The sequence below is a fragment of the Amphiura filiformis genome, chromosome 1 (assembly GCF_039555335.1).
Source record: "Amphiura filiformis chromosome 1, Afil_fr2py, whole genome shotgun sequence".
Lineage (NCBI taxonomy): Eukaryota > Metazoa > Echinodermata > Ophiuroidea > Amphilepidida > Amphiuridae > Amphiura > Amphiura filiformis.
The window spans coordinates 5,280,709-5,424,887 of record NC_092628.1 but is presented as its reverse complement, the minus strand read 5'-3'; the positions used below and the strand labels follow the sequence as shown (position 1 = coordinate 5,424,887).

General features: G+C 36.2%; 4 protein-coding genes across 9 annotated transcripts in view; 2 read left to right on the top strand and 2 right to left on the bottom strand.

The window, feature by feature from the left end:
* Nucleotides 1-157, bottom strand: part of LOC140165401 (somatostatin receptor type 5-like) — a 1,397-nt gene extending 1,240 nt beyond the window's left edge. Inside the window, exon 1 of the mRNA XM_072188715.1 lies at nt 1-157. This exon is cut by the window's left edge and continues 1,240 nt beyond it. The gene's annotated coding sequence lies outside the window, so the exon portion shown is untranslated.
* Nucleotides 158-5,844: 5,687 nt separating this feature from the next.
* LOC140154038 (scavenger receptor cysteine-rich domain-containing protein DMBT1-like) lies at nt 5,845-20,706 on the top strand. Its single transcript, XM_072176960.1, has 14 exons — nt 5,845-5,974; nt 7,307-7,465; nt 8,151-8,339; nt 9,643-9,966; nt 13,040-13,372; nt 13,696-13,872; nt 14,878-15,036; nt 15,435-15,640; nt 16,415-16,553; nt 16,987-17,310; nt 17,489-17,791; nt 18,406-18,571; nt 18,899-19,059; nt 19,820-20,706. The coding sequence occupies exons 1-14, from the start codon at nt 5,881-5,883 to the stop codon at nt 20,503-20,505; spliced, it is 3,420 nt and encodes a 1,139-aa protein (XP_072033061.1). The 5' UTR covers nt 5,845-5,880; the 3' UTR covers nt 20,506-20,706.
* A 35,639-nt stretch (nt 20,707-56,345) lies between these two features.
* LOC140150972 (ERO1-like protein alpha) lies at nt 56,346-130,909 on the top strand. 5 transcript variants are annotated; one of them, XR_011858998.1, is made up of 15 exons: nt 56,346-56,673; nt 76,640-76,759; nt 80,882-80,965; nt 108,890-108,940; nt 111,927-112,095; nt 114,080-114,200; nt 119,564-119,622; nt 121,144-121,161; nt 125,664-125,756; nt 126,709-126,891; nt 127,325-127,455; nt 127,936-128,022; nt 128,837-128,940; nt 129,714-130,241; nt 130,438-130,909. XR_011858998.1 is itself a non-coding variant. In XM_072174522.1 (14 exons), the coding sequence occupies exons 1-14, from the start codon at nt 56,503-56,505 to the stop codon at nt 129,820-129,822; spliced, it is 1,500 nt and encodes a 499-aa protein (XP_072030623.1). In that variant the 5' UTR covers nt 56,346-56,502; the 3' UTR covers nt 129,823-130,255. The 5 variants fall into 5 exon arrangements, 4 of the variants coding, with proteins under 4 accessions (XP_072030623.1, XP_072029629.1, XP_072031372.1 ...); XM_072174522.1 differs by lacking the exons at nt 114,080-114,200; nt 130,438-130,909 and adding an exon at nt 114,268-114,388 and having other exon boundaries at nt 129,714-130,255; XM_072173528.1 differs by lacking the exon at nt 130,438-130,909 and having other exon boundaries at nt 129,714-130,255.
* Nucleotides 130,910-140,593: 9,684 nt separating this feature from the next.
* Nucleotides 140,594-144,179, bottom strand: part of LOC140149373 (uncharacterized) — an 11,406-nt gene continuing 7,820 nt past the window's right edge. For both annotated transcript variants that reach the window (XM_072171817.1, XM_072172405.1), the window contains exons 4-6: nt 143,927-144,126; nt 143,389-143,499; nt 140,594-142,517 (exon numbers count right to left, since the gene is read on the bottom strand). In XM_072171817.1, coding sequence (XP_072027918.1) covers nt 141,456-142,517; nt 143,389-143,499; nt 143,927-144,126 — 1,373 coding nt within the window. In that variant the 3' untranslated portion in view covers nt 140,594-141,455. The remainder of the gene's footprint in view (nt 142,518-143,388; nt 143,500-143,926; nt 144,127-144,179) is intronic.

Below are 144,179 nucleotides of genomic sequence, written 5' to 3'. Positions count from 1 at the left end.
CGAACAAATTTAGTAACAGCACAACCCCAGGAGCACAACTAAACTGGAAGAAAGTTACATTAGCGTAACTTGAATTCTCTCAACGTCGTTGGTCTTATATTGTAGTGAAAAACATACTGAACTGAATATCAGCCCTTTTCAGATTGCCTCGATTCCTACGCCCATGTCTCATGTGCAGTCAAAGTAGCAAATACAAACTTCAGTGAGCATGTGAGTGACTATCTCCCTCGATATGCCCAGTCGAGTCGTTCTAAGCATATGGTATTGCTTGGTCACGTGGTTTACAGCTTTTATAATAATTATGTCATTTTTGTATTAAATTTTCAGTTTTCACAACCCAACGCTATAAATATCACCTTGGTTCCACATAATTCACTTGAAATAATTAATGAACGTTGCATGTGCTATATTTATTGCATTTTACAACGTTTTGTTGCTAAAACGACCCTCTTATTTTGATTTTTAATTTAAAATTATATTTTTCACCTTTGGTATACTTGATTGTTTATAGTATTAAAATAAATGCGGGTCTAACAATGCTGATGCTCACATTAGCAGCATGGAAAATATCGCAATTGAATAGGATGGTTGGTGAATCTTCACAGCATGACAAGACAGCCAGCATTGATAGGGCTTCTAGGCAGGGGCGTAGCCAGATCTCTCTGCCAGCATGGCCAGGGTGAGCAATCCGACAAGGCTCCAAAAATCCCCCCAAGTTGATTAAGAAATAGACCAAAACAAGCGAACGTAGCGAGTGGAACCTTTACTGGCGTGGGGTCCAGGAGCCCGCGCATTAGGGCCCTGGTGGGGGTCCAGGGGGCGAAACCCCCGGAGGCTCATGGGTTTAGGGCATTTTTATACCGTGAGGAGAAGCCTCCTTGCATACATTTGTAACGTTTTTATGTGAACATTTTACCATGTAAAAAAAAATAGGTTTCTTCAGTTTCTTCCCCCTTTCTCTCATTCCTTCCACATTCCTTAAATTACTTCCCCCAAAATTACTCCCAATTCTCTTCCTTAAGTTTCCCTTCCTTCTCTTTCCGTCTTTTTCATTCTTCAATGTCTTCGCCTTTCTCCCATTCCTTCCCCCTGCATTACACTCACTTACTTCACCCGCAAATCACTTCCCGTTCCTTTCCTTAAATTTCCTTTCCTTCTTCATATTCTTCAATTTCGTCCCCGTTCTTACACTCCTTTCCCTTGTGCATAAATTGCTTCCCCACAATATACATGCAAGTTGTTTTCTTTCCCTCTTTCATTCCCTTTCCCTATTCCTTCCCCCATCCCTCTTAGGCTTCCCTTTTGTTTTTTTCATTTCCCTCTTTTTCCTTTATTCTTGTTTCCTCTCTGTTACTTTGCCTTCCCTCTTGACCATTTCTTTTCATCATTCCCTCTTACTTTCTTTCCCTTTCTTTCTTTTTTCTTCTTTCCTTTCCTTTTCCCTTTCTTTTTCCCCTTGTCCCTCCAAAATTTCCCCCTAGATTTTTCCAGGGTGGGCGACTGTTCTAGGCCGTTGTCCGGAAGCTTCTGAGACAGATCCAGTGTGCGTGAGAGATCCCCTAAGTTACTCTTCACATTAATGTGGTAGTAGACCACCATGAGACTTGATGAATAAAAATTCCTTTAAAAAAGGAATGGGCGCCCAATGGGAGCTATGATGTGATGTGCTGAAATCGAGGGGGGGGGGGTGGCACCCCACTTTGGACGTGACGCGTATGTAGGGCTATTATTATTAATACCCCCCCCTTCACCATGGCTGTCAACCAAAGACCCCATTACCAGCACATGCTCTGCGTGCCACCCAAAGACCCCATATTTTCCTTATCATCACCCAAAGACCTAGACCCTAATATTTCCATCTGAACAGCAACGAGTCGTCTATCAATGATTTTCTAGGCTTCTTTTGGCTCTCACCCAAAGACCCCATTAAAAAAGTCATATTCTCACCCAATGCCCCCCTAATTTAGATCCAAACGGTCCCTCTCTCATCCAATGATCCCATCATTATGCAGCTACTGTCCGTTTTTCCTATTCAGTGAGTGCACACACAGCGCTCCAATTGATGATTGATTGACCTCTAGCTCACTCACTGTACTGTAGATATACGCAATGGACTAGTTAGTGGGCTGGTGGGAAAACCCTTTTCCCAATAATAACCATAGAAGCTCACATGTGAATTATAATGTTCATCCTTAACATACTACAATTTGAAGTAAAAAATGTCACGGTAAAGCTGTTGTCGAGCTGTTTTCCCGAAGAGAGTCTTCCAAAATTTCATAACAGTCGGACGTGTAATTTCAATGGCAAATTGTGCTCAACAGCTGACTCGCGATAGCTCCAACTTCGAACGAGCACCATCGTGTGACCGGTTTGATCAATTTTCGCCATAGAAGCTGTAAAAAACTTCAATTCTTTCCCTCTATGGTCATTTAAAAATGATTAAAATGCGATTTTGGGAAGATTGTTGTCGAGCCCTCCCAAATAATTGTTCTGACTGGCCGATAGGGAGCTAAAAATGGAAAAACTTTTTACAAACCGTGTTTAGTCTAAAATCACATGTTTCTCATTTACTTGTGCGATACGATCACAATAACTGTGACAAGTTTGACATGAGTTGTACCATCAACATGGCTGGATAACAATAATCAGACTATTGTTCTCGTTTCGGAAACAAAGGCCACGCTCAGTATTGTTACTGTGCGTTTGCTTTGTAATGGTGCATCCAACTGAAATTATAATACCTATTTCATCACAGCATATTGCAATATTGCACAGGTAAATCAGAAAACATATGTTAATGGATATAACCAGGGCTATGATGAGACACATCCCAGATTTAAAATAGTTGAGCTGTTTTCAATGAGGTTTATCTTGGTTTAATGAGGTTTAAGTCCTGCAAAGGTCGTGGTGAATTCTGCTGTAGACATGACTGCATAATGCTCTTTGTTGCGCTTGTTGGGATCTTTTTACGCCTTGTATAGGCCAATTTGTCACTATTAAAACTGGACCTTCGTCTATTCAATTGCTTGTAACTTTACTTCTTGAAGTCACATTGGATTCAATGTGGTGTTATAATGTGCCGGATTAGATCTATTAAAAAAATTTACCCCAATATCATGAATATGGTTCAGTTTTGAAATTGTGATTATTTTCCCAAGTGTAAGGATACTTTCTTGGCGCAGTATAATTGTCATTATAGTCTATAAAATTAGGCTTACACTTTATTCAAAATAATCTTCAATCAGTCGTCAAGATAATACGTGCAATTAATGTTTCTCTTCTCCTTTTTTTATATCCACTGTGTCCGTACCTGCTCTAAAGTAGCGGTTCCAAAACTATTTCTATTGACATCGGGCCCTATGAAATGAGGTTTTCAAGAAAAGGAATGCTGAAGTGTTGATTGGGAGCCCGGGGGCCACTCACATAAATGGTCTGTACGCATGCGTGACCAAACAAACAAGGAAAAGAGGGTGTTTTTTTTAGGCAAGGCAAGTTATACGACTACGAGTGACACATTTAGGGTCTAAAAACACTGATTTCAAGAATGATAAGGGTAGTTTTCTAAAACTGAACAACTTGTTTAGGGTACCTTTTCAAATTTTTGGTAAATTATGAGTCCAAAAAGGGTACTGACTTTTTCATTTTTACTAGCCAAAAAACCTCATTAGGGGGTAAATTTTATATTAAATTACCTTAGTAAGGGCCTAAATTTGCTGGTAGGGTAAAACTCGTTTAGGGGGTGTTTAAAGAAATTTTGGTCCTCGATGGAGGTAATTTTGATGATTTCGACACCCTATTCCAGTATTTGCAGCATTTTCTGAATCCGAGAGATCTATAGGCCTCCCCCCCCCCCCCCCTTTGTGCTCCCCCATGCAGAATGGTCAATAGAGTGGCATTTGCTGTAAAATTTGGGCATACGAAGCAAGCCTGAAAATGTTTCAAGAATGGCTCCCCTTCAAAAACTTGGATCCGCTCCTGTTTATAGGCATGGGTCTACTAAATTAGACCTACGTGCAATTTAATGTTTATCTTTTCCTTTTGTCCCTTTTCTCTTGTCTTTTCTCCTTTCCCAAATTCTCCTCTTGGTTCTCCTTTTTTCCCCACTTTTTTGGAGGAGGGGACGCCCCTGAGGCCGTGCCTGCTTTAAGGTATCGGTTTTCAAACTATTTCTATATGCATCGGACCCTATGAAATGAGGTTTTCATGAAAAGGGATGTTGAAGTGTTGAGTGTGGTCAAAAGTGGGAACATTTTGAAATTTTCCCTGAAAGTGACTGCAAGAAAGAAAGGCTCTAGCATCTCTAGTTAGTACTCTACATTTTAAGCACGGATTTTTAATAGTCACTGCACGGAATTTTAATTGCACGAATGTGCCAGGAGGCACGTTAAAATAGCCCCGAGAAGTTTCGTGTGTAATCATGGTGTAAACCACCTTTCGATTGGGGAAAGCCGTTTTCGGCAATTTTCCGGGATTTTTATCAAATCGATTGTGCCATCGCGCCTCTTTTGTCTGTGTCCTAAAACAAACGATTATGATTAAAATTCATTTTAGGCCCGGTGATTGTACTTTTCCTGTTTTCTAGTGTTAACTGTTTATTTATTTATTTATTTATTTATTTATTTATTTATTTATTTATTTATTTATTTATTTATTTATTTATTTATTTATTTATTTATTTATTTATTTATTTATTTATTTATTTATTCATTTATTTATTTATTTATTTACTTATTTATTTATTTATTTATTTATTTATTTATTTATTTATTTATTTATTTATTTATTTTATTTTGGTGTTTGTTTGCTCGTTTCTTTGTGCATGCCATAGGGGTGTCTGTTCGTCAAGTTAATTTATTGTTTCTTTTTGTATATTTTTTATACCTACTATTTTAGTTGCAGGCCTACACGAGGCCCTAAGGACAGTAGGCCTCGTAAGTGTCCTTAGTGTTTTACAGTAATACTACTGCTGTTAACATTTATATGCCGCACATTTTCTTATTGAAAATATGAATTTCTTTCAATTCATTCCTTCAAAAAGTTGTTTCTTCTGTCGCACCCCGACTGCTACAACTTTTCATGACTAATCTTTCTGTGTATCTTTTAGAGGGCTTACGTAATAACGACTTTATGCAGATATCCATGGAGGAAAAATAAATATCTTTTGTTCCCGGCAACAATTTCTTTCTACGTTATTGGTCTCCCAAGGTAAGCGTTTGTGTAAAGATCAATGATGCGTTAGGGACGTGTTTGTTGTTGAGTTAGTAAGTAGTGAGTTATTGATTTGTACGAGTCTGTTCTGGTGTGTGAACTGACAAATAACACAAATTCCCCGAGAAAAATTTAAGAGATTGGTGTGTATTCAGATTTACCAGATATTTAGTACATATCAGAGAAAATCAGTCTCAGGCTTTCGATCTTGTGATGATTCGTTAACTTATTTTAACCTTTTTATTTATACTGCACAAAATCGTTAACTCGCTATGAACGTACACGTCAATTTGATTTCAGAAATGTAGAAGTAACATGACTGACAACACAATCATGGAAATATTAACAACAATCAATGAGGGACGTTGATACTTGATTCTATTTAACCATTTTAAAGGCATACTTTATTCGACTTTATGGACCGTGAACTTTTTCTACGTAAAAAGATATAAATCTAGTTTCCGGTTCTAGTATCTTGAGTCAATTTGAAGATTTACAGTTTACTCTATATGTAAACAGAAACAACATGGAATTGTTGGCACTACGATCGATCTTTGGAAACTCATGTAGGCCTATTTTAAAATGGACACGATGGATGTACTAAATGGAAAGAGGAGATAAGGTTTTTTTTATCGTTTTAACAGAGTTGCCTGCGCCTGTCTAGTTTTTACCATGTTTATTTCTGCATTTCATCAAGTTGTGTATCTCTTTGCATTTTTGTTCGTTCTTTGTGATTGGTATGAACTTGTTGAGCCTGTTACCTTGGGTAAGTTTCCATATAACGGTTTGTTTGCTTATAACTGTACTATAGGCCTACCCGGGGTACTATATAAGTAGATCGATATCGTCGACAATGGTTCATATATTATATTCGATAGATCCGCCATTAATGTGGCATGGTTTAGGCTATAATGTTATGTGAATAGCCTCAAATATAGTGTATTTTTAAATAAAAATCATATTTGAATGAATCCAATAATTGGAAACATATAAAACAAACGGTTTTTGGCCTTCCCTGATTCCTTAAAGAACACGGAATAATTGCATTATGATTATAACGCGTTATGCATGGGTAGTCCCATATGTTTATACCAGAGAAGATTACTCCGTTCACAAACACTTGTTACTGTTAGGTGGGGCCTGATGCAAAAATATTTCATCGCGAAATTCTTTCGCCCACCTCCTTTTCAGATCTTAAAAATTTCAAGGCCCCCCTTTTTGACATGAAAATTATGGGTCAACCCCATAGAAAAGCTCAATTTTCCCGGGAAAATTTGTGGTCAATTTTTTCAGATTAGATTTATAAAGTTTACTTAGAGGACTGTTAAATATCAAATTTATAAAGTTATTTGATATCCGGATATTTTCTTCAAGGTATACTATTAAGGGTTCTGGTATGAACATTTGGACAGTATTTTTTGTGGGACATGGGAGCACATCAGACATCTCGAATTGAATTCTGAATACGAGGAATGTCCGTCTGATATCAAATAATTTTGATTTAAAAAAAAAAAAGAAATTCGCTATAATACAAATTTTATGACAAATTATTAAAATTTGATGTTTTTTAAATTTTTGATATTTAACAGTCCTCGAAGTAAACTTTCTAAATGTAATGATATGTACTTAAAGTGTAGTGTAGCTGGGATGAAAACCCGACGATCTATTGAAAATTTTGACCTTTCATATTGAAGATATGCATTTTCCCCCAAAAGACCTAATTTTTTGTTTGTGGTGTTTTGGGAAAAATCCATATCTTCAATACGAAAGGTTAAAATTTTCAATTGATCGTCGGCTTTTCTTCCCAGCTACATACACTGTAAGTACATATCATTAGATTTATAAAGTCCTCGAAGTAAACTTTATAAATCTAATGATATTGAACAGAAATATCAATTTTTAATCATTTGTCATAAAATGTGTATTAATCGCAAAATCAGTTGCCTGATGAAGTCTGATGGTTTCAGACGCAACGTAGCAAGTTGCAAAAAATGTAAGTTCCAGTATTTGATTTAATTCAAAACCTTGTGATTCTAACGACTGGATGACTGAGAATACTCACTATTTTGATCATTAATTATCCTCATTATATTTCTAGGTGATGTCCGTTTAGTCGATGGTGCTAGTGAGTTAGAAGGCAGGCTAGAAATTTACGTGGACATCACAAATGAGTTGGGAAACCAAGAATTACAATGGTGGACTGTGTGTGATGATCTGTGGGAGATATCAGATGCAGATGTTGTCTGTAGACAATTAGGTAAGATGTCCATCCGTCCAAATGTCTGTCTGGCTGTCTGTCTTTGAAGTGTCACTATCCCTCCTCTCCCCCACTCCCATATCACGTGCACCGTGATCGACATTAAATAAAACCGTCGCCAATCACGCCAATGCGCAACATTATAATACACTTTTTAGTAGGATTTGTCCGTCCCCGTCCAAATGTGTTAGGAAGCTTTTGGACACTTATGGAAAGCGTACACCATATTATTGCCGTTATTGTTAACGGGCTGAAATGGAGGTTTCTTTGATGTTACAAGCCTCAACCTTTTAAAATGTGGGTACCACAGGCGCGCGTGACCAAAAACGTAGGATTCAACATTGAGCAGGGGAAGTGGGGCTTTTTTCATTACCCTATCAAAAGTGTCTCAACACTTTTGACGACCATTGTATCTATGAACAACAAATGGGCATGGGTAGGCTTCATTGTAGGCTTCAAGTTGGCAGTAATACATTGATATGCTTTGATTCGCTCTCCACACATCCAGTCACTTCGAAAGTTAAGTGCCCCCCCCCCCCGGACGTAGACCTAAATTATAGAATTATTATAACCCCACTGTTTGTGATTTGAAAGCCCTGCCCACATGTCTGTTAAACCTTTTGACATACTTTATATGTAAAGTATCATTCACTGGTTGATTTTACTTCTCCCCCTTCTCTTCCAGGATATGGTCCAGCACTGGATGCACCAGGGAATGCTTATTTCGGTAGCGGCGAACAGGGTATTTATCTGGATAATGTGGATTGCGATGGGACAGAGCAATCACTTCTTGAATGCTATGCATCAGTTGAGGATCATGACTGTGAGCACTATGAAGACGCGGGTGTTGTGTGCGGTGAATCTCAGGTTGACGGTAAGCTTTTTGGAATTATCTTCGGGGGTCCTCAATCAACATATTCGAGTTTGAAACTGACGGATGTATATGGGGCAGAAGCGGCTAAGGGACGCCAGGTAACCTAATTGTTGTTACACAGTAAGTAGTAATACGGGTTAGGGTTAGGGTTAGGTTGACAAGAACATACCGAGGTTACCTGGCGTCCCGTAGCCGCTTGTTATGGGGCGGATGGATTGATTCTTGATTGTTTGGCTAGAAAGTTCATGACTATGGTCTAAGATAGCCATTGTAAATGGGGTTTTCCAGTTGATAACTTGATATCCACAAAATCGTTGTAAGACATGATCTGAATCTCCCACAAAGGGGATGTAGGCCTATATTTCAAAGATTAAAGACATATTTTCCAATTGGGGATTTGTGGGCTTTCAACTGTGCATGGAATAGCCCATCCGATGTCGTTATTATTTACATGCAAAACTATTAGTTGAACAAAACATTAACAAGATCATAGAAAATAAAGTCTGCACAAAAAGTAACTCAACTGTTATAAATACGCCTGTAGATTCAGAACCAATAATTGTTTTCACAATATTTCAACATTGAGAGAAGGATGATTTATTTACACGCATTTTGATACCCCATTCGTCAAATGTCGTTCAATATTAACAACACAGTAGTGCTTTTACAGAAAAATACCCGAATTTAAAAGTTGCAGTTTACAGCGATCAATGGTTATAATACCAGCACTGTAAACACGTAAAGCCCGCTATTATCTTCGCGCTTACTTCAAATCAATACAAATAACTGCAACTTTTAAATTGGGGTATTTTTCTTTCAAAACACTGCCGTATTGTCAATATTGAACAAAATTGGACAAATGGGGTATCAAAATGCGCGTAAATAAATCATCCTTCTTTTTTATGTTGAAATATTGTGAAAACAATTATTAATTCTGAATCTACAGGCATATATATATATAACAGCTGAGTTACTTTTTGTGCAGACTTTATTAACATCACACGTAGGTCAGACTCCACCGTGAAATGTTGCTGTGGGAGTCGCCACACCTCCTCCACGGTGAGTCTGTTACTTGCATTTCAAAATGCCGGTACCCATTCATACACCTGGGTGGAGAGGAGTAATCGAGATAAAGTACCTTATGTAAGTGCACAACATGATGGTGTCGCCGGGGCTCGAACCCGCGACCTTCCGATTTTTAGTCGGAGCCCGTTCCGCTCGGCCACCGTGCACCCCTTTAATCCCATCACCGTTACACATTCAACCATATCATTAATCACATCAATGTTTACCATGTTTTTAGGTACACTTCGTCTATCTGACGGCACCGATCAATTCCAAGGACACCTTGAAATCTACCTGCAAGACGTCTACCAAAGATGGGGAGCCATATGTAGTGATGGATGGGGCTGGAACGAAACCAACACCGCCTGTACAATTCTAGGGTTTGATTCCGGTTCCATGTACACTACGTATAGTGTAGATTCATCCGTTATCGATATAGAAGTGGCATCGGTTGAATGCGATGGGAATGAGACTAGCCTTCTGGAATGCTCTCATGAGTTGGACTCTGGGAGTTGTGCCGTACCCAATAGTGGAGTGTATATTACCTGCAAACCAAAACATGGTAAGATAAAGCTGAAGAAGTAGTTAGATTTGGATACCGTAGCCATACATCAGCAGAACGCATTATCTGAAATGGTTCCTGGAGTACATAAACACTATCTGCCTTGGTACACCCCTACATCATGTAAGCGGGATTGATCTAAAGTCTGCACAAAAAGAAACTCAGCTGTTATAAATACGCCTATAGCTTCAGAACTAATAATTGTTTTCACAATATTTGAACATACAAAAGGAGGAGGATTTATTTACGCGCAGTTTGATACCCCATTTGTTTAATTTGGTTCAATATTAAGAACACAGCAGCGTTTTGAAATACAAATACCCGAATTTAAAAGTTGCAGCTATTTGTATTGATTTGGAGCCAGCGCGAAGATAATGGCGGGTTTTACGTGCCACATGCTTGTGTTATAACCATTGATGACTGTAAACTACAACTTTTAAATTTGGGTATTTTTCTTAATTAAAAGCTCTGCTGTGTTGTCAATATTGAACGGCATTGGACAAATGGGGTATCAAAATGCGTGTAAATAAATCATCCTTCTTACTATGTTGACATATTGTGAAAACAATTCATAGTTCTGAATCTATAGGCGTATTTATAACAGCTGAGTTTCTTTTTGTGCAGACTTTATATTATCACGGTAAACCACAATACCCCTAATTGTTATAGCGGAATTCCCAATATTACGCGTTCAGCTTTTTGTCCCACGCTTCGATTAGGGACCTAACAAGTGCTCCAGAGCGATGCATCTTCACACCTAACGAATACTTACTATAGCGTTGAGATGGAGAGCCAGTCTTACTTACTCTTACTTAACAAAAAGAAACGAAATATTTTAGATCTAAAATTGTAACAGAGATCGACCGGGGTTCGAACCAACAACATATGGATCCATTATGATAGTCCAATCCCTATACCACTGTGCTACGAGTCGTTCTGCCAAAAGGCGTCTTATCATACTTATTGATTACACGATTGACACACGATATACTATTACTATTTGAATATGTAGGGCTTGTAGGCCTATAGACGAATCCATTTTCACGCATTCCTACACCTCAATGGTAGCCATAGCTGGGTCCCCCCTTAGGTCTATCCCACCTAAAATGTGAAATGATGTGGCCTTGGCGGGTATAATAAACTGCATTCTATCACCCGTGTTACACGTAGACAAATGAATGATGAAAGTTTACAACACAATACAATTCAACATCAATTTTAAGCGAATTTAATCCACCCAATTGGGCAGTATAACAACACCAGTTTGGTGCAGACGGGACCCAGTAATGGCCGACTGAATTCTGACCATCACTTGGCTCGTTGGATTCGTCTATATAATCTCCGATTAACAATGAACCCTAACCCTAAGACCCTAACCCTAACGACCCCGGTCTGACCGTCTGAACGTCGCAATTCTGCACTGTTGAATAGGCTGAATACAAGGTGTCCCAGAAAAAATTACCGGGCGAATGAACAATTTAAACAATCTGTTTGCGAAACATTTAATTAGGTTTTGTTCAAATTTGAAAACCTGCACGATATTGAAAATGAAAGCTTGCATATAAGATGATGTTCGGTACTTCTAAATATCTTTTCCCGTTAAAGTTGATATAAATGTTGCATAAAGAATTATTGCATAAAGAATTCCGGCTGGCTTACAAAAATTCTCACACACATTATTTTTGGAATATTTCCAAGAAATTGCAATGCAAAGTTTAAATCTGTTAAAAGCACTTGATCATTAAAACTTGAAAGTTAAAATGTAACATATTTGCACAGCCTAAAGAAGTTGGAAAGCTTCCAATTGCAGAAATCAACATTTTCTCGGACAATTATTCATCGGACGGTTATTCATCTTCAAGTCCAATAATTTACTTACGTTTTTAGACGTTTCATCTTCCGATCGGAAGACTTCACCAGTAATGCGATGAACCAGCAACACTCCTACTCTCATCTCCAGAGTGAACAGTTCTTTGCAGTAGCTGGTCATATACAAGATTGACAGAGTATGCTCCTTCATCGCGGTTGATAACGTTGCCTCTCCCCGTTTCCTGATCCAGCAACTGCAACCCGTTTCCAGCTACTGCAAAGACCTGTACACTATGGTGATGAGAGTAGGAGTGTTGCTGGTTCATCGCATTACTGATGAAGTCTTCCAATCGGAAGACGAAACGTGAGTAAATTATTGGACTTGTAAACTCAATTTACCAATGGTATGAATCCTAAACTCAATTTACCAATAGTATGAATCCTAACAATCCTGATAAACGTATTCAAGGTGTTATTCATCTTCAATGAAAGCATGAATAACATACTACAACACCGTCCGATTATAAAATAAATAATGTGTACTAAATGAGATACACAAACTTTAGAAAGCGGTGAGCGAGTATGAAAAGGCGCCTGTTGATCAAACTTGAATGAACTGCAATAATGCGCGCATTATGTAATCGTTAATTTCTTCGCAACCAGTCAAGCGAATCAAATACAATTTTCATATGTGATACACAATAAAATAGACTATGCGCTACATTTTAAATTATTTGATTCTGGTGTATATTTCGCGACTTACGTTAAATTTTATTCTCGCGGTATTTTTTTCTGGGACACCCTGTATATAGATACCTAATTATCGCTAGCTAGCAATAGACAAGGTGACCTAACGAACGCTACGAAGCGTGCTAAAGTGTGACCCGTTACGTGGAAAATGATTTGAAATGTTGCGATCATGCGCACTTCGACAGTCAGTGAAACGACGTGCTTCAAGTGCACATTGGTTATCGCATATACTAATACAATTGAAGTGAATTCAATGTGTATGTATCTTTAAGTTAAAGTTTTAATAAATTATTTTGAACTACAATCTAGGCAACTGGACTTACGTTTTTGAGTGGGAAATTTTCACGTTCTATCCTGAACGCATCATCAGCCCGACTGATCTTCTGATGATAATCTTCACAAACGTTAAAGTTTTAAGTTATTCATTTACCTGTATAACATAATATGATAGGCTAGGCTACAATGTGCTCCCATTCCCTGATTCTTTAACCACTTAATTCACCAATCATTGTAGGTACCCTTCGACTAACCGACGGAGACAATTATGAAGGGAGGGTGGAAGTATTCGACACAGCTACTGAACTTTGGGGGACCATATGCGATAATACAGCTGGAATCAATTGGTCTGTGGAAGAGATGGATGTCGTCTGTCAACAACTGGGTTTTTCACAAAGTGCTACAACGGATCATATTACGTATTCTAGAACGGGCACGGGTAATACTGTCCTGGGTGGTTTGGATTGCCATGGTAGCGAGGATTCCTTACTGGATTGTTCCTATATAAATTGGAATGACGTGACATGTACTCAGGTGGAAGATGTCGGTGTTAAATGCGAGCCCGAGCCTAGTAAGTTTCACGTGTAACCAATCCATCGTCAATTTATCCCTGCTGATGTATCGTCCACGTAACGTAACCATAAACATATGTAAATCAATTAACGCTTGTTGCTGTTTTATTATTGAAATTGCGTGATGTGAATCGAACTGCTGATGCAACTTCTGATCTTCATATACACAGTGGTTGCTCTTTGATAGTATATCTTCTTTGTTTCTTGTATGAGGGGAGGATTAGGGTGGGATTCACATAGAATTATAAATACAAATTATAGATAAATGATTGTTGTTGCATCTTTTTCCTAATTAACATTTTCACGTCGACTCTTTTAATAGTTACCACCCCTGTACGGCTAGTGAATGGCGACTCGTTCAACCAAGGCAGAATAGAGATATATAACCAAGTATACAGAAGATGGGAGGCTGCGTGCAGTACTTCATGGGATATTAACGATTCCAATGTCTTATGTAGTCAGCTGGGTTACAGCTTTGCTCTGCAGCTGATTGCCGGTGGTAAGTGTTATCTTATATAATTCTTATACATAATTCTGTTTGTAAACCACATTAATGTAATGTAAGGTAATTGGAGAATTGAGCCTTCATACATGTAGCCTCGTGACGTTTTCAGACATATACAGTAAGCTAAAAAATTAAGGTACCAGTTATGTTCACCTCCTGTATATCCTTAACAAAGACAGAAATATCATAATTGGAACCAGCAGCCAATAGCGGCATCTTTTCGCATCTTTTAGCTCGAATTTAAGACCTTATTCGTTGAAATTGTTCAAGAAACAAAGAATCGGCGATCCCAAAACCCAAGGAAGATACCAATTTCAAAGTTGCAGTTTGCTGCATTAAATGCCCTATTGATTTGTACACCAAGCGTTCGTGAACAAGAGAACTAGCGCTGCGCTTCCATTGATTAGTACGTTAAAACTAGCGTCGTGCTTTCATTGATCAAGAACACAAAAGTGCAACTTTTGATTTCGTTTCTTCATTAGGTTTAGATCACCGTTTCTTTAATTCTCAACCAAATTCTCAACCAATTTCAACAAGTAAGGCCTTAAATTAGAGCTAAAGAGTACATGTATTGACTGCTTGTTTTAATTTTGACATACTTGTCTTTATTGAGGATATACAGGGGTGAACACAACTGGTACCTTAATTTTTTGGCTTACTGTATATAGTATATGTGTTTTCTGTTTGCATTTTCTCAGCCCAGAATGCAGGGCATCTATTCTCGAAGTAACGATGTATAGAAAATAATTTTGAATAACCTTGGAAGTGGTCATGTAGTGTCCTTTATATGAATATTCACGTCTAAGTTTTAGCTTAACGGTTTTAGGCCTACAGGTCTTTATAGGATTGTAATATTAGGGCCTATATGACGTTGACTTCTTGGAGGATATGGTAATAACTCGAGACAGACCTGTGCTTATAATGTGACAATAATAGAAAACTGGTGCCCTTTTGTAAATTATTCCAATCATCGGTATGTAAACTTTTCCTTTTTTCTAGGTTATTTTGGAGAGGATACCGGTGCAACATACCATGCTGCAGATTATTATTGCGCAGGAGACGAGCTCGCATTAGAGGATTGTATCGTAGGCCATAACCCTACTGGCTGTTCCTCGTGGGATCACTCACTGCAAGCTGGAGTGATCTGTAGTGACGGAGGTAAAAATGCACCTTAATGATGTACGTCTTTCCTCTAGTTCTCGACACAATTTTGATTTGAAAATTATATCATGAACACGGGTAAGATTTGTAAGGCTGCGGATGCGGAGATTGTAGAATGGATTTAAAAGCCTATACCGTGCTAGCGTACATGCATGGCAGTGGGTTCGCTGGTCCTAAGGTGCTCAAGTCTTAAGATTCTTTAATCCGAAAAAATATAATGGGGTCACTAGTCCAAAACTAGCATCCTAATCATTGCTATCCCTAATCCAATCCCTATACCCCTATGAACAGTTACCATGGTTATGTAACTATAATCATAGTACAATAAAGGAATTCAGAATATCAGGAACCATTTTGATTTTGGCGTTTATATCTCTACTTACTTTTATTTTCAGATGATGGAACAATAAGTTCTTACATACGTCTTGTTGACGGTGTCTTTGTTGGGCAAGGTCGGCTTGAGGTTTATTACAACGGCGAATGGGGATCCGTATGTGACGATTATTGGACTACCACAAACTCTGATGTGGTTTGCCAACATTTAGGCTTCGATTCTGCTGTGGATTACTACACCAATGTTATAGATGTTGGGGTTCCAGTGGTAAGCTTAGGATGGATTGGTTTCACGTGCCTATATACGAGTATTATATGAATTCAATTTACAACTCTGCCTTGCGCTCCATCAATTGACTTGTAACGAGTGAGCTATCCAGATGTTCCTCAATTATCAATAGTAGACATCATGGTTCAATGTTCAACTCGGAGTACTCTATTCAAAAGTGGTTTCTTTCCACCTATCGTTCCCATATGGTAAGATAAACCCACACCGTAGGAAATAGCAATGCTCACAGACCAAAGTATGCATCTCGTTTTACTTAACATTAATTTAGACCAGACCGTAATAGGCGTAACCTGTTTGGGGTTTCACCTCACTGCCCTCCGCACTATGAGTCTGTTGTACTTTGTCAGCACTATCAACCAGCCTCTTCCCATTTAACATCTGGATTGGGAGAGAGAGATAATATAGCTTTGCCTTGTCTAAAGTGCACAATACGATGGCACCGAAAACTTCCGATCATTCAGCCGAAGCCTGTACCACTGCATCATCGTGTCCTCTATTATTTCAATGTAACATTGTATAATTTACAAATAATTCCGTCATGGTTTACGCATACCGACGAATACTAGATTAGTATAAACCGTCCCAATATAACATGTGAAAGGCCCTAAGTGATTCGCCAAGCGCTGGCAGCGACAATGGCAAAACGATGAAGTCGCCCTCTATAGTCATTTATGGTATAAAAGACCGTTTCATAGTTATCCGATCGTCAGTTCGCGATTATCACAATGAATGTATTTTCGCTTCAATTTCCAGGGCACTGGACGTATTTGGTTAGATGATGTGTCATGTTCAGGCATGGAGTCGTCTTTGTTTAGCTGTAGTCATCCTGGATGGGGTTATCACAACTGTGTCCATTCGGAAGACGTGGCTGTAGTTTGTACTGGATCAACAGGTGAGTTTATTAAGTCTGCATATTTGCGGTGATGTGATGGTTTGTACAAGATACCTAAATTGATTAACATTATAGCGAAAATATCTTAAAGGTTCGTTGATAAATGCAGAATTTTATTTTGTTCTTACTCCTGCAGCAGAGTCCCCTGCATTTCGTAATTTAACAAAGAGCCATAGGTATATCTGTGGACTTTTTGACTTCCTTTAAATTTACTTAGAAAGAAACTTTTACATGCCTATATTACAAGAGATGAAAAAAGAGAAATACTGTCACCGCATACATGTAACATGCATACATGTAACATGTAAATTCCCTGATCAGATTCCAAATTATTGGCCGTGTCTTAACCCCGGCCTTTATCTCCAGTCCCATGCGGTATGTCTCTATGTCACGAATTTTGATGAATTATTTTTGTTCTTAATTTTCTTTGTAGCTACTGAAGCCCAAATTCAACTGGTTGATGGATCTACTCCTTCATCAGGCCGAGTAGAGATATATTATAACGATATATGGACTACAATATGCGGTACTGGGTGGGATTTTAACGACGCAGAGGTGGCCTGTAAGATGGCAGGTTATCACGGTGCCGAATCATACACCAGTCCCGGCTCTTTCGGTCAAGGAACAGGTATTATTTTCTTCGGTGAAATGGAATGTACTGGGACAGAAGAGAGTCTACTGGATTGCCCACACTCGGGATGGTATGCGCGTGCGTGTATGCACGATTATGATGCTGGAGTTATCTGTCTTGATGATGGTAAGTTGTAACTATATATGATACCTATAGATTTATATCTTCCGCTCTTCACCAGCGTGCCTTTGTGGCTCAATTGCTCAATTGTGGCTCGTGCTACGAATCCGGTTATGTGCACTGACTACTCTGGTGAAGGATTAAAATTTATTCAAAAGTAACTAAGTTTTGGTATTGATTCCAGATATACGATTGGTTGATGGTACGAGTCAATACAACGGCAGAGTGGAAGTGTTTCATAACGGGCAATGGGCAGCAATATGCAGTCATGGCTTTGACACAAGGGCTGGTAATGTAGTCTGCCGACAACTTGGCTATGGTTCTTTCTCATCACTGGCGTCTTTTGAAGGAGGTACTCAGTCTATAGTACTCAGCGATGTCGACTGCTCTGGGACTGAAGATAAGCTTTTAGACTGCTCAATAAATGATTCGGGTGATACCAATTGCCAACCTGGTGAAGAGGCCGGTGTCATTTGCAACGTTTTAGGTGAGTTTTAGATGTTTAGTATAAAACTTACGATATTTCAACCCCGTGAGAACTACCTGCCTAATGTTAAAAAAGGAGTTTTTCATTATCAATTGGACCAATCGGCATTAACATTATAAGAATAATTTCACCACGCAAAAAATGGGGGAGAATTATTTGCAAAACCCCATTCTGATTGGTGATTAAAATGAAGATCATGTAATTAACCAATCACAGGCAATATTAGATTGGCTGGTAGTGCTCAGGGGGTTATGCGATATTTGGTTATACTTACAGGGAAATATATTTATCATTTAGGCGTGGGTCTTTGAGAAGACCTTGTAACACACTATTTATATGCACAGACTTGAACACGCTATGTAGATGACATGGACACACTATATAGATGACATTCACGATCTGGCTATTGTTGAGATACTTCTATATTGGAAAAAATATTTCCCTCTCTAGAGGGATTTAGATGTTTTTAGATGGTTTTTTTAGAGTTGTAAATCTGGTATTCCAATGTTGGAGTTTGCCACAAGAGCGCGGAGATATTGGTAAACCTATATAATTATAAATAGATGAAAGCAATTCAAATTTTCTTCCCTAATTTACTTTGCTTTTGTTTCCAGAAAATGGTGCGATTCGTCTTGTAGAAGGATCATCAATGTACGAGGGTCGAGTCGAAGTTTACTTTGGGGATAATTGGGGAACAATTTGTGATGATAACTGGCACCTCGTTGATGGCGATGTCGTCTGCAGGCAGCTCGGATACGGACATGCCACAGTGGTATATAGGTATGTAGAACCTATATTGGGCCGTATATTATGATAACTGGGAATTCGCCAGCGAAGTGTTACGTGTAATCCGATTATCACTATGTCAACTGGATCACGCTTTTGAGTTCTGCACCACGATCGAAATGATCGCAACACAAGGTTTATGGCATGTAGACCCTACTACCAAGGTCAAAAGGTGCGTGATCCAGTTACCAGGGAGTTACGTAGGCCTAACCATTGATATGGACAAAATCCTTGTTGATAAAGATTTGCTCTTTCTTTGTTTCTGTTGTAAAAGGAGAACGTCTTGAGAAACTACCAATTTAAAATGTCATTTTCTTCCAGCAACGCATACTATGGGCTTGGTACGGGTCCTATTTTGCTAGATGACGTGTGGTGTACTGGTAGTGAATCTTCGATAAGTGATTGTATTCATAATGGATGGGGAGATCATAACTGTGTGCATGGGGAAGACGCTAGCGTCCGATGCTACGGGGCCTCAGCAGGTATACGAGTGCATCTTTCTTGTATGTTTCTTTGTTTGATTTATTGGTATATTATAACGGCGGTGGTGAATGGTGATGGTGATGTTTTTTGTATTTCTTGTTCTTGTTCTGTTTATGATTCCAATGTTTCATGTCACTGTTAGGCTAAGGAAAAGGAATTTTATATATCCGCTGTGAAAAGAAGGTCTGTCCTCAAACAGGACACACCACATTGCTTCATCTATATTTCACCTCGTTTAATGAAGTAATTTGTGACCGTTCAATATTTACGCCAGGGGGAGGGTAGGAGTTTTGATGAAAAAATAAATCGACACAAATTTCGCCCCTCCCCTTTGCGTCTCAGTGCTCAAAATTTTCGGATTCCCCCTTGTTTCCATTTAAAACTTTTAAACATGCCACCTCATGATTCAAGTAAAAAATTCAGATTCCGCCCTAAAGACACGCAAAAAAATCCTACAGTAGTTGAAAAAGATTACCCGATGGTGAACATGGCTCCTGTTCAACCAAATGTTGTCACATGTATTTGCCAATAGTGTGAGACTGTAACCATGGTAACTCTGACACCATCAAAAGTTACGTTGGCCAAACACTACCAGAGAAAGAGGCAGGAGTGTCAGGGTCCAGATACTTCAGCCCTGTCCATTCCGTCATTGATAATTAAAATAATGTTGTTTCAATACAAATAAAATGGTTGTAACTTCAGGCTTTCTTGTGAATTAATTAATATTAACAATGGTTAATTTGCATAATTTCTTTGCAGACGGAGGAATGGGAATGGGTGCTGTATGTGGTATCATAGCTGCTAGTACAACATTTGTCTTTATTCTTTGTGTCGTCAGTAAACATTTAAAAAGTAACCCCAGTGAACATTCCAACTGTGGTGAAAAACTCATTAGTATTTGTGGTTGCTCTGAGGATACGACTTCAACTAGGACTGGTAGCTTGGGGTCAACTTGGGGAAATCATAATAGAGGATGCTTTAATGATGACGAAAGGACGTTTTCCGGTCGAGATGCTACGATATTTTATAATCATGGCCCATACCCAGCAGTTAATATCGCTGGTTTAGGGCCGAATTCAAATTTAAATCAATTACGAACTCACGATGGATTACCTGTGCTACCGCCCTCTTACGAGGAACTGAACGCTAATAATACAAGTCTACATGGATTTCCCGATACTACACATAACCCTTCGTCAGAAGTGCCGTCCCGCTTACAGCCGCAATATTGTTTTACAAACGATGACCATGAGGAGCTTCCAAATTCACCACCGCCTCCCTATGAATCAGTTGTAAATGAAGGCAATACACGGGCAGCAGGACAAAATAACGTATTCAGCGATAGTGATTCTAGTAACACACAAACTTCATTAAGAACTATAATAAGTTCGCCTCATGTTAGGGAACAATCTATTCAACGTAGTTTGACACCAGTTGGTAACTGAACTTGAGAGGAGCCTATTGTTACACTTTTTTCTTTACCAAATAAGTGTAGTCTTATTTTACCCCACACTTACGAAATCCATAAAAATATTGCCACCTTTAGTATGGGTTAAACGTCAACTTAATTACTTAAACCATTAATTAAAATTGTAAACTCTCAAGTAATTATGTATTTTAAATTAAATGTACAGAATTTTAATTTTAATTTTTAAAAATGACTTGCCATATTATGTATTAAAATGTTTTATTTAAAAACAGGTTATTTATACAAGTGTTGTCATTGCATTTAATATTATTCTGTCTCTTTGACCGAAACAAATATTTTGTGACTGATCCCGTAACTCTACAAACTAGGCCTACAGGGTGTCCCAAAAACAGAACCCTCATTGCGCCCTCTTTTTCTCCTATTTTCGGAAAGTTGATTAAATATAGTATGAAAATAAACCTTTAATGGTAAGCTTGACTAAACTAAAACAATTATTTCAATCGGCTTACAACTTTTGAAGATATGCCCTTTTAAAGAAATGTACCCATTTTTCACTCTGTCCACGGATAGCAAACAGAGTGGTTGAGATGGGTCATGCTTTAGAGTCGCCTGTAAGATCACCAAACCTCACACCACTTGCATGCTTTGGGGCAAAATCCAAAGCTACGTCTATGAGTGTGGACCGCCAGCTAGCCTCCAAGATCTTCGCAAACGTATTATTGCTGCATTCGCAAGTATCCGCCGCCCAAGGGTTGTACGCAACACAATTGATGCAATGAGGAGCAGGCCCGAGCAGGGCTGAAACCTGTATTCGGGCCTGCTCCTCATTGCATCAATTGTGTTGCGTAAAACCCTTGTGCGGCGATACTTGCGAATGCAGCAATAATATACGTTTGCAAGTATAGCAAAATAAGGCCCATCACACACCCACAGCAAAATCCATAGCCAATAATCCCACCGGTAAAGCCCATTTCCTGTTATTATGTAAAGTTATCATACAGGAATGCTCAAATTCAGAAATTTTAGCCCTCAAAAATTCCAATTCAGAATCCGCTTTTTTAGGCTAATTACTACATTATGAGCACCATAATGTAAACTAATGGGAAGCACATTTTCTGTCAAAAAGTTATTTTACACCATCTGCCGACACAACCCAATTAATATTTAGCCCGTGCGGTTTACGGTTTATCAGTCTTGGAATTTTGCGAAAAAATATTCCATGCTAAATGTCAAGTCTGTATTTGATCAACGTTTTTAAAATAGGAGAAAAAGAGGGCGCAATGAGGGTTCTGTTTTTATTGGGACACGAACACCCTGTATATACACATGCCCCGTGGAAAGGAATTAAAACCACTCATATTTTTGCGTTTTTTACACACCTCTTGTTATCGATTCGCGATTTTGTGCCCTTTTTTGCGATATGAAACTTTATTTTACTTTGTTAACTGTATGTACATAAATAGAATACATAGAGGTACATTTTGGTCTGTGGGGTCAAAACCGATAAATCGGCAGTACTTGGAAAATATCGTGTAAAAATAAGAGTTCACAAGATTTGATGGTCATATTTTCAAGAATGAAACTTAGTAGGACTACTATTGATTTACAAATAATGAGTAGTTTGGTGATAGGCTACCTTATTTTTGCCGAATTGCCTATTATACGCTATCACGCAATAAATTGTTCTACAAAAGGCACGTGAGCGCTTGAGCATCAATTTCATTAACATTAACTCGATTTTCCTTTGCTGATTGGTAATAAAATTTCTAACTTCCATTATAGTCAAACATAATTCTCCCCAGTACACCATCTGGTCTTATTTGGAAAAGATTCTGCTGTCCGTTTACAGTGCTCAACAATCTGATATATGTTAATGGAGAGTAGTGTTGTTTGTTTCCTAGTTACGTTATCACGAAGATGGAATGTAAGATGTAGATACAATGCAATAATTAGGTTATTGGTTTCTCATCTGTTTACTTGTGAAACGAATTATTGAGTAACAATTAAATATTTTTGTTCTGGAAAACCCAACCAGTGGAAACAAAATTAGTGTCAAAATTCGTCTATATATTCTATTCTATTCAGTATTATATTTACCGAGGTTATCTATTAATGTATATACTTGGTCTTTCTCACAGTCACTTTCAGTATCGTTCCTAACACGATTTAGCCATATGCAGTCTGGGCCCGAGACAATCTTTTACCTAGATCGATCATTAAATTGGGTAAACCCCGTCAGTCCGAACCACCGCTAGTCCGAACCACCGCTAGTCCGAATTTTAAGCTTGCCTAACGTAACGCTCACCCTAACACTAAACCTAACACCTAACCCTAACCCTAACCATTGCCCTAACCCTAACCCTAAAAATTCGAACTAGCGGTGGTTCGGATTGACTGTGTTTCGGACTGACTGGGAGACCCCATTACTGGGAGACCCCATTAAATTTGCCTATTGAAGATTTTGAAACGCTACACTAAAATTAATTTTGGCCATGAACATGTTTCTTTACAGCCTGCTCCAATAAAATAATAGTGCAATCCAAACTGGCTATTTACTCCCAGAAGATTTATGTTGCATCGTCTAAAATCCACCTTGTGTCACTGAAATACAGATAACAAAGAATTAAGGTACCAGCTACATATGTCCACTCCTGTGTATATCCTAAACAAATATAAAAATGTCAAAATTAAAACCAGCAGCCAGTACCTGTACCCTTAAGCTTAGCTCTGATTTAAGACCTCAATTATTGTTGAAATCGAAATCTCAGGGCCAGGAAGGAACGAAATAAAAAGTTGCATTCTATTAATATTATTCTAATCAATGGAAAGCGCGGCGCTAGTTCTCTTGTTCATAAATCAATACGGCATCGCAATTTTCCACATTTTTGATTCGGGGAGGGACATCATAAGCTTTTCATTGATATATAACTTTATTTTCAATGAGGTTCACCTTTAAGACCTTATTAAATCAGAACTAAAGAGTACAGGCATTGTGCTGCTTGTTTTAATCTTTTGCGAATTATGTTTGCTGGTTACAGGCTTTCCAAACTTGTCTCTTGGACGTTTATTACAAATTATTACTGGCAAACACTCTTTTTTAAATCGACGGTTGTTTGAGGTGATCATTTATTAATTTTCTAACAAAATATTATAAAATGTTCAATTCTAGATCTGGACAATACCAACAGCTACCACACTAATACTAGTATACATATATATTATATTGTAGCTATTTTTAACATAGAATTTCATTTCATATCGAATTATTCATCTTTATCTGCTTTTTGTGGTATTTTTATGCTATAAACTGTACATTTGTGTGAAAATTGAGGGCGCTATTTACATATATTTTAATTTCAAATTAGCCAAATAATATGAGTTATTTCTTACATTTCATGATAAAAAGGTTTTTGAAAATTCCTTTGCCATTTGTTGGTCTCTTTTTTGATGTTCTAATACCATTATACAAGTGTATACCACTTGCAAAGATGCAAATACGATTTAAGATAAATAGCGCCATCATTGTTCAACTTTTCTTTAAAATGACTCTGTTTTACATGCTCTCAAACAAATGCCCACTTTTATTCATTTGACATCCGTAACTATTGCTTTCCTATTAAGCTTTTATTGCTTCGATGTTGGGGGCCCTAATGTCAAAAAGAAATCTACGCCACTGAATTATAAACTGGGTAAATCCTTTTAAAGTTGATTTCATGTGTCAATTAATTAAACAGCAATCTAAATTCGGCCATATACCAGAAAAATTTATATCTCGACAACTTAAAACCCAGATTTTTTTTCAGCATATTGAATGCCACTTTCCTAAATTTGTCGCTAAAAAATTGGGACGTTTTCATCGTATTAAATGCCACTCCTCTATACTCCTTTGAAATCCGAACTTGTGTTCCAATTGTCACTAAAATCCGGATTTTTTTAATCGTATTTAATGCCACTCCTCTATACCCCTTGGAAATCCGGACTTTTGTTCCATTTGTCACTAAAATCCGGATTTTTTTATCATATTTAATGCCACTCCTCTATATCCCTTGGAAATCCGGACCTTTACTCACTTGTCTCTATACAAATTTGGACTTTTTAAGGATATTTAATGCCACTCTTCTACACCCCTGTAGACTCCGATATTCCGCAATTTCAGGATGAAAGTGGTTAAAATTTCCGAGATATTTGCACTTTTTAAATAAGCCTTTGGATTTCCAATTTTATATCATAGTTGGCCCAAGCGACATGAATTGATACGAGGGGCGGTCAATAAGTTCGTAGAACAAGGTATTTGAAAGAAGACTAGCCAAATTCTTTCTATCTCACTCTTGAACATGATCACTGCATACCTTAATGCACCCGTCTCAATTTTTCTTGAAACCGTCTATGTCAACAAAATGGAAGGCTTCCCATTGCTCCATGAGCCACTCTTCAGTGAAGGCTCACCAGCATTGATCACCAACAAACCTGATATTATGAAGGTAGGACTTAAATTCTGAAATAGGTCTCGCTAACTGGAGGCCATGCCTGGACCAGAATCTGGTTGCTTTAGTTTTCTGACCCCTCTGTCGTGAATGGCAGCTTGACAAACTGAGAATAGTGTACAGGACTCAATCCGAGAACAGTCCCATTCCTACCACCAACCTTCTTCACTTGATGGCTTGCCACAATTTTGTTATCAAAATTGTATGATATATGCCTATGATTGTCCAAACACTCAAGTATCAGACGGATGGTCCACAATAGCGTGATTCACCGTTTTTCACGTAACATGAATAGGGATTAAAAAGCTGTTAAGTAGAACCATGTGCTTCTTTTGTCCAATTTGCCATCAAGATTTCATATGGAAACAGTTCAGACCCAGAACATGATCATGTCAGAAATTAATATTTTGTTCTGCGACTGATTATTCGGACTATGCATCAGCATGATCATGGAACATTGAACAGTCAAGTGTGACTCTGAGACCTTCTATAAGTTACTGAAATATCGAGCTGGAAGTTGTCGTAGCATTATAGACTACCATTTAACAGGTGACAGTTTATTGAAGTACTTATATGCAGTGTTATAGTGATTTTATTGAAAGGAAAACAAAACAATAACTTGCTCTGTTAAATTTATGTGTGCAGTCTGAATCACTTTTCATTTGGAACAATTAGGTCTCTCGGGGTCTTCCACTGGCCCCAAACGTCCACCCGCCATCGCCGCTCGGCCCGAACCCCATTTCGCCACACTTGGTGGCAGCGGGGGGATTTTGAGATGAAAAATAGGGGTGGGATAGCAGAGATCAGTGATTGGACATGTGACATGTACGATGGGACCAGACGGCAAAGAACTTGACAAAACTCATTGGCCTTCATCCCGGTTGGATAGGTTGACTTCGTCCGCAGCCCGCTGTTGACTTAGTCTTCCGGTAGGTCTAGGACCTTTCCGGGCTGGTGCTACGGAGGACCATTGTAACATTTACACAATGTTGCCAACTTTTTCAAAATGAAGAGACATTGTAAACATCGTTAAGTGTACAGTAAAGGAACAGTTTCAAAGATGGTCAAGATTGCAGATTTCATGTTCGCTGTGGGAAGTAAACTGTCGACAGTTGCATCTAATTCTGGGACTGAGTGTGTTAACGGCTAGATTTGATCGTGTGATTTTCAAGGATCTGGGAATTCGGCAGTGAGAGGACGTTTGTGCTAATCATGTGATGTGGTGGAGGAAGTATTTGATACCGAGATCAAGTACCAGTGACTCTACGTGTAATTAATGTTTACTACTCAAACGAACATGATCTGCCTTCTATGGTGTGTTGTAGTAGATATTTGAGATCTAACTACAAACTGACATTGTGTACTGTACTAAAAGTGAATATGATGCACATTTTAATGGCAACAGATCTTAACTTTTGATTATAAACTTGTGAAAAAGTGTTTTTTTACTGAACTGAATCCTGGCCAGGTACATTGGTTTTTTTATGTTTTCTAAATATATATTTTATGTTCAGCGTTTTCACAAAATCATTCAAATTATTTCTGGTTCCCAGTCTTGCCTTCACTGGTTGGGCTGTGGACTGGGAAACTCTTTGGTAATGGTTGTCTTGCTTTGATTAGTTGGGTAGTTATTCATCAGAGAGTGGTCAATTTCTTTTTCACAAAATGTTTTCTGAATATATTTGTTTGCTAATTAAAGCATATTCATCTGTGTGTAGGCTTCAAAGGATTTGTTTAGATTCATAGTGCAGCGCGACACATTCCAAAAAATTGGGTTTTGTTTTGTTTGTTGTTTTGGACGCGCTGGGACAGCGCTTGGGCGAAGAAGAGGGTTGAGTAGTAAAATTGTGTTCTGCTCATTCAATTTAGTGGTGTGCGCCTGTAGCTGTTATTTTTGTTAGTAACCTTTGCCTTGGTTGCACGTGAATTGGAGATGGCTGCTTGCACGAGAGTGTTTACAATGTAAAACTTGCTTGAAAACCCGTTTTAAACAAGGGAAATCATATCAAATCAATAATAATGAGGTGATATCGTAATTGCAGAGGAATATTGTGATTGCAGAGCAATGGGACGATTGACTATTTTTGTGTGATTTTGACATTTTGTGCTGTAAGCTTACTAACGACGAAACTACTTGAAATGTGCACCAGCATGATCATGGAACATTGAACAGTCAAGTGTGACTCTGAGACCTTCTATAAGTTACTGAAATATCGAGCTGGAAGTTGTCGTAGTATTATAGACTACCATTTAACAGGTGACAGTTTATTGAATTACTTATATGCAGTGTTATAGTGATTTTATTGAAAGGAAAACAAAAAAATAACTTGCTCTGTTAAATTTATGTGTGCAGTCTGAATCACTTTTCATTTGGAACAATTAGGTCTCTCGGGGTCTTCCACTGGCCCCAAACGTCCACCCGCCATCGCCGCTCGGCCCGAACCCCATTTCGCCACACTTGGTGGCAGCGGTGGGATTTTGAGATGAAAAATAGGGGTGGGATAGCAGAGATCAGTGATTGGACATGTGACATGTACGATGGGACCAGACGGCAAAGAACTTGACAAAACTCATTGGCCTTCATCCCGGTTGGATAGGTTGACTTCGTCCGCAGCCCGCTGTTGACTTAGTCTTCCGGTAGGTCTAGGACCTTTCCGGGCTGGTGCTACGGAGGACCATTGTAACATTTACACAATGTTGCCAACTTTTTCAAAATGAAGAGACATTGTAAACATCGTTAAGTGTACAGTAAAGGAACAGTTTCAAAGATGGTCAAGATTGCAGATTTCATGTTCGCTGTGGGAAGTAAACTGTCGACAGTTGCATCTAATTCTGGGACTGAGTGTGTTAACGGCTAGATTTGATCGTGTGATTTTCAAGGATCTGGGAATTCGGCAGTGAGAGGACGTTTGTGCTAATCATGTGATGTGGTGGAGGAAGTATTTGATACCGAGATCAAGTACCAGTGACTCTACGTGTAATTAATGTTTACTACTCAAACGAACATGATCTGCCTTACGGTGTGTTGTAGTAGATATTTGAGATCTAACTACAAACTGACATTGTGTACTGTACTAAAAGTGAATATGATGCACATTTTAATGGCAACAGATCTTAACTTTTGATTATAAACTTGTGAAAAAGTGTTTTTTTACTGAACTGAATCCTGGCCAGGTACATTGGTTTTTTTAATGTTTTCTAAATATATATTTTATGTTCAGCGTTTTCACAAAATCATTCAAATTTGTTCTGGTTCCCAGTCTTGCCTTCACTGGTTGGGCTGTGGACTGGGAAACTCTTTGGTAATGGTTGTCTTGCTTTGATTAGTTGGGTAGTTATTCATCAGAGAGTGGTCAATTTCTTTTTCACAAAATGTTTTCTGAATATATTTGTTTGCTAATTAAAGCATATTCATCTGTGTGTAGGCTTCAAAGGATTTGTTTAGATTCATAGTGCAGCGCGACACATTCCAAAAAATTGGGGTTTGTTTTGTTTGTTGTTTTGGACGCGCTGGGACAGCGCTTGGGCGAAGAAGAGGGTTGAGTAGTAAAATTGTGTTCTGCTCATTCAATTTAGTGGTGTGCGCCTGTAGCTGTTATTTTTGTTAGTAACCTTTGCCTTGGTTGCACGTGAATTGGAGATGGCTGCTTGCACGAGAGTGTTTACAATGTAAAACTTGCTTGAAAACCCGTTTTAAACAAGGGGAAATCATATCAAATCAATAATAATGAGGTGATATCGTAATTGCAGAGGAATATTGTGATTGCAGAGCAATGGGACGATTGACTATTTTTGTGTGATTTTGACATTTTGCGCTGTAAGCTTACTAACGACGAAACTACTTGAAATGTGCACCAGCATATGATCATGGAACATTGAACAGTCAATTGTGACTCTGAGACCTTCTATAAGTTACTGAAATATCGAGCTGGAAGTTGTCGTAGCATTATAGACTACCATTTAACAGGTGACAGTTTATTGAAGTACTTATATGCAGTGTTATAGTGATTTTATTGAAAGGAAAACAAAAAAATAACTTGCTCTGATAAATTTATGTGTGCAGTCTGAATCACTTTTCATTTGGAACAATTCGATTTCTCGGGTTCTTCCACTGGCCCCAAGCGTCCACCCGCCATCGCCGCTTGGCCCTGAACCCCATTTCTTCACAATATTTATAAGAAAAAGAAGTAAATCTGCTAGGAGGGAATTTGTATGATCTTTTATAAAATGATCATTTTTATTTGTATTATATTCGCTGTATCAGGCCCTAAAATCCGTCTGATTCATGAAGGACACGAGGAAAGTGACCATGGTCGTGTTGAAATCCAGTTTTACCAGTTATCTACTGGACAGTATGTATGGGGCACTGATGTGTGGGATGACGACTGGGATGACAACGACGCCGATGTAGTGTGTAGGCAGCTGGGGTTCGCACGCGGTACTGCCTATGGAAATGCACACTACGGTGAGGGAACTGGTCCGACTTGGCTCGTCCATGTGGCGCGTACAGGGTCCGAGAGTAATTTGTGGGATTGCCCACATGTTGGATGCTTCACAGTTGTAATCATAACGAAGATACCGGTGTATCGTGCTCAGATTGATCAAGATCACAGGCGTAGATCCCGGGGGATGCCAATTTTTTAGCGCTTTGCGCGAATATATTCCTCTTTTGCACCATATTTAATCATTATAGCTTCAATAATGGCAAAATTTTTCACGCGCTTCGCGGGCATTTGTACTATAAACTTATTTGGTCGCAAAAAGGTGCTCGATTCACTATACTTCGAGAATTTTTTTCACCCCATCCCCCCTAATATCAAAAAGAAATCTACGCAACTGATCAAGATGCACGCATAAATTAAAATATAACGCTAAGGTCATTGTATCTTGTGCGCAGTTTAATATTATCATTCATTTAAGATTAAATTATGTTAAAAATGTCATCACAGTCAGCTACCTGCACAACCGATTCTTTTGTTCTGCAAGGCTCACTCAGTCATTTAATGAGGCAATACAAACGATCGAAATTGGTGTTGAAATGAGCAAAATTTTGAGTTACACCTTTTCAGTGTAAAAATTTTTTTCTCAGCCAAATGAAAAGCAATAATTTTCATTTTTTCAGTAAATGGCTGGAAAAAGTATATATAATGCTTGATACTGATTTTTTTTTAAATCCTGGTGTTAAACTTAGGCCTGAAATTCAGTCATTTAGTGTAAGATATTCGATTTTTATAGGCTTCAGCTCGGCCCGCGAGCTTTTTCTTGGATCAACCTTTTAGCTTTTCAAAGTAATATAGTTCGCTAATGAAGGATTTTCCCCAACTTTCTAAAGCACATCACCGTGAGCTATATATCATAGTTTTGTCAGAATTTCCGTTTGATTTCACCATCTTTCACTGTCGGCTGAAAAAATTCTAAATCAACACGTGAAATCTAAAGGCTAGTACTAGCATTGTGGATCGATATCCCTGGGTTTAATAGGAATACCGGCATGGCTATAGTGTTGCCAGAACTTCAATATAGCAAAGAAATTCCCAGACCTATAGCGCTCCTACTGATCATGTTTAACCAGAACACCCAATTGGGGATTTAATCGCTGGTCGGGCAATTTGCTTTCAATGAAAAATTGACCTGGATAACAACAAAGGAAATATCGACTATTTCTGCTGGTTGCTCTCGAGATAAAAGTACTCACCATTGCCTACTTTTACTTAGTTTGACATTTTCTGAGCATGAATGGAAAAAGGGTAAAACAAAACGGAAATTCTGACAAAACTATAACATATAGACCCACACGATGTGCTTTACAGAGGTGGGAAATATCTTTCTTTAGCAAACTATGTTAGTTTGAGACGCTAAAACATGAATTCCGTAAAAAGCTCGCAGGCGAATTCAAGGCCTATAAAAATCAAAAATATCACACTAAAAGACACAATTTGATGCTTAATTTTAACACCAGGATTTAAAAAAAATGTATATCCAAGCACCAAGTTTTTAACTGACATTACTGAAGAAAAAAAAATATTGCTTTATATTTGACCGAGAAAATTAATTTCATAGCAAAAGGTGTATCTCTGAATTGTGCTGATTTTTACATGTATCGATCGACTTTTAGCGCGACTAAGCATTTCTAAAGAATTGGTTGTCCAGGCGGCAGACTGATCAAGGCGTTGCCTCTGTTGCGACTTTTCAAATAACTCTATCTATGTTTATGCCTGGTGTTCACGTATCTTAACTGTGTTAAGAGACACGACTGGTCACACTGGTCATAACAATTGCTATGATGACAGCATATTGTCGAATAAAATCTGCGTCCACATTCCTCTGCTTTTTTCTATCTACAGAGGGCGACATTACCTTTTCTTCAGCTTGAAAAGCCGTTTTTGCCATGGTCGTTGCTCGCGTTCGACAAATCGCGTAAAGTACTCCATGTGTTAGATAGGGACGGTTCGTAAAAATCTGTTATTTGGCATTATGCAAAAAATACGAAGATAATTCTCACACAATAAATCCGTGCAATTTTCTATCAGTTAATTACCTGATTATGTTAATTATGTACGATTAAAATACATTCCATACTGCAGTTACTGTCCGTTTTCCCATACACAATACACAGTGCTCTCACCATTGACGCGCGACCTTTACAAATAGTGTATGTTAGAAGTATATTGCATTTGCCTAGTTAACATCACTGTGTGAAAAATAACCGGCCAATATTTAAACTATTCTCCAAACTTCTAGCAAATATATTTCTCTAACATGATCCAAAACGTAATGTTTAGGTGTTTGGAAATAGTCGCACTTTTGTGTTTTAGGAAGGATATGTAAACGACAGATAACACCAAAAATATGAAGAAATTTTTTCCAAACCGTGTTAAGTCAACAATCATTATGTTGCTCATTTTCAAGAATGCTGGTTAACAAAAAGCAGGCCATTGTCTCATTTCGTGAACAAAGGTCCACATACCATTGTTTCCTTGCGTTTCCTTTATAATCAGTTACCCAACTGAAGCTGTATTATAGCACCTCCATAGCGAAACCGCACATATAAAACAGACACATGTGCACAACCAGAGAAGATCCGATTTAATCAGTTGAGCTGTTTCAATGAGTGTTATCTTGGTTTAATTGGTTTAATAGCTTTTAATGGGGTTTAAGTCCTGCAAAGGTCGAGATGAATTCTACTGTAGACACGACTGCATCATGCATGAAACTGTTATCTTTCAAATGTTATTATTTACTCCAGTGTTCATAACACCTTGGGTGATTTCCCCGTTTAGACATGTTATTGTTTGATCAGGTGCCTGTTCTTCCAAAGCCAAATGATCATCGCTGGGTTCAGTGTCCTCTTCAAATGCTTCATTATACCGACATTCAGCCGCGCATTCCTCGGACGACTCCTGAGCGGCGGCCATGTCTGCAATATTCTGCAGATGATTTCTCGAGACAATTGCACATCGTGTCTTCCAGTCCGAATGCGTCAATGTTTTCCTTCTAACATGTTCTCGTGTATTCCTCTCTGGACTGAAGAAAATTATGTAGCATTTTGGGACAAAAAGAAACATAGTGTTTATGAAAATTATCGATGTCATAAGCACAATTTGACAAATGGCGCGATTACGTCCCAATGTGAAATAAACGCCAGTTAAAGTTAGCGCCAAAACGACGAGGGAACTCGCCATACACGCGGCAATATGGCGAGATTCGCAAAAATTAGTCGGAATATGACGAGCCTTAAAAGAAAACACAAAGCAAATCATGATCAGCGCTATATTGTAGCTGTACATAATGATGAATGTCCAGTGGCCATATTTGCACTGGACGATGACTTTTGATATTGACCCTTCAATCATCTTGCCATTTGAGTCCAGTAACACTGTGGTTGGTAGTTCAAGAATTGCGTATGCGGTGAAAATAAATAACTGAAAGCAAAATATAGCTAAAATGGTTAAGTACTGGGCAGTCTTAATGTTTAAATTCCTCCTTGGTGTGGCTCTTTCCAGTCTCATGGGTAGTTTGAATCCAAAAACCTTGACAATATGTTTCGTTTTCACAAGTAAAATAGCAATTCCAATGGTATATCCAGGTCCTTGAGTACAAACATGCATAGTACACATAAGCGTAGTCGGGTATCCAATGTTGAAGAATATGAGAAAAGATGCCGCGAACAAAATGAAAAGCAGCAAGAAACTGAGCGGTTTATTTGAAGCTTTGATAAGCGGCGTGTTTCGTTTCAATATAAAGATAGCTACTATGATGGAGACAATTATAGCATGGCACATGGAGAGTATGAAGAAGAACCAGGAGACTGGGTCGTCCCAAGATAGGTAGCCGTAAACTATGGGCAAACATTCATGGTTGGAATGGTTGCACCAGAATTGATCCGGACAGTTGGAGATGTTGAAACACCCTGTAAGTGAAAGAAAATCATATTTATTCAAAGCGGGAAAGCTCAATATCACACCAAATACGAGGTCATGTGGTCATCAACTTTAAAGAAGCAGACTGTTCAATAAACATAAAAACGGGTGGCTACAATTTAATACAGTTGTAACAAACCATGTGTTACTCTGACACACTGTGAACTTCGAAGAAAAAATCTCCCCGCATTACGTTTTGTTACCTGGAGAGATTTGATCATGTCTATCCTCCTTTTTCAACCAAATCGACGGTAATAACTCTTGTAGTGAGGGATCAACATTTAACCACAAATTGCCTCAGGCAAAACTCACTTCCTGGGAACCAAAATACCACACAACACAAGGTCATTTTTATGTAACTCATTGACCCATTTGTGTTACTGCCTCAATTTTTGATCAATTCTCTCCAGGTAGTGAAACGTAATGGGAAAATCTCGAACATTTTCAAAACGTTTAGTATAATTTTGAATAAGTGTGGTAACACAAAGGCAGACTTACCTGCGTTATTAGACTGTATAAATTCCCTGAGCTCCATGCCAGGTCTACATATTCTGAACCAAACGCACATCAAACAAAATAACCATCAATAGATCAAAATGCAAGTAAATGTTGTTAGACAATTCTAAGTTCAACTGCATGCCGTTACTCGTAAAAAAAAGTTCCAATTAATTTTCGATAGATTTGGATAGACCTAAATGGATCATGTCATGAAGCAGCAATATAGCTTTTATTTTGACAGATTCATCAAACTTAATATGAACATCTCAGCGAACGAAGACAACTCGACAGATACTTGTTAAATAGGTCAATAAGAAGACGCAGCCGAAACAATTTATTCAATTTATTTTAGACAAGTGATCACATGGTCAAAATAAGCAATTAAGTATAATGTCTATAATAAACCATGATGCGATGTTCATATAATGATGATACTTCTCTTGTTAATTAGTGTTCTGGTATGTTTGTATAGTATCACTTTAATGAGTAATTAACGCTAAATCAAATAAAAGTTTAAAAGCATGTAATGATTTGAATTGTCTTTTTATTGCCCTCTTAAGCAGGTGTTGCTGATAACGAGTTGAGACTAATATTTATTATATCTATGGCAATTGAAGTAGCGCATACCGGGCGACATTGCAGAGTCATGGTATTCCTGAATTGCAGACATGAACTGCAGTCTAAGAACCCATGTCACGTTTTGGCGAAACAGATGCTAGCAGTTTTGATGTTGCAAGGGTTCAGGAAATATAATGCAAACCTTTTTAAACCAAATTCATAATTTTCAATGCTTTTTAGGGGGAGGGGGGATTTGCCGTAGGGGAGAGCGGGGAGTGTTCGCCCTATTTTTTTCTGACCAGTCTAGCGATGTCATTTTTAAGGTTAGGGATGACTTGATTAGCCCATGTGAAAGCCCTATGTCTTAGCTATATACGGCCACAATCACAGAACTATAGGCCTTACAATAACAACAGGATAGAGCAAACAAAAAAGTTTTGCAAAGTGGCGAACTTGCCCCATATTGGGGCAGGTTCGCCCATATGGTGGGGTAAGTTCACCCTAATCACTAAAAAGGTTTAAACATTGCATTTACAATAACATATTCAATGCAAACATTTAGCAAGAGTATACAGGGCATTCATTCTCTTCTGGGGAGTCACTAAATTTGTTGCAGGGGTCGGGTCAGGGTAAAATGTAGGGGTCCAAAGTGAACTTAAACGTATCATGTTTACAACTTCGGGGAGATTATGGATTAGGACATAAACGGTGGTATGAGTAATACTGATACCACGTAACTTTAAAAAACATGCTTTTCAGTAGTTTTACCTTGTTTAATGGTATAATTATCAATATTTTGCATAATACGCTGATGGGGCAGGTCCGCCCTCCAGTTTGGGGTAAGTCCGCCTGGGGAAGATATAGGGCGAACATGCCCCATCCTCAAAGGGCGAACGTGCCCCTTGTGCACATTTTTTGTATTTTCTTCAGGGTATGCAAAATACAAATCGAATAAGAGTTTATAACTGCATTAAATCTTTGACAAATCCCATGTTCCCAATACAGATTTCCATTAAAACCATCTGTATTTATGTATCAATGATAATACAACATTATTAATGCAAGAAAAATTTACGTTTTGGTGTATTTTTTTTGTTTTGGCTGCAGTTCGATGAATACGTCCCTATATGTCGCGTGGCTAATGTGAGAAGTTTATAATGACCTATGTCACCTAATTTTGCCATCACCAAATTCCCAGATAGCCGTAGTTCTGAGAAACAAGGGGTGGGCGAACCTGCCCCTAGGGCGAACACTCCCCGCTCTCCCCTATCATTAATGATCAGAGCTGCAGAAGCGCCTAATTGATATAAAGTCCATCAGTTTTATTCTGTTTTCAAGTTTACTTAAAAAGCACATTATTTTGTAATGAAAGATATTATATTAAATCTGATTTAAATAACAGAATAAGCTGTATTTTTACGTTTTAGGGTATGAAATTAATTTACAAAATGCAAGGAAATGACAAAAAACCTGGAAGCACTCTTTATTAAAATTTGTTAAATTACACTAAAAAAACAAGTAAATGTGCTTAACCAGATGGCTGGTTCCTTCGGCAACAGTCGAGGTCTCTTATCAGGGTCTCTTATCAGGGTACCATCTACATACGGTAAAGGTACTAAAGGATATCGATGCGACAAAGATCCCGCAGTAGGATTGCAATCTTGGAATTGCGTCTCGGTATCACAAAATATTGCATATGGATCTGAGTAGTGAGCCACCAGGTACCACTTGATCAAAATCTTTCATGAAATCAACTTGTAGGCAACTTCCTATTCCCAACTTTTTTTTTAACAAAAGAGAATGAATTTTGAATTTCCTTGCCATAGTCAGGTATTCTTGTCGAGGCATGCACCATTTTGGGTAGATGTCTCATTCAAGACAGACCATTACGATATGTTGATTAGGGTCAGGGTTTCGGATATTAATTAGGGTTAGGGTAAGGGTTAGGGTTGGAGTTAGGGCTAGTAACCCCTAACCCTAATTAACATATCCTGATGGATCTGAGTGATCTGTTTTGGGGTCAAAGGGGTGGAATTCTAAAAAATTGTCCAATTTAAATGAAAATGAGTATATATAATCTTGATCTGATTCAAAATATATTAGAGGGCATTTCAAGGTCACCAGAGGTCAACCAAAGGTCAAAAGGGGTAAAATTCCAAAGTTTGTTCAATTTGAAGAAAAAAATAGTATACGGTATGTGATGTTGATATGATGCATAACATAATGAAGGTCATTTCAAGGTCATCGGAGGTCAGCCAAAGGTCAAATGTTTGTATTAAATAGATTGTTATTTAACTGTTTTGTGCCTAAAAGTACTTTGATTGATCTACTAATAACTCAGTTTTGCTGCCATCTGGAATGAAAGGGTTTCTTAGTTACAGTTAGGCGACAAAAAAACCCTGTTCTACGGTCCCGACCGACCCAGATTTGAACAAATTGGGAAAGAAATTCCTGTACAAATCAATGCCGACCCAAATTTTGGAAATTTCAGAAACATTTCTTTTTTGTATTTTCTCAAATTGCAAATTATTTACAGATTTTAGTGATATTTTGGGTCATTTCCAAAACAAACAAAAAAAGGAAAAAAAAAAAGAAAAAAAAAAGGAAAAAAAAGCCGACGACCGACCCTACTTCAAACGTCCATCCGCCCGTAGAATAGGGTTTCTTTTTTTCGTCGCCTTCAGCTGAGAATGTCATCATGCACCAATGCATTAGATAACTTCTTCGATCATCAATACTGATATCAGCAGTGAAGTACTTCATCAATACGATATCAGCAGTTGATAGGTACTACATCAATACTGATCAGCATTAGATAGCTACTTCGATCATCAATACTGATATCAGCAGTGGATATCTACTTCGTCAATACTGATATCAGCAGTGGATATCTACTTCGTCAATACTGATATCAGCAGTGGATAGCTACTTCATCAATACTGATATCAGCAGTAGATAAGCACTTCATCAATACTGATATCATCAGTAAATAAGTACTTCATCAATACCGATATCAGCAGTAGATACGGTAGTACTTTATCTATATTGATATCAGCAGTAGATAGACACTTCATCAATAATATTTTAAGCTGTAGTATATAGGTATATATTTCATCAATACTGATATCTGCAGTAGATATGATTGTCCTTCATTAATACTGATATCAGCAACCGATGTGTACTTCATCAAAACACTGATATCAGCAGGATATAAGTACTTCATCAATACCGATATCACTGAGCAGTAGATAGGTACTACATCAGTACTGATATCAGCACTAGATAGCTACTTCGATAATCAATACTAATATCAGCAGTTGATAAGTATACTTGTAATGTAATGTAATGCAATCATGCAGTGCAATGCAATGTAATGTAATGTAAGCAATGATAATGTAATGTAACGTGCAGCAATGTTATTTGATGTAAATTATTAAATATCGTGCTATAGGATCGAAAACTCAGGCCCCTAAAAATTTAGAAATTACTTAACAGGCTATTTTTGTGGATAAGCAGTCTTACAACTCGCAGTTTAACTTTAAGTTAGAAATGAAATGAAATGAATTGAAATGAAATGAAATGAAATGAAATGAAATGAAATGAAATGAAATGAAATGAAATGAAATGAAATGAAATGAAATACTGATATCAGCAGTGCAGTAGTTAAGTACTTCGTCGATACTGATATCAGCAGTAGATAGGTACAACATCAATACTGATATCAGCAGTAGATAGGTACAACATCAATACTGATATCAGCAGTAGATAAGTACTTCATCAATACCGATATCAGCAGTTGATAGGTACTACATCAATACTGATATCAGCAGTAGATAAGTACTTCATCAATACCGATATCAGCAGTAGATCGCTACTTCATCAATACTGATATCAGCAGTAGATAGGTACTTCATCTATCTTGATATCAGTAGTAGATAGGTACTTCATCAATACGATTATCCGCTGTAGTATAAAGATCGATATTTTATCAATACTGATATAAGCAGTAGATATAATTATGCTTCATCAATACAGATATCAGCAGCAGATAAGTACTTCATCAATACTGATATCAGCAGTAGATAACTACTGCATCAATACTGATATCAGCAGTATGGGTATTTCATTAATAGTAATATAGTATATAGATAGCTACTTACACTGATATCAGGAGTAGATAGCTACTTCATCAATACTCATATCGGCAGTAGAAAGTTCCTTCATCAATACTGATATCAGCAGTAGTAGTATGTATAGGTATTTCATAATACTGATACCAGCAGTAGATAGCCACTTCATCAATACTGATATCAGCAATATTTTGGTATTTCATCAATACTGATATCATCAGTTGATCATGGGTACTTCATCAATACTAATATTAACAGTAGGTAGCTACTTCATCAATGCTGACATCATTAGTAAAAAGTACTTCATCAATACTGATATCAGCAGTAGATAGCCACTTCATCAATACTTATATCAGCAGTATAATGGTACTTCATCAATACTGATATCAGCAGTAGATAGCTATTTCATCAATACTGATATCAGCAGTTGAAAGCTCCTTCCCCAATACTGATATCAGCAGTAGATAGCTACTTCATCAATACTGATATCAGCAGTAGATAGCTACTTCATCAATACTGATATCAGCAGTAGATAGCTACTTCATCAATACTGATATCAGCAGTAGATAGCTACTTCATCAATACTGATATCAGCAGTAGATATCTACTTCATCAATACTTATATCAGCAGTAGATAGCTACTTCATCAATACTGATATCAGCAGTAGATAGTTACTTCATCAATACTGATATCAGCAGTAGATAGCTACTTCATCAATACTGATATCAGCAGTAGATAGCTACTTCATCAATACTGATATCAGCAGTAGATACTGAGCTACTTCATCAATACTGATATCAGCAGTAGATAGCTACTTCATCAATACTGATATCAGCAGTAGATAGCTACTTCATCAATACTGATATCAGCAGTAGATAGCTACTTCATCAATACTGATATCAGCAGTAGATAGCTACTTCATCAATACTGATATCAGCAGTAGACAGCTACTTCATCAATACTGATATCAGCAGTAGAGAGCTACTTCATCAATACTGATATCAGCAGTAGATAGGTACTTCATCTATCTTGATATCAGCAGTAGATAGCTACTTCATCAATACTGATATCAGCAGTAGATAGCTACTTCATCAATACTGATATCAGCAGTAGATAGCTACTTCATCAATACTGATATCAGCAGTAGATAGCTACTTCATCAATACTGATATCAGCAGTAGATAGTTACTTCATCAATACTGATATCAGCAGTAGACAGCTACTTCATCAATACTGATATCAGCAGTAGATAGCTACTTCATCAATACTGATATCAGCAGTAGATAGGTACTTCATCTATATTGATATCAGCAGTAGATAGGTACTTCATCAATACTGATATCAGCAGTAGATAGCTACTTCATCAATACTGATATCAGCAGTAGATAGGTACTTCATATATCTTGATATCAGCAGTAGATAGCTACTTCATCAATACTGATATCAGCAGTAGATAGCTACTTCATCAATACTGATATCAGCAGTAGATAGCTACTTCATCAATACTGATATCAGCAGTAGATAGCTACTTCATCAATACTGATATCAGCAGTAGATAGCTACTTCATCAATACTGATATCAGCAGTAGACAGCTACTTCATCAATACTAATATCAGCAGTAGATAGCTACTTCATCTATACTGATATCAGCAGTAGATAGGTACTTCATCTATCTTGATATCAGCAGTAGATAGGTACTTCATCTATCTTGATATACGATTATCCGCTGTAGTATAAAGATCGATATTTTATCAATACTGATAATAAGCAGTAGATATAATGCTTCATCAATACAGATATCAGCAGCAGATACGTACTTCATCAATACTGATATCAGCAGTAGATAACTACTGCATCAATACTGATATCAGCAGTATGGGTATTTCATTAATAGTAATATAGTATATAGATAGCTACTTACACTGATATCAGGAATAGATAGCTACTTCATCAATACTCATATCGGCAGTAGAAAGTTCCTTCATCAATACTGATATCAGCAGTAGTAGTATGTATACGTATTTCATAATACTGATACCAGCAGTAGATAGCTACTTCATCAATACTGATATCAGCAATATTTTGGTATTTCATCAATACTGATATCATCAGTTGATCATGGGTACTTCATCAATACTAATATTAACAGTAGGTAGCTACTTCATCAATGCTGACATCATTAGTAAATAAGTACTTCATCAATACTGATATCAGCAGTAGATAGCCACTTCATCAATACTTATATCAGCAGTATATGGGTACTTCATCAATACTGATATCAGCAGTAGATAGCCACTTCATCAATACTTATATCAGCAGTATATGGGTACTTCATCAATACTGATATCAGCAGTAAATAGTTATTTCATCAATACTGATATCAGCAGTAGATAGCTACTTCATCAATACTGATATCAGCAGTAGATAGCTACTTCATCAATACTGATATCAGCAGTAGATAGCTACTTCATCAATACTGATATCAGCAGTAGATAGCTACTTCATCAATACTGATATCAGCAGTAGATAGCTACTTCATCAATACTGATATCAGCAGTAGATATCTACTTCATCAATACTGATATCAGCAGTAGATAGCTACTTCATCAATACTGATATCAGCAGTAGATAGCTACTTCATCAATACTGATATCAGCAGTAGATAGCTACTTCATCAATACTGATATCAGCAGTAGATAGCTACTTCATCAATACTGATATCAGCAGTAGATAGCTACTTCATCAATACTGATATCAGCAGTAGATAGCTACTTCATCAATACTGATATCAGCAGTAGATAGCTACTTCATCAATACTGATATCAGCAGTAGATAGCTACTTCATCAATACTGATATCAGCAGTAGATACTGAGCTACTTCATCAATACTGATATCAGCAGTAGATAGCTACTTCATCAATACTGATATCAGCAGTAGATAGCTACTTCATCAATACTGATATCAGCAGTAGACAGCTACTTCATCAATACTGATATCAGCAGTAGATAGCTACTTCATCAATACTGATATCAGCAGTAGATAGGTACTTCATCTATCTTGATATCAGCAGTAGATATCTACTTCATCAATACTGATATCAGCAGTAGATAGCTACTTCATCAATACTGATATCAGCAGTAGATAGCTACTTCATCAATACTGATATCAGCAGTAGATAGCTACTTCATCAATACTGATATCAGCAGTAGATAGTTACTTCATCAATACTGATATCAGCAGTAGACAGCTACTTCATCAATACTGATATCAGCAGTAGATAGCTACTTCATCAATACTGATATCAGCAGTAGATAGGTACTTCATCTATCTTGATATCAGCAGTAGATAGGTACTTCATCAATACTGATATCAGCAGTAGATAGCTACTTCATCAATACTGATATCAGCAGTAGATAGGTACTTCATCTATCTTGATATCAGCAGTAGATAGCTACTTCATCAATACTGATATCAGCAGTAGATAGCTACTTCATCAATACTGATATCAGCAGTAGATAGCTACTTCATCAATACTGATATCAGCAGTAGATAGCTACTTCATCAATACTGATATCAGCAGTAGATAGCTACTTCATCAATACTGATATCAGCAGTAGATAGCTACTTCATCAATACTGATATCAGCAGTAGATAGCTACTTCATCAATACTAATATCAGCAGTAGATAGCTACTTCATCAATACTGATATCAGCAGTAGATAGGTACTTCGTCTATCTTGATATCAGCAGTAGATAGGTACTTCATCTATCTTGATATACGATTATCCGCTGTAGTATAAAGATCGATATTTTATCAATACTGATATAAGCAGTAGATATAATGCTTCATCAATACAGATATCAGCAGCAGATACGTACTTCATCAATACTGATATCAGCAGTAGATAACTACTGCATCAATACTGATATCAGCAGTATGGGTATTTCATTAATAGTAATATAGTATATAGATAGCTACTTACACTGATATCAGGAATAGATAGCTACTTCATCAATACTCATATCGGCAGTAGAAAGTTCCTTCATCAATACTGATATCAGCAGTAGTAGTATGTATACGTATTTCATAATACTGATACCAGCAGTAGATAGCTACTTCATCAATACTGATATCAGCAATATTTTGGTATTTCATCAATACTGATATCATCAGTTGATCATGGGTACTTCATCAATACTAATATTAACAGTAGGTAGCTACTTCATCAATGCTGACATCATTAGTAAATAAGTACTTCATCAATACTGATATCAGCAGTAGATAGCCACTTTATCAATACTTATATCAGCAGTATATGGGTACTTCATCAATACTGATATCAGCAGTAGATAGTTATTTCATCAATACTGATATCAGCAGTAGATAGCTACTTCATCAATACTGATATCAGCAGTAGATAGCTACTTCATCAATACTGATATCAGCAGTAGATAGCTACTTCATCAATACTGATATCAGCAGTAGATAGCTACTTCATCAATACTGATATCAGCAGTAGATAGCTACTTCATCAATACTGATATCAGCAGTAGATAGCTACTTCATCAATACTGATATCAGCAGTAGATAGCTACTTCATCAATACTGATATCAGCAGTAGATAGCTACTTCATCAATACTGATATCAGCAGTAGATAGCTACTTCATCAATACTGATATCAGCAGTAGACAGATACTTCATCAATACTGATATCAGCAGTAGATAGCTACTTCATCAATACTGATATCAGCAGTAGATAGGTACTTCATCTATCTTGATATCAGCAGTAGATATCTACTTCATCAATACTGATATCAGCAGTAGATAGCTACTTCATCAATACTGATATCAGCAGTAGATAGCTACTTCATCAATACTGATATCAGCAGTAGATAGCTACTTCATCAATACTGATATCAGCAGTAGATAGTTACTTCATCAATACTGATATCAGCAGTAGACAGCTACTTCATCAATACTGATATCAGCAGTAGATAGCTACTTCATCAATACTGATATCAGCAGTAGATAGGTACTTCATCTATCTTGATATCAGCAGTAGATAGGTACTTCATCAATACTGATATCAGCAGTAGATAGCTACTTCATCAATACTGATATCAGCAGTAGATAGGTACTTCATCTATCTTGATATCAGCAGTAGATAGCTACTTCATCAATACTGATATCAGCAGTAGATAGCTACTTCATCAATACTGATATCAGCAGTAGATAGCTACTTCATCAATACTGATATCAGCAGTAGATAGCTACTTCATCAATACTGATATCAGCAGTAGATAGCTACTTCATCAATACTGATATCAGCAGTAGACAGCTACTTCATCAATACTAATATCAGCAGTAGATAGCTACTTCATCAATACTGATATCAGCAGTAGATAGGTACTTCGTCTATCTTGATATCAGCAGTAGATAGGTACTTCATCTATCTTGATATACGATTATCCGCTGTAGTATAAAGATCGATATTTTATCAATACTGATATAAGCAGTAGATATAATGCTTCATCAATACAGATATCAGCAGCAGATACGTACTTCATCAATACTGATATCAGCAGTAGATAACTACTGCATCAATACTGATATCAGCAGTATGGGTATTTCATTAATAGTAATATAGTATATAGATAGCTACTTACACTGATATCAGGAATAGATAGCTACTTCATCAATACTCATATCGGCAGTAGAAAGTTCCTTCATCAATACTGATATCAGCAGTAGTAGTATGTATACGTATTTCATAATACTGATACCAGCAGTAGATAGCTACTTCATCAATACTGATATCAGCAATATTTTGGTATTTCATCAATACTGATATCATCAGTTGATCATGGGTACTTCATCAATACTAATATTAACAGTAGGTAGCTACTTCATCAATGCTGACATCATTAGTAAATAAGTACTTCATCAATACTGATATCAGCAGTAGATAGCCACTTCATCAATACTTATATCAGCAGTATATGGGTACTTCATCAATACTGATATCAGCAGTAGATAGCCACTTCATCAATACTTATATCAGCAGTATATGGGTACTTCATCAATACTGATATCAGCAGTAGATAGTTATTTCATCAATACTGATATCAGCAGTAGATAGCTACTTCATCAATACTGATATCAGCAGTAGATAGCTACTTCATCAATACTGATATCAGCAGTAGATAGCTACTTCATCAATACTGATATCAGCAGTAGATAGCTACTTCATCAATACTGATATCAGCAGTAGATAGCTACTTCATCAATACTGATATCAGCAGTAGATAGCTACTTCATCAATACTGATATCAGCAGTAGATAGCTACTTCATCAATACTGATATCAGCAGTAGATAGCTACTTCATCAATACTGATATCAGCAGTAGACAGATACTTCATCAATACTGATATCAGCAGTAGATAGCTACTTCATCAATACTGATATCAGCAGTAGATAGGTACTTCATCTATCTTGATATCAGCAGTAGATATCTACTTCATCAATACTGATATCAGCAGTAGATAGCTACTTCATCAATACTGATATCAGCAGTAGATAGCTACTTCATCAATACTGATATCAGCAGTAGATAGCTACTTCATCAATACTGATATCAGCAGTAGATAGTTACTTCATCAATACTGATATCAGCAGTAGACAGCTACTTCATCAATACTGATATCAGCAGTAGATAGCTACTTCATTACTGATATCACTTCATACTGATATCAGCAGTAGATGGGTACTTCATCAATACTGATATCAGCAGTAGATAGCTACTTCATCAATACTGATATCAGCAGTAGATAGGTACTTCATCAATACTGATATCAGCAGTAGATAGCTACTTCATCAATACTGATATCAGCAGTAGATAGGTACTTCATCTATCTTGATATCAGCAGTAGATATCTACTTCATCAATACTGATATCAGCAGTAGATAGCTACTTCATCAATACTGATATCAGCAGTAGATAGCTACTTCATCAATACTGATATCAGCAGTAGATAGCTACTTCATCAATACTGATATCAGCAGTAGATAGCTACTTCATCAATACTGATATCAGCAGTAGATAGCTACTTCATCAATACTGATATCAGCAGTAGATAGCTACTTCATCAATACTGATATCAGCAGTAGATAGCTACTTCATCAATACTGATATCAGCAGTAGATAGCTACTTCATCAATACTGATATCAGCAGTAGATAGCTACTTCATCAATACTGATATCAGCAGTAGATAGCTACTTCATCAATACTGATATCAGCAGTAGATAGCTACTTCATCAATACTGATATCAGCAGTAGACAGATACTTCATCAATACTGATATCAGCAGTAGATAGCTACTTCATCAATACTGATATCAGCAGTAGATAGGTACTTCATCTATCTTGATATCAGCAGTAGATATCTACTTCATCAATACTGATATCAGCAGTAGATAGCTACTTCATCAATACTGATATCAGCAGTAGATAGCTACTTCATCAATACTGATATCAGCAGTAGATAGCTACTTCATCAATACTGATATCAGCAGTAGATAGTTACTTCATCAATACTGATATCAGCAGTAGACAGCTACTTCATCAATACTGATATCAGCAGTAGATAGCTACTTCATCAATACTGATATCAGCAGTAGATAGGTACTTCATCTATCTTGATATCAGCAGTAGATAGGTACTTCATCAATACTGATATCAGCAGTAGATAGCTACTTCATCAATACTGATATCAGCAGTAGATAGGTACTTCATCTATCTTGATATCAGCAGTAGATAGCTACTTCATCAATACTGATATCAGCAGTAGATAGCTACTTCATCAATACTGATATCAGCAGTAGATAGCTACTTCATCAATACTGATATCAGCAGTAGATAGCTACTTCATCAATACTGATATCAGCAGTAGATAGCTACTTCATCAATACTGATATCAGCAGTAGATAGCTACTTCATCAATACTAATATCAGCAGTAGATAGCTACTTCATCAATACTGATATCAGCAGTAGATAGGTACTTCGTCTATCTTGATATCAGCAGTAGATAGGTGCTTCATCTATCTTGATATACGATTATCCGCTGTAGTATAAAGATCGATATTTTATCAATACTGATATAAGCAGTAGATATAATGCTTCATCAATACAGATATCAGCAGCAGATACGTACTTCATCAATACTGATATCAGCAGTAGATAACTACTGCATCAATACTGATATCAGCAGTATGGGTATTTCATTAATAGTAATATAGTATATAGATAGCTACTTACACTGATATCAGGAATAGATAGCTACTTCATCAATACTCATATCGGCAGTAGAAAGTTCCTTCATCAATACTGATATCAGCAGTAGTAGTATGTATACGTATTTCATAATACTGATACCAGCAGTAGATAGCTACTTCATCAATACTGATATCAGCAATATTTTGGTATTTCATCAATACTGATATCATCAGTTGATCATGGGTACTTCATCAATACTAATATTAACAGTAGGTAGCTACTTCATCAATGCTGACATCATTAGTAAATAAGTACTTCATCAATACTGATATCAGCAGTAGATAGCCACTTCATCAATACTTATATCAGCAGTATATGGGTACTTCATCAATACTGATATCAGCAGTAGATAGCCACTTCATCAATACTTATATCAGCAGTATATGGGTACTTCATCAATACTGATATCAGCAGTAGATAGTTATTTCATCAATACTGATATCAGCAGTAGATAGCTACTTCATCAATACTGATATCAGCAGTAGATAGCTACTTCATCAATACTGATATCAGCAGTAGATAGCTACTTCATCAATACTGATATCAGCAGTAGATAGCTACTTCATCAATACTGATATCAGCAGTAGATAGCTACTTCATCAATACTGATATCAGCAGTAGATAGCTACTTCATCAATACTGATATCAGCAGTAGATAGCTACTTCATCAATACTGATATCAGCAGTAGATAGCTACTTCATCAATACTGATATCAGCAGTAGACAGATACTTCATCAATACTGATATCAGCAGTAGATAGCTACTTCATCAATACTGATATCAGCAGTAGATAGGTACTTCATCTATCTTGATATCAGCAGTAGATATCTACTTCATCAATACTGATATCAGCAGTAGATAGCTACTTCATCAATACTGATATCAGCAGTAGATAGCTACTTCATCAATACTGATATCAGCAGTAGATAGCTACTTCATCAATACTGATATCAGCAGTAGATAGTTACTTCATCAATACTGATATCAGCAGTAGACAGCTACTTCATCAATACTGATATCAGCAGTAGATAGCTACTTCATCAATACTGATATCAGCAGTAGATAGGTACTTCATCTATCTTGATATCAGCAGTAGATAGGTACTTCATCAATACTGATATCAGCAGTAGATAGCTACTTCATCAATACTGATATCAGCAGTAGATAGGTACTTCATCAATACTGATATCAGCAGTAGATAGCTACTTCATCAATACTGATATCAGCAGTAGATAGGTACTTCATCTATCTTGATATCAGCAGTAGATATCTACTTCATCAATACTGATATCAGCAGTAGATAGCTACTTCATCAATACTGATATCAGCAGTAGATAGCTACTTCATCAATACTGATATCAGCAGTAGATAGCTACTTCATCAATACTGATATCAGCAGTAGATAGTTACTTCATCAATACTGATATCAGCAGTAGACATCTACTTCATCAATACTGATATCAGCAGTAGATAGCTACTTCATCAATACTGATATCAGCAGTAGATAGCTACTTCATCAATACTGATATCAGCAGTAGATAGCTACTTCATCAATACTGATATCAGCAGTAGATAGCTACTTCATCAATACTGATATCAGCAGTAGACAGCTACTTCATCAATACTAATATCAGCAGTAGATAGCTACTTCATCAATACTGATATCAGCAGTAGATAGGTACTTCGTCTATCTTGATATCAGCAGTAGATAGGTACTTCATCTATCTTGATATACGATTATCCGCTGTAGTATAAAGATCGATATTTTATCAATACTGATATAAGCAGTAGATATAATGCTTCATCAATACAGATATCAGCAGCAGATACGTACTTCATCAATACTGATATCAGCAGTAGATAACTACTGCATCAATACTGATATCAGCAGTATGGGTATTTCATTAATAGTAATATAGTATATAGATAGCTACTTACACTGATATCAGGAATAGATAGCTACTTCATCAATACTCATATCGGCAGTAGAAAGTTCCTTCATCAATACTGATATCAGCAGTAGTAGTATGTATACGTATTTCATAATACTGATACCAGCAGTAGATAGCTACTTCATCAATACTGATATCAGCAATATTTTGGTATTTCATCAATACTGATATCATCAGTTGATCATGGGTACTTCATCAATACTAATATTAACAGTAGTTAGCTACTTCATCAATGCTGACATCATTAGTAAATAAGTACTTCATCAATACTGATATCAGCAGTAGATAGCCACTTCATCAATACTTATATCAGCAGTATATGGGTACTTCATCAATACTGATATCAGCAGTAGATAGCCACTTCATCAATACTTATATCAGCAGTATATGGGTACTTCATCAATACTGATATCAGCAGTAGATAGTTATTTCATCAATACTGATATCAGCAGTAGATAGCTACTTCATCAATACTGATATCAGCAGTAGATAGCTACTTCATCAATACTGATATCAGCAGTAGATAGCTACTTCATCAATACTGATATCAGCAGTAGATAGCTACTTCATCAATACTGATATCAGCAGTAGATAGCTACTTCATCAATACTGATATCAGCAGTAGATAGCTACTTCATCAATACTGATATCAGCAGTAGATAGCTACTTCATCAATACTGATATCAGCAGTAGATAGCTACTTCATCAATACTGATATCAGCAGTAGATAGCTACTTCATCAATACTGATATCAGCAGTAGATAGCTACTTCATCAATACTGATATCAGCAGTAGATAGCTACTTCATCAATACTGATATCAGCAGTAGATAGCTACTTCATCAATACTGATATCAGCAGTAGATAGCTACTTCATCAATACTGATATCAGCAGTAGATAGCTACTTCATCAATACTGATATCAGCAGTAGATAGCTACTTCATCAATACTGATATCAGCAGTAGATAGCTACTTCATCAATACTGATATCAGCAGTAGATAGCTACTTCATCAATACTGATATCAGCAGTAGATAGCTACTTCATCAATACTGATATCAGCAGTAGATAGCTACTTCATCAATACTGATATCAGCAGTAGACAGCTACTTCATCAATACTGATATCAGCAGTAGATAGCTACTTCATCAATACTGATATCAGCAGTAGATAGGTACTTCATCTATCTTGATATCAGCAGTAGATAGCTACTTCATCAATACTGATATCAGCAGTAGATAGGTACTTCATCTATCTTGATATCAGCAGTAGATAGCTACTTCATCAATACTGATATCAGCAGTAGATAGCTACTTCATCAATACTGATATCAGCAGTAGATAGCTACTTCATCAATACTGATATCAGCAATATTTTGGTATTTCATCAATACTGATATCATCAGTTGATCATGGGTACTTCATCAATACTAATATTAACAGTAGGTAGCTACTTCATCAATTCTGACATCATTAGTAAATAAGTACTTCATCAATACTAATATCAGCAGTAGATAGCCACTTCATCAATACTTATATCAGCAGTAGGGTAGGTGCAGGTAATATGGGACAGCAGGTAATATGGGACACCTGTTTTCATTTTAACAAAAAGTAGCTTAGAGAAGGTAAACACTTTAAGTTGATTTGTTAAGTGTTTAGAGACATCAATTGTGCTTCTAGAAATGCAGTTTTGGAGTCTGTGTATCAAACTCTTGGAAATCAATGCCAAAAAGAGTGAAATTGCCCCAAAAAAATATGTCGTTTTTTTGGCCTGATATAAAATCAATGACGTCACATTTTATGATTGTGTATCCAAAAACTCTGGTACTGAGGGGGCATTTGTCATTTTTTATGATCTTTAGGTGATGGGTTAAGCTTATCAGCAGGTAAAATTCCACTGACAAGTGGCACTTTCCTTTTATAAATGATTATTTTCTCTGATTTTCAACTGAATGGGTGCAGGTAATATGGGACACATAGGAAATTGTGTGCATTGTCAATGCGAAAAGCAAAACTTTTTAGAAAATTGAATTTTCTTGTAGAAATTTGCATTTAACATTCAAAATCATGTAACAAAAATGTTTTTAGAACAAAAGAGTGATTTTCTGAACTTTTTGATTTTCACCATAGAGATAACACAGTGTCCCATATTACCTGCACATGCAGGTAATATGGGACACTTGACGATGACATCATTTTGACGTCATAGCGTCCAAACAAACATAAAAACAAGGTAACATTGCCTGTTTTATTAATCTTAAAGGACAGGTTGTTCATCATAACAATCTCTTTTGGGCATATATTCTATAGTTTTTATGCACATAAGCTAAACGTCCTTAATGGTCCCATATTACCTGCAGGTACCCTATATGGGTACTTCATCAATACTGATATTTCAATATGGCAAAATTTTTCGCGTCTGTCTGGACATCGCTGTTTCACCATAAATGTTGAGTTGAAAACACTTTGAATAAATCCAGACGTGCTATTTCTTTAAGGTTACTTTTATCCTATATTATCTTCTCAGTAGGCCCCTATGTGATTAAAATTTTTTTTTTTAGAGTAGGCCTAAAATGCTGATTTTTCATAGTATTTTTCAGCAGATGATGTTTTTAAACATCTATTCCTAGTATAGTTTGTTTCATGTGGAGGCCTTTTAAAAGATTTTCAATAATACTGACATGATGACATCACACTTAATGTGTATTTTGATGTAGGCCCTATATTTTAATGTGGGCCTCATGGAAGAACATACCTTTTCACTGAATGAGTACCGGTAAACCCAGGCAAAGAACAAACAAAACATTTCACACTTATGACATTCGTAAACATGTTTTGAAAAATATCATAATTTGCTGAGAAATTTTTAATAAAAATTCCCTTTAAAAGGGAAAGCCAGCCTCAATGTAGAAGAGGTCTTGTAATTAGTTTTGGTCAATGTGAAAGGCATTTTTAGGATCACGGCTTACTACATCCATGTTTATGACAGTCCACCAAACCATCAACGGTGAGAAGATGTACACTGAAACTGCAGAAAACATTAACTCCTAATCTCCTGTCAACTCTTTAATTCATTATTGTTCATTATTATTAATTCATTATTGTTCTCTAAATTGTTCTGTTCTGGTTTTATTTGTCTTTTCAGCTTCTTACCCACGATATTTCAATTTCCAATTTTTAATACCATAACTTACGAACTCAATTTCTTCGCTTAGGAATGTCCGATTTTATTGGGGAAAACGGCGTTGTGGAGCAAAATAGCTCTTTATGTGAAAGCCTCCAAATTTATAAGCTGTCCAAAAGATGTCTGTTTTTGACATGATACGCCACATTTCTTAAAGACCCATTCAGTGATCCCAGTGCAAGAGTAAAAAATTAAAATTGTTTATAAATTGCTTAAAAGAGAAGGATAGGCCTAAGTCATTCAAATTGTCATTTGGTATTTTTGAAATGCCAAATTTGGCAAAAAATGAAGAAAACAGCAGTACTGACTTAGTTCAAGCCCCGCCATTCAAATACTTGTAGCTAATTTTAGATACTGTCAGTATCTAAAAATACAGATTCGTGTAAAATGTCTTATTTTGTCTTAAATAGGCCTACACGGCTTTTGGCTGAACCATTTGCAGACTTAGCACATGTAGGTACGGTACCAAAATTTTGATGATTTTTACGATCGTCCGGATGAGCAAATCACTGAATGGGCTTTTAATATTAATAATAGATAAGCTGCCTTTAAAAATATTATTGACAATGTTGAGAGTAGGAATTACCTTGAAAAATGTCTCAAAAATACAACATGCCAGTTATATTCCGGTCTGAAACGATCAGACAATATTTTAAACATTAATAACATCATAAACCCAAATCGTGAAAAAATCACCCCGGGTAGATTTTTGGCTATTTCTCCATTTACGATCCTGCCCAAAAGTGTCTGCTTTCGATATACCACGTCACAAATACTACACTGCACTGACTGCAGGTTTTAGTTAAAAGGGCATTTCGTGATCCACAGCATCATCCCCTAACTTTTCTCAAAAAAAGTTGAGATTTTTATATCACTGGAAACCTCTGGCTACATAATGTTTATGTACAAAATATTTCTTGCAGATTAATTCGTTTAGCAAAGTAATCGTGAAATTTGTCTACACATAACCATGCATAACTCGTAAAGGCAAAATCGGAATCAACTGAAATTTTTTAGAATAAGCTTTTTTTTTTTTTTTTACTGAAAAATGTCATAAAAAGAGGATGCTAGGATCACGAAATACTCCTTAAATTCGCCATATAACATAATATAAACTCACCTTACATGTACATTTTTTATTTTAAAATAATTTGATATTAATTCGCAATGTATAGTTTACTGTATGATAGATGGTGGCAAGAACATTTATAAAGGACTGATTACTCACTGCAATCTTCACTCTTGTGTGTTTTGACTGTAAGTTTATGAATCAAATAAAAAAGATAGAAAGTAGCTTCACTTACGTTATGTGTCATTTTATTTATAACATAGAAGTTATTAAATTAATAAAGTAAGACAATTTACTTATCTATAAGTGCATGTCAAATGGGTACATTGTTCAATACTATAGGCCTACATGCATAAATTATGCCCATATTATAGCTAAGCCCTAAAAACTTTATTTTGCATCGGATTTTTCCCGTTGAAAAGGCAAAACTGATGTTCATGATAGCAACTATTTCATCAATAGCATTTTGAGTCATTTTTGGACCGGGCCAGCATGAGCTGGCCCGGTACTTATTAGTCGGAAATAAAAAATTGTTGTTTCTAGAATATGAATAAGATAGAATTCGTAAAGAAAACAGGTGGACCTGGAGCAAGTTGTTTTGATAATGTTTAAGCGTGTAAACATTAAAGTTGTATGTGAAGGGAATTTTTGTGTTGAAACAATGATGAAAAATTAACAGGTTGTTTAATTTGTTTAGGAATGAAATTAAACGTTGTTAAATTGTTACAAGTCAGTCGCTCTGACGGTTACAGCATTCACCTTGAGTACTCTTTCATGTGTAGTTTCACTTGGAGAGCATGTTTTAGGCGAGTTACAATATGTGCGAGTTAGGTAAAGGCGAGTTAAAAAGGCGAGTTACCCCCCACAGAGTCAGGCTATTTTTAGATATTCCCATGGGTAACACTATGAAGTCCCAGTGGCGAGTCCAAAATCAGCAAAATCAGTTTCCAATTTGCTTGAGTCCTCATTTATCATATATTTCTCTCGGGCTTGCAATGATCTTGGGAATTAATATAGAGGCAGTGCTACTGTCGCCTGTGCATAGGCTGCCCTCTTCTTCTAGTATAAATAAAATCCAAAAAAGTTATACAAATAAAAGTCATAAAACTTTTTAAACACTTTTTTTAAAACTTTTTAAATTATTAAACACAACACAAAGGGCACAACACATAATCAGTCAATTGATTGATTACTCTACTATTTTATGTACCATGAAAAATATAAACAAAATGTGTTAAACAAGCAACCACTAAATATAAAAGAAACCTAATCATATCTCACTACTCTTGAAATAAAAAATCATACAAATACATTTTCATCAACATCAGTGGCGGCCACTGTGCATTCTACTGATACTAAAATCCTTTTGTTTTTACCATCAAAAACTAGTTAGGACATACTACACACACAGAAAAAAATTGTATGTGCCAAAGTCAAAACACATAATGCCTAAGCAAATTTGTACAGTATTAATGGTATTTGTAATAACTATTGATATTTGATATTTAAAATCGAGGCTGATATCTAGTTATATGGTAAAGTATATAATTATGGAACGGACATGAGTCAAAGAATACATTAATGGCATCAATTTTTTTAAATACTAGTAATCAGTTTTTGAATTTTGACCAAAACTGCATTTTTGGTTCAAAATCTTGGACTTTCCGGAAATTCACAACTCACCACATGGACTTTCCGGAAAGTTCACAACTCGCCGCATGGACTTTCCGGAAATTCACAACTCGCCGCATGGACTTTCCGGAAAACACTGCAGGGGGTAACTCGCCATTTTAACTCGCCTTTTTCTAACTCGCCTATTTTTTTAACTCGCCAATATCTGTTCTCTTTCACTTGGGGTTACCAAGTTAAAGAGACTGCCATAGTCAAAGGTCACCATGGTCGAGGTCGGGACACGCTATTAGTATTACATGTACTACCCCCACTGGGTTTAACTTGCAGCTAGCATAGCAGTATGCGACTGTGAGTGAACCTGGTAGATAGTGAGGGGCTAGTCTCCTTCACTATTTATACCATCGGACTACAAACTATCTTTGCATAAATTGTACACCCGTGCACTAGTAAAACGTCCCTTTAAAAGGGAAAGCCAGCCTCAATGTAGAAGAGGTCTTGTAATTAGTTTGGGTCACCGTAAAAGGCATTTTTAGGATCACGCTTATCCAATTTACATGTCAGTCCTCCAAACCATCAGCTCATGAATATTCATGGTATATAGAAGATATTAATATTCATAATTTGTAGAATATTACATATATATGACTCATTTGTGTTGTTTGGAGCTATTGTGGCCCATCATGGTTGCAGAAAGAAATTACGCGTCCCGGTCCATCCCTTTTTAAAGGGGTTTTTATTATCCATAAAACGACACAGGATAGGATAGATAATTACTTTGACATCAATATGGTCCATATGATGAAGATTTTGATTCTTAGATCTGTTATCAACATGATATCACGCTGTTCAGTGGTCAAGGACCCCGGGTCAAAGACACTGAAATGACATACTTTTCTTCTGCTGACCATATGATGCTGTATAATATTATTGTTACATTTTAGGCCTATACCTAAAACTTTTGAAGTCATATTAATTCAAACATAACTTTGGTAATACTCACTCGTTTTCATTCGTTGAAACGGCAAAACATACTTACTTTTCCTTACACATCGAATTAAAATATTTTTAAAAAAATTCAACCACAAAACGTTTTAACAAAAAGTCATTCCAATACCAATAAACGTATAATATTTAAGCCATATATAATTCAAATATAACTTTGGAAATACTCACTCGTTTTCGTTCGTTGAAACGGCAAAACATAGGCCTACTTACTTTTCCTAACAAATCGAATTAAAATATTTTTAAAAAAATTTAACCACAAAAAGTAAAAAAAAAAAATCATTCCAATACCACTAAAATATAATCTCTTGAGTAAACTGACCCCAAACCTGAAACAGGTACCAGCCCCGAATGGGCTGGCGAAAACTTTTCATCACTGATGTCATCATCTGAGACGAATCATCATGCTGTCATTCACTCCTCTTCCTCCAGTCACTTGTCAACAAAGTATGTACACGTGTAAATAAATAAAGACAGAAGATGCGACAACCAGATTTTTAACCGAGCTTGCATCATCCCATGCAAAGATTGCATAGATGATTTACGTCTGCGTAGGAGTCTAATTTGAGAGGTCAATCCATCAGGGGTCACGTCAATTTGTTGTTCCAGGAAGCGGCTGCTTGTAGAATCGCACGTAAACATTTAATAAGCTTAAAATATTGTGTATTTTTAAACACATTTCCCCTCAAATTTATTTGAAGGTTTTGAAGAAGTACATGGTATACAGTTTGTCCGAGTGAAAGGAAATGTTGGTAAGCGGAGGAGCTAAAGCGACAGTGCTCGGGTTTCTGCTGGTCGCTGTGTGCTGTTTATGTGTTGGCGAGAGGTTAGAGGCGGCGGGGTCGGGCAGCAAAAGCAAGTTTGAGTCGACAGGCTATCGAGCAAAAACCAATCCTGTACATAGATGCTTTTGTGAGGTAAGCATGTATTTAATAGTTGCCATGTAGACATGCAGCTTTTGGAACATTTTAATGTTAAATAATGTGTGCACGTCAATGAAGTTTTCGTAAAAAATGTTAGCTTTTTTTACTGTCAGTGAGATATGACCTATCCATTGTACGTCGAACAACTGAATACATGCACAATGTGTGGACCAATATCTGAGTACATGCACAACGTGTGGACCAATATATTTTTGTAAACATTTTAGGCCTATAACAAAATGTATATTTTCGTACAATTGTACAACTATCGTTTCTACCCTATGACCTATAAAAGTTACCTGTTAATATCAAAGTGTCCGCAAAAAACTGGTCATCGCAAGTATCTTGATGCTGAAAACTTAACGATATTCATGCAGGGACAGGCTGAAAACCTTACCTCGATCGTAAAATCCAGCCCATGCATGTCATAAATAATTCATTATTTCATTGTGTAAATGTCACTGATTGTGTCCATGTATTGTTATTGCACCTGCGTAGAGCAGAAGTCATGCTGAATTTATACTCGATCGCTGGATCACCACGTGAATTCGCCTCTAAAAAAAAAAAAAAAAAAACCTCTACGACCAGGTTGTTAAGCATCGAGCACGCTGACTGGCTTAGCAATTATCAAAGTAGTTTTCTAAACCAATCAGGTTAGACATACTTTAGGCCTACTGGCGGGTCACATTAATTCATACCGTAAAAGGCCTGTCGCGTTCATTGATTGGCTTACGATTGCGATGAATGGTTTTTGCAACCAATCACGAAACGGGTTATAAATAAATAAGGCACCCGTCGGAAATTTTGTACACGTCCATGATGACGTCATGCCCAGTGCCACGAGGTAGCGGAGGCTTCGCTTTTCTCTAAAGCGAAAGCGAGTGGTATAAAGTCAGTTTCACAGCTGTGATTTATGGAGCATATCATAAAATCTCTGAGCACATCCACAGCGCATTTGACAGATAAAAATGACATTCGCAATTCTGAGCAACGGGATTCCATGAAATTGAAGATTATGTAAGTTATTCTACAGGATCGGTAATAATTAACAGCTGGTCTGCTGTATTTGAAGTGCATATTGAAGTTTGTAAGTTTGTGACTTCGTATGTTACATATGTGCAATAGATATTACAGGAAGCTTAAATTGTCACGCTTTCCTGCAATTTGTCTGTCGCTTACGAAAGTTATTTGGAGTTCAAGGCACGTCACACCGAGTGTGTCGTGGCCTCGCTGGGCATAGATATGACCTAGTCCGAATAATCAGACCCAGAACAAAATATTAATTTCTGACATGATCTTGTTCTGGGTCTGAACTGTCTCCATTCGAAATCTTGATGGCAAAGTGGACAAAAGAAGCACATGGTCCCACTTCACAGTTTTTTAATCCCCTATTTATGTTGCGTGAATCACTCTATTGTGGACCATCCTTTTGATACTTGAGTATTTGGACAAGCGGAACAGTTTTGACAGGCCCTTTGTCTACCTCTCTGTATGTAAACAAACGAGGAGCCTCGCCGAATACGAAAGTCAGCGTAATAGTGCGACACTAGATAATCATATGACCCAGTTGTAGCAACTACAAATTTCGAACGTTTGAGGACTTGTTCTCAAATTAAGTTGTAGAAGGTGCCATAGGGTGAACAGTGTTAATTGTACCTCTCCACTGGTTGCCAGAGTCAAGATTCATCAACTCAAATTTCTCGGCCATATACTGCGTCTTGAAGACGAGCCTGTGAAAGAATATGCCCTTTATATTCCACCACATGGGAAACCGGGTCGGCTGTGCACACTGTACTTACAGTATGTCCAGCACCTCTTGGGAGATACTGAAGGGATGTTGCAGCCAAACAAAATTGTTTCGCTTGCCCAAGATCGCAATAGTTGGAGAAAGCCGACTGATGATGATGATGATGATGATAAATGTCGTGTGCTCACCTGTGTTTTCATATTATATTTTGTGGTAAAAAATGATTGCAAATGTGTAATTTGCAGTCATTTTTGGAGCAACGATTTCTGCGTACCGACGGCTAAGTGTGTACATGTAAATGCACATTAAACACATGTAGGCCTATAGGCCTACACAGTAGGGCCTACCTGTTGGAGCTCCCGGTCGGAGCTGGGAGTTTCAATTATTGGAATTGGATATGACCCCTTTTAATTTTGAGCCGAAAAACTGAGGTAAAGCGAAGTCAAAGAAAACTGAAATTTACCACCAGCGCAGATGTTGCCAATTAATGCATATGTCACTCCTTCGGTTGTGCTACTGCACGGGCCTTTGAATTTGATGTGTGTGACTCCGACTAGATTTTGAATTTGAATGCAATCTTCTCTACTCTAGCCTCAAATGTGAAGCTATCAGTGAGCATATTCGTGGCTAGACTTCTCAACTCCACATACATGACGTATGGCTATGGGTATTTAATAGAGTGCATCAAACTAATGGGCATGTGTTTTTGTAATGTTCTGATTCATTGATTGTATTTTGCAAACTCAGAAAAGTTTGTGAAATGAGATTCAAAAGGGGGTGTTTTCAAAGTTCGCCGACAAGCATAAGTACCAGTGGATACATGAGTGCTGGAAGCGCCGAAGCGGGCATCCAAATCATGAAATATAAACATATCAACAAATAACATGCGTTGCAAAAAATGTCACCACTGATCTACCGAAAAACGAGTGCTTTGGACTCATGTATAAAGTTGATTTTGATGTTTGCTCTGTGGATATGCGTGTTTGCACACATTTTCTTCAAGTTTCCTATACATGCATCCCTCAAATTTGAGTAATTGTTGCACAGGCTTAACATGCACAGTTTACCTATAGGCACGATCCTGGAACCTAGGATTGATTGCAGATATCAGAACCGGGGATGGTCCCCCTTCTTTTTTCAAATAGTAACGTGCACAGTGTTCGACTCTTCCTGTTCTCTTCCTCGGGCCCGTAGCCTGTGAAAATCTGTGCGGGCCTGCTAAAAGCATTTGGCCTGTAGAAATTCTGGCTGCACATGTATCGATAAATTTATTGCGGCATGAGCACGGGTTGTCATGATCACATGTGATTACTGCAAAACTTACCTTCTTGTGAATAAAATGTTCAATAAAATACTACAAAATGAAGTATGTGTACGTGTGTGTTCCTTAATTATTTATAAATATCCATTTGGTGTTATTATGATTTTCCGTCAACTTCTCCATTCACAGTCAATTTGTAAACAAATCAGGCCATGACAAATTGCCTGTTCGATAGCCTGGGGCAACCATTTTTTTGTTGGGCTATTAAAACTCTGGAGAGCTATGCATGATCGGGCAAGACTATAAAATTAAAATCAATTAAGGCTTGATGCAAAGAAAAAATCTATCCCAGTGCCCTTAACGCCTCAAGCCGAGGCTAGATTGCACAGTGACTGTGTGTGACAAATATTGATAGCATGGGAGCTTTGAAACATGCAGATTTTTCTTTGGCCATGCATATATGAAACATACATCTTCTTCTTCTTGCGTATGTCAGGAAGAAACAAGATATAAAAGCCAAAACATAAATTTCATTAAATTTCAAGCCCAGTACGCATCAACCAGTCCCTGGTGGCTTCATCGACTTCAATCAGGCCGGAGATACCATTCGGTGGTCTATGGAGGTGACAGGATGAGATGATGTGGTCGGCTGTTTGTTCCCCACTACCAAGACTTTTCGCAAGCTGGGCTTTCCTTTAAGCCCTATTGGAACAGGTTGGCATTGAAGCGCCCAACTCCACTTCTCAGGCGGTTTAATTTTGTCCAAGCAGACCTGGGTAGATTGAAGCCTGGGATGGTGTCTGTTGGGTCTGTGACAAAGCGCTGGAGTGGTGAGGAAGACTGAAGCCATTGGTCTTTCCATGCCTTAGCTGTCCAGTCCTTGGCTGTCTGGTTAGGCTGTGTCGTCTTCATCAAGACTATTGCTTGCTGAGCAAACGGCTTCCTGGATACCAATCTCCTGCTTTCCCCTCACTGTTCCTAGCTCTTGACAGGGTGTCATGAAGGAGGTGTCCTGGTTCTTCAGAACGTAGTGCTATAGCTACGGAGGTTGCTTTCCTTCTGATGTCCGGTGGAGGGATTCCTGCTAAAACCGGAAGCTGTTCGGTTGGAGTTGGTCGCAGACATCCTGACACAGTGCGCATTGCTTCATTTAGACCAGTGTCTACCTGGTGGGTGTGGTGGCTCCTGCTCCATACTGGTGCACAGTATTCTGCTGGTGCGTATACCAAGGCCAGGGTTGATGTTCTGAGGGTCTTGGCGCTTGCTCCCAGCTGGTGCCGGCTAGGTGACGAATCAATGCGCATCTTGCTGTGACCTTGTCCCTTAGATTAACCAAGTGCTGCCGGTAGGTGAGGGCTCTGTCCAGTTTCACTCCTAGGTATGTGGGGCAAGCCTCAAGTTCAGTCGCTTTGACTTGATGGTTACATTGAGTTCTCGGTTGGCTTCCCTGTTGTTGAGATGGAAGGCAGAGGAGACAGTCTTAGCAACACTCAGCTTGAGCCGCCATTGGTAGAGGTAAGTATCTAGGGTGTCCATATCTAGGCTGAGCGCTCTCTCAATTGTGTCCCAAGAGTTGCTCGACTTCAGGATTGCCAGGTCATCTGCGTATCCATACTTCTTAGCAATGGTATTGGGCAGGTCATGGATGTAGATGTTGAATAAGAGGGTGCTAGGACGGAGCCCTGTGGCACACCGTTCCTCAGACTGCGTGGTCTACTAGCTTGGCCGTGGCTGGTCTTAAGAATGAAGTTGCGGTTCGAGATTAGCTGCACGATGAAGGACACCATCCGTCTGTCTGGTATGAGCTTGAGGAGTTTGCATATCAGGCCTCTATGCCAAACGGTGTCGTATGCTGCTGTCAGATCTACAAATACAGCACCAGTCTTCTGGTTCCCTTCAAAGCTGTCTTCGATGTCTTGGGTGAGGAGGGTGACCTGGTCCACTGTTGATCTGCCCGAGCGAAAACCGGCCTGCTCGTGAGGGAGCTGTGGGTCTACAATCGGGTTGATACGGCTATGGATCAGGCGCTCCAGTAGCTTGTAGGGGATGCAGAGAAGAGAGATTGGACGGTAGCTCTTAGGGTCATCCTTTGGCTTATTAGGTTTGGGCAGTGCGATGACAGTTGCCTTGCGCCAAATCTTTGGTATCTTGCATCGTTTCATACAGGATGACAGGAACTTGCATAGCCAGTTGGTTGCAGCAGAGCCAGCATGATGGAGGAATTCTGGGTGGATACTGTCTGGTCCAGGTGCCTTACCTGCTTTGAGTAGTTTCAAAGCATCTTCTACTTCCTGCATGGTGTAATCGCTGCAGAGATCGGAGGTGGATGGCATCTTCCAAAGATTGGACACTTCCTTCTTGACCCGCCTGGAGTGATCACGGTCAGGGTTGGTGAAGCGGCCGTTGTTCACAAGTACGCTGGCGATGGCGTTCGCAGTTACTGGACACTTTCCGGCATTTGGTGTTGATCTGCCTGTCAGGCGGTTGACGGTTTGCCAGGCATACATGACCAGCTGTAACAAACCCGGAACAAGTCGCTAGGCATGTTTTTGAGTTATAGGCCTTTAAAGATGACATGAATCCCCTTTAAAAAAAAAATCAAATTTTGGCATTGTTAATTTCATGGTTTTTACTGTGGGACTAAGTGGACTTTCAAATCCTTGAAGTACTTATTAAAAGAGGCTTATTTTTCAATAATTAACAATTGAACTATAATCCCTATCCTGTGTAAGGCAGGAAACTAATTAGTCCTTTACTCAGAATAGCAATTTGGCAAAAATATCACATAGTTCCATTTACAAAATTATCCATATCTTGAAAAGTATTGATGCTGTAGGCTACAGTATATAATTTTGGTATCATTTTAAAGCTTTTTGTCTAGTGCTTACATTTCATACAATTATGTCAAAAATGTGACTTGTTCCTGGTTTTGTCAAAACGGGTCATATAGGATTGCTACTTTCCTAAAATGACATCTTGCCAATACCATTCAGGAATTCAACAAGGGTGTTGCAAATTTACTTTGACTCATTTCCTTTTCATATGTACAGTGGTACACAACTGTTTGCCAAGGTGATGGATGAATGGGCAACTTATTTTAGTCCTGCCTAAACTAGTAGTAGTAAAGTATATATGCTATTTGCATGAAGCTTACAAAATGTATTAATTTACCCAGTAGGCACATTAGTGTGAAAATATTTGTTGCACAACATTGTGAATAGTCTTTTGTCATTTACAAATTAACATGTACAATTTCTGTTTAGATTTGATCTTTTAAAAAAGATAAATAGGCTATCAAAAGTAGAAAAAAATTGAAATACATATACATATATTCAGAAGTTTCAATAAAATGGCAAAATAATGATTAAAAATGCAAAATGAATTTCTGACGCGACACACGGTCACCGGGAAACTCTTTTTTCACAAGCTTGAAAATGACTTCACATGTGTACCTGTCATTTGCAGCACTGCTATTGTACAGTGTAGTTAGCATTCTTGGTTGAGGTGGTATGAAAGTATTTAGATGCTTGAGTATCGCGGCGTAGTATATACCTTAAAGTGTTTGATGAAGTGAGCCATCTCTTGTTGAATCATATTAACTCGCCGGCATCTTCAAGTCAATCCACCTCAACTCTGGGCCCTGTATTAGCTCTCACATCATTGTACATGAACTTGGGATTCAAAGGAGAAAGGCTTTTCATGCCAGCAATGAATGAAAAAAATGAGGGATGAACTAATAGCAGATGGTTATCAAGTATGGATGAATGTAGATCAATGATAAGTAAAATTGGGAGGAAAATCAGTTTATTGATTTTTATCAATATCAATATTAAGTGGCCAACATATGGGTTGGTTTTTTAGCTCTCAGTACTTGATTTAAGATTTGTTTAATTAATAGAAACTGATTTAACTGTGCCCGATGACTAAAAACAAAATGATATCATCCACTCATCACTGCTCATCCTACATGTGGAAGATGTAAAATGTAACATTCTTGGTTACCAAATGTTTACCAACTGTTGCTTGATACAATATACCGAGACAGAGGTATAATCTCATTTTCAGAATTGCATCTTCCTTCAGGCATTACTTAAATAACGTTTGGTACCATAATTTTATATATATCAGTGTGCTGAAATTTGCTAGTTTTAGATACTGAATCATTCTAGTATCTATGACACTTTTTTAAATGTTTCCCTGACATCACTGCTCAAACTATTAGATCTAGTGTGCAAGCACTTCTTGAAGGTCACAAACTTTTTTCTGGGATTCAGTGATCATGATCATAATTATGCCTGATTTAATTTTGTGGTTTTTTTGTGTGATATTCATAATATCTAAAAATAATCTAAAAATATTAATTGGAAAAGGTTCCACAAATTCCACATTTTATTTTGAACACCTTTCAGAAAGTTTATGAAAATTCAGTCCTAAAACATCACTACCCCAGGGATGCATTTTTGTGCAGGTACATTGTCATGAGATTGGACAGAACCAAAGATGGCCTAGATATTTCAGTGTGTAAATCCTCTCTAATGTGATTCTAGTCTGTTTACAGCATCTGTTTTGTTTAAAAGTGTGTGCTTAGAACAAATAACAAAACTAACTTGGTTTTGATTTTATTACTGTTTAGGGACCATTCACAAACACTTGTTGGGGGGGGTGATGCAAAATGGGGGGCCTTAAAAGTTTTGACCCTCCTAAGGGAGGGGGGCTGAAAAATACACCACAAATTTTCCTGGGCAAAGGGGTCCCGAAAAATTTTCGCAATTAATTTTTTTTTGCATCAGCCCCCTCTAACAAGTGTTTGTGAAGGGTCCCTTTAATACTAATATGCATTGAATGCAAGTAAAGTAGTTCTATATGCAGCTGGAATTGACGCTTGAAATATGAAATTAATGAAAATGCCTTTTATGTTTTCTAAACACACAAAACACCATCACATGCAAATAAGAGATTTCAAGAGATGGTGGTATTACAAACACAGAGTATACGATCCACACACAAGGTGTTCAGCATGATTTAACACTCTCCCGCATTTTACCAAACCTAACTATCCATAACAAGCTCTTCTCTAACTTTTTCTATCCTTCAATATTAACAGGTTTATTGCAAAAAATCAACATCACATAATATAATCCTACCAACTATTAACAAAGAAAGATGCAGCAATGCTCTTCAAGTAAACAGTTTAGAGCAATTCCATTGCAAGAAATACACAATTACCACTTAAATCTCCATTAATTTTCTTAATGAACACAACATTTATCATCCATCAATTAAGAAAATATATCTTTCAACTGGAGCACATCAGGTTTGCCTGCACAATTCCTATTTTAAAGGAATTTTTATTTATCTGCTAGATATCTACTATACATCTTACACACCTACATTCATTCAACATGTTCAATTGTGAACTATTTTCAAATTTGCTTTTATACTTGATGTATAATGTACGGTAACATAAAACTTGTCCATTATCAACAGCATTACCACTCCAGGCTACAAATTGTCATACTCAACATGTAATTGATGTGATCAGTCAGCTTTTAGCAAATGCACTGAAGATTTATAAATTGATTGACAATTATATCTTCTGCTAAATGAGACAGGATTTTGCCATTTCAATTATACTGATGAATGTGTTGACTAAATTATCCGTCCTTCCCACACATAAACACAGCCTCATTTTTCAAAATAATCTATATACAAGAACTGTCTTTGAAAAAATACAATGCCATCTATAGAACTCTTTGATTCATAAGGAAAAAAAATAAAGTTTTGTCTGACTCAAAGCTCATGAGTAGTTTGAAAACAAATGCGAAATGCAATTTTTTTTTAAATTCCCGACTTGGTATTTTTATTTTTTTGAGAGAAAAAAATCAGATTTTCGCCAAATTTTTCCGGAAAAAATAAATTTGGTTTTTTTGAAATAAAACAAAATTTCCATTTTTGCGGCAATTTTGTGCAAAATCGGTTGATTTTCCCCTGAAATTCACTTTGCCCCTAAATGCCTCCCCGAAAAAAATTCCTGGTGCCGCCACTGACTATTATAGACCGCCTGACCATAATATATATCCTTTGAAATAAGAGTGTAAATACATGAAATTGATGTCTTCCATCAAGACACCTGTCCATCTCAGCAAGGGTTGATTGCAATCAATCTTCCTTACCTAGATGACAAGCGCTAGAAGTACCCTTAGTTACTTAATAGTAAGTCCATGCCTCCTATTTGCCCAACTATTGATTTTTCATCTTATATTTTAACAAGAAATTATAAAGCACTAAGGCTGGCATTTTCGGGCGGGTAAACGGGTACCGCCCAAGATTACATTACCCGGGTAGGAAATACCCTCCCCGGGTACCCGAAATTCAATTTTTTTTTTTTTTTTAAGTTTTTTATTTTTTCGGTTTTGTAGTGTCCTTGGACCTAGACCTAAATGCTAGGATCATTCATGGTTGACCTAAAAAAAAAAAAAAAAATAAATTTCAAGATGTTTTGTATTTTTAATATGAAAATTGATAATTTGTATTCATGTCATAGTCTATTAATGATTTCAAAATGCATTGATCTTCATGCTGTTTTTGGCCATTAATATGTTTGTTACAATAACAAAAATTTTTGAAAAGTTTTTTCTCTCTCTTGCTCTTCTTGTTTACTCTTTCACACAGTCTCTTTCTCGCCCTCACTCTCATGTTCTCCCACTCTTCCACATTCCCTTCCACTTAATCTCTTTTATTTGTTCTGTTCTTGTATTCAGTGTTCGAAATATGCCTCAAAAAGTTACAGGCCAGCCGGGCTTGATCTTAGACAGTTACCGGCCAGCCGGGCCGGCAACTAGATGCCAGTCAGAAAAGTTACCGCCAGGCCAAAAAGTTACAGGCCAGTGGCGCTGACCGCCCTATTTGAATGCTGCTTGTATTACATTTAGTATTGGTTATGATGGTAAAGTCAATTGAACTGTTGTGATACCAATGTTCCTGCTAAAGCTGTGCGGTGCGCAGTTGGTGCAGGACTTGGCCAGAATTGCCGCAAAGTCAAAAACCCTTGGGCCAAAAATCTCAATAAATAGTCAAGATGATCATTTTATCATTAGGCGGAGGCGCCGTATTTACTGTTAGCTTTGGATATTTAATTATTTTCTTTATTTTTCACCCGGGTAAGTCGGTGGAAAATAAAGGAAATAATTAAATGTACAAGGCTAACACTAAATATGGTGCCTTCGCCTAATGGGAACACAAGGACAGACATGGTTGTTGGACTTATGGGATGTTCCAGTTAAAATCCATACACCCCTTATGGAAGACATGACCTTAATCTCCCATACAGGGGTGTAGACTTCATGGAGTCACCCATTCAGGTAACCCCATTGGAAATTCACACTCCCTGTTTGGAAGAGTAAGGTCAATAGAGGGTGTATGTAGCTTTTTTTCAATCAAGTCAGATAAGATTGACTATAGTATTAGAGTAGCTGCCAATCATTCAAGTCTCTGTTCATTTATAAAATAATGTGATACGAGAGAAAAACAAGATCGCTTTTGAAGCAAAAGTTGCAAACTGACGTGGTCACCATGAACAATGCATTGAGATGGCCATTAGCTGTCATTAGTCAACTCACTAGAGATGAACAAATAACAGATCACTCATCAGCTAAGTGACCATTTAACTTGTCCATATTAATTTGGGATAACAGTGTCTTATCTCTCCCAGAACACTCCCAGATTGTCATGCTTGTGTCCATCATAAATTGATCATATCCCTAGCCTCCTATAACCTGCTATTATGTGTATAACTTGCTAGGATGTATATAAAATGGCTTATTTATATCCGTCAATGCACCATATGTGACCCGTTCTGACAAAACCAGGAACAAGTCGCATTTTTGACATTTGATTTTCTTTTATGGGAATGTCATATTTTAAAGGCCTGTAACTCAAAAACCTGTCTGGCGACTTGTTTGAGGTTTTGTTGGAGCTGGTCACATACATTTCTTCTTTCTTGTGTTTCTTTTCACATCTCTTTCTCATCATTTCAACTATGTGCTCTTCATTACCTCTCTCCCTTTCCCCTTCTCCCTTCCCCCAGGCCTCCTCTCTCTCTTATACGCTCTATCAAATGCCCAAGCTGTGTCACTTACATGACTACAATCAGAAGTAAAACTTCCAAGAAAAAACAAAACAAAAATATTCTTTTTGTCATTTCACCATAATCCCTGAACAAATCTTTGAAATACGAAATAAATATTATTTCGTTTTAGACTACATGGGATACACATAAACAATATGTGACGTGTCATGTCAAAAGGAGACACTTTTGGGCAGGTTATCAATTTTGAGGTTTTTACCTATCTTAAATTAAGAGACATTTTTCTCCACAACGCCATTTTCCCCAATGAAATCGGACATTCCTAAGCGAAGATATTGAGTTCGTAAGTTATAGTATTATAAAGTTGGAAATTGAGATATTGGTCTTTAAAAGTATTATTGACAATGTTGAGAGTAAGAATTACCTTGAAAAATGTATCAAAAAATACAAGACGCCAGTTATATTCCGGTCTGAAACTATCACACAATATTTTTAACATTAATAACATCACAAATTTGCAACAAACCCAAATTGAAAAACCCAAATTGAGAAAAAATCACCCGGGCAGATTTTTGGCTATTTCTCCTTTTACGATCCTGCCCAAAAGTGTCCCCTTTTGACATGACATGTCACATATGTCAATAGGCAATTTGCAATTTTCCAAAAAAGCAAGTATCATGCATAGTAAAACTTCAAGTGAAAGTAAAACTTCCAAGTAAAAACTTCAGATGCCATATTCTTTTTGTCATTTCGCCATTATCCCTGAACAAATCTTTGAGATACGAAATAAATGTTATTTCGTTTTGGACTACATGTGACACACGTACACAAGATGTCAATAGGCAATTTGCAGTTATCCAAAAAAGCAAGTATCGTGCATAGATGCATGTAGATACACCCTTTTAGTATCACCAATACTATCCATAGAAAGAAGTTATCAATACTGCAGAACGTTCAATAACATCATACATAACGCATGTAGATACACCCATTTGAGCATCGCTGATTCTGAAGTCGTTATCAATAATGCTGAACAAGGGAGTAAAACCACAACGTAATGCACGTAGTCCCTAGTTTGGGACAAATAAGGTATTTATCCACCAGTTGGCTTATACTTATTTCATTTGATGGGAGGTCGATCAGCGAGTCAGTTTGCCCATAACCATACAGATGAGTAGCTTGAGTAGCTACAGTGGCGTCTTGTTGTGATTGAAGCCTTATGGACTGATTGCCTGTTATCATTGTGTTTGAGGAGTTGTGTGCAGCATTTTCATGTTGGGATTGATTGTGTTGCTGGGATATAAGTTTGTGAAACAGACAACAAAGGTAGCAGCTACTTGATCATGTTTATCTGCTGGTAGCAATATGTAAATGGTTTATATGGCTAATTGAAAAATTTGCACATCTTGAATTTTAAAAGACGTACTTCTGTCAACTGATGATAGACTTTTGTGATTGAAAACATTACCTGCTGGATAAGTTTTAATCTACTCAAGATAGTATGTTGTAACAGAAGCTGTGGTGCATTTTGAAAGTTTAATAGCAAGTTTGAATTACTTACGATTTAAGATTACGGAAGATGTATTTAGTAAACTGTCAATCTTGAAAGAAGACATCAGAAAATCCAGTTACCTATACTGAGGATATTACATTGAAAACAAAGTGTTGCTATCTACTGAAGACAGCAAATCTCAAACTGTCATCTACTGCAGATATCAGACATTAACTGAAAATGATTGTTGTAACATATTCCATAAAGCAATATTTACTCATTTTGAAGGAGGATAAATAGAGTATCAACTGAGGATATAGCATTGAAAACAAAATGTTGCTATCTACTGAAGATAGCAAATAAGCGAATATCAAAATGTCTTCTACTGCATATATCAGACATTAACTGAAAAATGATAGTTGCAGTGTTATATTCTATCCAGCAATATTGATTAATTTTGAAGGAGGATAAAGAGAGTATCACCTGTTGGCAGTGTATAACCTGGGATTGTAACACAATCTTCAAGGTGTTATGGACTTTAAGTGTAACATGTGGTTTTGACATATTGCCCTACTGGGACATCCTTTTGGACAACAATATTGATGTACAATATTGCTTACTCGAACTTACTTCTGGTAAACATGGTATATTGTATCTGACAGCCTTTTTGGGTTATGATTTCAGTTCATAACCTTAAGAGTTACAAGGTAACATAATAACTCTAAAATAAAATGATTGAAGTTTCTCTTATGGACATAGTATTGAACTGCTTTATACAAAGATATGCTGCACATTTTGCAATTGGCTTGCAGAGTGGATAAAGTATATTTTGACTTGGTTGTCACTTTGGAGTCTGCTCACATCTCGTGCATTATATACAGGGTACTTTAAATGTTCATGTGAACTTTACTCAGGGATATCTAGTTGAAGAGCATATATTGGTGACAAGTGCATTGAACATTAATGAGCTTACCTTGAACTAGCCTATGGCTGATTCTCAACACGTTTCATAGAGTTGGCATTTGTCAACACTCTGCAGTGAGTAACTTTGAAAATCCTGGATCACGGTTTTATTGACTCAAGCTTTTTACATTGCATTTTGTCATAATTTGTTTGAGAAAGGAACCATGGGCATTTTGATCACAGTCTATGTAATGGCTTGTGTTTTCAAGTACTCATCATGGATGCCCTTTTGACTGTTTTACCATAAAACCACAACCTTTCAGAAATACCAGGACATATCTCATTGGTAACTAAATTTGCTATCTACTCAAGACAGCACCTCTTCTGGCAGTAGCCTATCATACTTACTTTTAATTTTTTGATACACACTAACTGATAGTGATGTTTCGATTTTGTGTGAAGCACAATGTAAACTTTGCTATCTACTCAACACAGGATATAGCTTTCAACCATATAGATTCCGTTCAGGCTATTTTTTCATTGATGTATTGTTGAACACCATTTCTGTGATAATACTTGAACTACAAAATGGGCACTGCTTGTTCTGGAGCCAGGACTGTAAAGGTGAATATACATACTGGAGGTGAAGGCAATGGTAGTGCAGGAAATAAACCATCGGGAAGTTGGATGGTTGGCAGTGAGGCTATTGATGTCCAACCATCCAGAGAATCTTCTAATGTTAGTAAAACAGGACCTAGGACTGACCCTAGTGGTACACCAAACAAAGGAATAGCTGCCAAAGGTGTGGATATGCTGTTAGGAGTTTTACAGAGAAATGCAAATGTTTTTGTATCAGGGAATATTAATAATAGCCATCAAGGGAAGAGTTCAGAATCATCATCAGGAGATGCTCACAAGAAACAACTTGTTACTCATGAACAAAGTGAAAGCAATACAAAAGTTCCTCGAACTCAGAATAACAAATCCCATACCTCGGGAAGGAAATTGAGTTCACCAGAAGGGAAGATTATCGTTACGGGTAATGGGAGTTACCGTAAGAACAAACACGCACATGTAAAAACAACAGTCTCAGGAGAATTTTCTAAGAGAAAACCAAAGAAAGAGAAAGGAGTACATGCAAAGAATGGGCAAAAATGTGGCGGAGGAGATGAAGAGAAAGGAGTACATGCAAAGAATGGGCAAACATGTGGCGGAGGAGATGCTAGTACTTCACAACACAGCAATAGTAATGATAAAGTTGAGATATTGACTGGACGATCTCATTTAGCATCAAAACAAATTGACAAAACACCAGTTTTGGTGACTGATGATGATGATAAAGGCAAAGTGGAACAGACTAAATCACAGGCTTCCTCAGCAAATGAAACAAACTTGCCAGAAGCAGGGAATAACCCAAACCACACAACTGATAATATACTGATTTTCACTGCTGATGAATCACATTTACATCTTCCTGAGAGTGACTTACAAGCAAAGGCAAAAGTAGATCAGCACTATGTCACTGACACTGACACATTTCTTGCCAATTTGAAAACTAAATCCGATGCCAAGAAAGCAGCGGCATATAAATTCCAAATGGGTCCAACTTGCACCTGTAGTTCATGCACTACTCCTTCTTCAGATGAAGTAAGTTTGAAATCCAAGCAAATGTCGGATGATGCTCTGTTTGCAACTTTTAGTGGCAAGTTTGAAGATCCTGTATCAGGAATCAGGCGATCCAAATCTGATATGTTTCACATGCCCAGTTATGACTACTCATGGATGAAGGTATTCACATTAATTTTCTAAATATGTGCACAGTCAGTATGCCACGGCATTGTATTCATATCATTAAACACTTTTTGCACCTGTACCTACCATGCTCCTTAAAACTAAACCTTACCCTGAAATTGTATGTTATTAATCTGCAATCGAAATCTTAAACCCATTTCTAAAGTTCTCTAACTAATCCATAGACTAGTAATACTATACAGACAGTTCACAAACTGGCAAAGTCCAGCATCATAAGGGCCAATGTTCTGGATGGGTGGGTGCTTGGTTGGAATGCTTGTAACCCCAGACAAACAGTTACCTAGACCTCTGACAGCCCATCCCTAACCGCAGCATTATGAAGCCACATATCCATGGTGCACACAGTTTCACAGGGTGTTAGTGGGCAGAGAAATGTAAACTCCTCATCGGGTATAACAAGTGTGTTATTTCTGTGCCGTTAACGCCCTTAACAAGTTGCACGGAGAAGCGTGCATAGATGCTAACATGTGAACATTTATATTTTTCATACGCTTTCCATGACCTTCATTACAATGTTGATACTCTTATAGGGACTAAGATTTTATATAGAGCTGCCATTTTATCAGTAGGCTTGACACCCTGTTGTCTTGTTGTACTGTTAGTCTCATTTTTTACATACAAGAATGGGAACAGACAAATATACATGAACTTGCCCCAGAGCTAGGCAATGCTTATAAATCCTACATGAAGGTGCAGGTGCAAAGAGTATTCAATCCACTGTGTTCATTTCACTACATATGCACAACTCACTATATCTTCATGTTGTGTATAAAATATTAACTTCATCAATGATTTTCATCATAATTATTACCAATTTTTTTGTTTTATGATTTTTAAAATTCAACCTCATGGAATGAATGTTTATTGCTAGTGTCTGTTATGTTTATAAATGTGTACTGAATAAGTTGTTGATATCAATCAAATCATCACTTGCATTGGTATTGGTTTTACTGCACACAAAAAGTATCTTTACACCAATAAAGCAAAAGTGATTTCTAAAATGTACTACCAAATAAAGTGGTTGACTGGTCCATAGATAGATGATTTTGTCTATAACCTTATTTCAAATTCACATTCGTTTCCATACATTTAATTTCTCTTTCTTTTATGTTTGTTTGGATGAAGATTATTTGATTGTTGCTGTATCTCTCTCCATTTCTCTCTCTCTCTGTCACGCTCACTTTTTATCGTAAAATCAATTTTTCTCACACACTCTCTTGCTTCTGATATCGATCCCGCCATTTAACATTCTCAAACATTAAATACCCTTGTCTTTCACCTATACCTCCCCTTCACTCTCTCTTCCCTCATTTTCAAATCTTACAGTTCTACATCTCTATGTTATCCATGCATTTGTAAAGTCAATACTAACATACATCCTTTCTCTACAACATTTACAATGTGTTTTCTGGGTTACATGCACTTAAACTTTATGGGAAGCTTACTGTTCAGGACTACATCTCTGCTCCCACTGCATTAATTGCCCCCTCCCCATATTTTTTTGTTTTGTCATAACATGATTGATCAATGTTGGTAAATGTTCTCTGTTTGCAACATTAAAGATCCTTTTCAATGAAAACGTTTATAGAATTGTTTGACGTACTAATTATACTGTCATCAAAATGGTAAATTTAAAAACATTTGAAATTATATGCCAGCAAAGGTGAAAATAAGTGGGAGACAGGAGCCGTTTGGTCCCCTGAAACTCTGAAATGGCCCCTGGTTCCATCTCAATTTTAATTGACCAGGGGAGACTTTTTAACAAAACTGGCCCCCTAGATGTTGAACCAAAAATCTAACATTCAATGCCACTAGTGCTTATTTTTACATCCAGTGCATCTTTATTCTTATTGGCCCCTTCGTGATTGGAAATGGTCCGTTTCATCCGAAGTGGACTCTGGTCTATGCTCTGGTTCACTCCAAATATTGGTGAACCAGGAGCTACTTTTTTGCCATAGTGGCCCCTGGTTCAAGCTCTCTTATTTTCACCCTTGACAGGTATATATTCAAATGCCTAACATAATTTTGTCATACATTGTATTAAACACTGATGTTAACATTTTCTCACCGAGTAAGAGTGGGTTAAATTATGGTCAATGATAGCCTTTTTCATAACATAATTCCAATCTGATGCAAATTTTACAGAAGGTTACTGAGCAAATAAGCTTTCAAAGTCAAAATAACGGATTTAAGCTTCTGATTAAAAAAAAATCTTGTCTCTATATTCAGACGGACACTTTTATTGTCTGCATTATCAATACCTGTTACCAAGGAAAGGGGCCTTATGGGCTGCGGTGCAAGCCCGGGGTGCCAGTGAGTTGAATTTACAAAATGAGGTACTAGCAGCCAATTTTTTTAACCTGATAGCTTATGCCTTTTCCCTTAAACATCTCAAATAACTCGGTAGTCAATTTCTGTTAGTGGTGATCACCAGTGACTCCTCATGTTTGCATACTCATTCATTTCTCACACTTCAATTTACAAAATGCATTGGTGGTTAAGTCACTATTAAAGAAGAAAAAAATCACTTAGAGACATAAAAATGCTGCTGGCATCATTAAGTACCATACTGGGGTCAGATTTCAAAGATTTTCTGTATGCATCATAAGTGCACCAAGTCCATCATCATATTCTGTCAAATTCATCAGATGGGACTATTCGTTGATGAGGTCTCCATGGAGATACTCCATGATGAACTTTTGCACTTAGGCTAATTCACAGGGGATATCTTGGTTGAAAAATAAAGAGCTCTGTTTTCATGACAAAACTCTTAGAAAGAGGGGCTTGTTTGACTTATGCAGCAATTTTGCTAATTACAGTAGGCTCTACTGTATTAAAAAAAAGGTTTTTTTTTCAGTGGCAAACACTGGTCAAATAATAAATTTTGTTTTTACTCACTAATATTTCATTGATCGCATGTAGGACTTTGTCACATTTGAACATCCCATTCACTTTCCCTGGAAACTGGTTTTCAGTTTTGTGTAGTCTCTTTTCCAGTCTTGGAAACAAATGTGGCAGCTTTTGGCAGGTCACTTCAAAAAATGACGTTCTTTCAAGCAGAATTCATTCTTCCCAAAGAAAATCAATTTCTTATACTAAGATTTATATAGATATGAACTTATAAAATGTGGCATGCTATATTAAGCTGTCAATCATTTAGCAGGTCATCCCATTTTTACCCATTATACCCAACTGTGGGTAAAAGAGCCATTTTACCCGACCACTGGGTAGTGGGTACCAGTGGCATAGATTTCTTTTTGACATGGGGGGGGGATGGGGTTGGAAAATATTTCTTGAAATATAGTGAATCCCGCACCTTTTGGCAATACGATAGGTTTATAAAATTTTCCCATTTTGAAGTTAAACTGATGAAATATTGTGCAGAAGTGGAATAAATTCGTGCACAGGGCGAAAAAAATTGGTCTTTGGGGGCTAAAATGGCCAAATATGAGGTTAATTTGGTCAGATACCCACATACAGGCGTCAACATGGGGGGTGATTGTATTGACCATCCCCCTGGCAAAATATTGTCCTCCCATCCCCCCCGGGATCTACGCCCTTTGTAGGTACCAGGCCCGTACGCAGGGGGGGTGCGACCGCACCTCTCCAAATTTGCAAAAGTATACAAAAAGTCCCAAAATTGCAGAATTTGCGAGTGTAGCGAGCAAAAAAATCAGGTTTTTTACGCTTTTTTGGTCAAAAAAAGTCCAAATTTGGGGAAGAAAGGCCCCTTTTTACAAAATCGCACCCCCTCCTGGGAAAAAAGTCCACTTTTTCAAAATCAGCACCCCCCCAAAAAATATCCTGCGTACGGGCCTGGTAGGTACCATAATTATGAACAACCATCATTTTTTACCCAATGTTCTAAAGTGTAGTCTTCCTGGAATCACTAGCATGTATCGGAGAATGTTCAATTGAAATCAAACATTTTATGTATCAAAGGCAAGCAAAATTCATTGACAAGTAAAAAGTGAAGAAATGAGGGAGCAAATCAAAGGTATAGGATTTGGTCAAACAAATTGACTTTAACTGCACAAGGCAAACAGCATAATAATCCTACTTGTATCAGTTTGGCACATTTCTATGAATGTTGATTGCCTCATGGGATCAGCTGAAATCGAAATAGGATGGTACATGTGTATAGCATTTCGTTTCAATTTGCACTAGAGTTGCTGGCTGGATAAGTCTATGTCCTTTGAATATCTACACATTGGGGGCTTAGAGCAAGAAAGTCCTATCTGCAATAGCTGCCAGGTATGATATGTATACAATATAGAATGCAGAAATTGTCAAATTGTCTATAGGGCAGCTATTGCAGGTAGGCATTTCTTGCATCAAAGCCTCAACATGTCACTATGTGCCTTAATAATGATCTCATTTCCAACTACCTAGTTCATGACCTCCATTTAACAACCATTAGTCAGAGTTTGACCTCAAGTTGAAGGGAATAAGTTTTTGTACCCAAGGCATAGGATCATGTTGTGAATTTTAAACAAACCTTTTGAGATAATAGGACTATGTCATGATAGTTGAGCATGTTTGATATCGAAGTGTGTTGTGCAGGGTTTACTGCTGAATTCAGGACAGTCTTTTGGGGTTATGCAAATTTACTTAACAAAACTTGTTTCCTTCTTTCTCTTCAATTTTTTTCTGTTGCAGCTTTCAGGAGAAGTAGATGATTGCAACTGTAAAGTCGAATCTGTGTCTGAATTTAACAACCACCAAATCTACCCACGAGTTAAGAGTCTGGTGTCTAAAGACTACTTCAGGTTCTTTAAGGTAAGAGAGAGAGAATCCAAAAGTGTTACCATTAATCAAGACAACCAATAAACACATATCCTGACCAGCACACAACCCAATTTGAAAAAAAAAAATTAAAAAAAAAAAGGAAATGTGCCGGCATGGGATTCAAACCCACAATCTGCCGATCTTTTTAAGGTTACTATTATATTCTAATCAAAATATGGATGAAATAATAAATTGGTAAAGATATGGGTTATAAAGCTATCAGCATCACAATAGGCATGTGTATAGTGTGTTCTGACTAAAAGTTTTATCATGGCGTATTAGATAGGGGAGATCTGTTGAGAAATTCAATGTCATCACATGACAGGAAGTTTTCTGAACATTTTAAACCATAAATGAATATGTCTCACATTAAAATAGATTGAGAGAGTGCAATAGCAGATGCAGTGATAACACTTCAAATAATGCATGAATGATTTCTCCAATCTTAATAATAACCACTTTTAATACATTGGATCGAGTTTTTTCATGTTTATCAGGACTCACCCAAGAACATGTTTATCAGGACTCACCCAATTTATGAATTTGTGGCAAAAATGCCATTAGCTAGCCCAGTTTAAGCAACACTCACCATGCGGTTAGTTGTTGTTCCGGCAATCTGGTCCATTTTGTTCGCCACTTTATAAATGTAAGTTTTATTTATGTGAAGTTAAAAAAGTGTGCTACGCAGAGGCACAATGCCTAGAAATTGATCCACAAGCCTCAGCACACTTTACAGGTTGTCGCTGACCACTATGCCCCCACATCATACCATAAACCATTAAACAACAATTCAGGGACTTTGCTGCTTCAAGAGCGCACACCCTAGACATTCCACAAATAACTATCGCAACCAGGATCAGCTCACCGAGTTTCGTATGGGTTACAACGATACAAATTAGCAGTAAGTTCCTTGTCCAGGAATTTCAAGCTAACTCTATTTTTCCACAAGAGCGTACTAGGCACCACCAGGGTTCAAACCCGCAACCTTCCGCACCATAGTCGAACGCCTTATCGATTGAGCTAACTTGACTGATAAGTTATCAATAGGGCCTATAGATTCCGAGGAGCATTAAAAATACTGTATGTTAGGCCAAATGAAAAAAAAAGGTTTGTCGCAAACTCGCAAAGCTCTACAACTCTGAAAAACTAATGCAAAATGCATTTTCATTTTTTTTTCCAAAGATTATTTTAAATGTAAAAAAAGTCCTATTCTACTGTATGAAGTGTTGTATCAAACAATATAGTGATGCTGCTGTTGTATTGAAGTGAAGTAATCTGAGAGCCGGGTTCTAAAATTGTCAAAACAGCATTTTGATCGTATTTTTTACACTTTTTCTGAGAAAAAAAAGAAGAATTTTTTTTACTAATACGGGTGAATAAACTAATGTGCTTGGCTGGAGCTTTGAGACACAAACCTTTTTAATTTGGCCTTATCTGTACATTCTTTTTACTGAAGTTTTAAAATGTTGAATGAATTAATCAAGAGATACAGACAATTCTCAAACAGCCAAAGTCCCTATGCTTGGTATGCTGTGAATTCTTGCATATTCATGAGGGCTGATCGTTTGAATGCCTGTGTCAAATCATGCACATTTCGTCGTCCGTATTCCATAGTGGCGTATATTTTTCGAGAAAATCGGGTTTGAAGAAATGCCAATTTAAAATCGAGTTGTGTAAATCAGACATTCATTATATTTTGTAAATGATGTGAAATTTCTGTAGTAAACTAAATAGATTTTATTGTTATATATTTTTCAAAAGAAATAAATACATACTATTGCTGGCAAACTGACAATAAAACTATCGTCACTATGGAAAAGCGAACAAAAGCATAATACCCTAACCTTACGTTAACCATGACGCCACCTCGGTCGCCGTGTAATCCCTATGGCGTTACTTTTTAGTCGTTAAGTATTCCATAGTGGCGTATAGGTCCGACACGTGTACGCCACTATGACATACGATGTTTTTCATTTTTGCCGATATTTCATAATTATAAAATGTGTATAAAAAGTGGCGTATGGTCGATACGCCACTATGGAATACAAAAAATGTCACTTTGTAACTATACGCCACATTTAATTAATTAATTACTAATTAATTAGCTAATTATGACTGATGAGACTTAGAAAAAATGAAAGAGAACATCATTAAAAACATATGTGCCAATTTTCAAAAAAATGACCAAAAATCAGCCGACGATTTGTGGCTGTTATGGAGCTGTATTATGGTGCCTATATGGTTCCTATATGGTGCCTATACGTTTACAGGGAAAATATTCAGACTGCTTTGAAAAAAAATATGCAGTAACAAGTGTAGAATGGGTGTGGCGTTTTTTGTGCGCATGCTTCATGGAATGAGTGGCCCTATGAGATTGGCCTTTGCTTGTTGTGATTGGTCGGTAGTATTTCTTTAGTTTATGGAATTTTATTTGTTTGCAAGATCTCTGATAGGTCAAAATAAACATGGGTGAAAGGACAAACAATGCAATCTTGTTTAATGGAATCAACAATGCACTTTGGAGACCAACATGATGAAAAATCAAGTATACTAAAAGTATAGTATATGAAGGGATGAAAACGAACAATTAACTGATCCGAAAGGGAACCATTAATCAGATGTGCATTAGCTTGATGAAGAATAAATAACAAATCCCTGGTTAATTATTGTATTGTCCTATTGACTTTAGCGCTATTGACTTGAGGAATTCCTATATCTCCAGGCACTTGGTTATTGATTTGTATTATTTTTGAAAAGCGCTGTGGTCCTTGGAGGGCGCTATATAAATGCTTGTATTGTATTGTATAAAGACCTTGTCCCACTGTCAGGTTTCGATATGCTTTTTAAGTGGTAATGATTTTTTTTTTTTAGTATTTGAAAGAAAGCACTGTGTGGATTTTAATAGTGATACTTCAATCACAGTAAACGAAGTAAACATACTGGTGGAAACTAATGAGTGAATATTTTCTCTGGTTGATACTTCCAGAAAAATATTTATCCTTGGGTAGAAAATTGAACCATCAATGTGTTTTCCTCTTCTACAGTTTAAAAACATATTGACCTCTTATTGTATGGTACATTTTTGTACATGTTGTAGGTTTGAAATGGTTGAGTTTGTATTTCAAAGCGGAAAAAAATGTGGCACTGACTCTAAGGAAATACTTACGGAGAAATGGAATCTGCAGGTGTGCATAAAAGAAATATGAAATGTTGCAAGGATATTACTTATAGGGGAAGGGGAAACAAAAATGTGACAGTGATATAATGGGAGGAGAAGGGGGACAAAGAGACGGAAAACTGTAGGCAAAAGGGAAGCTGAATCTATACAATGAAGCTGCAGACTATGCATGCTCAAGAAAGTGCAAGTAAATAAGTACACACATAGAACTAGTTCTGTTCTCTCTGATTGCGATGCCCCGATTGCAAGGGTGGAGTGTTTGCGCTGTGTAGTGATGGCAGTTTGCGGGAGACCGATGGAGTTGGAATGTCATAGCATTGGTATGAGACTGAGCACCGGGCTAGTGCTAGTACACACAAAGTACTTCTGCCATATGGTGCCACATGAAGCATGATGTGACTTACAATTAGACAAGTTTCAAATGCCCTATAAACTGATAAATAGAGAAAATATGAAAACAGTTGATTTCACTGGCCCTCTAGCCAGGCCCTCCAGATTGTTATTTGTTATTGAGTTAAGTGCTGAGTAAACTATCCTTATAACCTGAATAAATTTATCCACTCGCCTGTGATCTTGGTTATCTAGTTAAAGCTTCAAATGGCAACAGATTTTGACCTGTAACTTCAGGTGAGCATTTGTTGACGTCAGCCTCCACTTTAGTCGTTCAGGTTAATAACCTATTCAGGATATTGCAGGCAAAGAAGTTCTTTTTAGAATGATGACAGTTAAGTATACACTATTGAATGGTGTCTTTAATCTTTCCATGGCTCTTCTATATGAATTTGAAATTCAAATTTGATAACATTATTTATAGCATAATAGGCATTGGATCAGAGGCACTGTTAGGTGTTTATAATTCAAGCAAAAGCACAATTTCACAATTTGGATGTTGTCCACACTAACTAACCCTTGCCTTTTTTTTTCTTTTTTTACAGGTTAACCTGAACAAAGCATGTCCATTTTGGCCTGACGACGGTCAGTGTGCTATCCGTGCCTGTGCTGTGTGCCCATGTACAGATGTAAGTTGTAGTGTTAAGTTACAATGTTATAATGAATGTGATAGGATCAAGTAAAATATCTTGGATTTTGGGCAAAATTAACCAATTTTGAAATTTGATCTCTTTTATGAAAGTATACACATAAAAGATTTGGAGCAACATCGCAAAATTGACCAAGAATCATTCTCAAACAGACCCCTCTAAATTTGCCACCATGGACCCCTTACTAATAAACCAATCTAGTTTTGTTAAGATACAGAGGGTTTAAATATATTGATTACATGTACATTTGTCCCATGCATATATATTTAGAACCACTTCTGGTTTTATTACAGACAGGGAGGGAGTCAGTTCCTGTCAAAACTGGTCTTGTTTATCATGTTTCTAGGTTGTCTTAGATCATTTCTCTAATGCTGATAATATGCATATAATATCAACCCGCATGTTATGTAAAACTGGTAGGTAACAGGTGGTGATGTCATTAAATCTGCACAGATTTCATAACCAGTCAATATTATTCCAATAATCATCAAGAGATGATGTGTCATTACCACATTTATGCAATATGCTGGTATTTAGTTTGGTGTGTACGTGTGATAATTGTCTGATTTGATTCATTTAAGAGCGCGGATAGTAACGTTTGCACAGTATTTTTGTGGACCCTGAGAACACATCACACACACCAAATTGCTTTCTGAATACAAGGAATGTCCTTGAAATCCATGATATAATGCAAATTTTATAGCAAATTATTAAAAAATGATATTTTTGACATTTATCAGTCGTCAAAGTAAACTTTATGAATCTGTTACTTGATATGTATTGAAAGTGTATATAGCTGGGATGAAAAGCTGTCCATCATATGAAAATTGTGACCTTTTGTATTGAAGATATAGATTTTTTTACCAAAAAGACGTAATTGTTTTCAGATTTTTGGGGAAAAAATCTATATCTTCAATATGAAAGGTCAAAATTTTCAATTGATGGTCGGTTTTTCATCCCAGCTACATACACTTAAGGGGTGGGGTATGAACGTTTGGACAGTATTTATTGTGGGACATTAGAGCACATCAGACATATCGAATTGCATTCTGAATACGAAGAATGTCCTTCTGATATAAATATTTTATCATATGTTGTTTTAAATTTGTATATAGGGCCCCAGGTAAGACCAGCGGTTAGCTGAATCGGGCCTACCCTGAATAAAGATTAGAAGTAATAATACCGTACTGACGCTTGAGTATAGTCCCACCTTCGAGTAAAGTCCCACCCCCCAAATTTTTGAAAAATTTCAGAAATTAAAAAAAAACAACTTTGGAGTGTCCCAAGACCTAGACCTAAATACTAGGATCATTCATCGTTGACCTAAAAAAAAAAAAAAAAAAAAATTCAAGATGTTTTGTATTTTTAATATGAAAATTGATACTTTGTATTCATGTCATACTCTATTAATGATTTCAAAATGCATTCAAATTTTTTTTTTTTGAAATTGAGTATAGTCCCACCCCCAATTTTGAAAAATGTTCACCCAAAAGCGGGGTGGGACTATACTGGCCATCATCTGTAATAATAAAATAATCACTCCTGGCTTCATTAGAGAGAGGGAGGGAGGGAGCGGGGGTCAGCTCCTAGCAAAACTGGTTTTTAATATCATATGTAAAGGTTGTCATTGATTATTTGATCTGATAATGCTGACATGCATGCAAACTGTATCAAAATGATTGGAACCGACAGCTTGCCATTTTTGCAGAATTTTTTTTTCCACTATGTTAGGCCAAAAAAATAGCTTGTTTGTCCTCCACAGCTTTGAAAGAAAAGATGCGGGCAGGCAATTTATTTTTTATTGTTTTTTTTTCCCGATTTGGCATATTCCTGGACCTAGCTAGAGCTAAATGCTACAATCATTCATGGTGACTTATAAAAAAAAACACCATTTTGTTTCTTATGCAAAGTTATAATTTGTGTTCATGTGTGATCATAGTCTTTTAAGGGATCTAAAATGAGCGTTTATTGCATTTCGACAGTATTTTTTGTGCGACATGAGAGCACCTCAGACCTATCGAATTGCATTCTGAATACGAAGCATGTGTTTCTGATATCAAATAATTTTCATTTTTTGAAAATTACAATATAATACAAATTTTATGACAAATTATAAAAATTTGATATTTTTCAAATTTTTGATATATAACAATCCTCGAAGTGAATTATATAAATCTAATGATATATTCTTAAAGTGTATGTAGCAGGGAGGAAAAGCCGACGGTCAATTGAAAATTTTGACCTTTCATATTGAAGATATGGATTTTTCCCCAAAAAGACCTAATTTTTTTTTTTGTGTTTTGAGAAAAAAATCCATATCTTCAATACGAAAGGTCAAAATTTTCAATTGATCGTCGCTTTTCATCCCACCTACATACACTTTAAGTATAAATCATCAGATTTATAAAGTTCACTGCAAGTACTGTTAAATATCAAAAATATCAATTTTTAATGATTTGCCATAAAATGTGTATTAAATTGCGAATTTCTAAAATCAAAAATTATTTGATATCAGAATGACATTCTTCGTATTCAGAATGCAATTCGATATGTTTGATGTGCACTAATGTCCCAAAATAAATACCGTCCAAACGTTCATACCCCAGCCCTTAATGATTTCAAAATGGATATAAATCCAATGTATTTTGAAGTCATTAATAATAATATGACTATGACATGAACACAAATTTTAACTTTGCATATGGAAGACATAAAATGTTTTTTTATTGGGGGGGGGGCTTTTTATTTTCAACCATGAACGATCCTAGCATTTAGCTCTAGCTAGGTTCAGAGATACTTCAAATCTGAAATTTTATATATTTTTTATTTAGGGCTATTCATTTTTTTTTCAACAAAAAATATTAGTGCGGCTTTAATCTGAGGAGCAGGCGGCGGTGGAGGACAAACGTACAAACATTTGTTTTTTGCCTTAATGTAACAGTATTGGCTCAAATTTTTTTACTATTTGAAATTATAATTGTAGTTTGTCTCCAAGAATTTTAGGTCATCAAGATAGCACATCCCTTTTAGAAAATACATACTTTTAAAGGAAATGAGATATTGATTGAGCACCTATGCAATATATATTTTAGCAATTATGAAGCTATTTAACTTGTGTTGTGTGAGTAAAAGTATGATTATATCGCTCTTCATTTGAATGAGAATAGCTCCCAGATGCAACAACCAATGGCTTCAGATTATCACATCAATATAGTTCACATGTCTCTTTCTATTAGTAGCAATTTTATATTTTTAACTTTTTTTCTTGAAAATGTCACATCTCCCGGTTGGAATCATTTTGATAGAGTTTGCATTATCAACCCGTATGTATACATACAACTGGTACTTGCTAACAGGTGGTGATGTCATTAAATCTATCTTGCTTGCACAGATTTCATCTAGTCAGTCAATATTTTTCCCAATAATCATCAAATAGTGATGTGGTGTAACTGCATTTATGCGATAGGCTGGTATTTTGTTTTGTGTGTAGGGGTGTGTGTGTTTGATTCAAGTAAACAGTTGTGATTTTTTCCATCTGATTTTAATATATGAGAGAGGATGGGGTATGAATGTTTTGACAGTATTTATTGTGGGACATTAGAGCACATCAGACATACTGAATTGCATTCTGAATACGAAGAATGTCATTCTGATATCAAATAATTTTGATTTTTTTGGCATTTTATGGCATATGATTAAAAATTGATATTTTTGATATTTAACAGTATATCATTAGATTTATAAAATTTACTTCGAGGACTGATATATCAAAAATGTGAAAAATATCAAATTTTAATAATTTGTCATAAAATTATTTGATATCAGAAAGACATTCTTCGTATTCAGAATGCAATTCGATATGTCTGATGTGTTCTCATGTTACATGTCCCGCAAAAAATACTGTCAAAATGCTCAAAACGCTCATTCCAGATCCCTTAATAGATTGTGGTTTATTTCAGAAGCTTATTTGGAAAGAATAGAATAGATGAATTAATTAGTTTTACTTTCACATATATCTTGCATTTTAGTTAAAAGAACTGCAATGATTTCTTTTTTATTTGATTTGTGTTTGGGGTTAATTTAATACTGTTGGTGTGCTGTATTTTGTTATTTGATGTTTTATGTGTTCTTTTGGGGGGGGGGGTGGCTAAGGACATGTGACCCCCTGAATCATTGATTGGTCTTTGCGCCTCTACAATTTGTTAAATCTTGTGTGCCCCTTGTCTTGAAAGGTTTGTTACTTCACTGGTAAAGAAAGAAATAACGAAAAAAGATTATTGGGGATATGATCAACCACAATGAGTAGGAATAGATTTGACAAAAAATAAACTAACATTTTAGAAAATACTATAAAAACAACTCAACCATTAGGTTTAGTTTTATAGCTCAATTTGTATGCAGTCAGGTTTCCTCCATCCTAGATGACATTTACTGCAAGCCATTTTTACCATTCATGTAATCATATCTATTGATTCTCAGACAAATTAATGTATCAATAGATTGAAAACAATTCAAAGTCACCCATAATTGGTGAAACGTGACTCGATTTCACCATTATTAATAGTCATACTTATACGAGATACGAGAATTGCAAGACAGCTGCTCTATTACTGCACACCATATGTCCTCATCGTATCATCTGTTTTGCTTCTATGTACTACACGTCAGCACTAAATGAGCATACGGTGATTTTTTTAGGCAAATTTATTTTCCATATGTGAAGAAAATATACTGCCTGTAGCAACAAGAACATTTTGTACACATTTAAGATTTGTACCATAAAGCTGTATTATTCTAAGAACAAATATGTCAAGAGGACAAAAATGGGAAGCACTGTCAAGTTACAAAACTGGAATACAAATAACATTTTACGTCATGCACTGTCATCATGCTTCATGAGTTAGTTAGTATAGCATTGTGAATTATAGAAAATGTACGTAATGTTCATTTTCATGTCTAAGAATGTTTTCTCTCCCTATGTCCTAAGGGCAGCATTACAAGTTCCTAGTGTGTTTTCATCAAAATCCAAACTTTTTCCTACAGATTGTGGAATGTAGATTTCAGAAGTATATAAATATTCATTTATTTATTGTAGCAAACCTGGGGGCTGAGAATGTTTACCTAGCTTGGGTAATCGCCCTTTCCTCATGGTTTTGTCAAGAATTTTTTAAAAAAGTTATTCGTTCGAAAAGAGTGTCTTTTGATACAGATTTATTTCTATAACATAATGTGTTTATTTGTTCACAGGTCAGGCATGTTTCATGCTTCTGTATGGGGGGGGGGAGAGTTGCCGGGCATATGTTCTCAAGTCTTGTTTTGTTTGATTGTGATCATAATATACAGCTGCAAATGTGATTTTGAACAAGTAGAAGCAGAAAACAGGGGGCTTCAGAAATCAATATTGTTTCGCCTGTGATGTTTCTACGCTGAAATATTAATAGTTCTTTGGCGGCAACTCTCTTTGTTACATAACAAAAAGATTACACTATGTAATAATATGTGCATCCAGGGTTGCTGAGAAGTAGAATTGCATATTTTGAAAATGCATTTTTGTCTCGCCTGATAAGGCAGGAGACTATATAATCACTTTTCCGTATGTATGTGTGTATGTGTGTAGGGGTGTATGTGTGGGGGTGTGTATGTGACAAATTTGGTTAAAGTTTTGGTTAAAGTTTGCCTTCCGCCTATTTTCTCGGAGACTATGAGTCGCACGTTCCTCAAACTTGGTGGTGGGTGGGTGCATCTTGACCCGAGACAGAACCGGTTTGTATTGGTTAGTGCGTCAAGGTCACTGAGGTCATGTAGGGGTCATCTGAGGTCAAATTAATAAAAACTGTCGTATGGGCATGAAACTTGGTTGGTACAGTCAACATTTAAAGCCAAATTTTTGGAAGGTCATTTCAAGGTCACCAGGGGTCATCTGAGGTCAAATTAGTAAAACTGTCGTATGGGCATGAAACTTGGTGGGTACAGTCAACATTTAAACCCAAATTTTTGGAAGGTCATTTCAAGGTCACCAGGGGTCATCTGAGGTCAAATTAGTAAAAACTGTTGTACGGGCATGAAACTTGGTGGGTACAGTCAACATTTAAAGCCAAATTTTTGGAAGGTCATTTCAAGGTCACCAGGGGTCATCTGAGGTCAAATTTAGTACAAACTGTTGTACAGGCATGAAACTTGGTGGGTACAGTCAACATTTAAAGCCCAATTTTTGGAAGGTCATTTCGAGGTCACCAGGGGTCATCTGAGGTCAAATTAGTAAAAACTGTTGGTCGGGCATGAATCTTGGTGGGTACAGTCAACATTTAAAGCCAAATTTTTGGAAGGTCATTTCGAGGTCACCAGGGGTCGTCTGAGGTCAAATTAGAAAAAACTGTTGTACGGGCATGAAACCTGGTGGGTACAGTCAACATTTAAAGCCCAATTTTTGGAAGGTCATTTTGAGGCCACCAGGGGTCATCTGAGGTCAAATTAGTAAAACCTGTTGCATGGGCATGAAACTTGATGGGTACGGTCACCATCAGCCAGATAATCGTGCCCAGCTGATAACCACCACATTCATTTACCTCTACCAAAAGTAATCGCGAAAGCAGGCGAGACTCGTGGTTCGAGAACCGCCTTGTCTATTTTAAGGAGCCTATCAGTAGCAAAGATTGCGAGGACATAAAACAGTGTGTTTTCTTCATTGAGTAAATCGACAGTTAAGTAAAAATAACACAAAATACATAGATTTCACTTCATTGAGGTGATACAATCTGATGTTTATTGATGAGATATGAATATTTAAATTGAACAGCTCAATATTTTAGTGGGTTATACATTTACGAAAGCTTCCGTTCCTTGCATGACTTTGGGAGTGTGTATGAATACTTGAAATAAAGAAAATATTTGTTAAAAGTATAGGCCTATCCTTGAGCAAACTGGATATAGTAATTGTGCACATAATTTTTCTCATACAAAATTGTAATTTTAAGAAAGATCCATTTTGCTTTTTGATATGAAATAGGTAGAATATGACATACGGTAACACTGAACAATAGCTCTTCTTCTATGATGTTATCACTATTTTCAAATCTGAGCATGTCACTCAATGAGATTCAGATTCAGATTCAACTTTATTTAACCACGGAGTGCCCAAATCAACCTAAAGGCCCAGTGGGTTCAGTTTGTATTTAAAGGTAGGACGTATGACCGTTCCAGGATTTGAAAATGACCCCTATTTCACGGGGAATCGAGGACATTTGCAGCAATTTTACCGCCTAGTTTTTGCGTTATATAAAGGAAGATTTGCCCCCAAATACATCCTCGATTTTTATCATTTTGAGGACGCACTTTTCATTTCCCCCCCTTATTACGAGGAATCGAGGACATTTTTCGAAATAAATTTCCCTATTTTTACCATTTCAAGGACGCTTTTGAATTTCCCCCCTATTTCACGGGGAAATGAGGACAATAACAAAAACTGTTGTGGTAAAACACGGACAAAAGTCCTAGAAATATACCCTATTTTCCATTTCAAGGACAATTTTGCCCCAAAACACCCCTAATTTGGACAATCGCGAACAATTTTGTCCTCAAAAATTCAGCGGACATTTCTTGAAAAGTACCCCTAATTGGAACCATCATGCGTACACATTGTCAGTAAAGACTGAACCCACCGGGCCTAAAGGTTGTTCTTCCTTGGGGCCGTGGACATAAAACAATACATGCATAAAATATACACATTTTTACAGAAACTTATTTAAGTACAAAATACAAATGTGAGGAGTTCATTATTGACATAACATAAACAAACAGATTGAGAGGAAACTAAATTTATAATATATAAATTTAAACTAACAAAACCTCCTTCAGCTTATTTTTGAAAATATTTAAATTTGGAGAATTTCTGACATTGTTATCAAGGTTATTCCAAATGATTGCACCTCTGTAGGATAAGCTTCGTTTTTTAAAGTCAGTACGAGGTTGTGGAATAAAGATGTTATTAATACTTTGCTGAAAATTGTATTTTTTATTTGAAAAAGTTGAAACAGTAAGAAGGTAAGGAGGTGCAAGGTTGTTTAAAATTTTGAAAATCCAAATTGAGATGTTATAAATATATTGATGCCTATACGGAAGTGGCTTCCAATTAAGCTGATCAAGAACAACTGCACTGGAGGTATCCCAGGGGGCTCAACAGATAATGCGAGCAGCTCTATTTTGGATTATTTGCAATCTATTTACAACAGTCATACCACAATTTTCCCAAACTGCATTACAATATTCTAGGTGAGGAAGTATGATTGTTTTATATACCATATTCAAAATATCTTTCGAAATAAAGTTAGATTTACATTTCTTTAACATAAACATACCTTTAAGAGATTTTTTCCTAACTTGTTCAATTTGCTGGGTCCAAGAATTCCAGTTGAAATCCATACACCCCCTGTGGACAGACATGACCTTAACTTCCTACATAGGGAGTGTGAGTATCAAATGGGGTTACGTGAATGGGTGACTCCATTTGAAGTCTACACTCCTGGTGTGGAAGATCAAGCTCATGTCTTCCATAGAGGGTGAATGGATTTCAACTGAATAGCTCATCTTAGACTCATTCCAGATAAGTGATACACCACTTAAAAGTTGTATTCTTTCTTGCCATGAGCAATTATTTATCTTTATTATAGTAATTAAAAAGTACCCAATCACTATAAATACAAGACACACATCCCACATAATTTCTCAGGTGACTTTGCACTGTCTCACTCTATTTTCAGCTGTTAGATTGATTGCAGTTTCATGATTTCCCGGTATTGGTTTATTTCTGTATTTACAAAAACAATTGATAAATGTAAATTACAATACGACTTATAGTCATGATTACGACTATAGTCAACTTGGTCACACAACCAAATTACATTGCATATTTGTGGCTATATTTGTTACACAGCCTTCATATCATCTATCTAGTTCAAGTGTTATCAGGCAAATAATGTTTAGTAGATAAGCAGTTAATTGACAGGTCTGGATAGCAGTTGCATTAATCTGTCAAAAGTGAAAGCTGCAATAAAGAGGGAAAATCACTAAGAGGCAAATTGGCCTCATCTCCACTGCCATTGGTTATGAACCTCTAGTCAAATATCATAGATGACAATTTGACCTTAACTTGTTGGGTATGAGTTTTAGTAATCAGAGGTCAATCTATGAGTGTTTAACCCTATTGGGGTTAAACAACTGTGTCGTGACAGATAAGGATGTTTAAGATCCTAGTGAAATTGCCGGCACAGTTTGAAGTGCTTACACAATGATGTGATGTTCATATCAATGCTGCTGGAAGCAGGTTGGAAAACATATCCTCAATATTTTTTTCTTCCTTGTTGATTTTATGTTTAAAGGAGATTGAATTGAGAATGAAATACATGGGAATCCCAATGAGAAACCAGTTATCAACTAAATTGATATAAAGGGCGTTGGCTCTTATTAAAGTTGTTCATTGTTATGCAAATGAGACAGTAGCTTTTACTGAGATTTAGGGGCTTGCTCTTTGTTTTACCTTTCCCGATTTCATGTGCTCAAGGCCATTTCTAAACAGGTGAATGAGCATTCTTATTCAATGGGTGCGTCTTGTAAAGAATTCACGTAATTTGATTGGTGTGAGTATCAAATGGGGTTACGTGAATGGGTGACTCCATTTGAAGTCTACACTCCTGGTGTGGAAGATCAAGCTCATGTCTTCCATAGAGGGTGAATGGATTTCAACTGGAATAGCCATACTTAGACTCATTCCAGATAAGTGATACACCACTTAAAAGTTGTATTCTTTCTTGCCATGAGCAATTATTTATCTTTATTATAGTAATTAAAAACTACCCAATCACTATAAATACAAGACACACATCCCACATAATTTCTCAGGTGACTTTGCACTGTCTCACTCTATTTTCAGCTGTTAGATTGATTGCAGTTTCATGATTTCCCGGTATTGGTTTATTTCTGTATTTACAAAAACAATTGATAAATGTAAATTACAATACGACTTATAGTCATGATTACGACTATAGTCAACTTGGTCACACAACCAAATTACATTGCATATTTGTGGCTATATTTGTTACACAGCCTTCATATCATCTATCTAGTTCAAGTGTTATCAGGCAAATAATGTTTAGTAGATAAGCAGTTAATTGACAGGTCTGGATAGCAGTTGCATTAATCTGTCAAAAGTGAAAGCTGCAATAAAGAGGGAAAATCACTAAGAGGCAAATTGGCCTCATCTCCACTGCCATTGGTTATGAACCTCTAGTCAAATATCATAGATGACAATTTGACCTTAACTTGTTGGGTATGAGTTTTAGTAATCAGAGGTCAATCTATGAGTGTTTAACCCTATTGGGGTTAAACAACTGTGTCGTGACAGATAAGGATGTTTAAGATCCTAGTGAAATTGCCGGCACAGTTTGAAGTGCTTACACAATGATGTGATGTTCATATCAATGCTGCTGGAAGCAGGTTGGAAAACATATCCTCAATATTTTTTTTCTTCCCTTGTTGATTTTATGTTTAAAGGGAGATTGAATTGAGAATGAAATACATGGGAATCCCAATGAGAAACCAGTTATCAACTAAATTGATATAAAGGGCGTTGGCTCTTATTAAAGTTGTTCATTGTTATGCAAATGAGACAGTAGCTTTTACTGAGATTTAGGGGCTTGCTCTTTGTTTTACCTTTCCCGATTTCATGTGCTCAAGGCCATTTCTAAACAGGTGAATGAGCATTCTTATTCAATGGGTGCGTCTTGTAAAGAATTCACGTAATTTGATTGGTTTTCTGGTGTATAATATCTCACAATAGTTGATAGTGATATTAGTCAGAGCGCCGCCACGCATAACAATGCACGCTTGTTGCTCCTCAATGATCGCGATAATGCATTAAATGTAATACACGTGCGAGAACTAAGAACGCGATTCGGCGGCTTAGATGTTCGTGATGGTTTCGTTCATTTAAAACAACAGGGATGTCCTCACAAAAGTAACTTTATTTTTTTCTGAAAAAAGGCAGTTTTTCTTGCAAAAATTACATTAAAACTGAATAAGAATGAGAAAAATATTGGCCAGCCCATCCATTATGATACGATATTGGATAGGCAAAAGACAAAATCCTATCATTTATTCTCTAATTAAACGAGTCTATCACACAACTATTTGGTGTGGACTAAATATCACATTAGTGTACTTGGGGAATGTAATGTGTTTCATGTGAATCGTAATTATTTATGTGGGTCATTTCTATCATAATATAATAGAAATTAAGAGATAGAGCCACATTTCTTTGAAGTTTCATGTTGTTTTTAGGAACATGTTGACCCCCTTGTATATTTCTCCCTTTATTTATCACCGATTAAGTGTTTGTTGTTGCTCCAAGTCATTTACCATTGTGTATGAAACCCCACTTTGATTGGCAGTTTCCGAGAGCCATCCCACTGATTATCATCATTCATTCAAGGTGACACTTGCCATGGTCATAAAAACGTTTTATTAAAAAGTTTGTTTTAGCTTGTGACAATGGACATCTGTTGCTTTAGGCTGTTTGGAGCGATATCTAGTAATAGTGCTGTATTCAGATTCTGTGTCAATCCTGTTGGACTGATCCAGTTAAACAAGATTTAAATGGAAGTAGTCAGAAATATCTGGTAAACAAAAAAAAGTAGAAAGGTGTGCTACAGATCATGTCGGATTTTGCACAATTTGTGAATAGTGATAGCAATTATTACTTTTCCCAGGGGTAGCTGAAGTGCGTATCACACATCTAAATTTTAGTATGATCTAAGGAACACAATACACATGATACATGAAATTACGTATACATGTGTTGTGAATTTGTTACCTAACTTATATTTTGTCTCAGACTAAATTCATATACTAAAGACAGAAGAGATTAATTTATTAAATTCTAAATTAAATTTTGGATTTATATAGCACCTTTTTCCAGATCTCATAGGATTCAAAGCACTGTAAATGCAAAGTATGATCTGTGACCAATGAAGAGCATGATTGCTGTATGTGCTCATTTATTCAATACACATTTACTAGATTCAGTTTCCTCAGAGTAGATGGATCATGTGAGGCATAAATCCAAATTGATTCAGATTAAATACAATCATGTAGATAGGCCCTAATATGTGTGGCTAGTTTGGAACATGTTATCTTCACACCTTGGATGGGAATTTAATATTGCTTTGCGTGAAATAGGATTCGCTGGTCATCCACTTGGGGTATAGTGTTGAGTGTAGCAAATTTGAAGTCCTTATCTAGATTAGAGCCAAATTAGTGAAAGTGTATAATACAAGACCTTGCAGCTGTTTAAAATGCAATAAATCTAAATGGTGCTCAAGGTTATTTCCTGGCAGAAATAGTCTTATTGCTGCTGCTGCTGCGCCTTTGGTCAAAGCACAGACCGAGTCTCCCGAGGTGAACTTGGAGGACCAACAAAATTTAAGATCAATAATTGTAATTTAATGCTTCATGTCACAACCATTCAAGTTAACAAATCACTACATTTCTACAAGGATATCTCATTTTTAAGCAGGCAATGCTTATTTGATCTTCAGTAGACAGTCCAGTCGAGAGCATGATAGCTATCACCAGTAGATAGCAGTTTTGTTATACCTGACATTGTTATTAGACAGTCTTATATTGAATGTGTGCTATCTTCAGTAGACAGCATTATATTTAATGTGTGCTATCTTCAGTAGACAGCATTATGTTTAATATGTGCTATCTTCAGTAGACAGCATTATATTTAATGTGTGCTATCTTCAGTAGACAGCATTATGTTTAATATGTGCTATCTTCAGTAGACAGCATTATATTTAATGTGTGCTATCTTCAGTAGACAGCATTATGTTTAATGTGTGCTATCTTCAGTAGACAGCATTATATTTAATGTGTGCTATCTTCAGTAGACAGCATTATGTTTAATGTGTGCTATCTTCAGTAGACAGCATTATATTTAATGTGTGCTATCTTCAGTAGACAGCATTATGTTTAATGTGTGCTATCTTCAGTAGACAGCATTATATTTAATGTGTGCTATCTTCAGTAGACAGCATTATGTTTAATGTGTGCTATCATCAGTAGACAGCATTATATTTAATGTGTGCTATCTTCAGTAGACAGCATTATGTTTAATGTGTGCTATCTTCAGTAGACAGCATTATGTTTAATGTGTGCTATCTTCAGTAGACAGCATTATATTTAATGTGTGCTATCTTCAGTAGACAGCATTATGTTTAATGTGTGCTATCTTCACTAGAAACCATTCTATTTAATGTGTGCTATCTTCAGTAGAAAGCATTAATATTTAATTTCTGCTATCTTTAGTAAATGGTTTTTATTATATTTGATATCTGCTATCTTCAGTATTATTATTAATATGAGCTATACCAGTAGACAGCATTGCATTTAATGTGTGCTATCTTCAGTATGCCACATTATAAAAAAATATCTGCTATCTTCAGTAAACTGTATTTATTATACTTAATATCTGTTCTCTTCAGTAGACATGATATTTAATATCTGCTATCTTCAGTAGACAGCATTATAATTCATATCAGCTATACCTGTAGACAGCATTATATTTAATGTGTGCTATCAACAGTAGGCATAATATTTAATATTTGCTATCTTCAGTAGACAGAATTTGAATTGACATCAGCTATATCAGTAGACAGTATTATATTTAATATGTGCTATCTTCAGAAGACAGCATTATATTTAAATATCTGCTATATTTTTTTAGAAAATATATTTGATATCTGCTATCTTCAGTAGATGGTATTTATTATAATTAATATCTGCTATCTTTGAGAAGACAGCATGATATTCAGTATTTACTATCTTCATTAGACAGCATAATTATTAATATAAGCTATACCAGTAGACAGCATTATAAAGTCTGCACAAAAAGAAACTCAGCTGTTATAAACACGCTTATAGCTTCAGAACTAATAATTGTTTTCTCAATATTTCAACATAAAAAGAAGGATGATTTATTTACGCGCATTTTGATACCCAATTTGTCCAATTGTGTTCAATATTAATAATACAGCAGTGTTTTGAAAGAAAAATACCCGAATTTAAAAGTTGCAGCTATTTGTATTGATTTGAAAATAAGCGTGAAGATAATGGCGGGCTTTACGTTATACCATGCTGGCATAATAACCATTGATCGATCAAAACTGCAACTTTTAAATTAGGATATTTTTCCTCAAAAGCACAACTGTGTTGTTAATATTGAACGACATTTGACAAATTTGGTATCAAAATGCGCGTAAATAATTCATCCTTCTTTTTATGTTCAAATATTGTGGAAACAATTATTAGTTCTGAAGCTATAAGCCTGTTTGTAACAGCTGAGTTTCTTTTTGTGCAGACTTTATTTTATGTGTGCTATCTTCAGTAGACAGCATTATTAATATGATGATACCTGACTGTATTTACCATACAAAAATACTAAAAAGTAATACCCTGCTTATTAATATTCTTCAGTGTAAATGTCCCCCAAAAACAGCATGACACATGTTATTTTTGAAGTTTGGTCATGATGTATGGTAAAGTAAGCCTTCAGGCAAAATGTTTCATGTGGTTAGTTTGTACTTAATATGATAAGGAAGTGATGCCTACCACTGATGTCTACTGAATACCATTATACCATTCTTGAGTAGGACATAGTTTTCATGTTCAGAATTTTTAAACAAGTTGAGCAAGGCTCGGTGAATCATACAATGTTGACTCAAATTTAATACATCAAATTTACACAGAGACCAGTTTGGACTATTTAATCAATTGCAAGGATTCTATCTGGAGAAGGGACTGCCTGATGCGGGTTTTATCACCTGCTGTGAGATTGGGCTAATATACAGTAAGCCAAAGAATTAAGGTACCAGTTGTGTTCACCCCTGTATATCCTAAATAAAGACAAATATGTCCAAATTAAAACAAGCACCCAATACCTGGACACTTTAGCTCTGATTTAAGACCTTATTTGTTAAAATTGGTTAAGAATTAAAGAAACGGTGATCTAAAACCTAAGGAAGAAAGGAAATCAAAAGTTGCCCTTTGGTGTTCAAATTAATGAAAACACAACGCTAGTTTTAATGTGCTAATCAATGGTAGCACGGCGTTAGTTCTCTTGTTCACGACCACTTTCTGTACAAATCAATAGGGCATGCAATGGTGCAAACTGCAACTTTTAAATTGGCATCACTGAAAACATTATTTCGTAAATTCTACTAAATAAAAGTTAGTAAAAACGATGTCTCGTTCTACTAATTAGTGATTTGTAAGGCATGTTTAGCGATGCTATTATATTGGTTGGGTATGCCGAACAAGTCTGCTTTACCAATGAAACTGTTAAATACGGCATACGCTGCAATTTCAAACCTGCCGTACTAACGTTATAAGATCGTAAAAACGATGTCTCTTTCTACTAATCTTGGTTATATAGTTCGACAGGCTCAACAAAGTTTAGAACTCGTTTGTCTAGTCGAACAAATCAATTGTACAAATGTGATGTACGATGGTTGTGAAAGTGGAAAACTATGCTAACAGATAATATTTCAAGTTATTTCTCTCAAAATGAGCACTAAATATTGTATTGATGGTGTAAGCTTCTTTTCTGTATGATCAGAAATGCTGTGCCACATGTGCAGTGTGCAAAGTCACAACTGCGTCACATCGCATGTAAGCTTACAGCTTTAAGCTTACATGCGATGTGACACAGCATCATGACTTTTAGTCTTTACGACCACACTGTACATGTGGCACAGCATTTCTGATCATACAAAAAGAAGCTTACACCATCAATACAATATCTAGTGCTCATTTTGAGAGAAATAACTTGAAATATTATCTGTTAGCATAGTTTTCCACTTTCAAGTTTGTCGCTGCAATAACCGCTACTCGATCAGTCGTCTGCAAGCACGAGCACATGATCGAAACAGCGGGAATGTTTAAAACATCGTAAAACCACCAGAGATTTGTAAAACCAAATGGTATAACGAAGTTCGTTAACGCGCGATGACAGCGTTTACGAACCATCGATGCTGTACTAAATGTTGCATTGTCGTAGAACTTCCAAATCCAATTGGTAGGACCTACTCCACAACTATTATTCCTTCATTTACGAGTCTCGCATACGTCTGCTTAGTATACATATATCGTAAGACATCGTAAACCTGGTAGCATGTGCTCAAGCAGTTTATTTTACTAATTTAAATTAGTAGAACACAACGAAAAACAAGCTATTGTTTTCAGTGATCTTCTTGGGTTTTTTGATCGTCAAGTCTTTATTTCTTGAACAATTTCAACGAATGAGGTCTTAAATTCGAGCTTAAAGATGCGGCTATTGGCTGCTGGTTCCAATTATGACATATTTGTCTTTGGTTAGGATATACAGTGGTGAACGTAACTGGTACCTTAATTTTTTGGCCTACTGTATTTGAAATCCATACCCCCATTGAGGCATATTTGGAATTCTAACCATATTTGAAAACTGTATTCCAGATCCAACCATTATATTCCACAAAATCTGGAAAGGTGGGGAAGATGTAAGAATTCCAAACAAAATTTACTCATTTGAGGACCAATTGTGTAAAATCAACTGGATTTGATCAATTTTAACCAATTTCAAGTGGAATTATATAACAAACAAGATTTTCCAGCGGGCAGTTTTATCTCCTATAAAGGGTGATTTTGAATGGAATAGCCTATCACTGTTTATATGTACAGGATTCCATCCTTGACCTTACCTTACCTTAGCCTATTGATATGTGTTCTTTACACCTGCAGAAATCCTGGTTTAAAAGTTCTAATTTGTTGTTTTTGATTTGTAGCCAAGAGGTATTTAATTGGAAACAGATTTGATTGTGTAAACAATGGTAAAAGAAATAAACATCAGCATTTTACACCAATTAATTCTGAAGTGAATATCTATATTAGTTGTATCACAATTACAAAGTGGTATAACTGGTATTATTGTACAGTAAGATGCCAAATGGAAACCAAATCCGGAAGTTGACTACAGGCCATTTTATATAGCTTATTTGAATTAAATTGTATTGAATTACTGCATTGTCCTTTGGTAGTCTTACGGTAGAAATTGGTAATTGAATCGTATGCTATTGGTAGGAACGAGGAGAGAGGGAGAGAGAAAAGATTGAGAGATATGTGTTAATGTATTTGTCTGTGTGTGTAAAGAGAGAGATAGAAATTAACAAAGTGAGGTGGTGGAGAGAGAACAGCATACATAAGAGAAAAAATGATATATCAAAGAGATGTCAATTTTGCCACTTTTCCTCAAATCTATACATTGAATTAGAAGTATAAAATTACTACCCAAGACAGTTTTGGAATAAGACAATTTAAGAATGGCATTGCCTTTATTTTAACAGATGTTTTCCCAAGGCATTTCATAGATAGTGTTTTATACATTAAATCATAGACTTATAAAATACAACCTGCGTCCTACTTCCTCCATACATGTCTCATTCTCTAGAGCTTTTCCTTCCTGACTATTTTAGTATTTCAAAGTACATTATAACATATGATGTAAATTAGAATACATTATGTTGAAATCCCCCCAGATGTATGTGATATAACAGATCATATATATGCTACTATACCGACAATTTGTCACTTGTTTTTCTTTGTTTTGTTTGTTGTGGTTATGTTTTTCTTGGTTGTTTACTTGTTGGAAATAATTACTATACTCTGTTCAACTTGTAATCGGCGAGACTCATAACATCATGGATTGATTTAGAACAGCGTACAAACAGGTTGGCGCACCACCTTTTTTGTTCCAAAGATGCTGTTTGTACCCATTTACTGCTGCATAGTAACAGACACACAGATTTTAAAGTGCTGATTTGAGCTAATGGCTAGTCTACAGTATCAGTTATGCCATGCACAATTTAATCTGCATAGCCACAAATGATGTAGTCTTTTTTTAATGGTAGTGTTAATATGTAAGCCATGTTGCATCGTTGAGTGAATCTTTAAATGTGTTGTGTGACTTCATCAGCTTTTTTCAGAAGAATACATTTTCAAATATCAAGAAAGGTTTGTACTTTACTGGTTGGTAATTGATTGTTTTATTTTTACACGAGACAGGTGAGACTTCCAGTTGATTGAGCGAAGTAAACAGCTCTCTCTCTGTGACAAATACTCATTAGATCTAGTTTTGCAAAACAACAAGGACATTTGGCTCAGTGTACTTCCGGAACTGTTTTGTATAGCTGTCTCTGAATGTTTTTATATGTTTCATGCACAAAACAAATAGGCTTCATTAAATAGGCTTCATTTCCAAATCACAATGTAAAATGTAGAAATCTAAATCACTATTTTAAAATCTTAGAAACAACTTAAATAACACAAAAAATCATGTTTAACAATTTTAGGTAGATAATTGTCGACCTGCTTGACAAAGGTAGACAAGTGTCCACCTAAAAGCTGAGGAAAAAATTATTTTGCAGATGAAAAAGGTATTTTCCTCGAAAGAGTGATTCAGAACTTAAGAGAGTTTATCCGATAGACTCAGATGGTAGGTGGAAGATGGGGGTCAGCAAATTTTGTTCATATTTTGTCAATCAAACATGTGTCCATGAGTATTTACAGTGGAGGTATTAAAAAATTTTGAGGACCCCCACTGGGAGATACTGGACCCCCCTCAAAATTAACCCCTATGATTGTCTTCTCAGACACAAAAACTTGAAATATCGCTAACTTTCGACTAGAGCCACGTAATAACACCAATTTGCAGACAATTTATTTATACTTCACAGTAATTATGCACATTTTGTCTCGACAGAGCAATTACAAATTCTTTAGAAAAAGTTTGGATTGTTCCATTTTCAGAGAGGGTGTAATGGCCTTTTCAGCAATTTTATAAATGTTAAAAATCCCAATTTTGAAGCCAAGTTTACAAGATGATTGTGAGAGTTCCCCAATATTTTTGTAAAAGTTATTGATATGTTGGATAAAGTAAATATAGCCCAAACAATTGAGCAAATAAAAATCATGGAGACTTTTTCTGTTTTAAAATGAGCACATCTTATTTCATGCCCTTTTTCAGAAAATGCAACCGCGACATTTCTAAGCTATAAACCCATGTTCGGTGATTTTCCATGTTTGAAAAGAAATTGGATAAAAAGTGAGCATATTAGAAGTAAACAACATCAACAATACTGTTGCATAATAAGCTTAGGGCCTAAATGTTGCTGTAGAAATGCTTAGAAAAGGACTATTCCATTAGTTGTTGGGCGTCAATACGCCTTGTCAGTACTAAAATTCCCTCTGTTTTGATTTAAAATTGCATCATGCTTATATGCATCCTCAAATGAATATTATCTCTTTCTTCCAAGGTAGATATAGCCTACAATTATTTTCTATCACATGTAGTGAACAACAAAGACAATAGTAATATTGGAATGATACATTCATCAAGTAGGGGTGTTATTATGATATGATAAACATAAACATGCTTATCTGTCTATGATTCCTAATTTTTGAAATACCAATCATGCTGCTGACATTCAAATCAATTGATTTTGGGATTTGTATTGAGGTTCCTATGAGTGCTCTCTCTCTCTCTCTCTCTTCCTCCTCTCTCTCCCCTCCTCTCTCTCTCCATGCTCCATAATGCAAAGCATGTAAAAATCAACATTTTTGAGTGGCATTTTCTACCATGCGTGGCAATATTTTTCAATTTTTACATCCTTTCTAGTTGTATTAAATAAAGAATACATTTTCATTTAAGGACTCAGATTTTTCCCAAAAAGACCTAACCTGCTTTGGTGTTTTGGGGAAAAAAAATCTATATCAGATTAAGGTCAAAATATTCAATTGATCGTCGGATTTAAGGTGGTACTACACCTCTGGCCAATTGTGTGCCTATTTTTCTCACAGATTATAGCGCATTGGTGACAAGTAAGATACTATAATTATAGGGGCAAGGAGTACAACTACTGCACTGAAGATTTTATTTTAGTACAGACAACAGTTGTGGAGTTACAGTCAAAAATGAGGGAAAACCAATATTTGATCAATAAATCAATAACTACTTATCTTGAGTCACTGAAATTCCACTGTAGTAACTGGATTCCTTGCCCCTATAATTTACATAACTTTTATTACCAGTGTTTTATTAGTTTTTGAGAAAAATGCAAAAATAGTCACAAATTTATCAAGAGGTGTAGTACCACCTTAAGTACGTATCATCATATTTATATAATTTACTTTGAGGACTGTTAAATTTAAAAAAATATATGAATTTTTAATAATTTGCCATAAAATGTGTATTATATCGCGAATTTAAAATTAGCTTTAATTTCATGGCTATCTTTACAGAATCAGATTTTTTATTGAAACTGTTGAAAAGTGACGCTACTATTTCTATACCAAAACTATTATCAAAACTGGCTCCGTTCGCAGTAATTTGGAGGTCTACCTTTCTTTAAAAATTAAATAATTTCATATTCATATCCAATCCATTTGAGTGATTAATAAAATAGCATGTTTTATTTTCCGGGACATTTGCTCAATTCACTGGGGAATTAAAAATTAGTATAAATGGCTGTTGCCATGGAAACTGTCTTCTCCCGGGTGTCTTCTCTTTGAATTCTCCTAATATTATGTAGCCTAAAAATAAAGAATTCATGTATATCAATAACATAAAGTGTAATACAAACTTTTGTAATGCAAGTAATATGAAAATGGGTCAATTTTTGGCCAAAATTCCCCAAAAATATTGTTGCTGTCATCTGGAATAAGGGAAGCAACAAAAGATGGCATAGTGGGTTTTATCTTGATGATAATGTGGATGGAACCTTCCGAGTGGATCACCTGATGCGCGCTGGTACCGGAGATAAAATTTGGCAGGGACCACCATGACCACATGGCACTCATGATATCCAGGTCACTATCGAGCAGCAGATTATGCCTGCGCCTGTGGCAGTTTCCAGTTTCTGTGGCAACAGCAATTTATACCAAAGGGCAATAATTGTTTTGACTGAATGAGTATAAATGGCTGTTGCCATGGAAACTGCCTTCCCTTTGAATTATCCGAATAGCTTACACTGTATATCAAAAATATAGAATAACCAAAATATAAAATGTAAAACAAAGAGCAAACAATTTATCTACATGTTTCATTTTTAACAGTATGTTATTTTTCTATTTCATCATAATATCAATATTGTTATGTAATTTTTAAACTGTTGTCTAGCTTTTTTCTATAATATGAGGTTTACGGGCATGGTTCAAAGTCTAGAGTAAAAAAAAGGGTAAATTTGGTCAAAATGGATTTTTGCCCGCTAGGCCCACCCTTTTTGTGGACCCCAGACCATTTTTTCATTTCATGTTGAGATAGGCCTAAGTCAAATAAAAGACATACACGCACACCCCCACCCACCCACACCCCGCCCTAAGAAAAACAAAACATGACCAATTAAAGCCCACTACTAGTATTATGATTTACCCCCTCCCTCCCAAGGTTAATAGGATTTTGTACTTAACTTTTGTTGCATGGGCCCTTTGTAGGCCTAGTTCCTATACCCAAAGTGCTGATACATGTAAACTGTCAGAATAAGAGCTTTTGATCATCATAATAATCGTGATAACGCTAACATATATAAGCCTATATGTTCATGGAGCATTATTTACTGGTGATTTTACCAATATGCTGTAACAAAGAAGCACTCATCACAGATATTGGAACCATGTAGGCCTACTTGGTTTGTATTCTTAAATGTGGTGCTCAACTCATCAAAGCAATAACTGACTCAAGATAACTGACTCAAGATAAGGGACTGATCAACAGTGAAAAGATCATACGTTTGATGTTGGTGTAATATACAGCATCATTATACCAATGCCATACCGGTTTATGGGGAAAATATATGTTCGTGTTTTCTGAAAAGTAAAGAAGTCTCCATAAGGCTAAAAAAAAAAAAGGTTTGTCTCACGAATATTTGCCAAAAAAGCTAAGTGCTATGCTTTTTTTTTTTTTTTTTTGGTTTAGAAGCTATGCTAATGCGTTTTTGTTTTTTTGTTTTTTTAGCCTGAGACAAATGAAAATCACAAGACAGGTATTGGAAAACTACAAGTGGTCTTACAATGAAAGAGAAGCAACAAATTTACAATGTTAATATTCTGTAATCAAGTAAAGTATCAAGTATTCTTGCCGGAAAATACGGGTTACAGCTTCGCCCCGACACCAACTCATTTTTTAGGGCATTCAGAGTAACCGAATCGGGCGCACCGATGCAGTGCCCAATTCCTCAGCACAGTCCCCCTGTTTTAACTATACTGAATACGAACAATCATGTTGAAATAAGCGGTAAAAAATTAGTTAAAAAACAGTTACAAAAAATACAAAAATTTATGAAAACAACATGGCTTCACTTTCGATCGCAGAGTTCTCCGTAGGCTAAGTCCTTTTATATTGCATCCACTTTGCTTCGTCGGCTTTACGCTCCGTGCCGTTGCAAGGATGGCGTGAAACTAGCGAGACTGAGGCTACGGTGTGGGTTACTGGCTATCTGCAACACTAATGGCATACGCGCTGCCTGACATTTTCGATGGTTTTCTGACATTGAGGAATTCATTTTTACTACGTTGGTCGAACTATCGGAAACCGGAAAAATCGGGAAAAAAAACCCTTTAAAAAGGCGGTCAGCGCGGAGACAAACGCGCTGTTTCGCTTTCCCATACTTATGGGCGCGGGTTCGTGAGACAAACCTTTTTTTTTTTTGGCCTAATTTTCATTGCATGATATAAATTACCGATGTACAGAGCTTCTCTCCTGTAATGAACAATATGAAATAAATTGGGGAACTCTTACAATGACGTCACAAAGTAGAGGGATATTTCACTTTTTTTTTTAAAGTTGTAAAATGTGAAATATGGCCCCTCCCCTGTAAATAAATGGAACATCCGGATATAAATATTTATTGTTTTATATTTTTTCAAGAAGACGAAGGATGAAAGATTTTGTGTACAAAAATTTACTTTCATAAATGCTCGTCTTAGGTGTAAAAATATTGTTCAACAATGGTATAAAACTGCATTTTACAAGTCAGGGAAATACGCGTTTGGGAGTTCATGGAGCATTATTTACTGGCGATTTTACCAATGTGCTGTAAAAGAGAAGCACCCATATACTTAGTTTGTATTCTTAAATGTGGGGATCACCTCTTCAAAGCAATAACTGACTATTGACTCAAGATAAGGGACTGATACAGTGAAAAGATCATACGTTTGATGTTGGTGTAATATACAGCATCATTATGGGTGCACACCAGTAAATAGCTCCCATTGACTTTCTGTACAAACAGGGTCCAGGAAAACGTCATTTTCTTGACTCCAGAGCGACTCAGTTCTTCAAAACTTACTTTTTCTGCAAGTCGAAGGTCAGATGAAGTCATCTATTGTAGAAATTATATACTGAGTCCAGCATTTTTTCCAGGAAAATGCCGACTAGATCACCCTATAGCCCATACAGCGTACGCCACCTTACAAATATTTTGGTGTTTCTGAAATGTAACACATTTTGAAAGTTTAGCCAAATTGTAATAAAAAGTCAGATCCTGCTCATTTTTCACAGACAATCTATTTCCCAGGCCTAAATGAGGATTCAATATGAATAAGGGCATAATAGTTGGGTTTTAAGCCTTTTCTAATGGATTTAATTCAGTCATATTGCACGTTTCCTCGTTTAAAACACTGATTTTTTCCTCACAGGGTGTAGGAGGCTTGTATTTACTGGTGTGCACTCTAAACAATTTTTATGTTTTTATGTTTATATAATAAATCATAAATTTGGACATTAGTAAACTTAGTTAGACTGGTTTCTTTCAGTTTGAAGGGGCTTTTACTATGCAAATCAGCTAATTGACATGGTACTATTTTTAGAATATTTTGCTATCTACTGCTGATAGCAATGACAAAATTAACTAATTTCATGATTTCCCATTTCAATCTCTCTAAATAAGAGCAAGCAAACACGAAGATAAGCAAATTGCATTATAAGCAAATGAGGAGAAAATACATGGCCAGTGGTGTAGCATCATAGGTGTGTGGGTGGTTGCAGGGGTGGGGTGGGGGGGGTGGGGGGGTGAAAGGGCATCATGTCCCCTGTCAATTGATTTAAAATTTTGAAAATCCCTGAGGAAAATTGCAGAAAAAGTGCTTGGGTGCCCCTAGGGCCTGGTGATGCTCCCTCCCCCCATAGTGGTCTGTGCCATGACCCCACCCCCCTAGGATATATCATGCTACACCACTGTACATGGCTAGTAACTACATAACATAAGCCCTGGGAGTAGAGCCTGGGTACAGTGAAGAAAATTAGCTTGCCTAAACATGTTAAAGCTGACCAAAAATGGTCAGTGTAATTTTTAAGCTTACCACCATAGTGGCCAATGCAGGTTCCAATCAGCCAATCACAGCCTTCTAAATGCATGCTCGAACCATGGTGGGAATGATTTTCTTGAGCTTTTGCAATTCTATGATAGAGCAGGACAGCAGTGCCAAATTTGGAAGTCTCGCGATGCATGATCATGCGTAGTCTTACAATGCTATGTCAGTGATCTGAGTGATCCGAGTATGAATTTCACTGATTTAGGTCCTATTTGTACACAAATCTTACCTTTATACTCCTTCAATAGTCAAAAATCAGCAGGTAGTTTGCTAAACAAGCTAGAAACCACCTAACTGATATGCTACACAGTCATTTGTAGCTTCGCTTTGAAGTATTTTATCGATAACAATTTAAAACTCGAAGGAAAACATTGTGACCGAGGTCAAAAGGTCAAAATTGTACAGGGTGCACACCAGTAAATAGCTCCCATTGACTTTCTGTACAAACAGGGTCCAGGAAAAGCGTCATTTTCTTGACTCCAGAGCGACTCAGTTCTTCAAAACTTACTTTTTCTGCAAGGCGAAGGTCAGATGAAGTCATCTATTGTAGAAATTATATCTGAGTCCAGCATTTTTTCCAGGAAAATGCCGACTAGATCACCCTATAGCCCATACAGCGCACGCCACCTCACAAATATTTTGGTGTTTCTGAAATGTAACACATTTTGAAAGTTTAGCCAAATTGTAATAAAAAGTCAGATCCTGCTCATTTTTCACAGACAATCTATTTCCCAGGCCTAAATGAGGATTCAATATGAATAAGGGCATAATAGTTGGGTTTTAAGCCTTTTCTAATGGATTTAATTCAGTCATATTGCACGTTTCCTCGTTTAAAACACTGATTTTTTTCCTCACAGGGTGTAGGAGGCTTGTATTTACTGGTGTGCACTCTAAACAATTTTTATGTTTTTATGTTTATATAATAAATCATAAATTTGGACATTAGTAAACTTAGTTAGACTGGTTTCTTTCAGTTTGAAGGGGCTTTTACTATGCAAATCAGCTAATTGACATGGTACTATTTTTAGAATATTTTGCTATCTACTGCTGATAGCAATGACAAAATTAACTAATTTCATGATTTCCCATTTCAATCTCTCTAAATAAGAGCAAGCAAACACGAAGATAAGCAAATTGCATTATAAGCAAATGAGGAGAAAATACATGGCCAGTGGTGTAGCATCATAGGTGTGTGGGTGGTTGCAGGGGTGGGGTGGGGGGTGTGGGGGGGTGAAAGGGCATCATGTCCCCTGTCAATTGATTTAAAATTTTGAAAATCCCTGAGGAAAATTGCAGAAAAAGTGCTTGGGTGCCCCTAGGGCCTGGTGATGCTCCCTCCCCCCCCATAGTGGTCTGTGCCATGACCCCACCCCCCCCCTAGGATATATCATGCTACACCACTGTACATGGCTAGTAACTACATAACATAAGCCCTGGGAGTAGAGCCTGGGTACAGTGAAGAAAATTAGCTTGCCTAAACATGTTAAAGCTGACCAAAAATGGTCAGTGTAATTTTTAAGCTTACCACCATAGTGGCCAATGCAGGTTCCAATCAGCCAATCACAGCCTTCTAAATGCATGCTCGAACCATGGTGGGAATGATTTTCTTGAGCTTTTGCAATTCTATGATAGAGCAGGACAGCAGTGCCAAATTTGGAAGTCTCGCGATGCATGATCATGCGTCGTCTTACAATGCTATGTCAGTGATCTGAGTGATCCGAGTATGAATTTCACTGATTTAGGTCCTATTTGTACACAAATCTTACCTTTATACTCCTTCAATAGTCAAAAATCAGCAGGTAGTTTGCTAAACAAGCTAGAAACCACCTAACTGATATGCTACACAGTCATTTGTAGCTTCGCTTTGAAGTATTTTATCGATAACAATTTAAAACTCGAAGGAAAACATTGTGACCGAGGTCAAAAGGTCAAAATTGTACAGGGTGCACACCAGTAAATAGCTCCCATTGACTTTCTGTACAAACAGGGTCCAGGAAAGCGTCATTTTCTTGACTCCAGAGCGTCTCAGTTCTTCAAAACTTACTTTTTCTGCAAGTCGAAGGTCAGATGAAGTCATCTATTGTAGAAATTATATACTGAGTCCAGCATTTTTTCCAGGAAAATGCCGACTAGATCACCCTATAGCCCATACAGCGTCGCCACCTCACAAATATTTTGGTGTTTCTGAAATGTAACACATTTTGAAAGTTTAGCCAAATTGTAATAAAAAGTCAGATCCTGCTCATTTTTCACAGACAATCTATTTCCCAGGCCTAAATGAGGATTCAATATGAATAAGGGCATAATAGTTGGGTTTTAAGCCTTTTCTAATGGATTTAATTCAGTCATATTGCACGTTTCCTCGTTTAAAACACTGATTTTTTCCTCACAGGGTGTAGGAGGCTTGTATTTACTGGTGTGCACTCTTATACCAATGCCATATATTGGTGAAATACATGTTTGTGTTTTCTGAAAAGTGAAGAAGTCTCCATGATTTTTATTGCATTATATGAATAACCTATATGTACAGAGCTTCTCTCCTGTAATGAACAATTTGAAAAAGATTGGGGAACTCTTACAATGACGTCACAAAGTAGAGGGATATTTCAGTTTTTTTCAAAAGTTGTAAAATGTGAAATATGGGCCCCTCCCCTGTAAATAAATGGAACATCCCAATATAAATATTTGTTGTTTTATATTTTTTCAAGAAGATGGAAGGATGAAAGATTTTGTGTACAAAAATTTATTTTCATTAATGGTCATCTTAGGCGCCAAAATATTGCTCAAAAATGGTATAAAACGGTATTTTACAAGTCAGGGAAATATGTATTAGGGGCATATTTTAGGGGGTCCCATATTTCCTAGGAGGGGGCATACCAGATTTTTTAAACCTGATTACTCTGAACACTTATCCAAACTTACTAAATTGCCAAAATATGGTGACCCCCATCTTCCGCCTTTTTCCCATTTCATCGGTATTTCTCAGAAAATCTCTCTTAATATGATATCGGTGAACAAATAAGAGTACAATTGTTGAGTCTAGAAGAAGCTAAAAGCCGAGCTGAAAACAAAAACTTCTGTATTTGTATATATGAATGTATTGGCTAAGGGAACAAACCAAATGATCGCTGACGTCCTATAAACGAAACTAGTTTCGTTTAGGGGGGAGGGGGTAAAAATACTCGATTACGTTTGTACAAAAACATCGGTCTGAAGAATGTGTCATTATTATTATTATGTCAAAATTTTTCAACATTTTATTATTACGTTTCTGGCAGGGATGGAGGGGGTCGACTGAGAAACGAAACTAGTTACGTTTATAGGACGTCATCGATCTTTTGGTTTGTTCCCTAAGTTGTGCAGCACAATTATATAAAATGGTATGCATGTGACAGTGTTGCCTGCACATTTTTCTGTTCTATATCTTATTCTCTGTATATTTGTATTTTTCAGGAGGAGGTGCCATGTGGTCTCAAAGATGAGGAGGCTAAAGGGGAGAACAAGGTTTGTGTTGGATAGCATCATCATTTCATAAATTGTCTCAAAGCTTGGGAAGATTTTAAAGTCTAATGCAGATTGTGCTTACCTCCCTTGACTTAAACTCAGTCAAAATAAGCTTAAGATACTCCAATCTGTCAAAACTTACATTCACATAATCATAATGAAATATTTTCACTAATTTGAAAATTTAATTATGCAATTCTTTCAACAAATACTTTTTTAAACATATTTGCACCAATAATTTTGGTGGGTGGAAGTGGCAATTTTCTCTGAGACAAATGCACACCATAAAAAATGCGCATGTCAGCTTTTATTTTTCATGTCTTCAATGAACTGAGCAGGGTGGTTATTCTTGTGATAAAATAATAATTTGACACTTTGCTACAAGTACATTTGTACATGAAACTTATTAAAAGATCCGGAATTCGGTTGTTTCATAATACGATGCACCTCCAGCAAACTGGGGGAGAAGTACGCAGTGCATAATGGGAAAATGTCGACATCCAAAGCCCGCGTAATATGGATACAAGACAGGAACATGATGTCATTGTATGTTTAAATAAGTAATTTACAATTATAGCAGATCCATATTCTATCTATTGATTACACAAAATCCTTTGTGGAGCTGTTTTCAACATTATTATTATCGCACTAGCGTGAAAATCCAATGTTGGCTAGAACGGCGATGTCAATCCTGAAGGTCAAAAATTGGACTAGCAAGAGCAACCACTGGCAGTGCATCGTATTGTGAATCGCCAGAATTGATTTGTTTTTAAGTTTGGTTTATTTGTGCCCAATGCACAATGTTTTTCCTGTTTGCAGTTTAGTAATGCTTCATTTCACTACATGCACTTGGGAATTTCCGTCTCCCCAGAAACAAAGCAATGCATTTAGCTGATATATCCAGAAATAATAGTGGATATTCAATAAAATATCCATGTTTTCTGTCCTTTCACATTTGCCTATAAAATCTAAGCATTTTACAATTGTTATTGATAAAACAGAAGTACCTTCCACTAGAGCATTGTTAATGGCCTGTTATTTCTACTTGTTGGCATTTTGAACAAAAATCAAATCTAATGTCTGAGACAGCAAATGGCATCAAATATAGAAATGTCTAGACGCAGGAATGATAAAAGAAAACAGACCAAAGTGGGACAAAACAGTGAAATGATAGTTTAGTTACAAACATGTTTCAACGTCTCTGTCTTTCTGTATATTTGTCTGTGTGTCTATCTCTTCCTTTGTAAAGTTTAGTCTTTGATATCAGAGTATAAATGAAAAAAAAAGCAAATATGCATAATGCTATCTACTGAAGATAGCATCTATAATGCTGTTCCGGTATGCTGTCTGCTGACGATAGCATTATGCATAATTGTGTCTACTGAAGATAGCATTTAGCATAATGCTGTCTACTGAAGATAGCATGCACAATGCTGTCTACTGAAGATAGTATGCATAATGCTGTCTGTACTGAAGATAGCATGTATAATGCTGTCTACTGAAGATAGCATGCATAATGCTATCTACTGAAGATAGATGCTGTGTACTGACAAGATAGCATTATATATAACTAGATTTCGCGGTTCTCGGGTCGGGCGGTTCTCGTGATAGGCCTATTTCTAATTACCCAACACCCGTTACCCATATACCTGCCCTGACCTATTAAACTACTATGAAATGCGTATCTCAATGATCAAGACCAAACTTGACACAACAACTCTCTTTGTTTTGTAGCTGTGATGCTTAGGCCTACTTCGGTAGTTACAATGTAGGTAGGCCTACCCATAATCTGGAAACCCATCATTCGCTTCTTCCAAGCCCTGTCCTGCTACCACATTAGAGGACCCAAAATTAGTATCTGGACATGGATATAGGCCATTAGGCCTACTAAAGTAATGAAATCAATCGGGAGAAATAGGCCTATTGGTCCGATGAGATGCACCTGTTACTGTTAGTCACACTGTAATGCTTTCCGATACGCGCACTGTACTCTGCGCCCATTGATACGCCGCGATAGCACACCGTGAGCACACGATAGTGCACCGCGCGAACGCGAACCGCGCAAACGAAATAGCGCGCCGACGGACGGACACGCAATGATTAGTATTATGATGCTGTCTACGTGAAGGTAGCACAAGAGCAGATATATTAGGTATAAATATTGTCTACACTTCATTTCACCTAGAGTTTGGCAGTGATGTCAGTGCCTTTAGGCCCTTGTGCTCCTAGGTTAGCACATTCAATTTGATACTGTGACAAGTGAAATACACCACTTCACCAAACTAAAGGTAGAACTATCTGCAGTAGACAGCAGTATATTTAATATCTTTTATTATCAGTAGATATCATTGATTTTGGTATTGGCTATCTTCAGTAGATATCATTAATTTCATATCTTCGGTAGATGTCACATCATTGATTGAAATATTGGCTATCCTCAGTAGACAGCACAAATTTTGATATCGCTATCTTCAGTTGACATTCCATATTTTCAGTAGACATTAATTTTGATATTGGCTATCTTCAGCGGATATCATAAATTTTGATATTGCTATCTTCAGTAGACAGCATTTTGTCACCTTCAACACAGATGGAACATTTGCTAATTACTAACTTTTTCTGATTTTATTAGACTTGTTAAAAGCTACTTCTCAAAATATTAAAAAAATTTGTAAATTGTGTCCAAAAATAAGGGAGCTCGTGTATTTTCTGTAGGAATTAAGGGCACAACACGATTTAAGGTGTTTTTGTATGGCAGGAATTTTGCTGTAGAGTTAGCTTGTAAACATGGTTAAAGAAGTGTGTCAAATGTACTTAATCATTCATGTTGTCACTACCTTACATGATTGTCCTCCCCAAGATGTTAGGATACTGGAATAGTACAAATCATTTCCTGTTCTAAATCTGTGTGATTTATTAGCATCTTCCAGGTAATACTTGGAATGAATCAAGTTGTTATTTTTATCTACTCTCCTCCCGTTTACAGTATTCAGAGGAGGTGAACAAAGATGCACAAGATGAGAAATGTGAAACCCGCTCACAGAAGGAAATCCAACTCAGTAAATTGGATACCACTATAAGTCAAGAAGATGCGGCAGCTTTTGAAACATGGAGGGAACATGACGATGCGCAAGTCAATTTCTGTCAAGTAGATGGTGAGGTCACATATTTAAATGTACACAGATTTTGTAGATATAGGCACTTGTTTCTTATTGGGTCATTGTTTATTGCTGATGTCATCAGGAAATAAGAGAATACAAGTCATGTAGGACGCATCAAATCAATGTCTTGAAAAGATCCATATTGATCCAAAGCTAGGACACATCAAATCAACATCTTTAAGAGATCAATATTGATCCAAACTAAATTGGCATGAAACTAAATATATTCAAATCTTCCTATTACCAAGATAGTAAACAGGAGATTTCAAGTCAAATGTTTTCTATTTCCTGACAAAAAATGGTGAGATACAATAAAATATATGCCTCTAAATTAGTGCTTTTTGGATGAAAGAGGCAGTCACCCTCCACAAAATATTATTTGGAGTTTGAGCAACTATATTACTGAAAAAAAACACTCATTTCATTCATCACAATAAATGATAAACAAATCATTTGCGAGTTTGTTTGACAGATGACGTCAGATACAAACTAGTGTTTTGAATTCAGTCTCTGATCATAGGTTGCATGTGCATGTAAGTGTGATTTAGAGCAAACTCGTCAATGGACTTGTCCTGTTAAACAATGGGCTTTTTCAATTGAAATCCACATCCCCTATGGAAGACACCACCTTAATCTCCCACACATGGAGTGTTAAGTTCAAAATGGGTGACTCCATTTGAAATCTTCACTCCCTGTGTGGGAAATTAAGGTCATGTCTTCCACAGGGGGTGTATGGATTTCAACTGGAATAGCCCATTGTTTATGGGAAGGTATAATTTTGTGGTGTATAAATTGATATGTTAAATGAATGTATATTTTGTAAGTTCCCTTGTCCAATATTTAGTGATCTGCTCATGCACTTATTACCTCGCTTTATATGTACTTGATGCATGTTTTTTGACAGATAAATGATATTAATGACTCCTTGCAGTAACTGTGGCCAACGTGAAAGCAATAAAGAGTTAAAAGCCCCTCGGCTTTCTCTGAACTATCATTAGATGTGCTTGTTGTCTTAGAGCATAAGTGTCATCATCCATTTCAACAAAGGCTATTCCTTACTCATAGTACATACACTTGCCATTATATGCTGAAACCTTTACAGGACTAGGTTTCACTTAAGAATTTATGATGCATCGTAAATGCTATAACTCATCATAAGTCCAAACCGATCTTAACCTCAAGAGTACTACCAGCTGATTGGCTACGAGAAGACTTTTATGCTTTATTGAGCCAATCAGCAACTCAGTAAGAAAGTAGGTAGGGTGGAAGAGAATTGAGCATAAATATCTAGAATCTGTATTTTAATTGGTCACTCAGATGTGTATATGTATCACACAGTTAGCCAATTAGAATTGATGTCAGAAAGGCAGTAGTTCTCTAGCATATTAATTGTACATGAAGAGTTATGTTGTATTTTAGACTTACAATGTGTTTAATGACATACAGTGTATCATAAATCTGTATGAAGTCTACCACAGGTATACATGTAGTTTTAACTTAGTAGGTTTTATTTTCATTTTATAAACTTAAGTGAATGGTACATTTCTTTTCTGCAAACACTCTCACGCAGTAAAATGAACAACATTTTGAATTGCAAATCTAGTCTGTGTGAAAAGATTTTGTTGATTCTTCATGTTTTGTTGCACCTTAGATATGCCTGTATCTCATTACCGCTAGTAGCTTGAGTGTGTGTTTAACAAGTTGTAGTATGTAGGGTATGAATAATGTGACATGATTGACATGACAAGTTTGAAAACTGAGTTACTATTATCATCAACTTGCAGAGTAACCAAGTGTGTTTTTATTGCTGAAATCCCTAGCATACCTGGTTAAAGGGTTTTGGCTGCATATCAATGTCACATTGGCATCACCATCCCCACATAGAATGCTCAGATTTGTTCATCACCAAATTGTCTTTCTGTTTTTAGAAAATGCTACTAAACAAAACTAAAAAGAAAAGATATGCATTTTTTTTCAGATGAGCAATCAAACGAGATGGCATATGTAGACTTGTTGTTAAACCCAGAAAGGTATACAGGGTATAAAGGACCATCAACAAATCGAATATGGAGCACTATTTACAATGAAAACTGCTTCAAGTAAGTTCTATTCTTAGAAATTTCTAAAAAAGCAAAACTAATAAAATAGATATGCATTTTGTTTCAGATGAGCAATCGAACAGGATGGCGCATGTAGACCTGTTGTTAAATCCAGAAAGATATACAGGGTATAAAGGACTGTCACCACGTAGAATATGGCATGCTATTTACAATGAAAACTGCTTCAAGTAAGTTCTAAAAACAAGAAATAGAAAAAAAGCAAGAAATGGAGTTGCTCTAACAAGTGGAACTGCTTCACTGTAGCTGCAGATGTAAAGACTCTTCTCTTCTCTTCTCTTCTCATCATCTCTATGCTGCTTTCTGCTAGCCAATGATAATAACAAGTATACTTAATGTTACAATGTGTCTGCAATTCAGGTAGCTTTATTATTTAATGCTTGAAATGGTTGCTATTTACACCACATTTCGCCATAATGCATTCTAGAAACGCTTGCTGTTAGAATAAGAAAAATTTTAATGCTAATTTATTGCACATTCTAGGAAGCGTGGTTACCTTTTTAAAATAACCGAGTGAGAGGGTTTTCAAGAAAATATTTTTCCTATCAAAACTGAAGCATCCTCTGTATAAAAGAAAATATGAATATTAACTGCACATCATATATAACGATTCGTGATACCCAATTGTGGCACATTTGATGTCGTTCATGAGGCAGAGAATTTTATTTCAATTATATACACGCCAAAATATTCTTTTAATTGAGCGAGAATGGCGATAGAAAAAACGTTGAAAATTCCATGTATAAATGACATTAGACCCAACAAATGATTACTGTTTCGTTTTTATGGTAATCTTTATTTATATGAAATAAAATTATGGGTCTAATGTGGGTTAATTGTATAATTGATGAAAACATCGACGTGTATCAAAGAAGCTACAAGAAAAATGGTAGGCCACGCCACATTGATAATCTATGCTTTTAGTATACGGCGAGTTCCGTAGCGCACGTGTGAATCAAAATCGATATTGTCCCGACTATTGTGCGTGTATAGCCTCATTTATAAAACACGTAGTTATCAACAATTGAGCGCTATTAATACACATTAATGTTTTAAAACAAATAAAATTCCAAAATATGTTACGTTTTCTGTCTTTGCTTGTCACTTGGTATGTTGAAATAATGAAGTTGCGATTATATTTTAAAATTTTCATCATGACACCATCAAGCCTGATAGCCGAGCGGTCTAAGGCGCTGGTGTTATGTCAATATCGTAAAGGAGTACATTATAGCGGCTGAGTGCAGCGTGGGTTCGAACCCCGCCGGCGCCTCTGACAAAATAAATTTCATTAATTTTTTTAAATTTCATATTTTGTTAGGGAAATGTGGCTGGGAGAATGTATGTATGGCGAAGAGTGGTGTGGTTGCTATTTTACTCTTGGCTGTAGCTAAAGTTTGTTCGCTTATAATTGGTGGAAAAATGAGGCTTATAACATTTTGTATTGATATAGAATGTTGTGCACGCTTTGCATGTGTGACTGATGCGTGCTTATGTGAATTTGAATAATCGAAAGTTTGGACTTTATTGCAGTGTGCAGTAAAAAACGATTAATTTTTGCCAATTATAAGCCAAACAAGCTTTATAAAGGGGAATTATGCACTGGTGTTTTCCTTCTATGTGTGTGTATGTATGGAGTGGGTGTGTGTTCCATTTTGGTTAGGTTTATTTCCGATACCTGGAGATCCATATAGGGTACCGTGACATAACTTGGTAGGGGTTAGCAGAACCAGAAATTCTAAACCGGTTTATATTTTCTGCATAAATGTGCTAATAAAGTAGCTGATTTTCATATTTTATTTCTCTTTTTGCAATATCCAGAGATTGTGGTGGTAGCAGGGCCAGAGGTTGTTTTTCCACACCCTCTCACTTTTTTTTACATTTTTTTTTCTTCTTTTTTTTTGCCAGGGGGAGTTGCAAGTTTACTTGATGTATTTTTAAGAATTTGGGAAATAAAGATTTAACTTAGTTTGGGGTTAAAACAATTATAAACAGAGTGGAAAGATATCCTGTGTCATAAAATGTGCCAAAAGTGTTTATCATTTGGGGAAAAATCATATAGATTGATTGAGTGAATCTTAATGGATATTTGAGCATATGTTACAAAGTTCATACTTCAACCAATCAATGATTAATCTTAATAATGAGTTTGTATTTAACATAAATGATGTGATAAAGCAAAATGAGTCTGGATAATGTCAAATCATTTTTTTTTTCATTTTAAAAGATTTATGTCAAATTTAAGTTGGTGAAATATACTGAAAATTCCATCCAAGTAAAATTACTCTCAGATATGAATATTTTCATGTTTCCGGAAACAAGAGAATACTCTAGCTATATTTTGAAATGGATTGTTGCTAGGCTCAAACCACTTATTTTCCAAGATCCATTCACATAAACACCCTGGTATTAACTGTGATATTGTTGCTACCTAATGACTACCAGCATGTCAGACAAGTTTACATTAGAGTTGTCATGACAACTTCATGATTATTATTTTCTTTGCCAACATAGAGCATTTGTCATTCTAGGCATCATATTATTATACTTGATTTAGTATATTATACTATGCTAAATTTGTATAATGAGTTTGGTGGGTGTGGGTGTATATTTTTTTGCAATTTCCATCAGTTGAGGACACAAATATGAGAAATCACCATATAACAGAGAGCTTAGCAACACATGCATTTATGTCCATGCTAGCAACGGTGGAAGCTCTATAGTCCGAAGGTTCTTTATTCCGACGGTTCTTTAGTCCGAAGGTTATTTAATCCGACGGTTCTTTATTACGAAGGTTCTTTATTCGACGCTTCTTTATTTGAAGGTTCTATAGTCCGAATTTTAAAAAGGTTCCCTAATCCGAATATTAAAAGAGGTTCTTTAATTGAATTTTAAAAACGGTTCTCTAGTCCGAATATGAAAATAGGCTCTATAGTCCGAATTTTAAAAGGGTTCCATAGTCGAATATGAAAATAAGATCTATAGTCGAATTTTAAAAAGGGTTCTATAGTCCGAAATTGCAAAACGGTTCTATAGTCCAAACGGATACCGTGTTCTTTAGTCCGAATTGGTAAAAGGTTCTATAGTTAGATTTTTTATAACATTAACGTATACTACATTTTGAATACAGAACAAACAAACAAAATGGGAAAGGGAATGAAAAAATATTGAACGAAATCAAGAATGAAACAATGAACAAATGAATTAAAGAAAAAACAATGAAAGACAGAATGAAAACGAACACAAAAAAGGGACAAGCAATCCCAGGGCCAGCCGCCATCACTGCCAATTGCATGCATGTTACCCGCCGCATCCCTGATAAAAGCCAGCCAGGATATTTTCCACCCCCTTCAAGTCGCAAGATAAAATCATACTATTCTGTAAACAAATTTGTTTTAGACAAAAGCCGCAGCATTTACATGCATCGCAGGATAGCGCTATTAAAACTAGAGCTCAAATGCACCGTAGAGTGTTGAGTCTATTGCTAGTATATAATATTATAACGGAATGAATAACAGATAAAAATGATGAAAATACCATCAGAATAAAGATAAACGTCAATGTATGCTACGGAAAATATCCAGAAAAAGCAACCATGTTGAACTTCATCGGATATGTATTTAACAATTGATGATTTGACACTGAAACAAATGATGAAAATAAAATTCGGACTATAGAACCCGTTTACCAATTCGGACTAAAGAACACGGTATTCGTTTCGGACTATAGAACCGCTTTTGCAATTTCGGACTATAGAAGCTTTTTAAAATTCGGACTATAGAGCCTATTTCCATATTCGGACTATAGAACCCTTTTTAAAATTCGGACTATAGAGCCTATTTTCATATTCGGACTAGAGAACCATTTTTAAACTTCGGATTAAAGGACCTCTTTTAAGATTCGGATTAGGGAACCTTTTTTTAAATTCGGACTATAGAACCTTCGAAATAAAGAAGCGTCGGAATAAAGAACCTCTTTTTAATTTTTTTTCGGACTAAAGAACCTCTTTTAAAATTCGGACTAGCGAATGCTATGAACACATGTTAGGACTAGCGAACCTTCGGACTAAAGAACCTTCGGATTATAGAAGCGTCGGATTATAGAGCAGTCCCCCTAGCAACAGTTCCATACTCTCTGATACCCAATGATACTCCAACTACTCCAGCTAGTTTGTATCGTAATTGTTGCTGCTTTGCCGTGTGAACGTGCTCATGCTTGAAAATAGCAGAAAAGCGCATTGTCCAAAGTTTGGAGTGTAGAGCAGTCTGCACTAAATACTAGTAAAATAAAACTCTAAAGTCTGCCATAAGATGATGTGTTGTATCCCCACTCTTGCCTGTGGTTATACATAATATAAGTGTGTGTTGAGAGTTTTGAGAGAGGGAGAGAGAGAGAAACAGACAGAGAGCGGGAGAGAGGGAAAGACTGAATGTAAAATAATTTCAAACCTTTGTCTAATATGAAATTTGCAATATGGCCAAAATTTAAAAAAAGGTTTGTCTTGGAAACATTTGGTCTGGAAGCATGTGCTATGCAGGGTTTTTTTGTTGATGTTTGCCATTTGAGAAATGCATTTTCTTTTTTTTTATCACATTTTCGGCCGACTTTTTTGTTTGTTTTGATAACTAATGTTTCTGCTATGCATTTGATAACTAATGTTATCAAACTAATGTTATGTTTGGATAACTAATGCTTCTGATAAGGTCGTGCGTCATGAATTGGGGTATAGGAAAAGGTGGAGGCGTTACATTTTTTCATTTTATTCGGGACGTTTTGTCCCAGATCTCAAGAATGGAGAGGGGTACTGAGCTAGTTTTGGTCTCATTTTGTTGCTAATTTATCTAGCTAAAATTGTGGAAAGTAAAAACTTCACACTGTATATACTTTTTGAGATATTGCAATTCAAACGATGCAGAGTCAGGGGTGGAGGTGCCTACGGTTGAGGTGCCTACGGTTGAGGCATGTGTTAAAGTATAGGGAATATTGATTTTTCATGCCTCCTGAATTTATTTTTTACTGCAACTTTGTAACCCAGCAAGGTATTGAGATGGATTATGTACCATTGTTTTGGTATTGATGTCTAGTTTACAATTTGACCAGTTTTACTCCAAGCTAGGTTAATTTGTTGTAAGTGTGCTGCATTCTGTGTCATGGGTTCTAGACTTTTGCAAAAATGTTTGCCCAAAATATTTTACAATTAGGTTTTAAAAACGTATTTATGATCTTTATATAACTTGACATTTTAATGTAATTGTGATAGCTGGGTATATAAGTTAAGTTCAGTTTAGATCATAATCAATAGTTTAACTAATTTTGATTTTGATTTCCTGTCTTGATGTTGTTTACAGACCTGATCCCAACACAACAGGTTACCAATCACTACTCACAAACAAGAATGTTAACAAAGGTAAAGTATGATACATCTTTCATAATGTTCCAAAAACTAAATGTAAAGTGTACAACTGTACAGGCCTGTACAGGCCTGTAGGGCTTGTAGGGGGTGCAGATATTCCAAATGCAGGCCTTTTCAATTGAAATCTTCATTCTGGTTAAAGCAAACCTTCAGCCCCTCTATAATTGATTTTTGACAAATTTTTATGATTTGGGGTATATGTTGACATTTTTGGCCCAATTTAACAGGCTTGATATAACAGCATGCTGGATGCTGTACGAAGATGAAATTGATAAAAGACAATCTATATATTAAAAAATAAAAAGAATGCTCTTGAAGAGAATACAATATGTTCTATAAGCTATAGTTGAAGCCAATTGTGATCTACAACAAGCTATAGTCTAAAAGTAGGGTTATAACAAGTAGTTAGTGACTGGAATGATTAGTACATGCATGCCAACAATTCCAAGATGTAACTGATGGAGTAGAAATTGTACATGAACTTTCTCATCTACCGTAAAAACTCGATAGTTAGCATATGTGCCTCTATCAAGCGCTTTTAATCATGCAAACATGAAGAGCCCCATCCACAAAAGTGTAAATGGTTTTGAGCAAATCATCGATACACATATATGAACAAGTAAACCTGCAAATGTGTGTCTCAATCCCATTAGCTCGGTTGGTAAAGCGCCGGACTTTGGCACAATTTCATGCTTTCAAATCTGCTTGATAGTAAACACATTCATGCTAACTATCTAGTTTTTTACGGTATTGCATGCAATCCATAACTCTACTCCCAATATGGTATATTGATAATCAGCAAAAGTCCACTCAGGCTATGCTTAGGCTGGGAGTAAATACCTGGGAATCAAGTCCCGCTCGAAAATTGTGATAGCCGGTTACAAAAACCAGCTGCTGGATACCAAAAAGTCATTATTTAATATATTTTGGCTTGGTTCTCTAATATAAGCAATTCCCTGTTCAAACTTTGTGTGAAAAGTTCAAAGGCACCAATGAGTTCTGAACTTGGTCCTCGGCCACAAAATCCAATTACAAGAGGTCAGGGTTCAATTCCTGGGATGTCAAATAGTATGATTAAAAGCTGTTGATTACAGGAAGGATTTTCTAGTTATATATTTTCATAAATATCAATGATACTCACAGTACTCTTTCAGTCTTTGGAGAAAATCCAAATTTTGCATTCCACTTTGATCCCTGGTGTATAGATACGTGCGTGTACTAGCCCGGTAAATGACATAGGGTACCCAGGCACAAAATTACGTTAGAATAGAAAAAGGCTCAAAATCTTTGAGCTACATTTCTTTCACAACATGCATAGCGCAAGTGTACTTTTGCCGATCAGCAATATATATATTAGCTACTCCTAAATTTGACCAATGCTGAACCGACCCCAAAATAACCATAAATAGATGTAAAGAATATTCTAGATATATTATTTATCTGTAAAGCATCAAGTTGATTTATTTTTTTCCGTATTTTTTTTTTTTCCTTCAATGTTTCTGATCCTTTATACAGGGTCTCTATACCTCCAAGGTAAAAATAAGCGGTCACCTTTATTATAGATGATATCAGTGGATTGTCTCAATAATTTGTTCTCACTTTTCTCCTCTTACGTGTGTCTCACAATTTTTCTATATAATCAACTTTTTCTCGTCACTGAATTTAACTTTTATCATTTTTTATCTTTAACCGGATTATGAATTCTTTATATAGCGACAGTAAAATATTTTAGCTTTTTATCAGCAGGCAGTGACAATAAAACATTTTATATTTCTGCCTTTTTAAAGGTTTTTTATGCATCAGTATTTTATGAAACATATGGTTCTGATCTGTCTGCTAATTTATTTAGTATTATTTATTCATTATTTATTCATTATTTATTCAGGAAATTCCATTGATGTGAATGTATGGTCTCCCTACAGGAAGACCTGCCTGAACAAGATTTTGTTTTTAAATTTTCATAAATTTGTTGATTGTTTACCATATAAAAATCCTGTCATTTTAAAATAATTTTTCATTCAAATTTTGATCAAAATTTGGCTTGAAAATACATATTTTTGTGATTTTGCTTAAAATTTTTAGAGCTATGATACTCTTTTGTTTTCTCTTTGTGATTTGTTCTTTGACTTTCACTTTTGACTATGGCATATTTTGTTCACTTTGTTTTGCATATATTGTATATAGGGGCAGTATTTATTGTGCAAGTTTGATTTACACATTTTGAACTTTAGTTTTGTTTCATGAATTTGTGATTACAACCTGATCTATTTTACTTTTTTACAAGTGGCAATATTTCACATCCTATCCCGGATGTACGAGGATAGGATGTGAAATATTTCCACTCGTAAAAAAGTAAGTTCAGTAAATCAGATTGTAATCTTAAATTCATAGTTATTATTTCCTGGATGAACGATAATCTTCACAATCGTATTTAGTTTGTTTTGTGTTGGTTTTTATACTAAGTTGGATGGTGCTTAGTCAAGTATATAGGCTAGATTTTATCAACTGGGATAGTTTAGCATATGGCTTTTGTTTGTGCTTTTTAGAGATTATAAAGGTATCACATTATATTGTGCATTGTTTTACTAAGATTGTAATGTGACTTCATAATTTGGTAACTGATTTTGTTTTGTTTTGTGTGGTGGGTAGGCTTACTGAAACAAAAGATATTAATGGTAGTATTATTTGTAAGTAGATAGGCTTTCTCATTGGGAATTCATAATAAGTTAAGGTATTTCTACGAGTACACAGTCGGGTTATCACAGTACCTGTGCAGCTGGTCAATGTGTATGTGGTCAAGCTTTCGTCAGATGCGTCTATGACTTCATCAGTCCTGATGAAGTTATAGACATCTGATGAAAGTTTTATCACTCACAGGAACCAGCTGCACAGGTACTGTGATAATTGACAGCATCTATTGAAGATGAAAACAATGTTATGTCTTTCACTCAAGTCTTTTATTTGATAGGGCCAGTATATCTCTGTATTGGGCTACTCTATTTGAAATCCATACACCCTCTGACATGACCTTAGTCTCCATTAGAGGTTTAAATTTCAAGTGGAGTCATTCAGGTGACTCCAATTGAAATGCACACTCTCTTTGTGGGAGATTAAGGTTGTGTCTTCCATGGGGGGTAGATTTCAACTGGACTAATTGGGCTAATCCAGTTAAAATCCATACATGACCTTAATCTTCTGCACAGGGAGTGTGAATTTCATTTTTTTATCGCAATAGTTCTATTTGAAATATACACTCCCTGTGTGGGAGATTAAAGTCATATATTCCATAGGGAGTGTATGGATTTCAACTGAAGTAACCCATTTTGTGTGTGTTTTCCACCATCATAATGTAATCATAGATTTTCAACACAGGGATGGTCTACTAGGGTATATCTTTTGAAGCCGTCTTGCTTTTTTCTCACCAACACAAATGGTGAGATGGTCTTCAATACAATCATAAAATCAATAATATTATTAAAACACAGATTGACAACTACTACACTGTCATCCTCAAAAAATATACACCACAACCCTAATGTGGTTAATGGGCATCTCCTCTAGTTGCATCACTAACAATTTAATTCCTTTTGCCATGGCTGAGGTTAACTTTTCTTTTGACTCACACAAGGAAAAAGGTTCAATAACATTCTTCTACCATATGTTGGTTAACTGTATGGCACATACTTTGGTTACAGAAAGCATGTTCATCTTATTGGCTTTACAAGTTACATCCTTTTATTATGAGAGGATCATTGAAGAAAGTTGAGCAAAGTTATGGCATCAGGAAGTAAGATGTTAGTAATAGTAAAGTAAATTTAAGATACTCCTATTTTACCATTTTAGGGCTGACCTGATCAGGGCTAGTCTGAGGGATTTTGGAGCTATCCACCTATACTGTGTCTGGTCTCAAGTTGAGAGTAATGCCATGTTAGATTTTGTAGCGGCAGACATGGCATTACTCTTACCTTGAGATGAGACAGTAAGTCTAGTTTGTGGATGTTTGAATAGACCACTTTGTCACTTTTAAAATATGACCTTCATCATTCAAATTCTTATAATTTTGCCTGCATAACTAAGTCACAGTAGATCCATGAGGTATCAAAATGAACTGGATAGGATATTGCATTTATTGAAAAAATAAGTTGACCAAATATTTTTTTAATTTTAGAATGACGGGTTCTTCTCCAAGTGTAAAGATACTTTTCATGTATAATACTATATAATTGTAAATTTAAACTTATGATCTCAACACAAAATTAAGAGGCGTACCTCAAATTTTCGGTCACAACTTTGACCTTCATCTGAGACTGGCAACCCAAGTTTGGGATCAGTGACCTTTTGGACACTTGGATTGCCAGTCTCCAGATGAAGGTCAAAGTTGTGACAGAAAATTTGAGGTACGTCTTAATTTTGTGTTGAGATCATAAGTTTAAATTTACAATTATGAAGTCTACCAACACAGATGAACTTTCATGCTAGTATAATACTATAGTATGGAATGAAAAATAACCAGTATGGGATGCGTTCTTGTATACATGTATCACTGGCAGAAAAAATACATAAGACGTCAGACTCTACAGGGTGTCCCTGAAAGAACTGTAGTTGAGAATTTTTAGTATTCTAATGCACGAATCTAACATACCTGAATACATAAAGCATTTGCATAAATAAAACAGCTTCCATAATTGTGAAAAATTACCATTTTGTGTGTGAAATATTAGATTTACGAAAATATCTCATTTTCAATCCATGCTACATTATTCCGATATCAATCAGTGATCTGTACGGTATCTGCAGTACTAAGCACTAGAGCATACCATGAGGCGTCTATTGTCATGATTGTTCATAACTAGACCTACATAATAGTTCATATTTTACTCTATGGAATGGATTCAAAATGGGGTATAATTTTAAAATTTTTATAATTCAATAATGGAACCTCTTGATCAATTGTCAAAATTGGGAAATAGGTGTTTTGATTCCCCAAATAGCTGTTTTTTAAAAAATACCCAAAAGTTTGTGACAGTACTATTCTTACATGGATACCCTGTTATACTGGGCTCTTGGAATGATAATTTTTCAACATACCAAAATTGTTGAAAATGACCTTGTAGAATTTTAGAAAATAAAAATGAAAAAATGATAATGGAATAAAGCCTCTTAGAATATTGCAGTATCCAGATTGTATATACTTTGGTCATGAGTTGTGTTTGTGATGGTATAGCACTTTGATGCACAGCATTTGTATGTGTGCATGTCTAGGTCTGTCAAGTTCACACAAATTTGATAATTGAAGAGATTGATATGACTTATTGAGATGTTTATAGGTCTCCAAGCAAATGTGACACGATCAAGGGGAATGAGTCGGATGTCGCTAATATTGATTTTGAGATAATATTGGCAAAGAAAGTGTTAAAATTCTTTTGTTTTATATTGTTTTCAGTAATTGATAAATTGATGTTACTTCACAAAGAAAAGTCATATCAACATTGGGTTTTCAGTTTCTGAAAGCTCTAAATGTCTTCTTTAAAACATATGTAAAACTCATTTTCGACTAGGGTCGACATGTGACTCATTCCCCTTGATCATGTCACAAATGTTGGTCTGAATTTGTATGAATGTATACAATGTAATTGAATGCAATGGTTTGACTTTGAGTTGTAGGCCTAAATGGTACTAATTATTCAACATAATAATTTGTCTTCTATTTATTTTATTTATTTTCTTTATTATTACACTTTATACTTTGAGCATGAAATTTGTTTAAGCCACAACTACAAGCAATTGAAAGTAGATGTTTCTGAATAATATGTAAATTATAATTTTTACTCTCTCCTAGCTTTTGTGCATAAATAATTTTAAAACTTATCTAAACATTTTACAACAAGTAGGAAAAATAAATAAGTGTGAATTGTCTTCTATCTTTTTCTCAGTAACAAAGTTATAGAATATTGTGTTAAATCACAGACTACCAGAATGGTCATGTACATGTAATAGTTTATATTAATTCAGTGTTTACTTTGTTTACATTGCAGGATTGTGTTTAGAAAAGCGTGTGTTTTATAGACTGGTATCTGGACTGCATAGCAGCATCAACATTCATCTTTGTGCAGATTACTTGTTATCAGGTAGGATTGTGTTAAATGGCATTCATAACCTCATTAATATACGCGATACATGCGATCCAATCATTTTTATTTATTTGGCAGAACGCAAACGCTGAACGCGGTCACTAATAAACAACAGTGGACCTCCACACCATCGGCGTAAATATTAGTAACCTCCGCGCGCCGTGTTGTGCGTCAAACAAATAACGAGAGCGCTGGTCGCAGTATTTGGATTGCGCTCTACCATATTTGCACAGATTGTGATTCACACTTTTGTTATTGGTCATCCTGTTTTAGCCTGATCGATTTTTGGAAAGGCAAAAGGTAAAAATTGTTTGTTATTTTGTAAAGTGAAGAGATGAAAGTGACGGTTATGAATGAGGTTAATAACTTTGCATCGGTAATATGTCGGGCATTGTGAAAAATCTAAACATTTTTCTTTGGACCTCGGAATCGGGATATTTCGGTTCCAAAGGCAAAATGTTTAGATTTTTCACAATGCCCTCCAAATAACCGATGCGCAGTTATTAATCTCTAACTAACAATCATCTTGTCTATTTTGTAATGACAAAAATTCTATAGACTGATATCCACAGCAACATCGAAGAACATATCTTTGTGATATGGCATTTATTTTTGCTATTCTTATTATCAACTAAACCTGAATAGTTGCTAACCAAAAAAATTGGTAAATTAAAAGTTGGTATTTTATGAGAAGAAAGAGTATTTAATTCAAACACATGTATGAAACTTGTTAAAGGTGTCAATCCAGGAGAATGTAAGACCCTCCTTGTTCAAATCAAAACTAATCTAGTTTTCAAATTCAGTACAAGTAGGTAATGGGGCAAATAATTGCTTGCTATAATTAACTGAAAATGATTTACAGGAGTTTTATGATATACGATATGTATGTTTAGTGTTTTTTGATATGATATAAATATGGTGCCTTTAAGCTACTTGTGTTTCTTTGTAGATGATCCATTTGGAGGGGAGACATGGGGACCCAACATAGAGGAGTTCAAGAGACGCTTTGATCCAGTCACATCTGATGGAGAGGGACCAGTGAGACTCAAGAATCTCTACTTCACATATCTTGTAGTACTACGTGCAATAGCCAAAGCGGCACCAATACTGGAGAAAGAAGCATTTTATACAGGTATGTATACTGAGTGATAAGACACTCAAATTGTACTTGTAAGCCGACATTTTTTCAGTTCCCTGTAGCATTTTATTTGTCCATTAGGATGCCAAGTGGGTGGGGGAGGTTTGGGACAAAGAGAGGTAACACCCTTCTTTTTTCAAAACTGATATACATGTATAGGTATGATTCTCTATACACAGAACCAATTGCATAACGTCCCCTCCGAAATCAAGAGTAATCTAGTGGTTCATTTACCCATTCTAATTAGAAGTCTTGAATTTAATCTACGATGTCAATTTAATTCAGACTTCTTTTCCTAGTCAATACCACAATTAGTTACCACCACCCGGAATTAAACCCAGGACCTCTTGATACCAGAAATGAGTACTCTGACCACTAGGCTACTTACTCCCAGTTAATATTAGTTGGACATTTGATTTTGTTTCAGGGAACAATGAGAGTGATAAAGATGTGAAGAAAGGAATAGTTGAATTACTCGGTGTGGTTAAATCCTTCAATAATCACTTCAATGAAAGCCTGATGTTCCAAGGAAACCCAGAGGAAGCCAGTCAACTCAAAGTAAGTAATTGGGATATCTATAGCTACTACTGCTTGGGTTGGTCTTATATTATTGCTCAGAAGTACGAAGTAAATAGACCTCGGAAACTGGAGGTACATGTATGAGAATAATTATTTCAGTGCAATGCGTGTGTAAATGCTTCTTTGGCATGCTAACTGCTGCTCTTTATGCATCACATTTGTTAACACGCAGTGCGTGTGAAGCAAAGCATCGACCCCTGATGCCACAGATTTGGTTTGTACTTCTAGTTTGAAGCAGTATAAGTGGAACAAGTTATTTGATGAAGTAGAGGTGTTGTACAGAAATGTGCAACGTACATGTATCATTCTTGGCAGAGCTTAAGATCATGAAGTACGACATCAAGTACAGAGTAATTCCCATACCATACCAACACTGAACCTAGTAATGAATATATCACAACCTCAGCAACTATGCCGTTATGCTCTTATACTCATGTACAATCTCTTTTCTGTTGACAGGAGGAATTCCGTAGTCATTTCTGGAACATTTCACGTATAATGGATTGTGTAGGATGTGACAAATGTAAATTATGGGGCAAACTGCAGGTGAGTCTGTCTGTCTGTCCATCAGCAATTGGTTAAATGCATCCAAAGCTTACAAGGAATCTTTACATTGGTTAGGACCTGTTAAATTTGAAAGTTTGTCAGAAAGCTCCTGTGATGTGTGAGTCAGTCCGTCAGCAATTTGTTAAATGCATCCAAAGCTTACAAGTAATCTTTACTTTGGTTAGGCCCTGTTAAATTTAAAAGTGTTTCAGAAAGCTCCTGTGATGTTCATAATCTAATGCGGAATATTCACATACATGTGCTTCATTCAAACATTGGGTGTTATACATACATAAAGTTGGCATGAAAGTTGGATTGAAATCACTGGGGAAAGAATCATTTGGGCATTGAGTTGCAGTGGCTGTACAGTTCCTATTTCTATCACAGAATAACAACTTGAATCTGCATGGACAATGTCTTATTTAAATTCATAATTTGTGCCCATCCACCACAAACTGGTCGTAAAGTTGGTATTTTCCATTTTGAGATACAATCAAAAGCAGTATATGGATTTCTATGTAAAATATGATAGGAATGTGACCTTTGATGAACCATAACTTAACTTCCAGATGTCCTATGAAGCTGGTTGAGGTGTCATTTTAAAGCTGAAAGTGCACTCTTTCACAATCTGCAATAAACAGAAAATGACCTAGGGCCGACTTTACTACCACTTCGTGGTGGATGGTCACATTTTTAAAATAATGAAGTACATGTACTGTAAGGAGCCCACAACAAACAATGTCATCTTGATGAAAGGATCCGTTGTTGCAGGAGCACTTTCTATTAATGGAAATTTTCTGTGCACTTTTTACAGATTCAAGGCCTTGGTACAGCACTGAAGATACTCTTCACCAGTGAGAAACATACTTTAAGACTGAGTAGGCAGGAGGTGGTACCACTGCTAGTAGGTTTTAGCAAGTAAGTACTCCCAGTTTTAGACTTTCAACAATAACTAAAAGGAAAAAGCACAGTGATTTATAGTGCGCTATGCACAGGCACAACACACAGGGACAACTCCTGGACGTTTATCCACAAGCCTCGGCACACTTTACTACTGTGTATTTTCCCATAAATGCCCCATGTGGTGTACCCCTTATGTGATTATGAACAACCTTATGGAGATAGTTTTCCTTTTGGAGGCACAAAACAATGCTCCATATGGAAAAATGCACCACATGGCATTGGAAATTGCTGTAAATTGAAATGTTGCCATTTGAATTTTGATGTCAGTATATGCGCCACACCGATATGCACATCGTTTAGCGAACATACTTACTGCGCATTGCAAGTCGGCGCGACATCAAATGATGATATGTTGGGTATACTTGCAAAGACTTATGTGATTTACCTAAATAAATGGTTAATTGATTGTAACAATAAAGTAAAGGTCTTCAGGAGATCTTCCCTGTGGAGATGTTGGGTGTTTTATGGTGTGTGATCCTATTAGGTATGCCTTGTGGAGCCAATCATGGGTTCAGGTACAACCTTATGGGAAAAATTTTGTTCCAAAAGGAAAAATTTTAGAATGGCATAGTGTTATTGTTAGTATTAAATCTGCAAGTGTGATATCAATAGCAACATTTTATGGAGAATTTTAGCAACATGCTTAACATTTTACAAATCTATTAAAAATTGACTGTTTAATTTGTGTGCTTAATATTTTTGTTTTTGTTTGTGTACTTGCATTTTAGGTTATCAAACAGTATTGCACAGGTGGAGAATTTCCAGCAGTGGATAGCAAAAGATTCGGTGGATCCGTCAACAGTTCATAAAAAGCCAAAGGGAAGCCCATTTGTATGACCATAGGCCTATGGTGTGACGCACTCATGTGGAAACCTACATAAATGCACACACATAATTAATGCATACCAAAACACACCACATCCATACATACATAAACACCACCACTATCAAGAATGTAATGAATATTGCGAACAACATGGTTGTGAATTCCATTTTATTTACAAGGCAAGACTCTTCTTTGGTTTACTCTAACCATGGTACCTCTGAGTTAAACTTTGAAGCCAAATACCTTGTGTGACTGCAAGTTTGGCAGTGAGCGGTCTGATTGTGCCTCCTTTACACACGAGCATAATTGTTATATAATGTGACTGTGATAACAGCACACGCTTTTTTAGGCTACACAACCTAAAATAGGCAGAGATGTCCCTACCAAATTTGAAGCGATACAAGGTATAGTAGGAAGGTACCTATGATAGGTGCCAACCCGGGTGCCAACCCGGGTGCCAACTATTATAGCTACTACACTACTCAAAGAAATTAAAGGATCAGACATTTTTCAAAATCAGCATTAAACCTTGTAAATCAGATGAGTGTCATTTCATTCAGTAATGTTTAGGGCACATTTTGCACTACCAAGCAATACAAGGTATAGCAGGAATGTACCTATGATAGGTGCCAACCCGGGTGCCAACTATTATAGCTACTACACTACTCAAAGAAATTCAAGGATCTGACTTACAATGTATTTATTGACATTTTTCAAAATCAGCATTAAACCTTATAAATCAGATGAGTGTCATTTCATTCAGTATGTTTTAGGCACATTTTGCACTACCAAGTACTGATATCCCATTGAAAGAGGAGTCTTGACCATGTACTATATTAAAAGTTTCCTTTGAATGAACAAATTAGAGCAGTAGGCGATCTAAGGACAAAATGTGGTCCGGCAAAAATATATCGGAAATACCAACCAATCATGCAGAAATCAAATAGTGTACGCAGATGTTTGTCATGCTGTGTTCATTCAAATGAAATCTTACAGTAAATGTATGATGTGATGTGATCCAGGAAAGGGTGTTACATATTAGGAGAAATAAGTTTGTCTCAGAAACTGTCAAACATTTGGGTGTTTGTTTGTTTTTGGGGGGGGCTATGCATTAAACAGGATTTCTTCTTTGGTATTTTTGACCCATTTTTAAATATTTTTTTGCCGCTTTGAGGCCAAATTGTTGATTTAAAAAGACCCAACTTTTTACACAAAAAGGCGAGTGTGTAGGGCTATGTAGCAAATCCAATTTTACATACCCATGTGTGCACGTCTCTGAGACAAACTTTTTTTTTTTTGGCCTTGATTAATTGGACAAATCAGTGCACAGGCTGAGATGTTGATGTGTCTAAGAATCAATATTTTGTGACAAATAAATAACACATTATTACAGCAAATTTGTCCCACCAATGTTGTAAAATATTAAGTAACATAAATGCAGTGACCTGCAAAATGAATGAATCATTTTTAGACCACAAAAAGAAAATTGTTTTATTGGCGTAACCCGACCGACCCTAAAATTAGGCCCAACCCAAGAGGTTTTTTTTTTATTTTCTTGCAAAAAAAAAATGAATAAATAAATTAATTAATTGATTAAATTAAAAAAAGAAGGCCTTTATCAAATGCAATTTACAGCTTTAAAAGTAAAAAAATTATATGTTACGCCAATCAAACAATTTTCTTTTTGTGGCCTTATGCTACACATTCATGTTGGAATACCCCGGGGCAATGCATTTTTCCAAAAAGGGTGGCGTTTATTATCAAAATCAGCGACGAACTTCATTAGAATCATTCACTTCCGGGTTCAAATTCAAGATGGCGGCGCTCACAGAACTGCATGGAACATGATATTTTTGCAGTAAAGACAAAGAAATTACATCCATTAAGCGCATCATCAAACAAGAATCTGATGGAATAAGTGAAATTCTACTATAATTAGGCAATGAACTGGAAGTTTGAGTCATAGTAGGTTTTGTCCATACAAATTAGTGATCATCACTGATATGACATGACTGATGCAAGTTTTAAGCTTACTCGCACGATATGGCATGGAATGTTTTGCATTTTGGGAGAGCGTTTACTACAAACAATACAGAATAAAGTATGCAGAATACTCTGGTTCTAGTGGAAACTGCATATTTTTTCCAACATTTTTTATCTTAATAGTGATCACATCACATCTTACTTTACTTATGATTCATAATTAACTTATATGTACAGTAGTTCTAAAAGAACTAATTTATGTCCGGCTGTTTTTCATAATTTGATGCAATATGTTTTGTTTAAATACCGTAACGAGTAGCCTAATGGCACACATGAGCTCATTTCATTTGCCTTAGGAAGATAAATTTTACGTACAAATAGAGAGCTCCCTCCACTGAAAATTTCAACAAGAATTCAGGGTTCATGCCCTCTCTTATGGGATTTTTATGTGAGGGTACTTTCAGATTGTGCCTAAAATTGTAGTTATGTCAAGGGAGCCCCTATGTGCCATTAGGCAAATCTTTACTGTATTTTGATGCTTTTCTAAAAAAGTGTAGTTGTTTCTTGAATTAGTTATCAAAGGTTTGAGAGCTTTAAGGTTGCATTAGATCTTTGTGTAGATCTTTTCAAAATCAGTATAGGGTGTAATTTCGGTGCTATTGGAATATTCACACACAAAATTTATTTCATGCCACAATTGATAACTTTGTTTGGATTTGTACAACAGTGAAAGAAATACATCAGTTTGAAGTCCAAAGCTGTCAGCAATTGATTGCAAATTTGTGTGAGCTTCTGGTATTTTGTTTCTGAAGCTAAATATTCTTTACTTTTTAGTATTATTATTATGTGTAGCAAAGAGCAGCTGTAATTGCTTTTAAGTGATCCCGATTAGAGAAAAACTTTTGCATGATGTGGAGTATAATTTGGTTCACCTCAAGTTTGGTAGTGACGTAGGTGCGTATTTTGCTCACTGCAGTATCGAATCGTGTGTGTTAAGTTCAACATGCTGAGTATCCACGCATGCGCTCGTACAGGGGCAGATTGTCAGCACACTTGCGGCGCAACCGTGAAAAAGCATTAACGTCACTACCGAACTTGATGTATTATTAATGTAGTATTAGTATTCCTTGGTTAACTATTGAACAATTTTATTGCTCCTTTTTTGCCAAAGTAATGGTGAACATAATGTTTTCCGACTCATAAGGCAATAGAAACAAATTAGTTTGATCTTTCGATCGACCATCGAATGCTTGGTCGACCCTTATTATTTATGAAATCAATTAATATTCTATTGTTAATTGTGATAAAATAGTAATTTGTGCCTCCAGGGAAATTGACCAATATAAATTTAGATTTAATTCTGATTAATTAGCTAATAGTTCATGACTAACAAGCATCGAAGCAGCATTGACGGTCGATCCAAAGATCGAACACATTTGTGCCTGGTGCCTAATTAAAGCCATAATGTACGATCTTATAATATGAAATTGGTTAATTTTTTCCAAACCTGATTTTTTTGCATATTTGTAATGTTTACACATGTCCCAACTTGCACCTAAATGGAATCGGCCAAATTTGTTGTCTTTGAAGGTCAACAGAGCAAAGTTCGACATATTATCATAATTTAAAAATTATGATAATTATGTCCTCCCATAGAACTGCGTGTTAAATGGCCAAAATATCCAGTGGGGTTTCTTTCACTTTACCTTGTTATTTCAACCTAAAATGGACATGAACCCTTCCCGTCAGTTATTACTAATATTATTTCAACATTTTGAATAAAGAATAACAAAATTAAAATTTGAGGAAAATCGTACATCAAGGCTTTAAATGTGTTCATATGTTTTCAGTGTCATTAATAGTGAATTTATGTTTTGAATTAACTTATTTTGTCATTCATATCATTGTTTTGGTTTTTATAGTGTTTAAATTAAGGCCACAAATCGAGACTGTAAATTTTTTTGATGAATTTCCATGAAATGTTAAGGGGTGGGGTATGAATGTTTGGACAGTATTTATTGTGGGACATTAGAGCACATCAGACATATCGAATTGCATTCTGAATCTGAAGAATGTCCTTCTGATATCAAATAATTTTGATTTTTGAAATTAGCAATGTAATACACATTTTATGGCAAATGATTAAAATTGATATTTTTGATATTTAACAGTACTGAAGTAAACTATAAATCTGATGATTTATACTTAAAGTGTATTTAGGTGGGATGAAAAGCTGACGATCAATTTAAAATTTTTACCTTTCGTATTGAAGATACGGATTTTTTTTCCCAAAAACACAAAAAAAATTAGGTCTTTTTGGGAAAAATCCATATCTTCAATATGAAAGGTCAAAATTTTCAATTGATCATCGGCTTTTCCTCCCAGCTACATACACTTTAAGAATACGTCATTAGATTTATAAAATTTACTTTGAGGAAGGTTATATATCAAAAATGTGAAAAATATCAAATGTTAATAATTTGTCATAAAATTTGTATTATATCGTGAATTTCATAAAATGAAAATTATTTGATATCAGAAAGACATTCTTCAGATTCGAAAATGCTCAAAACGCTCATTCCAGATCCCTTAAGGATGTACATAATATAAATGCAACCAATTTAAAATCATTCCTAATTTCCAGACAAGTATATTTATGACAATGCACAGTGATAGTAGAAAGTGTGCAATTGTGGACCAATAAACCCTGATCGATCATTTTGTTTTCTTTACAACATTTAATTTGAAAAGATCTGTATGCCTTCCCGAGGCAGTAATTAAGATATTAATTTTTATTGTATCTCTAAACATTTTGATGATAAAAAAGGTATACATGTTCAGAAAGAAAATGACACAAGGAATCCTAGGAAGGCAGTAAATTGTCATAGAAACATAAACATTTACTTTTAATGCCAAATTGCTTTTCCAGTAGGGAGTATCATGTATCATATCTATTTATAAATATAAGAAAAGCCAAACTAATTGGCCATGAAAAGCAAAAGTAATTACCCATGTAAGTTTTATATATTAAAGGTGGTATGGTATTGGTGTAATAATTACAAGGTCCAAGTGGGTGACCCGCTCAACAGCCTTATGAAAATAGAGATTTTGGTATCTGACGTTACCATCCATACCTTTCTATGGGCTATTATGATGCATAATATTGGTGTAAATTTTAACCGATTCACACAAGCAAATTGATTTCACACTTACGTGTAATTTTCGTGACTTATCCAAGCTCACTTCTTCAGCACTCTGATGGATTGCTGGTACTAGACATGGTAGCGCGATTATGATGCATGTTTGTGTCTCTAATATATATTGGTGATAGGCCCCGTGCTACATAGAAAGCCCAATGTGGAAATTGAATCACCCGCCATTTGTATTATTTACATTGGGGGCAAAAAATGACACAGTAAAGCAATAGAAACAAATTAGTTTGATCTTTTGATCGACAATCGATGCTTGGTCGATCCTTATTATTACTTTTGTTAATTGTGATGAAATAGTAATTTGTGCCTGTAGCGATATTGACGAATATATTTAGTGTTAAATAATGTTAACGTTAACTCTGATTAATTAGTTGTTAGTTCATCAATAACAAGCATCGAAGCAGCATCGACGGTCGATCCAAAGATTGAACAAATTTGTTTCTGGTGCCTAAATTTATTGAAAAATATGTGGGTAAATATTGTATACAATGACGAGGTGTATTTTATCTTTTTTATTTGATAAAATCCATCTTGTAGTGTATGACACAAATTGCATGCATAACTTAATGTATACATGTGCTACGAAGGTTGTATTAAATCTTTTTATATTAGATACTTTGTATATTTATGGACAGTTGATGTACTAGCTATTATGCATTTTTAGTTTATTTACCTGAGCGCTGTTTGCCAAAGGTGATTTTGTTTTTGTTATACGATTCTGTTGTTCGCATCCATGAGATAATTGTATTTTTTTTACATAATTGAGTCAATTGGTACATGTTCCAATGGAACATAATTTTACATAATTGAGTCAATTGGTACATGTTCCAATGGAAGTTACCTAATAACAGTGATTCTCAAATATCTTTGCTTGTGGGGTACGAAGTGCCAAAACCATTCCAAAGATGTGTTTGACTAAGACCAACTACACCTTGATAATGATTTCAATCAGTTCTCTTTTGGGCAAGTCACTGCCATATCATTGCAAGGTACCACAATTGTGTGAATGTATGATTTTTTTCTCATTTGTTATTTTATAATTAGGCCAAAAAAAAAAAGGTGTTTGTTTGCCCAGACACGACCGACCCAAAAAATCAAAAAACATCATACACTTTTTTTTTTTTTTTTTTTTTTTTTACAATGATATAAAAATAAAGAAAAGGATGTTTTTCTCCCTATAAATATGCCAAATGACACATGAAAGTTAATATTCCAGGCAATCACAGCTTTCATTCTTCCCATTTAGCCCTCCCCACCAATATTTTACCATAGAGAACCAAGGATGTCAAGTATGGTCTGGGATTTTGTATGACAGGCTTCCAGCCCGTCACCCTTGCAGAAGACATGCATTTATACTGAATTTATGCTGAATCTTTATCAAGATTTTGTTGCCAAAGAGATTAAACTTTATATGATAAGGTTGAAATACATTATAGTTTATATTAAATACACAAAAGTACAAAATGTAACTTGGCTGAATGTCGTATACACCAATCCGACTAGGCCATTACTAAGGTGTCCCCAACGTAAAACTGCGGCGTTCCAAGGTCGGGGGTTCCATAAATTACTTGTTAGTGTGCTATACAGAATTGTACACAACAGTGAGTTTCAATACACGATCATGAATTGATTGAACAAATTAAATCTCCCGCACTGGTACATCTGTGGTTCCGTCAAAAGTGGCCAAATAGAGTAAACGCTTCTCGGATTGGTGTATATATTTATTTTCTCTTGCCCCACTTGCTGCAACACGTGTGTAGGCCTACAGATCTAAAAAAAAAAAAAAAAAAAAAAAAAAGGAAATCGACCTACCGACCCACTCCGTTGTACCCCATGTCTGGGCAAACGAACACTTTTTTTTTTTGGCCTTACCGTATTCGTTCCAATAAGCGCCCATGCCCCAATAAGCGCCCAACCAGCGACTTTGCAACAAACACAATATGAAATGATTAACCGCCCATCCAATGTTGTCAAAATACTTCCAGTAAGCTTACCTGTCAAGTGATTTTACATGCATGCATGAGGGAAATTGAGCATCAAAAGTATCCAAAATGTTCACCAAAATTAAATTATGACGCTATTTCATAGTGGGCAGATGTATGATATTAAAAATACTTCACAATAACCACCTGCAAATGCCTTTAAAAGGCCAAGTTTGAGCTAATTCTGTCTCAAATTCGTATTTTTTGCCGGCGCGGGAGCGGCCATCTTTATTATAGTGCGCCCTCAAAATTTTTTTGTCAATATAATATTTTATTAAGACACATATGAGGGCGCACTAACTGAGAATGACTAAATACTTTCAGACGGTGATTGATGACTAAAAACCAGGTAAAAAATAAGCGCCCACCCAAAATGACTTTGTTAAGCGCCCTGGGCGCTTATTGGAATGAATACGGTATTATTTTTTATTTGCACAATGCAGTTTAAAATATATTGAGTATTGCTTTTTTTTTTTTTTTTTGGGTAATTCACAATGGTGAATTAAAGGTTTCAATTGTTACTTCAAAAACATGAAATATTCATCAGTTCTGAAATTGGTACTAATAATATAATGCATATATTCTCATGAACTGGTGAGATTGAAACCATGAATTTGTAAAGGGAATTAATGGTGTTAGTTAATATACTCAAGTGATCAGGTCACAAATATTTTATACATGCAAAATAAAAAACAACCATAATGTAGGTAATGAACTTGCTAATTAATCTTGATTACACTACACAGAATGAACCTGATATCCCACAATTTCATCATTTTTGAGTTAGATACATGATAGTCCATGAGTTTGATTATCTTTGCTACAAAAACCCAACAGCCTAGCACAAGTTTGAATCAAACAAGTCCAGATCCCAGATCATTCCAAATATGCCCTGCAGGGCATTTTTCTTTTAAATTCCCAGTGTACATGATCCCATTTTGTGGGGAACAATATTATTTTGATAATAAAACTTGTTCAATATGTACTGACTGTAGTGTAGGCCTAAATGTGAAGATGAAATTTATAAATTTTGCATGAATTTTTAAAAGCTGCTTTTTCTAATACAATTATAATTTGTGGTGTGGTATGATTGGAAATGTTTTAAACATGCAGGTATTTTGTTTCATCAAGTTGTTTTTAAATCAAAGAAATACACAATAAAATTGTGGATTATTTTAGTTTAAGAAATCTGTATTAATGTCTACATGATAATCCAGTGGGTATACAGACCTCATAGTTACTAGAAAGTATAGGATAATTCCTCCCAATAGACTAAAATAGCCTAGAACCTTGGTATCAAGATTACCACTGAATGTGGGCCCCAAATTCTGTGATAATAATATAAGAATGTCAGTATTAATACAATTTGGCTAAAAATATACACTGTCTCAAAGCACAGGACAGTTTAAAAAACGAATGTAGTTTTTTTTAAAAATATTTTTTTAAACTTAATTTTGAATTAAGATATAATTTTTGAGTACACAGTATGAAATTGTGGTTGATTTACGCAATTGAAGTACAAATGTGACCCATCACATCAAAACCAACCAATTTGCGGCAGAATTAAATGAAAATGGAGATTTAAACACTAGGATCTGCTGTTTTTTAGCATTAAATGACACCTTACTTGTTGAAATCAGATACAGTAAATATGTTTAATGAGGTAAAACAAGTTCAAATTTCTTTTTATTTTCTTTATATCTGCTAATGAAGCCAGCCGCAAACTGGTCGGTTTTGATGTGATGGGCCACAAATATCAATAATTGTTCTATACCTAACAATGCGAGTATTGAATCAAGTAAATATTCTCCAAAAGATGTTTCAAAATGATTTTATGGCAAAAACTAATAAAAAAAAGGGAAATAAAAAAATAAATAAATAAAAAAGAGTAATTATGCTGTTTCAGCTGACATAGATGCGCTTTTAGAAATTGTGTGTGGGGCTTTGAGACATAGCATTTTTAGCCTTATGACGATGTACATGGATATACACAATATTTTTGTATTTGCTGGGATGTTTTGCTTGCCTATAAAATGTGATATTGTGGTGTGGGATTTATGGACAATTTAGGGACCGGTCACTATTTACACGGGGGTGGTGATTTTTTTAATGGAGTTATAATCTGTTCAAATATTTCTTCAAGTGCACCATTGTATTACCCCTCTTTCCTGGCAAAAAAGTGCAGATTCCCCTTTTTTGCCCACAAAAAAAATTGCATTCCCCATAAAATATTGTGAATAATGACCGCTACCTTAATTGCTTATTAATATGATTACAATTCACTGTGCGAGATATATATGTGCATCATTATTCTACACTTTGGTCAGATTTAGCTTATTATTTTAAACTTCCTGTTGGTGTGCACTTTCAGTAGCAGTGACATGCATTTCAATTAAAACATGTTCCACCTATAATAGTCTGTATACCTTCCGCAAGTCAGTATTTAGATATTGTTTTTTTATTGTTTTCTAAATGTAATGATTAGAAATGTATAAAAGTATACATTTTCAGAAAGGGCAGGATGCAAGGAATCCAAATAGCATAACAGATTCCTGCAAAAATGAACAGTTTTTGAGAAAATCCCAAAATTTGGTTTTACTTTACCGACTCGGAAAACGTATATGGACTATAATATTGTTTCACATGTTTTGTTAATGACGTAGCGCACATTTTGCCGGTCTTGTGCAGTATTGAATTGCACACTGTAACCTATTCCTGTACATGGTTGGTTTGTCAGAATACGTGTGGCACAACAGTGTATAATGCACTGATGTTACCAAACTAGAGTGTAGATAAACGCTAGGACCTTAATCATGCCACATGGTACTACGTTGTGGGCATTTTGCAGGGCTTTTTATGTTTCATATCTTTTATGTAAACCAGGCTTTTTTCTATGCCATGGCGTTGCAGCCAGTGGCCCCAACTGAACTATCAGTACAAAGTGAGTGTATGCAGGCTGTTGTTTGCCATATCATGCACAAGTGAAAATTACTTGGCATTTGTCTAGCTATGCCCATGGCGATGAAATCTTGCTGTAATTCACAAATCGTTCACAATACGAGAAGTGCACTCAGTGTTTCAGCTCAATGTTAAAACTTTTCTCACACTCGCTGGAGGCATATAGGAAAATTATAAACAAACGCAAAGCATAAAACAAGCAAAAACTTTATTCATTCACAAAATTTAAATTAATTAGCACCATTTAATTGACTAAAAATAGGGTGAAAAATTGACTGCTGGTGCTCGTGATGTTACTTGGATGTGTGGATGTTTAATATATATGGCCAATTATCACGGTTTCCCTCAAATAGATAATGCGCATGTAACCCTGTTTACTTGCAGTTCATAGGGACATGCAGCCCTCCATTTTGCATAGCGAACTGCTAGTGCTATTAAAATTAATAAAGTGATGGCATGATGTGAAAGGGGGAAAAAAGATGATTTTGACACAAGTATTAGGATTGGGCCAATGTTTAATGGAGGGACATAAAACTCGGGGCACTACGTAGCCCTGTTATAGTGAGTTTTCAAAAGTAAAATGCTAATTTACCTACATGTATTACAGGAAAATTTATGCGGTTGTCACTGGAGCTGGAATAGATTTATAACTGATAACTTGAGTTAATTTTATTGAAGCAGTCGTTTAATTACTTTGGTACATTTTATGTAACAAGGGTTATATGGAGCTAATAATGTGAAATAAATAAAATATAATTTATGAGTATGATGAAATGAAAACCATTGTCTTGTGTGTTATTATCAATGGTTAATTGAAATAGTGGAATTCAGGAAGCATATTTTGAGGCTTAGTGCCACAAGGTCCTATTTTGGTCCCAAAATACTGGGAACATTATGGCCACAAGGTTCATGCCTAGATTTTGTATTCAAAGTACATTGAGTATCAAAATTGGAATCCTAATTATACCCCACCTGTATGTGACCCAGTTGTCATAGTGATAATTGGAATACATACATACATGTATTACACTTCAATAGTGAATTATCAATTGAATAAAGATCTAGACATTGTCTTCTGAATAATTGGTGTTCATTTTGCAGCATGAATAAAATCCGACCTTGCGGCACATATACCTACCTCATTTTTATGTCACCCAGTTGACATTGTGATAATTGCATTTAATTACATGTTGCACTTCAACAGTGAACTATTTGAATTAAGAACAGTAGTCATTCTAAAGACCAGCAGTCATTCACAAAATGTGTATTTTAAGCGTACATCGCATATTTATTGCACTTGTCTCTGATTGGCTGCTGAAGTACGTGTTGTTAGCTCTGACTTTGCAACATCACAGTAGTACACGCTCGTCAAAGGTTTACAGCAAAATATTGTAACCAACTGTTTAGTTGTTCAGCCAATTCAGATTCGGATCTATTTTCATCTCATATAGCATGATGGTACATAAGTTTTGTATAGTCCACCCTGGTATGATAATCTTATCAGTCCGGTCACAAATACATCATTCTATTACTTGTCCCATATGTGTAAACAATACTAGGCTGGCCACCTGCAACATTGACATATTCAATAGATTGAGTGACTGGTACAATATCCCCCTCCTCTTCCCCCTCGTCGTCATCCCCCTCCCCCATGTCATCGGTAGCTTTACGTTTATGTCCTTGCTGACAACCTTCCTCATCAGGTCTGCCAGTATTGTCAGTCTGTATTGGTACTGTCCCAGCCATAGCACCTCCATTTCTTGCAATAGTAACAGGCAATATGACTGAACTATTATCGCCACTATGTCTATTTGTATTTTGAGTATTACTTGTTGTACCATCTTCATTAATACTAGTGTTGGCATCTTTGAGCAAGTCATTCGCCTTTTGTTCAAGTTCTGCTAACTTATCAGCATTTTCAACCATGAAAGTTGCATTAATAAGCTTTTCTAAAACTTTGGCACATCGTGTGGCTACCACCGTATTAGGAGGGCTAGAAATAGTGGGCATATTAGTATTCATTGACACACTTAATGCAACTGGTGCATCTGATGACCTGGTACTGGTGACACCAACAGGTGCATCTGATGGACATGACTGGGTTGTGACGTCAACATGATCTGAGACGCCAAGAGGCACATCTGACCTGGTGGTAGTGATGTCAACATGATCTGCGATACCAACAGGTGCATGTGACTGGGTGATGGGGACATCAACATAATCTGAAACACCAACAGGTGCATGGGTGGTAGTGACATCAACATGATCCGAGACAACTGCAGCAGAAATGTCTTGTTTCATCATCTGAAGTTCCTTCTGAATCAATGCCATCTCATCAGGGACACTGCGTCTTTTCTTGCGTGCTTTCTTATGACTCCCTTGGCTCTCTACACGTAGATTATGTGCCTTGCGTACAAGTTCAGCATCTTTTAGAGGGTGATTGTGGTTCTTTGGATCACATAGATTAAGGTAGAATCTATCTACTGGTTGCAGAGTGAATGGGATTTTGTGTATTGCGACTCGTAGTTTGTCTGATGTTGAACGTCTGGAGTGAGCGGTGTCCTTTGTTACCTGTAAAAGAAAAAGAGAATTCTTGTGTGATTCAAATATTCTATTCGATTTTAAAATCTGTTGTCTTTGTTAGTTTTATACACCCACATACTGCGAATCTGCGACTCGATGTTTCAGACTTGTGAGAAAAAGAAAGTAATAAATTATGAGAAGAGGTCACAAATAGGATCAAATCAAATAATCCAACAAAGAATCACCCTGCCTAGGTGCCCGACATATGCCTGCATGTTTTATACTTTATTATTATCCACCACGAAAGGAGTGCCAATATCTATTAGCCTAAGCTGTCTTTCTATCAACAAGTGCGGCATCTCCCATCTTGACCAATTCGGCCTTACTTTGGGGCTATCTCCAGCCACAAAGCTACATGGTTGCGATAAGGCTCCACAGTGTCTGTATAATATTGTCACAAACCGCTCACGAAAGTATCCTGCACCTCCTCAAGCCACTTCTGGTTCTGCCAGGAATCGAACCCATGACCCTGGGATTAAGAGGCAAGCGCGCTAGTGTATAGACCAAAAGAGGACTTCCATGTCAGGTCTATAACACTAACACACTTATACCTCCGTGACAATATACATGCCTCCACAGTTGTAATGTAGATACAAACACATACACCCCCAGATATATAAGAATCTTACTTGTTACTTTAATTTGAAGATTGTTTTTTAAATGCCCACAATTATTGTTTAGTCCTTGTTTTACCTGGAAGAACACAAGTCTGCCAAAGTGCTCAAGAATACTTTGACACCAGACAAATTTTGTGTGGACAAAATCTAAAAGCAGCCAGCAAGCAGTGGTCTGTACCCTCCCTTCGTAAACACACCCCCACACACACTTTAAAAGTTGCTGTGCATGGCTTGTAACTCACCTCATATTCTGGGAATCTGATGATGTGTGTGATGTGGACCTGGGCTTTGCATCCCAATTTCATGCTGGGCTGTATTCTGGGTGAGCGAATTTGAAACTTGGGGTCAGTTTTCTGAAAATTTGAAAAGAAATCAATTATGAAATCACACAAAACAATTGGCATAACCGGTGGATTGAATCATGGGTATTGGACTTGTTCAATTGGAGTCGCAACGACATTGACGCCACCAATTATCATATGTCAACACTGGTGGAAGTGTCATTTTTCTGTAATTAGCATAGTATACATGATATCTGCCATGTTTTGTCCTTGGTAAGTGTTGTAATTTTCAACCTTCTTCAGTTTTTATAACAATACATGTAATAACTGACAAATGCTGACATGTATGTAATACATAAGTAATGAATTCTTGTATTGCACTGTTTGCACTGGTATAGGAATTGCAAGGACTTGGCATAATAGCATAGGAGGTCAAATTCTGTAAATAGGGGGCTTAAATACAATGAATATTCCTGAGTTTATAGAAAATTTGACCTACCAGTTTTACTTCAGCAATTTTCTTCCATTTCAGCTTGGCATTTACTCCCTTGTCCTGTCCATGGCGACACTCGTATGCTTTCTTGCCAGCAAATATAAACGGAACTCCATCAAAAGGGATATCCAACTTACTACATGCAGTGACACTCTCTCTCCTACTTTTCACATCCCAAGTTATCTTGTGCTTAGCTTTGTGCAGATCTGAAAGAAAAATATAATTTGAAGAATCCTACAGGATTGTGACAACTGTATAA

Excerpts from the sequence above, each read along its gene's own strand:
- LOC140154038 (XM_072176960.1), top strand. The coding sequence starts at position 5,881 with ATGTTTATTTCTGCATTTCATCAAGTTGTGTATCTCTTTGCATTTTTG. Across the intron at positions 5,975-7,306 it reads TGTTGAGCCTGTTACCTTGG|GTGATGTCCGTTTAGTCGAT; the intron begins GTAAGTTTCCAT and ends TTATATTTCTAG. Across the intron at positions 15,641-16,414 it reads TAGATGTTGGGGTTCCAGTG|GGCACTGGACGTATTTGGTT; the intron begins GTAAGCTTAGGA and ends TTCAATTTCCAG.
- LOC140150972 (XM_072174522.1), top strand. The coding sequence starts at position 56,503 with ATGTTGGTAAGCGGAGGAGCTAAAGCGACAGTGCTCGGGTTTCTGCTG. Across the intron at positions 114,389-119,563 it reads TACAATGAAAACTGCTTCAA|ACCTGATCCCAACACAACAG; the intron begins GTAAGTTCTAAA and ends TGTTGTTTACAG. Across the intron at positions 127,456-127,935 it reads AGGAAGCCAGTCAACTCAAA|GAGGAATTCCGTAGTCATTT; the intron begins GTAAGTAATTGG and ends TTCTGTTGACAG.